The 116,308-nt window shown below is 38.7% G+C and overlaps 2 protein-coding genes across 3 annotated transcripts; both read left to right on the forward strand.

Moving 5' to 3' along the window:
* Positions 1 to 6,753: 6,753 nt before the first annotated feature.
* st8sia3 (ST8 alpha-N-acetyl-neuraminide alpha-2,8-sialyltransferase 3) lies at positions 6,754 to 31,188 on the forward strand. Of its 2 annotated transcripts, XM_085463100.1 has the most exons (5): positions 6,754 to 7,719; positions 18,596 to 18,625; positions 22,533 to 22,652; positions 23,944 to 24,501; positions 26,730 to 31,188. In XM_085463100.1, exons 1-5 carry the CDS (start codon positions 7,466 to 7,468, stop codon positions 27,010 to 27,012), a joined length of 1,245 nt encoding a protein of 414 aa, XP_085319226.1. In that variant the 5' UTR covers positions 6,754 to 7,465; the 3' UTR covers positions 27,013 to 31,188. The 2 variants fall into 2 exon arrangements, with proteins under 2 accessions (XP_085319226.1, XP_085319227.1); XM_085463101.1 differs by lacking the exon at positions 18,596 to 18,625 and having other exon boundaries at positions 6,755 to 7,719.
* A 23,951-nt stretch (positions 31,189 to 55,139) lies between these two features.
* On the forward strand, positions 55,140 to 90,874 carry onecut2 (one cut homeobox 2). The gene is made up of 2 exons (XM_085463102.1): positions 55,140 to 56,665; positions 90,564 to 90,874. Exons 1-2 carry the CDS (start codon positions 55,432 to 55,434, stop codon positions 90,851 to 90,853), a joined length of 1,524 nt encoding a protein of 507 aa, XP_085319228.1. The 5' UTR covers positions 55,140 to 55,431; the 3' UTR covers positions 90,854 to 90,874.
* Positions 90,875 to 116,308: the final 25,434 nt, after the last annotated feature.

Here is a 116,308-nt window from a genome sequence, read left to right on the forward strand (position 1 = left end):
TGAACTCTTTTGTCTTGGACTCCTGTGCTGTCGGCCCCCTGGCCGGCCCCCTGGACCTTTCTGTTTTGGACTCCTGTGCTGTCGGCCCCCTGAACTCTTTTGTCTTGGACTCCTGTGCTGTCGGCCCCCTGGCCGGCCCCCTGGACCTTTCTGTTTTGGACTCCTGTGCTGTCGGCCCCCTGGCTGGCCCCCTGGACCTTTCTGTTTTGGACTCCTGTGCTGTCGGCCCCCTGGCTGGCCCCCTGGACCTTTCTGTTTTGGACTCCATTTTCCTTGGGCTATGGTGTGTTTTGTTTTATTGGTCTTTTTTTGGTTTTGGTCTCTGTTTTCCTGTGCTTTGGTGTGCTTCTTTTCTTTTGGTCTTTGGCCTCGTGTTTTGTTTTTCTTTTTGTCTTTTGGCCTTCTGGTGCTCCTGTTTTGTTTTGCCTCGAGCCCTCCTTCCTGGGTCCCCCGCCGCCCGCCCTGGTCGGGTTGTTTTCTGCTTTGGGCGGTTTTCGTTTTTTTTTGTTTTGGTGTTCTTGTGTTGGGCTGTCTGGGGCCAGCCCTTGACGGGGGGGGGGGGGGGGGGGGGGGGGGTACTGTCATGATCCTGGGTCCTTTTGACCCAGCGTTTTGTGTTTTCTCTTCGTGATTGTGGTTCTGTTATTTCTCTGGTTAGTGTTTACTCTGTTCTGCCCGTGTGTTCCTGTATCTGGCGGGCGATCGTGGCTCAAGAGTTGGGAGTTCGCCTTGTAATCGGAAGGTTGCCGGTTCGAGCCCTGGCTTGGACAGTCTCGGTCGTTGTGTCCTTGGGCAAGACACTTCCCCCGTTGCCTACTGGTGGTGGTCAGAGGGCCCGGTAGCGCCAGTGTCCGGCAGCCTCGCCTCTGTCAGTGCGCCCCAGGGTGGCTGTGGCTACTATGTAGCCTGCCATCACCAGTGTGTGAATGTGTGCGTGAATGGGTGGATGACTGGGTATGTAAAGCGCTTTGGGGTCCTTAGGAACTAGTAAAGCACTATATAAATACAGGCCATTTACCATTTACCATATCTAGTCCGCGTTTCTTAGTTTGTGTCTTTTCTTGTGTAAGTTCCTGTTTTATTGTGAAGGTCTGTGTCTTATGTGAGTGTTTTCAGTTTGCCTCCCTAGTCTCGTCTTGTTAATCACTCCCAGCTGTGTTCCCACCTGTATGTAATCTCCCTGTGTTCTCTGAGTGTATTTAAGTTGTGTCTTCTGTCATAGTAATTGCTGGTTCGTCTGTGTTGTTTCCCCTCGGTCTCCCTGCGTCTCTCCGTATGTATTTCCCCGGACCTCCCTGCATCTTCGTTTCTGGTTTGTCTTATTAGTTTACCCAGTTTAGGTTTCTAGTTTCATGTTTTGCCACCCTTGCTGTTTGTATTGACCCACTATTATAAATAAACACTCACCTGCACCAGAACTGCTGCCCTTTTGGTCCTTACTACAAATCCACACGGCTTGCCCCGCAAACCGTGACACTTGGCATGGATACAAAGCTACCTAAAATATAGCGCATGGAAACATGGCACAACAGACAACCTGACACTGAACAAAGGAGGACAGAGGACTTAACTACACAGAGATAATGATGGGATGGGGAACAGGTGGGAACACAGCTGGGAAAAATCAGACCTAACGAGACAAAGGGAAGCAAAACTAGACACACTGTACATAGGACGGGGACTAAAACACAGAGGGAATCTAATAAACAAATGAACTTAGCTAACCTAAAGAACTTAAACATAAACATCAACACCCAAATAAACTAAAACTTAAAACACTAGGCCAGAAGACCCAGGAACGTGACATCCATGACATCTTTTACATTATGTCCTGCTGACGAAGTATAAAGTAGTAGCAGCTGGTGTCTGTTTGAGGCTTAAATGGACGGAGGAGGACCATGACAGAATCAGCGAATCAGTGAAGAGAAAAAAACCCCCCGATGGCCTGCTTTATCTGGAAGCTGATACACCAGTATCTTGATGCTGGATTGCTCTTCCTCTCCTCTCTTTCAGTGTCACTTTACTTCTTGTCTGTTACATTCGCGTCTCCCACCCTCAACACTTTTCTTCTGTCATCTTATTGTCTTAGCTGAACTCATAACCTCTTTTTTTAATTTGTCTTCATGGATGCTCAAATCATCCAGGTAAGTAAAATCAAAAAGGTTGATTCTGTTCATCTGGACGTAGCGTTTTCAGTGCGAGAAACATTTCGTCATAATCCAAGTGACTTCTTCAGTCTCAGCTGACTGCGGGTTTCCCCAACCTTAGAGTACATTTGCACATCAGTGGAAACTAGCCCACTGACTGAATAATGGGCTGTGAGGTCAGTTCCTTGATCATTAATATGCAAATTCTCATGACCATTGATCAACAACCACTGATCAAAGCCCATTGATCAAAGTATTTTTTAATTCCCCCCTTTAATTTCTATTAAAAAATATTGTTGGCTTTTTGTTTACTTTAGATTTTTATATTTAGAGGATTGGGGGGGGGGGGTTGCGGTAAGGTGCAGGGAAGTAAAAAGATATCAATGGAAAAGCATAATACAGTGCTGTGCAGTGAAATAAAGTGATGTTAAGGGCTCACTAATATAGCAAGCGGCAACCTCTGATGCTGAAAATTTGAGTGGCGAATACAGCAGTTCCTCTAACAGCCACTTGACGCTGGTTCCAAAAGGGAGTTGGTCTCCACAGACCCCCATGTTGAAATGTACAGCAGAAATAAACACATTGATTGGTTGCCAAAAAAAAAAATCTTCGTTTCTATGGATTGTTTATCCCTTCTTAAAATCTTTTTTTTTTTAAAGAAGTTTGATGCTGGTGAAGCTTAAAGTTCAGTTTGGGGCTGCTGATAGATTCAAAGTGCCTTACCCTACAGGTAATATCACTTCATTAGTCTGTATAAAATATGTCATTTCTTCTTTACTAATGTGATGTGTCTGTTGGCACGTTGTAATCATTATTTTTTTGTCAGCAAAAATAAAAAAACCAAAAAACTGGCAGTGGGTAGTTTAGGTGTGGAACATGAATACACCATTTATAGTATACTTCTAATATTTAGTTTTTCTGTATCTTTTTAATAGGAAATTAAATATTTAAAATTATTAATTAAATAATAATAATAATGGATTGGATTTATATAGCGCTTTTCAAGGCACCCAAAGCGCTTTACAATACCACTATTCATTCACTCTCACATTCACACACTGGTGGAGGCAGCTACAGTTGTAGCCACAGCTGCCCTGGGGCAGTCTGACAGAAGCGAGGCTGCCATATCGCGCCATCGGCCCCTCTGGCCAACACCAGTATTAAAGTATTTCAGTGGAATTGTACTTGGTCTTTTTTCCCCCAATCAGATGGATGACCTCCTTTTTAACACTGCCTGGATCTCTCTGTGTCTCCCTCTCTGCTTTATGTCCTATCAGGCTTCAATAGCAGTATAAAGGTCACTGCTGAAATGCCAGCAGCCATGTCAGCCAGTCTTTCTCTCTGTGTGATGGCTTTGTGGAGCCTCATCTAATCTTTCTTTGTTTCGGTGGAAAATAATTGACATGGAGGAATCCCTAATCTTTGTTTCTTTACTTCTGTCTAGAGGAGGTGATCTTAAACCAGTCTTTACACTATGTCTGTAATCCTATAAGGCTGCGCTGAAATGTGGATAAAGAGATAGCATGATCTGCTATTAACTGCATGATTCAGTTAAAAAAAAAATTCCTTATTTAGCTTAAACTGGGCCTTACATAAACACATTATCTGAACCTACCACGTTTAATGTGATCATGCACCACCTATCTATCGGAAAGAAAATATTAAATTAACAGGCCTGCTTTAACAACCTCAAAGTTATTCAGTGATTCGACTATTACGCACACATTACTGACTATATTTCAGCATTGGGTGTTTGATCATTTCCTGTTTTCTCTGACTTTGACAGTATCGCACGTGCCTCGCTTTGAGTTTTGCTTCCTTTCTAGACCTGTTTTTCTTTTTTGTCATTGTCAAGTTGCCTTTGTGCATATCTGTGTTTTTATTTATTCACCAGCTTGATTGTGACTTCCTTTTTCTTGGAACAGTGATTAAAACTTGCCTTTTGTTAGTCAACACATTGCTTCATCTTTTTTGTGACACAGTCACAGCTTTTTCTTTAGTGAACTGTAAATACCTTTTAAATCAGTTAAAAAAAACCTCACAATCTTGATTTACAGAGCTTATATGAATGTGTTCTTACTGAAAAACAACACCTCAGTAGAATATTTTTTATCACCGCAGTGTAATATAAAGATTTGTATCAGTTCTGTTGATTGTTTTCTTGAACCATCAGATGTTGCGTTGCTATGGGAGGGTTTCCTGTGTTTCTTTCATCAAAGAAGTTTATCTTCTGCAAAAAAGAAGCAACAAAGGAAGCTCTGGAGCACCTTTCTTTGCTAATTATTACACTCTGCCTGCATTAAAAACCCACGTTTGTTCAACACAGCGGTTTGGATGACTTCTGCATCATGGAGGAATGGAAACATTTGTGCTGACTTAATCTCAATTCCGTCAACAGCAATGACAAGACCCTCTGACAGTAATATAAACAGCTAGCACCGACCAGCTCCTACTCTGGCTACCATGCAGATTATTCTGACTCACTTCACTCAGCTCGAAACCTTAAAAAAAAATATTTCAGTTGCACCCCAGCTTTTTTGTTCTGAACATTCTTGAGACCATTTTCCTCTGAAAATGTGTTAAATTAAAATAACAATACCTACATTAAGATCAAATTTTGTGCAGATACATACCAGTACAAGTGACCAAGCTCATACAGTCATCCTCAATAAAAAGGTTTCACAATCACACTCATACTTATTAATCTTTGTCTCTCTTCCACAATAGGTCTTCTATCCTGTCTTCCTTCTCTCACATCAACTGGTAATATAGTTCTTGTATAGAACGTGTAATACAGTGGAGTATAGTACTTCTGTAGTCTTTGCACTATTTTTTTTTTATCTGTGCGCACATTCTTTGTTCTTTATGTGCATATTAAATGTTTGCATTTGCACTATTTTTTTTATGCCTTGCACATCCGGAGATGCCAAAGTAATTTAGTTGTTTTGGTTGATTTTTGATTGTCATACCTTCTTTTGGGTTCTGGAAAGCACTTTGTAGCTTAAGGATAACTATTATTATTATTATTATTATCAGTAGTAGTAGTAGTAGTAGTGTAACATCCTAACATATTACAGTTTGAATAGTACTCACTATAGTGCTCTGAAACAGAATTTCAAAATATGCAAAATGTAAAATGTTTTGTGTAAAGGCTTCCTCAATCTCAGCTGACTGCAGGTTTCTCCAACCTTATAAACAGTATATTTGCACAATGCCTGAAACTAGCCCACTGAATTATTACATTTATTACATTTAAAAGCTGATGTGTACCATAAACCTACACATACGGATCAGTATTTAAGGTTTGACTCTAATCATCCACTGGAGCATAAACTGAGTGTCATCAGGACGCTACAACACAGAGCGAACACCATCCCCACTGACAGAGAGACAGCGGCCAGGGAAGCAGAAGAACAGCACATCAAGAAGGCCCTGAGTAAATGTGGTTATCCCAGCTGGACTTTTGTCAAAGCTGGGAAGGTGCCTAAAGAAAGCTCCAACCAATCCAGGAGAGAAGGACAACCGCGGCCTAAGTGAAAACCTGTAATGATCCCATATGTGTCAGGAGTATCAGAACAGCTGAGACACACTTTTTCTAAAACTGCAGCTGTGTGTTTTTATGCGTCTCTGTAGCTTTTAAACCCCAAAACACGCTGCGCCAAAAATTGGTCCACCCCAAGGATCGGGTCCCCGACACAAACAGAGTAACATAGTGTACGCTGTGAAGTGCCAGGAGGATTGCCAGGAATTATATATCAAGGAAACCAAACAACCTCTGGCAAAGCGGATGACACAACACAGAAAAGCCACCTCGTCAGGCCAGGACTCTGCAGTCTATTCACACCTTCAGGCCAGTGGACACTCTTTCAATGATGAGGATGTACACATCCTGGACAGGGAGGAACGCTGGTTTAAGCGCGGAGTCAAGGAGGCCATTTACATGAAAAGGGAAAGACCATCTCTGAATCGAGGAGGGGGCCTAAGGGTACATCTGTCACCATCTTATAATGCTGTGATTGCAGCCATCCCCGAACTCTCTGTGAACGGTACTCATGGCCTTTGATCAGTGGTCTTTGATCAATGGTCATGACAACTTGCATATTTATGATCAAGGAACTGACCTCACAGCCCATTGTTCCTTCAGTGGGCTGGTTTTAGATATTGTGGAAATGTACTGTTTATAAGATTGGGGAAACCTGCAGTCAGCTGAGACTGAAGAAGTCACTTGGATTATCACGAAACGTTTCTCCCACTGAAAACGTCCAGATGAAGAGAATGAGCCTTTTGGGATTCATGTCATAAGGTTTCTAAAGTAGCCATGCATCATGCGGTCCTGCATATGACCATGTGTCAGAAAAGGAAATTAAAACTCCCAGTGATGCATTTAGAAACTTAGGACACATTGAGTGGACAGCGAGTTCAAGTGACCCTTTGCACTGCAGCAGAGGAGAGAAGCAACACCCTCGCAGAAACTCATGAGTCACATATTCTGTTATTTAACAAATACTGAAAGTCTACGCAGCAGCAGACTAACACTCAGTCTAAACTGACGGCTGCTTTGTCACGAGCTGAAAACAGTGAAATGTTGTCACGTGTCTGCAGATCTGCGTCTATAGACAGAGCGACACATGACGCCTCAGCTGCCTCCTCTCTCCTGCTCGCTCTCTCTCCGCATCTCTGCCTCCATCAGGACACGGAGCTCCGCCTCGGATGCTGCTGGAACTGTTTATCTGATTACCAGATACACGAGCTGCGCTTCCTTAAAGCGACACCCTGGCCTTAATTAATTACACTGCCAGAGAGAAAGAGAAAGAAGGAGAAGAGGAGAGAGAGACGCCGAGGATGCAGTGCCCACCTCCTCCCTGCAGGATGCCGCGAGCCGCCGCTTCATCTCCTGCCTCGAGGTTATGAACTGTAATCTGACCCTGCACGCCAGCAGGAAGACCCCCTCCTCTTCCTCCTCCTCCCCCCTCCTCTCCATCCTGGGATACATCCACGATCAGTGTGTCACGCGGGTTTTTCTTCCGCTTTCTCTCTGCATCACGCTCAGCTGATGAAACTGGCAGCAAACGCGCGTCCCTACAGCCTGCACGGCATCTATGGAAGGCGTTTTTAGGTCCGCGTGTGAGCGTCCTCTCTGCTGTGCTGGCGGCCTTCCTGTGTTTCTGCACTCCTGTTTCGCCGCTGGTACTTTTCCGCTCGCACGCAGCAGATGAAACCCCGACTCCCTGCCTCTGCGCTTCCTCCCCGCGTGGGCTCTGAGACCTGCGTCAAGCGCGCCTCGTCCTCTCCGCGCCCCCGCCGTCGCCGTGCCGCTGATGCGGTGCGCCTGGGTGCTCGCTTTCTCCTCGTCCTGGCCGGTTCCTGATCCTCTGGGCCGGAGGGCCAGCCTCCTCCATCGGGGCAGGATGGTACGGTTTGTGAGCGCGCTGGGGCTCGTCATATTCAGCGTGGCGCTGCTCATCCTGTCTCTCATCAGCTATGTCTCCATCAAGAAGGACTTCCTGTTCAGCACCCCGAGATATGGACACAACGGCGGACCCAGGATGTACATGTTCCACGCGGGGTTTCGGTGAGTCCAGGCCAGGCTGTGGACCTGCAGGTTGTTTGGATCGCAGCAGCTGAGTGTTTGCTTTTTATTTTTGCATCAGTAGGAAACCGTTTTTTGGCGTTGGTCACACTCAGGCGAAGGCCTCTCTGCTGGGTGAGGCCTGCCTGCTTTTTCATTTTTACTCAAGCTCATTTCCATAATTTACACTCAAGAATGTCCAGAAGTATGTGGACACCACATTCCCGTAAATAGCCTACATTGTAAATGTAAACAATGTCCACGAATTTAAAGTTGAATTAATACACTTAAACATCTTTGAACCTTAACCTTCTCACTCATTTTTGTGTCCACACACTTGAGCTTTAAATGTTTCATTTCATTTTTTTCTGAGTAATGAATAACTGCAGTTTTTATGACTTCCTCTTTGGGTTCAGTAATTTAGTAAATCTGTGCAGTGGGTCTTAGTCAGAGGGGAAGCATTTAAAACAGTGTAACCAAGGAGGAAGTGCTAAAATCTGCTGTTCCTCCTACTTAAGTAACTGCTGACTTTGGAGTCAGTCTGCTTAAGGAGAGACTCCAGTCTTTTCGGTTTTGCTAAAGTAATAACTCCAGTAAGGACATTGTTAAAGACACGAGAAACAAAACTCTTATAATGACTCAGCAGTCTCAGAGAGTGTCCATGTTGTTGTTCAAAACTGTAGCTGTGTGTATTAATGTAAGGAATTCAAATTAAAGAAGATACTCTAACTCACCCGGGTGACCTTTACTTAGTTTTTGAAACATGTTGTACTTCTTAAGTCTAGCTTGTCTTGCACTTTTTTCTGGTTTAGACTTGAGATCCTGATTTACAGTGACGGAAAACCACAGTGTTAAAGCATACAGTTATACAACCCCAATTCCTCAAAAGTTGTGAATCTGTGTAAAGTGTAAATAAAAAAATAATAACATGATTTACAAATCTCATAAACACAAATCTAATCTAATGTTTAAACTGATCCAAGACTGGATAAGAAACATATTAGCTCATTTTGAATTTGATGGAAGGAACATGTCTCATGGTCATGCTTAACTCTGTAGCATCCCCACTACTTTTAACATTGGTCTGTAACTGTCTGGGAACTGACATTCCATATGTCAGTTCCCAGACAGTTACACAGTTACAGACCAATGTTAAAACATCCATCCATCCATCCATCCATCCATCCATCCATCCATCCATCCATCAGGTGACAGTATTCCAGACATATTTTTCTCCAGCCACAGTTTCTCCTGTGGATCCTGGGGTGCTCCCCGGCCAGACGCAAAATATAATCTCTCCAGAAGGTTTTAGGACTACCCTGGGTTTTCACCCCAGTGCCCAGGAGGCATCCTATTGAGATGCCATACCCACCTTAGCCAGTACCTTCTGACATGGAGCAGCCGCTGTACTTAAGATTCTTCTGGAAGTCTGAACCTCTTACCTTTCCGTCACCTGACTATAATATCCCAAGATACTTGAACTTCCTTGCAACTCCCTTGCTTGAGGCAACTTCTCAGTTTTGGGTTTTATAAACTGCTCTCACCTTTTCTGTTTTGTCTCTTATGTGATAAGATTAATGCCACTTATGTCTGACAGTCAGCACAGGAAACAGCTGACATATCTCCCTAAAGTTGAAAAAAACAAACAAAAACAAAACCCACATGAGATCCATAACGAATATATTTATATAACTGAAAAGAGAACATCTATCTCTATGTGAAAGAACAGGAGCATGACTTCCTCTCTCTTCTGTTAAATTTCCAGGAAGTCAAGGCTACAGTTTCTAGCACCTGTTTAACAAAAATAGCAGCATGCTCTTCCTCCAAAATCTAAAATTATTTTCACTACAGATGTTGCTACAGATTAAATTTATAGCCTCCCGTTTCCCCGTCTTCATTCTAAGGTCAACTAAACTAAGAAAAGTCGAAACGGGGTCCACAGGCCCACACAGCGTGGTACATCCTGTTTACTGCTAATGCTACGCCTGTACTTGCAAGTGCAGGTGCGACTTCTGTATCACCCCCTGATTAGGTGAAAACAGATGATGGTGGCAATTTGATCAAAACACTGCAGAGTTGGTTCAGCTTAACATTTTCTATCAAAGTGTCCGTTTGTTATTGATCAATTTGCAGTTAATACACCGTAGAATGACACTGACTGCTTCCTAACTCATCACTGGTGGAAGGCGTTTTTTCCCCCACTGAATAAGGAGACAGCTTTGTCCTAATAAACCGATCTAAATGTGGTACACGTCAGTGTGTTTTCCAGTCAGTGTGAGTGTGTGTCAGCCTGAAGAAAAACAGGGCATCTGTCACTTAATCCCACAGCTGTGAACTAGATCAGCACTTCTCACTCTCATTTAATTTTATAAGTTTTATTCTAATGAAGGAAGACGTACGTTTTGCTCTTATAAAAAAAACCCATTTGCATTCATCAGCCGCTTTATTACACCCAACAAACTACATGTTAATGCAAATATCTAAATCAGCCAGCTACATGTCAGCAATCCAGTGCATTTAGGCATGTAGACATAATCAAGATGACCTGCTGAAATCCAAACCAAGCATCAGAATGGTGAAGAAAGGTCATAAAGTGAATTTGAATGTGGCATGGTTTTTGTGTTGTCAGACAGGCTGGTCTGAGTATTTTAGAAAGTTCTGATCTGCTGGGATTTAACTGCACAACCATCTCTAGGGTCTGCAGAGAATGGTTTGAAAAAGAGAAAATATCCAGAGAGTGGCAGTTCTCTGGGTGAAAATACCTTGTTAATGCCAGCAGCAGAAGACAGGGTGTCACTCCTCTCAAATAATAAGAAGAATCTGAGGCTACAATTTGCACAGAATGTTAGAAAAACATTGACTTGTCTGATTAGTCTGGATTCTGTTGTGGTGTCTGGATGAAACGGTCAGAATTTAGTGTAAACAACGTGAAAATATGGATCCGACCTGTCTCTGATCAATGGTTCAGACTGATGGTGGTGATAGTAGTGGTGGAATAGTGTTGTGGATATTTTCTTGCCACACTTAGAGCCCCTCAGTATGTACTGATCATTATGTAAACGCCACAGGCCACCTGAGTATTGTTGTTTATCATGACCATCCCTTTATAAGTACAATGTACCATCTTCTGATGGCTGCTTCCAGCAGGATAACGCAAAATGTCACAAAGCTCATTTGTGCCGCAAAGAATTAAAGCAGTTCGGAAGGTAAAGGGGTGTCCAAACTACAATATCAAGGTGTACCTAATAAGGAGTGTATATTCCCAGTGTTTACGCAGGACTTCTGGCTAATATATGAACCAAAGACATCAGCGGGTTCATCATAAGTGGTTTATTTAGTCATCAGTCATTTAGACACACTCAGATTACAAAGTTCTCTCAGATTTGACCTCATCTGTCTCCAAATTCCAGGTTTTATACTAATTCTACACCAGTAATGTGTTCATTGTATAAAAGTGGCAAAATTGATGTAAATCCTCATACAAGCCAGTATTACAGCTACTGTCAGGTCTGTCTTTAAAACATTATTCCTCATAAAGACTGATTATAAACATTAAGGATTAGCTTGAGTTACATTTACTGCAGGAACTTACAGTCTAAATACAATGTAAAGTGCATTTCCACAACATTAATTCCATCAGTACAACAACATGTCATCAGTCATGTCACACTCGCTGCTCTGTAGCTTCCAAATTATCTCTCCTCCTCAGTGTTAGGCTGATCTTCCTACAGATGTTTCACATTCAGTAAGGGGGGTGGGGAGTATTTTGTGAGCCGCTGGAAAGTTTTTAAAGTGAAACATCTGTGCAGAAAGTAAAACATCCTAATAAATAAGCTGTCTCCCTACGGTGGCCCCTAGAGACAAAGCATGTACAAACTCCAAAACACTTACAAATTCCAAATAGCACACACAAACTCCAAAACACATGCAAAATCCAAAACATGTGCAAACTTCAAATCCAGGACGCTAGGGGCAGTGTTGAACTCGATTTGCAAAATAAACGGCAAGTTTGTTGCAAACACATAGGCTCTAGTCTCCCTCGCGCTTCCCAGGTTGCCTAGCAACCATGATACTAACAGCTGGAAACGTGTCATACAACTTTGTTTGACAGAAATGAAGGAGAACATTTTTTTCATTTGTTTGTTTGTTTCTACAAGAGCTTTGTGTGATTTGATAAGTATCTGAGGCTGAGACCACAGGACAGTAAAACATGATTTTTGGGCTTCATTTCTGTACTGAACAGTCATTTAAGATTAGCTAGTAAATAACAATTAGCTAATGTTGTTCATGAGACTAAAGTCATATCACTTTTGTAATGTAAATATAATATGGCCAATATTATGGTTATTATATTAATCATTATTAGCTATTACAGCAGTGAACATGAACTCTGTGTCAAATACTGAGCCTCAGTACAGATTCAAGTTGCAGTTATTTATATGTCTTATCACCTTAAATCTTCACTGCCAAATTTATTTGCCACTGAAGCAGAAGGATGGCATCTGAATAAAACCTCTCTTGACATGCCTAGATGACATTAAAGCTTGGTTGGCTCTAAACTTTTTAAATTTGAATGAAAACAAAACAGATTTGTTGGTGTTTGGACCCAGTGGCCCCTGTGAGTCCTCTTCTATTGATTTAGAACCCCTGGAAGTTTATTTTAAACCTGTTGTTACTGCCCTTGGTTTTAAGTTGGACCAGTCCATTTTTATCATTTAAGGCGACTGGCAAGAGTGAAATCTTTTCTTCCTAGGCAGCACTTTGAAACCGTGATCCATGCTTTTATTTCTTCCCCTGTGGACTACTGTAATGCACTTTATGTGGGGGTCAGTCAGTTGTTACTCTGACATCTGCAGCTGGTTCAAAATGTATATTGACAGTGCATATATAGATGTATCATATATAAGAGACAAATGTTGTTCCTTCAGTATGTTGGCATTACTAAATTTGGCTCAATGCTTACATACATGTGTAAAAAGAAAATGTAAAAGCTGTGATAACTGTTTCTGATAGAATGAAGAGTAGACTGATATATGAAATATTCCTTTGAGAAAATCAGACCATGTCATAACTGCTTTAAGTCATACAGAATAGATATCAGAGCCTTAAACAGGCTGAATTCTGCTAAATGGGTCAAACTGGGCAGAAAGTATACAAACACATAACATCCTTATAGAATATGATGTAACACTATAGATCAACTTACCTCAGAATATATAAAGCATATAAACAATTACAGCAATATGATGCAACAAACACAGCAGTGCTACTAATCCAAAATACTCAAAGCTTCATAGAACTGAAACAAACATTTATTTTTAGCTCCATTCTGCTGCTGATACAGACTTTAGGTTTCTGAACATTAAACTTGTTGCTGCCTTTCATAGTGTGTAACTTGAAGGCCCTGAGTACTTTCTCCCACACTGAAAACACTGGGAGGATACAATTATTTGAACATTACCTAATAAGAATGATTCAGGACAGACAATTAGTTATGTTAAACTTTCCTAGCAGTCCTTCAAAAACAGGGAACAGTCTGTCTATTCTCTCCATCTGTCAGCTGCTGCTGGCTCTTCCTCCTCCTCTTCCTCACACACTGTTGAGTTTGTCCTGGTGGATCATCAGGGGTGCAAAGCCTCACAGATGATGTGCAGCAGTGGGTCCCTCAGTCTGTCCTCACTCTGGACACTTGCAGGTGTCACACATAGAAATCAAATGTGTGATAAGCTGCAGGATTCAAACACAAGTGTAACTTATAAACACATGTTCATATTTTTATTACACAATCAGAGAGAAAGAAACAGAGAGAGAGTGCAGGACAGACAGACAGGTTAAAGTCTCAGGTGTATACACTGCTACAAAACAGTACAAAAGAAGGAGGATTTAGTGTTTGTGTCATTACGAGTGCTAAACAAGAACAGTGCCCAGATGGTACAGTGGACACATGTGTGACTCCTGTGATTAAAGCATCTTTCTTTCAGCTTAACGAGTGAACCGTCAGCTGACTGACATGACTGACTTTAATTATGCATAAAATCATCAGATTCTCTGTAAGATTAAAGTCAGCTATTGAACGGCGTATATTTTGAAGTAAAGGCTTTAAAACCAAGTTAGTACAAACTAGAGATGGACCGATCCGATATTACGTATCGGTATCGGTCCGATACTGACCTAAATTACTGGATCGGATATCGGAGAAAAATAAAAAATGTAATCCGATCCATTAAATATCACGAAAGCACCTCACAAAACTTGCAACACGCCGTAACTCACCTCAGAACGACGTTAGCACGTTGGAGCAGTATGCATCACGTGATAGAGCAGCTGTGGCATGCGGGACCTGGTCTGGATAGCATGTGGAGCTTCGCTAGCAACCTGGCATTTCATCTCCGACAAAGTTATCCCCGAGAGAAGTAAAGCAAGTGTGTAAGTCCATCTCTGAATGTTTGTAAAGCATTCCCACGTTAAGCTTAACGAGCGACTGCCTCTCGCTCTCCGGCTGCTACTTCAATCGTGAAACTGCTAATGATCAGCTGATCGGCTTTTCTGTTGTGAGTCCGTCTCTCTTGTTTGTTTTTGGTCCACTTTGCGCCAGAAAGAGCAAACCAGCGGCTGAACAACAGCAGCACGTTTAAGCTTGATAAGCTGTTGTTAGAATTTATTTAATATTACTTTCTACACCAGGATCTTTTTCTACGTAGCTGACGGCTGGTAACTGTGCAGGGGCGGATCTAGCAAAGTTTAGCCAGGGGGGCCGATAGGGCATTAACTGGGAAAAGGGGGCACAAAGACATACTTTTCTTTCTTATTCTCATTTAAAATGTCTAGCTTTTAATAAATAATTATCTGACACCCAAAGTTTTAATTTGATGTAAAATGAATAGAAGTCAATTACTGTATATAGTGACTATTAAGTCTAATATATATACCCTAGTAAGCTATAGTACATTTTCCTTTGGGAAGGTACCATCTGTGCAGTCTGCAATTTTGTTGAAGAAAGATGTTGAATCTATTTAATATTTCTTGAAAAATAATTGATTTCTGTGCATTTTTTTTCACACTGCATCAAATTAAGGTTGATTACGTTGATTAAGCATCATGAGGTGGAGCGTGAGGGGTGGTTCCCTATTTTTTATTTATTTATTTTTGTTGTTGCTGGGAGTTGGAACCCTATTAGTTAGGTTGCTTAATATTTACGCTAAGTACTCTTTAAAATACCAGAATAGGGAGGATGGTGTAGGTCTAAGTTTATTAGATTGATCAGTATTGCTGAACTATGAAATATTTTTTTTGTATACAGGTATAACAGAATAGCTTTAGTGTAGTTGTTGTTTTAAACTTGAGTATGAACTTGCAGACTTGCAAAATGCAGCAAGATATTTTAAAAAACAGTTTTGTTGATTAAAAAACACTATATCGGATTCATATCGGTATCGGCAGATATCCAAATTTATGATATCGGTATCGGTATCGGACATAAAAAAGTGGTATCGTGCCATCTCTAGTACAAACATCGCTAATGTCACATAACTTTCCCGACATGTTGCCAACAGTACTGTTTTAATGTTCTTCATTATAAAAACATTTGCGCTTAAATAAGTGACATAATATTCAGTACTTACTTCTGAAAGTTTACTCTTTGTCCGCTCCGCTTCCGCCGTTTTTTTTCCGGCAAAATTATCCACACCACCGCCGCGCTATGAAGTCTGGGATATGTTGGGCCATGAAGGCTACACCGACCCATCCTTAAAATTCAGGGGAATTAAGGACACATTTGAGGGCCGCATTTCGAGCAGCCTTTGAATTGGGACAGCCTTCGTCGTGTTGCTGTGACGTAATCGGCCTTAAAATGCGACCTTTAAGGCTGCAGACCCCAAATCCGGTCATTGGTACTTCCTGGCTTGTGTAGTTACTAGGTAGCAAAAGCTCAACACTGCTCCTAGCGTCCTGGAGCACTTCCGTTGTGTTTTGGGGTTTGCATGTGTTTTGTATTTTGTACGTGTTTTGTATTTTGTACGTGTTTTGGATTTTGCATGTTTTTTGTATTTTGTAAGTGTTTTGGAGCTTGCATGTGTTTTGGAGTTTGTAAGTGTTTTGGAGTTTGTAAGTGTTTTGGAGTTTGTACATGCTTTGTCTCTAGGGGCCACCGTAGGGTCTCCTGTATACAGTGCTTAACACATTCATTAAACCACCAACAAATGTAAAGTTTATACCACAGCTGCCCTAAATTGTCAGTAGTGGTAATTACCAAAAATCATTTTTATATTTCTGATACCATCAATACACCTGTGTGCACAAGCTGTTAATCAAAATTATATTTTTAATTCTAAAATATTATTATTGCTATCCCTGAAATTTCAAATGTACACCTAAAAATAGTAAAGCACATTATTATTATTTTATCAAGATTACAGTTTTACTTGATTACTTACTTCCTGAAAAGAAAAAAATGTTTTAGTGGTTGAATGTTATTTGTGATTAATTTGGAATTTTTCAGAGAGATCGGCCATAAAAAAAAAAAATTCAAATAATTTTTTTTAGTTTTAAACAAGTTTTTGAAATATCACACACACACACACACACACACACACACACACACACACACACACACACACACACACACACGCTTTGTCCAAATATTTATAGTGTTCTGTTTGAAAACTGCATTTGAAAGCACAATTTCCTTTTAGCATTAGTTGTGATGCAAAAGTACAGAAACTTTGCTCATAAAAAAGTGAAGTGAAAAAACCTGAGATTAACTTGGGGGATGTCCCCTTCCAGGTCATCTCTTTGTGCAGCTTTGCACAGCTTCCTGCATAGCTCCTTTCCATTTTTCACCATTCACTCGTCTTAGATTTGATGATTAGAGCTAAAACTCTACCTCCGACCCCATGAACACAAAGTGGTCCACACAGCCCAGACCTTGGAGGTGGCCAGGTGTGCTCAGTTTTCTAAACTGGATTCCCAGCAACTTTAGCGACTTATGTTTCATGTTTTGATTGGTTCCTTAAACTTTCCTTTCAGCCTGTTGTGTGGCAGGTCTCATCTGTAGACACTGGAGATGTGGTGTGGTTTGCTTCCAGTCAGTCACACTGGCACCACCTGGGCCCAGTCTAACAGTGCTATAAGCCCTCAGTGTGGTTCTCCTCCCTCAGCCACCTTTTGGATGTTGTTTGGTCTTTTATTTGATTTTCTACACTACACCATACACCATTTCTTTACTCAAGCAATCATTTATACCACTGATTGCATTGATTACACACACCAGTTCAAGTTCTTTCCTTGTTTCCTAAATTTGAAATAGTTTAATTGGCATTTGTGTGCATCCCCTTGTGAGATTTCACACCAATGCTGGAGAACTAGAGCCCATACAAGTAGCAAACAAAAACCTGGATGATATCGAGGACTACCACAACAGTGGCCTGGCCAGCAGTTGGTGTGGACCGGGGATGGCTGGTCAGCAGCTACTGATTGACAGACCTGATGGATAAAAATATAACTAAGAAAGAATGATAAAAAAGTCACCAAATATACAAGTGTGTGTGAAACAATGAACCACAGTCTAATGCACTTAAAAAGGTGTTGACATTTTTCTGTCCAGTCACGCAGCAGACAGTCATTTATCTTAGAATATGAACAGAAAACATCAGGAGCTGCTTTTCACAAAGACTGATGGCAGAAATCACCTGTGCTAAAAAAAAAAAAAAAAGGAAGAAGAAGCAGGTTTTAGTAGGGACAGTGCAGCTGAGCTCCACAGAAATCTGTAAATCTTTGCTGTCCGACATGTTGGGTCATGTGCGATGTTCAAACAGCGCAGGTCTGATGAGGGCTCTGTAGGCCGGCCGGCCGTCCTTGGCTGATTTGATTTACAACACGAGTGCCGCATTCATTTTCCTCCCGCCTGTAATAATTTTCCCCCTCGCTTGCTACCATCGCAGGCCAAGGTTACGCTCAGAGTGAGTTAGATGTGGAGCAGAGCAGCATTTTTAAAAGAAAGCAGTTTGTTAGTGGACAAGTTTCTTGTCATGTTGTTGCAGCGTGAGCCCTAATTTATCATCAGGAACTTGGTGATTGCTCTGATCACTGTGCAGCCATATTGGATGGAGAAGGTTTTAGTCCATGTCATGGACTTTCTGCCTGCCAATCAATATTACAATTCAAATGATATTAGTTATCTTTGCTGTTATATCTTAATCAGGAAGAAAATGTCACTAGTTTCTCATTGCTTTCTTTCTGAAGAGGAATGAAAGCAATGCCACAGCTTCTGAAAGTAAATCATGCTGATGAGCTGTTTTGTTAAGATATAAATAATCTCAAGGTTTCAAGCTATCTCTCAAATCACCTGCTTTGTATACAGTAACAAACATAGCTAGATGCAGGGAGCTATAGTTATGGAGCTTTTCTTTTTTTGCATAGTCTCTACATGTGATGTAATCTCAACCAAGAGCTATCTCACTCAAAACCACATGTACCACCAGCCTCTTAATTGTACTCGCTGAAACATCAGAGGGTTAAAAACATCTTTCAGACTCTTGTAACCGATCCATTTTGCCAATGCGGAAGTTTCTTAGAAAAAAAAATGTACCGCTGTTCTTGATTGAAAATGCCTGTTTTCACTTTCCCATTACAGTGAAAGTATTTTGTTTAAATCTGTGCTTTGTTGTGTGTGATGATTGGAGGTCTTCTTATTTTTGATACTGCTGTCACAGTTATAAATGTGCTGTTGAGCCATTTAGATGATTTGCGGTGAGTATTTGAAACGCACTATAGCCTCTGCATGCCTGGTCTCCAGCTCCAAAGTGGTGGGTGTCATTTGAAATGTCAATGAAGAACGAGTGAGTTATTTATCTTTTCTTTTTGTTTCACGCCCCTCCTGCAGTGAGAGGCCACCTCGCAAACCCGACCTGAGGTGAATAAAGAGTGCTGATGCTAAAAACGGAAGGATGCAGTGCAAGCCTTTCTTTTTTTATATCCGGGTTTATGTCAATCACATATGTATCAAATGGGTATATGTATGTCAGTCGACTGCTGTTAAAGCTTGACCTGCCAGCCTACTTACCATCTTTCAAGTCAAATCAAAATTAAGATCACGAATGCTCACTTGAGCCCTGTTAATGTTGTGGTGCTGAATTTGACATGGCATGAAGAAATGTACCATATATATATATATATATATATATATATATATATATATATATATATATATATATATATATATAAATTAGATGTATATTTGTATATTGTAACCTTACTCAGTTTAAGCAGAGGTTGCAAAATGATTCAGCATTTCATTGTAATCTGTGAGCATTATAATTTGAGCATACACAGCTAAATACATTCAAAAATAAGAAGTCTTACATACAAGCTTAGATCCTTTCCAACCTCCAGTTTGTAGAGCTTTAATGGTAAAAATTGTATTTCATGCTGATTCAGATTCAACTCCTAAACTGCAAAAAATGTCTGCAAAAATGTCAGATGCTACAGCAACGCCTGAGTTGCACAGACATAATAGAGGCCGAGCCACCAGTTCATTAGGGGAAAATGTGCATTCTCTAATTGGTGGCAAGTGACTAGGTGGCGGCAAAGAACTTCGTTATGATTGCTTTAGTTGCTAGCAGATTGTTGCCTGTAGTTTGCATGAAAGATGCCAACTTTTATAACTTTTATAACCTTTGGGGTTATGTCAGAAAGGGTATCTGGTTTTAAAGTCTAACAAAACAAATATGCAGAGCTACCTTGTGCTAATCTTGTGTTGCACTGTCTAGCTTCACTGCTGCTCAGAGAGTAGTTGGCAAGTGTTTGCAGACAGGTTGGTGTCTTCCATTCAAACTACAGGCAACCATCTGCTAGTGAAGAAAGCAGTCATAAGCTGTGTCCCAAAACGTAGGCTGCATCCTTCGGAGGCCACATTTGAAGGCCAATTACGTGACAGCCAGGCGACGAAGGCTGTCCCAATTCGTCGACTGCTTCAAATACGGCTCACAAATGCGTCCTTCATTTCCCCAAATTTGAAGGATGGGTCGGGTGTGTCCTTCGTGGCCCACCATATCCCAGAATAAATAGCACGGCTCAGCCAATTTCAGTTTCCAACAATGGCGGCTGCTACTAAGTTTTAATATTACTCTTATTGCTCTTTCTGGGTCACAAAATAAACTTTTAACATATTTTCAGACGAGAAAGTAGCCATGTAAACTTCAAATATCTGCTTGGTTTATCAAGACATCGCATATTTGCAAAAGTGCTCCGACATTTTCGGAGACGTCTTTTACCCACCCGCTTGATAGCTAGCCGGGGGGTTCAATGGTCACTCGAGCCGGCAAGAGCAGCGGACTCCCAGCTTCATCGTTTTCAGACCCTGCTGTCTTTCACTACTCAGGTTAAACATGATATATAAGTCACTCGGATAACTTAAAAATGTAATTTTTTTTGAAGGCTAGACCGTCCCATTTCACAGCCTCGCACTTCCGGCCTTCTCGGTCTTCGAAGGACCCGGCCCAGGCTGGGTCCTCCGAAGGATGCGGCCTACGTTTTGTGACACAGCTATAGACTTTCAAAAATCTCAAGCAAACTCCATGCCAACTGGTCAGGGAGTGCATATTTTTCCCTAGCAACCAGTCATTACTGGCTTGCCTGGTAGGACAGTCCAAGTTACCTCTGTTGCTTTCTGGACTGTCCTAATGCAGTCACCTGCACGAACCTGGTTCTTCATGGAGGATAAACATCAAGGACTTCAAACAGTATTTGATCAACTATTATTTGCCTATGTCATACTAGAGACCTAAAATCTTGACATTTTGAAGTTTAGTCTGTGGCAGGAAACTAGTCTTAATGACTCAGTTTTCCCAGACAGGGATTAAGCCTTGGAATAAAACTTTCCAGTGGAGACCTTCATTGAATTTTTGTTTTAGTCTAGGCTTAATTCACTATATACAAAATGTCGAGTTTTCATTGCAAAAACCCGGTGTATAGAAATTCTTTTAAAATACTTACCTGATGAATCTCTTTGTTGAGTCTAGGTTTTATTACAAATGTTCAGGACGATTATCATTACCGAGAAATTAAAGTTGGGCCTTCTTGCACTGCAAATAAAAATGTTCATCTTAACACGTTTGTTTTGTCATTGATGTGAATCAGTGTTTTAAAAGCATCCCAAACACAGACACAGTGAATGAAACTGTATTAGGCTGAACAGTCAATATTTCCTCAATGTCACTATGAATAACTTGTTAAGATGGACAGAGTTGATGCAACTGTTTGGCCTTATTGCTCATTTTTCCACAGAATCCCGAAGAGTCTATTCTTTGACTAAACCAGATTCGCATGCAGGAAAGAGACTGAAAGTCTGCATTTACATTGAGCTGAGTGTAAATGAATGAGCTGTTTTTCACTGCAGCTGATTTCCAAATGAACAGAATGATAGATATTTGCAAAATGGCTCTTTAAAGTCTTGCACATTTCAGTAAGTTTCTTTTGGAAGCATTTTAGCTTTGTGGAGAAAAAGACAAAATCTGATTTATGAATGGAGAGTTCCCATCTACAGTTCCTGTCTTATTTATATTTTCATGTAATAGTTTTAGCCATATTGTTTTTGTTACTTTTATTAAAACATCACTGTAAAGAAGTTGTGAAAAAACACCAGCTGACAATCAGACAGGTTTTTAAACAATTCAGCATTTTTGGTTCCAGGTATTTGCCCAACTAAATATCATTGAGTATTTGTGGCTGTAGCAAGAAAGGCTGGCATGCATGCTGCATGCACGAGGTGCGATCAAAAGATGCTTGGCCATATCAGTGCAGTCCTACTCATTAACTGGACTACTGGCCAGATTTGCATCCCTGCAACTTCATCTTTCTTAAACTTTCTTAAAAATGCAAATAAAAGTGGAATGACTAAAGTTTTGACACAGTGGAAGAAATCAAGTGCTTATTGTAGAAGGAGTCATGCTGACCTTGATGGAAAGATTGTTCAAATTTGATTTTTATTGACTACCTTAGAACTTTCTGATCACACCTCACATACTTTGTGCAAGAAGACATAACGACATAACAGTGCAAGAAGCTGCTTCTCTGGATGGGCTCCAACTCCACCGCTTTGGACTGCTGCTAGTGACTGTAATCCATGTTCTGCTCTGCAGCTTTGGTGAGCTCAGTGTAGTGGCATCAGCTCCTTACCTTTTATGGATCACTGGGCAACACTCTGTAGTTGGTGGTATTGGACACTCTCTCTCCAGAACAGAACAACATTTACAGTCGCCAGCTGCAGTTCAAGGCACTTGTCGGTGTCTGAATGGTGCTGAGGACCCACCAGAGCATAAAGCTGACCAGCATGCAAGTGTTAAATGCTATATGAAAAAAAAAACAAAACTCAAAACACTTGGGCACTCATACCAGTATAATATGCATGTTTGAAAAAAAAAAAGATTTCTTTAATAATTAGCTTATTCTTAAAAAACACGCCTGTTGACTTCATGTAAAGATATGCACAGGATGAATATTTCTGACACACTAAAAGTGTATTTAGTATATTTATTCTCAGACTGTTGCTGTACTATTGTGCAGTTTCTAGTTTTATTCAGAAGCCACTAAGCCACAGTTTTTACTACCAAATAAAAATGTGTTTATATCCTGGCTTGGTCAAAACCTGCCTGATTGCCTGACTTTTTGTTATTATGTCCATTTGATGATATTCAAAGCTGCTTAATGGTTTACCAAAAAGCTAAAATGCTTCATAAAATATTTCTAAGTGCAACTGCATGATTTACTTTTATTAAAAAGAGGACCAAGTTAATTGACATGTCTCTGCCTCCTCTGTGCAGCTCCCAGTTGGCGATGAAGTATTTGGATCCAGCTTTTACTTCTCTGACCAACGCTCTCAGCGAGGACCTGCAGAACTCATCTAAATGGAGGCACAACAGCACTGCTTTTAACCAGCAGAGGTAGAACACACACACACACACGCACACACACACACACGCACGCACGCACGCACGCACGCACGCACGCACGCACACACACACACACACACACACACACACAAAAACTGTCTCCTGCATTGGTTTCTGATGGTCTTGAAAGCTTAACATGCTTTTAGCACTCCCAACAGCAAGTGTTAGTTGTGAAAAAGTTTGCCACATTTTTTGTGTTAGTGAAAGCTTTGGGTAGCTGTTCAGAAACACTTCACTGAATCTGAGCCCAGTATCACTTCTGTTTACTGATTGTGGACCATTTTGAAACTCTTCTGGATTAGTGCAAGATATTTTTTGCTAAATGAAAGCATGAACTTAAAATTCATCTAGTAGATTTTTCTTTGTGGATAGGGCTGCTACTGACCTATATTCTACAATACAAAAACATACAAGTCCAAGCTATGTGTAGTCATAGCGAGTCACATTAAAGTCCAGAAGTTTGATGCTAATCTAAAGAAGTTTCAAGTCTGAAGTTAGAGCATCACTTAAGTCAGTTAAGTGTTTAGTCACATTTTAAAATACATCCTCCTGCTCTAAAACTGAAGGCACTTTTCTCAACAGACTCCTAACTGTTTAGTAGAGTTCGCTATCAGCCAATGAAGATACCTTAAACCTCTTAAGATTCTTTTTAATGGCCACCAGGGGGCAATACCTGTGGTTGCAAGAAAGATTTTTGATAAGAAGTCTCCGGGAAATTGGCCTTCTGACCTGACCTCAGTAAATAGTTTCTTGATGAGTTTATGGGCTTAGTCAAATAATAGTCTCAGATTTAGGTTACTCAAGGCAATCCTACAATCATATCTGCCTCTTGCTTCTCACATTTGGCTTCAAAAGACAAAGATGGTCATTATGAAAACACTCAGATAGAGCCATCGAAGCAGGACTTTGGAACTGTGGTTGACATCATGTAGCTACATCCATTTTTTATACTATCTATGGTTACCACCAATTATCAGACCCAAATCTATTTGTGTCAAAATAGAGTTCAATGTGCCCACACAAATACAAGATACAGGGTAAGAACTCTGGTGCCAGCAAAGTGGAGGGAGGAGAGCCTTTCTTCCTGAAGATCGACTACATATCAGCTTCCAGTCCTACTGCCATCACCTTGTCTTGTTTATTTATTTTTGTCCACCTGGAACAACTCCCAGCACACTTTCGCTGCACATGCTTTTGTAGTGTTCTACCTGACTGACTTTCTCTGTGTTGTCTGTTGTAGCTAAAAAAAATCTCAACAAGGCAATATATTTCCATCTTGCAGGAAGGAGATCTCTCAGTACATCGACATACCCCACAACTTCACGCTGACTCGAGACTCAGTCCGAATCGGTCAGCTGATGCATTATGACTACTCCAGCCACAAATACGTCTTCTCCATCAGCGACAACTTTCGCTCTCTCCTCCCGGAGGTCTCACCAATCCTCAACAAGCACTATAACGTATGTGCTGTGATTGGCAACAGCGGCATCCTCACTGGCTCACGCTGTGGTCCCCAGATTGAGAAATACGACTTTGTCTTCCGCTGCAATTTTGCGCCGACTGAGATCTTTAAAAAAGATGTTGGGCGTCGCACCAACATGACGACCTTTAACCCCAGTATCCTGGAGAAATACTATAACAACTTACTAACTGTGCAGGACAGAAATAACTTCTTCCTTAGCCTGAAGAAGCTAGATGGCGCCATTCTGTGGATCCCGGCGTTTTTCTTCCACACGTCGGCCACAGTGACGAGAACGTTGGTGGACTTTTTTGTGGAGCATAAAGGTCAGCTCAAGGTCCAGCTCGCCTGGCCTGGAAACATCATGAAATATGTCAACAAGTAAGAAAAAGCAGACTATTAAAGTACATTCAGGTGTTAAATCATTAATATCTAGTACGTCATCAGTCCACATCTCCACATGTGATCACTATGTCATTAGTAGCAGTAAAACATTTTATAACTCTACTCATTAAAAATAAAGATGTATACTTAATATAAATTTGGCTGATCTCCTCTTCAGTGTCTTCTCCATGTGCACCTCTGGACCTCTTCCAGATGAGGAATTTGCACTTATATTTGTATGTCTGTGACGTACACTGTATTGTCTTCATTGTGTTATAAAAACAAAAACTCTACAACTTTAGTTTCACATTAATGAAGACTTCAAAAAGCCAAGCCGGAAGAGGAACAGAGCTGCATAAGGAGGCAACCCTGATGGCCAAGACTGGCCAAATTAGGACTGGCCATCATTTCTGTGTGGAGTATCCTGAAGGGAATAAATGGTTAAGAAGATAGGGGGATGGTTTTAAGTCAGGAGTCTGTGTGGACAGATTTGTTTTTGAATATAACCCCCCAGTGGCCGTTAGATGAACTGCAGTTTTGGCCTTTTATTTTCTGAGGTTGTAGCTGAGTTTTTACAAATTTTGTTCTAGGGTACATATTTGTGTTCACAGTAATGAGGAAACATGTTCTTCAGTCCAACAACGCAATTTATTGATGACTTTAATAGTTTTTGGACAACAGTAGGGTTGTTGGCTGATAGATTAATTTCTGGATTTTGGTCTTTAATTGATTTGTTTGACAAGGAAATCTCCATCATCAACGTGAACATTAGGTTTACTAGATAACTTTTTTCTAAATATGTCTTGTCATTGTCATTGGTAATTATTTACCTTTTACCTATGATGATACTCACATTTCATAAGATTGTCAAAGTGACCTGTTGAAGTTCAAACTGAGCACCAGAATGTGGAAGAAAGGTGATTTATCTGATGCTGAACGTGGCATGGCTGTTGGTACCAGACGGGCTCTGAGATTTTGGAAACTGCTGATTTGTGATTTTTTTTCCAAACAACCATCTCTAGGGTTTCACATTATCGATAATGTTAGTAGATCAATATAGACTAAAATCTAAAGGAATGGTTCCAGTATGTTTTTGAATCTATGCCATGAAGGATTAAGGCAGTTCTGAAGGTAAAATGGGGTCCAACCCACTACTTGAATTAATCTCTGAGTTTATTGCATAGCTCATTAAGATTAACAGCTGATTAAATTCGGTGCTTTCTGCTTGTTAAAAATGGACATGCTCACAACTGGATTTCATTTCCGCCCGGTTAGCTTGGTCGTCCCTGTCTCTTAGCATTTAAAGGCTGTAGCTATTTGTGCTTTCTCTCTGTCTGTGTTTTTAAATGTCCCTCATCCACCTCAATCCTGTTTAAAGAAACTAGTAGAAACTGGCTGACACGTGGCTGTTTTGTATTGAGCTGTATTCTATATGTCAAAAGAGGAGATTTAGGCTCCAAAGCCGGATTATAAGGAAACAGCTATTTAGTGAAAGGTATGGCACACAGCTGTAACAGTGTGTGTGGAGAGAGGGGGATTTAAGTTGGGTTCTTAGTGTTGTAGTGGCAGAATAGGGCTGCCCGTACAGTAGTCTAATCTTTACCAATCCCATTAAGTCTACCTGCTCTGGAAGAATTACCACTTTTAAGCAGCTCAGACGGCTTTCAGCGCTGTAAGGACTCTTGAAGCCGCTTTTGTTTAGGCCAGTTTGGAGAGTTTCCCCCTTTGTGATTCTTCAGAGCAAAACTGCCACATTAAAGCTTCAGCAGATTATGTCCTATCAATAGAGTCCTATTTTCAGAATTTTTGGGAATGATTTCTAGAAAAAAGCAGACAAAAGTGGACAGGATGATATTCCTTTATCTCCGTTTACCAAAATTCAGGTTTTTGCCTAAACTGTTCAAAACAAGGGGGAAATAACTAGGAACAAAAGCAGGAAGTCGATGCTAAAAAGGATCAAAACACAGCAAAAATATTGCAAAAAAAGTACAAGGAACATGTCACAGATAAACTCAGTGGTTTGTTGCAAATCCTTGATTCTAATATTCTTTAATTCTAATAATCGCTTTGCATTTATTTGCCACTTAGTTATTAGGTCATAGCATTTTTCAAGTGTTTAATAGTAAAAGTGATATAATTCACTTTAAGAGTGAATAAATAAAGTTGTGAGTGCCTGAATTATTAATTTAATCTGTGACCAGTCTCTTGTCATTCATACTCCACAGCTACTGGAAAACCAAGCAGCTGTCGCCGAAGCGCCTGAGCACAGGCATTCTGATGTACACGCTGGCTTCTTCCATGTGTGACCAGATCCACCTGTACGGTTTCTGGCCCTTTGGCTGGGACCCGAACACAGGCAAAGAGCTCCCCTACCACTACTACGACAAGAAGGGCACCAAATTCACCACCAAGTGGCAGGAGTCCCACCAGCTGCCAGCCGAGTTTAAACTCCTCTACAAGATGCACACAGAAGGACTGCTGAAGCTCTCCCTCTCCCACTGTGCTTAGGGATAAAACTGTGGCAGGTACTGTGCTCCTTCAGGCTCCGATCCAGCACTTCCACTGGCCGGAATTACAGAAAGGGTGAGACAAGCAAAGTTGGGACTCCTGCCGTTTAGTCAAAGGCAACAGCTTGACTGTAAGGCTGAGTTGGTGCAGTGGAGATCAGTCTGAGATACCAGAGCAAAGGCTCGTAATCGTGTGCTCAAGATGAACTGTGACAGCTCAATAAACAAGCAGTGTGTTAATTTTCTACTGCTCATAAATCTACAGCTGAACAGCACTGCGTTTAGTTTCATTTTACCACAAAAAGGTGGACTGTCATACAAAAGCTGGTCTTCAGACGAGTGTCACAGTGCTGAATCATTTAATAGCTTTTTAATTGCAGTCGTGGTCTTTCACAGAACTAATGCAGACACATGCAACATAAAACTGCTCCATCCAGAAATGACAGCATGTAGGCCAATCAGATTCAAGCACATAGATCCAGGCATGGCAAAAAACATGATTTTGTGGCTGTTTTCAAAAATTGCAAAGTGCTGTCTTACGTTCGTTATATATTATAATAAACAGCCGTGTGGCGCTGGGGTTTGGTAAACCCTCAAACTCAGAGCTCTGACATTTTGGTTTTTTTTTTTCTTTGGTTTCTTTGCTGTTTTTGGTCTGAAAACAACAATGCTGGGATCATCCGCATGTCAGGGACCACACTGACAAAGTCTGGAGGTTGGATGTATGCAGGGTCCTGACAATATCCTAGATTTTATTTTTGCACATTAGAGTCATATTAAGAAAAGAAGATGAAGCTTGATGAAGATGATGATGAGATCAGAATACACAGTATTTTGCCTTTGACCAAGATACATTATCAGTCTACATATCTTTCTGTTTTCAAAACTTCTACAGTGCCACATACAAAGGAGAACAAAAGGAGGGACCAGGTTTGGCTTTCTTTGCTCCACCTGACAGCTCCAACATCATTATCAGTCTTTCCTTTTGCCATGTCTGCTGTTGTGCTATATATATATATATAAGAACGCTCAGTCTCTATATTTAGCACAGTGAAAGGATATAGTAGATCCTACAGTAGTGCAATCGGTGCCTGGAGAAGTCTCTTTTTTGTTTATTTAAGCAGCAGGCATGATATAGTATAAACGCCCTGTGCTACAAGCACTAAAGTATGAAAAAACTTATTGCATTTGCACTTCACTCTCCAAAAATGAAGTAGTATTTTACATATATTCACTTAACTCTATCTGAGTTTGTGTCCATCTGATGAATACAAATCAATTTTTCTTTCTCCTTTTAGTCTCATTAGCTCATTCCTTATTCCCGTTTCTACCCTGCTGTTTTTATTTGTTTGTTGCGTATGAGTGGTTTGATAACCTTTGATTTCTAAAGTGAACCTACTGCTAATGTTAGAGCTATAAACAGAGTAAACCGTGGAGTTAACGTCACTTTAAAAGATCTACTTTTAAAACAAATAACTATACGTTTCATAGGGATAGTAGGGCTGAGTGATTCTTTTGAATATCATTTAGGAAAAACAAGATAATTGGATTAAGTGTTGGAGATGGAGCCAAGACGATGAAAAGAGCTACTTTGGTCAATACAATTTCTGTAGAAGTAAATTATGACAAGGTTTAGGAAAGGCTAGAAGCTCTGAAAGGCAGGTTGGTACAAAGCAGAGTTTGCTTTGCAGTCAAAAGCAATTCAATTCTCTACAACTATTTAAAATATTTAAAATTATTTATTTATTTATTAAATTAAATAAATGCATGATTCTTGAATCAATAATCACATTAAATAATCACAATTACAAACAATCCCAAATCCCAGCTGATCTGTAAAGTTCAATCACAGACTGTATTTAAATGATGGAAATTGTGACGTCACAGTTGATTAGTGCGGCAAGGAAGCTAATTTACCATATTAACTTATTTTTTAAAAAAAACAACATAAATTCAGTATAACCTGAAACTACCAACTGAGCCAAGTCATAAGAAAAGTGTTCACTTCACATGGCAAGAAAGCCGAACTGCTGAAGTTGCCCCCGACTGGCTTTTAGAAATAATGTAGATTTAAGGTACTTCTGTATGGACCCAGAAGCTACATCCAGCTTTTTTAAATGCAGTTTAAGAGTCCAGCCCAGCTAGAAAGAAATAAAAAGACATTAATTTAAGGTGACTAATAAAAAGTTAATTTAAGATGCATCAGCAAAGCTTCTTCTTCTGCTTTTACATGGAAAATAGTTCCTATTATATTTTATTCAAGTCCTCTTTGATAGAAGTTGTGGCATTGTAGTGTAGTGCCTCCTGGATGACCACACGGGGCCTCGCCTTCTCCCTTTGATGATGAAATTTACATCACTTAAACCTTTTAGCTGCTTGTCTTTAGCATCGTGTTTTGGGCCGCGTACAATTCACCACTTTATGCCAGCAACAACGAGACTTTTTACAGACAATCAGATTGAGCCACGAAGACATTCAAGAGGGAATTAGCATTGTCAGCGCCATCGACACAATGTTAAAATTCTTGTTTGCTGTTTTGTAAAATGGGCTGTGTGGTGTTTAGATTTACCTTGTTACTCAGTAAAACAGTGAACCTGCCACAAGTGAATGGAAAGAGTTTAAAAATATAGTATAAGAATAAGATGTGTTTATATTTGTGTTTATTTATTAGTTTTTTTAAATCATGTCTAAATTTTATTTTGTGTAAAGGGACAACACTGGTAAATGTACAGGTTGTTCATTTTAGCAGGAAGACATGTGTTCCCTCTTCCATACTGTTTTTTTTTTTTTTTTAAAGAATGACGATGATGCAAGTCCAGATATTTGACTGACCACTGGTGGGTCCATTGAGACGCTGTTATTTTGAACCTTTACTGTTAGAAAATACTAGTAAGACAATGGAGAGAGCCTGAAGTGGTTTTAACCTCAACTTATGATCAAGAATCGGTAGATTAAAGGTCGTCACTGGCACGAGACTCTGTTGCTTATCTGTTGATGTAATTGTGGAGAGTTGAGACTTTAACATTGAAATAAGATAAAGTTATTATAAAGGGGTTTTTTGTGCTTACACAACAAAGTCTTTGTTTGTCGGCTTGTTCATTGGTTTTATAAAGTATAACAAGCACAAAGATAAGACAATTAAAATATCAATTTTCTTACTGTCATTAATCCCTGTTTGTAGTTGTTACAGAAATGTGCACATTTTTCACAATATATCCCAGGAGGCACTTTTCATTTCATGGGAAAAATCCACCATCGATGTAAAAGTTTTGGCACTCTTGGCTTTCCATACATATTTGCATCCACATACTCAGGTTTTTGTGAACAGGTACAGTTGGACAAACTTCTTTTATCATTACTTCCTTGAGTGTTTTGTGGTATGTTAATCTTTTTCTCTTTTTTTGCTGTTGCTTCTGTGTATGTGTGTTTACAAATCCATCAAATACTTTTTCATTTGTAGTTAATTAGAGATGATTTAAGACACCACATGCTACATGAGAGAAATTCCATCATAAGCATGTTTTGTTTTTAGGCACATCAAATATGAATTATAATTTTTTTTTACATGCTTTTTATCTCCAAGGGAGAGTTGTGTCTTTGTGGATTTTTAATTTTTAACATTTTTTGAGTTTTGCAAAAATGAGGGAAACTGGGACTAATTTTGTCATCTGCAGCTCAATTTTTGCTGGATTTCACTTATTTTTCCTTTTAGTGTCCTAAAATTTTATTCCAGAAAGATTAAATATGATGTTTTAGGGAATTAAAGACATAGAGATTGTCGTTGTGAAGGTTATGCTATTTTCTGACTTGAGCTGAGTTTTACAAGATGTTCTCATGTTTTATTTTTGTCTTTTTTCTTCTTTCTTTTGTCATCTTTTATTTTTGTAGTGTAAAATAATAGTAAAATATCAGGTAACAGCTTTTACAGAATGTATTTTTTCGCATTGTGAATGAAACTGATGCCGGCTCCATTCACGTCCATGTCTTCAGAGACCAATGGAGGAAGATTCGTGCAGGAATAACATAAACTAGAACCACTTTTAGATATCATAAACAATATGCTGTAGATTTAATAATAAGTTTAAGTCATCCAGTACTTGAAAGAAACTATATCTACTCTGTATTTATTTCATTATTTAGTCATTAAATGAATTAAATGATCAGTTTGACAATGTGAGTGGTGTCTTCTTCTCCTTTGTTTGTTAAAAAGATGAAAACATCTTTTTCCTTCCTTAGTCAGCACAAACTGAAATAATTCTAAAGCTGGAAGCTGCTGACTGTGGTGGGAAAAATAATCTCGGTTCAGAAAATGCTCAACGTTATCAGCAGTAAACACTGATTTGTCCACGTCGCACAGAGTAAAACCCGCTCAGTGACCTTTAATCTACACGAGGGAGGACACGGAGGTCCGTGTGCCATCACACGTCGACACGTCTAACGCTGATGTGACTGCACATCATTGCCTTCCAGTGAAATTTTTATAACTGTTATGCAAAACAGGGCAACAAATGGCGATGCAGTGGATAGCTTTGTTGCCTCCCAGCAGGAATATCCTGGGCCTGGGACTTTGGAAGTTCTTCATTCTGTCTGCTTCCCTCCACAGTTCGGAGATATCCATGCTAGGTTAATGGGTGATTCTAAATCTCTCTTTTAGCCCTGCACCAGACCGGCGACGTGTCCAGGGTCCATCGTTTGCCTTATGACAGCTTTGATAGGCTTCAGTCTCACTACTACTTTGAATCAGATGAGTGGAAGAAAGTGAATGAGTGGATGGATACAAAACCCTGCACCAACTTACCTCTGCTTAAACAGCAAAACTGCAACTCATTCCAGCAGCCCGTGTCTCTGATCCAGAGTTTTTACAATTTTATCATTTTGTTTTTGAAATTGTTTTTTTTTGTTGTTGTCGCTGTGTATCTACACAGAGTTTATGTGTCACATGCTTTATGTTTAACATAGAAGCCAAATAGAAATATCTGATATAATGAATATTTGAATATTTGAATATTAATGATAAAAAAGCGTATTCAGTCACTCATTGAGACATTGAGAAAGTCCACTTCACTCGGCCACTGTGAGTGCACTACCTGTCAAAGTGCAATCAAATCACTGATTAAAGCTTACTTAGACAATACTCTTTGTTTCTGGACTGTTTTCAAAGTGCACTGCGATGGTGACTGAACTGTGCACAAATCCTCGCCTTGTTCATGGGTACCTGAATAGTTTTGAAGCCTGCCGGTATCTCATACATCAGCCCAGGTCTGGAATAACTAAAAAGCCTCCTTTGACAGTCTGTCCCACAAAATGCATAAACAGTACAAGAAAACAAAAGATGCAAAAGCCTCATATTTAAGTGAATGTATGTATATATTTGAGGCTGTATGTTTACTTGTGACCCTGTGTGGATTACAGAAAAACCCAAATAAATTCCAAATTGTGCATCCAAATCTTGTTTTTTAAAATCATTGAAGATGTATGCTGTGCAATCATTTCACTCAGGCAAAAGACATGAGATTCATACTCAAAATGAGGTTAGGTGTACTTAAAGGATGGATCAAATTATAACATAGGGATTACCATAAAACATGACAAACATAAACATAAACACAATTACAATTACTGCGGGTTATAATGGCATGTTTATAAAAAATAGTAAAAAAACCCAAAACAACAACAACCTTGTTAAAACTATGGAAAACTATGAAACTATTTAGGCCAAACCGTTTGGTACTAGGCTGTAAATACGCTTTTAGATGATGTAAATTTGGACATTTTAATCTGGAGGTGTGTGGAGATTCACTCACTTTTTGATCACTGGATTTTCGGCTCTGGGGTTTCCTCTCGAAGAAGCCTGAGAAAAGTAAGTGCAGGCCCCACAAAGAAACTCAACTTTCAGCACAACTGCTTAATCACTGAATTCAGTCTGGCATGGACCATAAGGATAATGTAAAAGTGACAATGATTCAACCTGTTCGGACCAAGTAAAGTCATGACATCAGTGATTTGCAGCACACTTCTGAGTCCAGAGTTTTCTAAACTGAAGCCTCGTTCTCTCTTCCTTCAGCATAAAATTTCCAACTGAATTCTTAAAAAATTGTTTCAGATCCAGATGTTTGGGACCCTACTCTCTTTCAACCATCATCACATAATTCCTTTATTTGTGTGTAACATGTGAGTTACAAAGCCCAACCTGAAGTCAGGCGCACAGTTTCTTGTGAAGGCTAAACAGGCCTCTTTCATCTACTAAACAGAAGGGAAGTAGTTTAATTCCTGCAATCCCCATTTTGAAGTGTCCTTGAGCAACATCCTAAACCCTAAATTGGCTTGATCATTGATTGGTGTGTTTAAAAGTGTTTAAAGACATTGAAAAATAAAGTGCTGTGTGAATGAATCAGTCTCCAAAAGCAAGAGTCCACAGTAGGAGCAGAGAACTGCAGTACAGCGTATCCCTCTGTCCCTAGAAAGTCCAAGTGAAATGTCTTCTTCCAACATATCCTGTACTTCACGAGTGTCCTCATTTATAAAGATATACATTTGATGAAAGTCACTTAAAATATCATCACATTTGCAGGATCTGATGTTTTCAAAGTGGTGTCATTTTATTTGTCTAAAATGCACACAGCAGTTCAAAGGCAAACACACAATGCAAACAGAAGTGATACGAGGCTGCGACGCCCTGCAGGCCGATACTCTGTGAACAGCAGAGGTCAAAGGTTGTCGAGGGTCTTCAGAACGACTGCAAAGCTGCTGAGAGGACGCTCAGAAAACAGCTGGATTTTAAAAGCTCTGCTTCAGGAAAGATTTCTGCACATTTACAGATATGCCACAAATACTTGTGAAGATGTTTAGGACACATTTTCATCTGAGATGAATCAGGATTCAGGAAACTAATAAAACTGTGATTAATTGCACTAGAGCTTTTTCGAATATCTGCCATAGACAAAGTTTAGGTATGATGAACAATAACAGGTCCAATAAGAAAATGTATTTCTGTATGAAACAAAAACAGTCCACTCACTCAAATAGACAAAAAAATAAATACATTTTGATTCCACAAAATAAGGCAGAAAATAGATGTTAAGTAATACTTAATTAACCACTACTTTAGCAGTTATTAATTGTTGTTATTATATTGTAACTAAATCATAATTAGGTGGAAGTGAATGTATTTAATGTTGTGGTTGATCAATGTTTGGTCTTTATTTATAACACCAACCCACTTATTGTTTTCTTTATTTTTGTAATGTTTTAAAAAACATTAAGTTATTTTATTCATTTTGTTATGTCGGTATTCATTCATTAACTCAGTTAGCTATTTGCATATCTATTGATTTTTGGTTTATCTAATTTTGTATTTGTTTGTTGAGTATCTATTTATATAAACTCTCTGCAGGAATCAATAAAGGTTTTTCCCCTAAGACCTTTTTCTTTTTAAGTTGTCTTTGACTGTTGACGCATCTTCAGAAGCAGGTCAGTAAAGTTGGATCATCTAAAATATCTGTGCTCCCAGATGACTTTTAAAGCTCGAGAGTAGATGTGAAAAAAAAAAGATAAGATTTCATACCAAATTAAACATTAATCACACAAACAGTTGGTTTTTTTAAATTTTATTTAAAGCACCATTTGATTATTTTATGACTAAATTAATAATCCCTTTTTCACACTGATTAACGATCTACACAATGGTGTGTTAAATCCAGCTGTTGACTTCTGCAGAATTTCTTTTGTTAAGCTTTGCTCACACGGGGCAGGGAGGACTGAAAGTGTCAGAGGTCAGAGGTCAGCCACCACCGGCGCACGCCATCTGACCCGTCTCATTTACATACAAACTGACCTACTTTCAGATGGCGCTAGTTTTTGTCTTTAAAACTCCTGAAAGATTTGAAGGAAATAAAATTATTTTAGAATCAAAACTTTTTTTTTAATAAACTGAAATTTATTGGAATTTGCTTTATTTGAATGTCTGCATTTTCATGCAGTTTGGAAAAAGAATAAAAGAAAATTTGAAGGCATATTTAATAAACACTAGTTGCTGACGTTTGATGGCTTCAGAGGCCCAAATTTAAATTTTCATAATAAAACGAAGAAGCAACTGAGAAACATGAACTCATATTTTTACATACTGTAAAATAAAAAGTTGATCTCAGTTTCAGTAATTAAAGCACTTTGTGTATATTATAAGTTGGATTTTCATGCTGGTGTATTTTAATGTTCTATTACCACAGAGTAGGGCTGTTTTAATGTCCTCCCTCTATTCTTTTAATCTCTCACTGAGTCCGATTCAGGACGTCTTCATCAGGATAAATTTGGCACCAATCACCTTCCTTCCTAAAGAAGTAAAAGTGGCTAAAATGATTAACCAGGTCTGTCTCATTGAAGTAAAGTGAGATATATAGATCTTTTTATTTGCCCAACCAAAATAAACCCATAAAATTCAAAGTGACAGATAAAAAATGACATCATGTGTAGAAGAACGAAAGTCAATATCGCGCAGATGAGAAAAATAAGAATAAAAAGCCAAAGATATATGTATGTATGTATATATATATATATATATATATATATATATATATATATATATATATATATATATATATATATATATATATATCTTGTAAATATTAGTCTTGAAATCCTCAGATGATTTTTTTTTCAGCTGTCGTCTCCAATTCAAACGTGTCGATTCGTGAAATATTAAACTCGGCTCTTCTTTCCCTTATTTCTCCTCTCTTTGATCAGTGTTGTGAATACTCAGAGATGCTCAACCGTCTTCTTGACGAGTGGAAATCAATAAATCAAATGCTATGATTAAAAGAGCAACATGCCAGAGGACATTAAATAATCATGCAGGAAGGAGAGGAGGAGGAGGAGGAAGAGCCCTCCCCCTATTTCAGTCCTGTAGTTAATGGGCGAGTCTCTAACTAAACCTGATACTCTGCAGAAATCAGCTTCAGATGCTCAGATTTTGGAAAATGAGCCATTTTATTGACAAAAAAGATAAGAAGGGGGAAAATCTTTGTGAATTATTTAAAATTATTTTTGGCATTTAAAATGTGTGTGTGTGCCCTCTGTCTTTATAATGGTGTTACAGCTGGTTTATAAGGCAGGTTATTGCTTGGAAGTCCAATTTTTTACTTACTTTTGTAATGTTGCACTTCTTAGTTAGCATGTATTTTGTGTAAAATTATGTGTTTATGTCTATTTATTTTGGTGTCCTGTGTGTCATGTAAATACACGTGACCCTCCCACAATGGCCAGTTCAGCATCGTCGATTCCTCCTGCATTTCCGGCTACCTTTTCACTGTAGTTTTTGCAGTAATCAGTGAGAGAATAACAATCATCACCTCAGTATAAAGTACGATGATTGTAGTGTAAATAGAAGGCCTAAAAAATGTCAGCAGATTTCTGGAGGGAGATTTCAGAAACTGGCGAAATGGATGAGAATGTATGAAAAACAACGACGTCAAAAAACTAACCATTATAAAGAGCAGGAGGAAAAAATCCCAGGATTTTATGAATGGATGGATTTTAATTTTAATCTCGGCTGGCATTGCATTAGAAACATGGGGACACTTACATAGGATACATCATCGGCACAAGTCTATATCAGACTTTAGTCTTAGGCTTAGTCTATATGCAAATTTGCTATAAGGTCAACAAGTACAAATAGATTTAGACAGACATCAGAATCAGAATCAGCTTTATTGACCAGGTATATGTCACATACAAGGAATTGGGCTATTTCTTTGCTCTCAGTTTAACAGAATAGACAACAGACAATACTGACACTAGCAACAATGGTGCTAGTGCATATAGCACAATGAAACTGTTATAAAATTGCAGTTTTCAGAAAAAAAATACTAAGGAATCAAGTTTTATCTAAGAATTTCTATTCATGATCGATGCTTATGAAGGAAACACAAAGACTTTAGACCCTCCTACTGTCCACACACAGAGGTCTGAAGGATTTTCCTGGAATGGTGATGCTGTTTTCCAGAGAACTGATTTGTCAGTAGGCAGTGACAGCGTCGGTCTCTGCTGAAGCAGGTTAGGTTTGCAGCATAATTTAACGTAGCGATGTACCAAGTGAATCCCTTACCCTTTACCAGGATAAGCCCAATTCCTGCCTCATAGTGCAGACCTCTGAAACCAAAACTCAATAATATGAAAGAAGAATCAAACACAACATAAACCCAGAATCCAGGAACAATTAAGCTTTTAGTCCTAGGATCTAATCTGGTGTCCAGTTCTGATTTATTGTTTTTGATGTAACTGTAATGACACAGACACAAATAACGATAAAATAAAATAAAATAAAATGAAATAAAATGCTGGATAAAGATAAAAGGAAAAAGACGTAAATGGAAGAAATTGAAAAATTAAGGTTCCAATTTTTTCAGAATATATTTCTTGGTTTTGACTTCTACAGTAAGTACAATATGGACAAAAAGAACATATCAGTCCAGAATCAAAAATGACAACATTTCTGTGAAACGAGCCCTGCTGCAGGAACATTCAGACGCTGCATCGCAATGGCACAAGGCTCCAAATACCAAACTTTAAAAACTTGGTCTGGCTTTGAAATTAATACACATGTGGGGGTATTCAAAAACAGGGTCTTCTAAAACACTGCACATAAAAAAAGGTCACATTTTCTGTTTTTAAACTAAAGATTTATTAAAGCTAGTAATCAAAACCTCACAGTCTTTATCACAGAAATTTGTTTAAAACCTTTTAAACAAAAGCAAATCTCAAACAGAAAATACTTACTGTGCCTGCCAAAATCTTTTTTAATTTTATTATTTCAAATAATTGAACTAATAAAACAAATAATTTTCCCCCCATTAGGCCAACACAGTAACGTGTTGTTTGTCAAACTGTGCACTGTCAGCAAAACCAGAGAAAGCACAGATGAAACGCACTGCAAAACATTTTGTTTAACTTTAGGTTAAAATCAAGTTCATCTTCTCTTCAGAGTGAAAAAAGAAACGTGTAAATTATAAAATGTAAACAACACTTTACTCAACAAAAACAACCTTGATTGCAAGACTGCTTATACATTGTGTACTGCATTATACTACACACACACACACACACACACACACACACACACACACACACACACACACACACACACACACACACACACACCAGGTCATGCAGTGTGAACCAAAGTGCAGAGTTGAGAAGTAAAGCTGCCCTCAGATCACCGAGAGGAAACTGAGCTCACATGGAAGTTCATCACCAATATTGATCTGAATTAGCATGAGCTGTCGCGGCCTGTGGCCATGTTCCCTCTGATGTTTGCCTAAACACACACAAATATGTGTGTGTGTGTGTGTGTGTGTGTGTGTGTGTGTGTGTGTGTGTGTGTGTGTGTGTGTGTGTGTGTGTATAAAACCTAGTTAATGAGTAGAAATGATAAGTGCATTAATAATTATGAAAAATACTATATTTCTTCCTTTTCCATGTGCAGGTTAAAAAATGTAAAAATATCTACTTGCTCAATATTTAACTAAAGACAAGACGAGTTAATAATGTTTCATTTTGTTTGATTTGTGTCCTCTTTGTTTCCTGTCTTATCTGAGCAGCAGCGCTATTAAAACTTTATGATTCGTACATTTTCAAATGTATGTTATGAGTTGCAGATGATAGAATAACAGCATGGAAGTTAATTATTGTAAAATGTGTGAAGACTGAGGTTATGTTATCTTTACTGTGAGTGCACATTTTTGAAAACTAATTTTAAAATTTAAATAGAAATAAGCAGAAAATATAATTTACCAACTTATCAACTTACTTCCTGATTCTACTTTACCTCGTCCCCTTGTTTAAAAATACTGAGCACTATAATACTCACACAAGTAACATACATCAAATTCACTTAATTTAATTCAAAAGAGTTAAAGAACTTTACAGATTCAAATATTTCACCTTTAAAATGTTTCTCTCGAGTCTTCACATTTACGGGAAAAACTAATAAACACCCTCACCCTTGTGTTTACCCCTTGAAACAACAAAATTCTGTTGTCACACTCAGTGGGGTTTTGTCTAAACTGTAAAGTTTAGATTTTTGGGTGTGTGGTGAATTTGATCCTTGGGTATATTGTTGAATCTTCTGTAAAGGAATTTTGGTCTTAGAGTGAAGTGTGGATTCTTTGGAGTTTTGCACTCTGTGTTCTCAGGGCTTTTTTTCTGTTCAGCTTTATCGTGATTCTAAGTTCTCACTTTGTTTCTGCTCATTGTTTGAAGATTTGATTTTTATGCGCGCTGGGATTTTGAGCTTTCACTTCATGTCGTAGTGCAGGTTTAATTATTGGGTTTGTTATGTGTGGAAACGCCTCGGTCTGCTCCTCGTTCTCCCTGTGAAGATTTGTATTTCTGTTTACCCCGTTTTGGACTTTGTAGTGGACTCATCACATGACCTGATAAAGATTCTTTGGCTTTGTGTTGGTTGAATTCCTGCATTTGTGTGCTTTACTTTCCAAGCTGTAATGTTTTCTAATATTCATTTAAGAGTGTATAGTGTAAGAGTGCTATGCATGGGTTTAATGTATATGTCTGTTAATCATTTTACCTTTAAAACATGTCATATAGTGATACAAGATGAAGCTCCTTACCTTTATGCATTTTTTTTTATATCCGCATGTTTAAATAAAGAGTGGTTAATGGCAGCTCTGATCTTTTTAGCGTGTTGCTGATGTTGCATGACAGCATGGTGCTGTAGCTGCAAAACAAAGGCAACCAGTCCATTAAAAAAAACAAAAACAAACATTGACGACATGGAGAGGCAATCTTTTTTGTATTTTTACACTTTCTGTCCGTTACTGCACTGCTGCTGATGCATTCACACCCTCTTTAATTGTCCCTTGGGGAATATCTTGTTTACTATTGTTATATTTTATATTTCTTATACTTCATACTTTTATCTGAGTCACTGTTTTCCTTTAATGTTACACATCACGTGAGGCTGGCATAATTGCAGTTTTATTGTTCTTGTCTTTGTTTTTCATGGACAGTGGATGTTTTCATTATATTGTTGCTCCTTCACGCCTCTGCACACAATTTGATGATATTTCGGTGTCTTGTGTTTTTCCCACTTTAATTTTTAAAGAACCTCCCGCCATTTGCCTGCAAGAGATAATTAGCTCGCTAACAGTGATACATTTATAGAAATACTTGTTTATATGCGTTGCCCTTCTCCATTAAAAAATAATGAATCCAGCATCTTTTATGTATGAAAGTTTGCTCATTTGCTTCTTTTTTTGTTTTCTAAAAACAAGGCTGACTTCATTATAACATGTTTTTTACCAGTTAAAACTGCGAGGCGCGTCGGTCCAACCCTGACCATCAGTGTCAAGTTTTTAAACGGCCGATTTGTTGCACTCGGCTGGAGTTTAGCAGCAGTTCAAGAATGCCCAACAGCTAATATAGAAATTCATAAAAGCATGAGATAAAAGGCTGTTAAGGGAGTGTTTATTTAGAGCTGGAAATGCAGCAACAATGGCGTGCGGTCACATTTGAATACAGCGGGCCGGCTCTGCACGCGGCCATTGTGTTCCCATCAAAGACTGATTTCATGGCCAACAGAGCCGCAACAAAAGAGGCAGCAGGTCCCGAAAGTTTGAAAAGGCTTGAGGAGAATAAAGGAGGAAGAGAAAAGGGATGAGGAGAAGAGAAGGGGGAAGATGGGAGAAAAAAAGAAGGAAGATATTTGAAGTTTGCTCGAATTTTTATTCCCAGAACACACACAGAAAGCTCTTTTTTTTTCTTTACAGCAGAAAGTTAAAGCCTCTAAAACATTTATCAATGCTGTTATACAGGCAGCCAGGGACGGAGTCTTCTCTCCATAAAGACGCGGACTTGTGCTGCAGATTTTGCATCTATAAATCACTTCATAATGTAGACATTTAACCATAATTAAGCCATCTCTTCTCTTGTCTTTATAAATGATCTTAGCAGATTACTGCAAATATCATGTTAAAAACATCAGTATTTTATAGATCTCATACAACCTTGCATGCCTACATTTCTATATATCTATAAAGAAATTAGGAAAAAAAGGATTTTTCAGAATGTATTGTGTGTCCATAGATATATTCATTATATTTATGTTAGCTTCATACATTCATATTTTCTCATTAAAATATTCTGTTTTATCATTACATGTTTGTCCATATATGATCTTTGTACATGTATAGATCTATATTATTATTATAATTATTATATATTATTGACATAACTCTAAATTAGCTGTTTGTTTCATTTTTTCAATACTAACTCAAAATTTCTGCAAAAGCTGCACATCCTTCATCATGATTCCTTCTGAGTCTATTTTTACCTTGTTTAGCTTTTATATTTCATACTTGTTTTTTTAATCTTTTTTTTTTAATTTGTTGTACAAGGTGCCTATAAATAAAATGTATTATTATTATTATTATTATTATTATTATTATTATTATTATTATTATTATTATTATTATTATTATTATTATTATTATATTTGCAGCCATGCAAAATTACAGTTTTTCTGAATTGCTGAAACACTAAATTCCATTGTAAAAACTAAACTGTTAACTATGAAAACTCTTTCATCAAATCAATCCCACAGTTGCCAAAATCTTACAGTTTTTTCTGATTGCTTAAGCACATTTTATGTAACTATTGGCTAATTTTGCAAAACTCTTCACACAAATAAGAAAACCTGTCACCCAATTATCCAAACATTGTAGTTCTCTTGCAAAAGCAAACACAGCTAGATTAACTCTTCACACCTTCGTAAAAATGGTGTTTCCGTATCAAACAGTACACACAAGCCATCATCTACTAAGCACACAATGCGCCAACTGCACACTGATGGTATGAATACAAAACACATCTGGCTTTTGCCTTCCCTGTGCACAAGGTAGGCTATGTTAGTTTGAACTCATACTTCTGTCATGCTTCCTCTGCCCCCTCCTCGTCTTCCTCTTGCTCCTCCTTGTCCTTGACGTCCTCTTCATCCTACTCCTTCACCTCCACGTCCTCTTCCTCGGCCTCCTCTACTTCTCACTCTTTCTGCTCCCACCATTGTACTCCGCACACACAGCTTACCTGTATTATAGTGCTTAGGCTGATTGCAAAGTGAACTAATTATCTAAAAAAGTTTTCACATGTGAAAGTGTGCCAGACAGTTGGCAAATTAGTGTTAATGATAGCCATACATGTGTATACTTTTGCTGTGTTGGAAATTTGGAAATTGAGTGTTGTGCAGTGAATTGTGCCTACAGTCTTGCAAAGTGTGTGTTACAAAATTGCAAACTGAGTGCAAAGCAGTTTTTGTGCTTTTAGTTTTGCAAACTCAGTGAGTGGTTTTGCTATACGTCTGACTAGTTTTAGAAATTGTGCTACAGGATTCACAGTTAGTGTTTAGGCATTCGGTAAAAACTGTAAACACTATTCATCTGGTTAGGACACCATTTGCAAATCTGAATCTCCCATTTACCAAAACTCTAAGCACATTCTCAAACACAACACACATTTAGCAGTGTGGTGCACTTGTACCCAGAACGATGCACACAGGCTACAGAAGTGAAACACAACTAACACACTGTTTTCATGATTACAGTTTTTTCTGATTGCTTAAGCACATTTTTTGTAACTATTGGCTAATTTTGCAAAACTCTTCACACAAATAAGAAAACCTGTCACCCAATCATCAAAACATTGTAGTTCTCTTGCAAAAGCAAACACAGCTAGATTAACTCTTCACACCTTCGTAAAAATGGTCTTTCCGTATCAAACAGTACACACAAGCCATCATCTACTAAGCACACAATGCGCCAACTGCACACTGATGGTATGAATACAAAACACATCTGGCTTTTGCCTTCCCTGTGCACAAGGTAGGCTATGTCAGTTTGAGCTCATACTTCTGTCATAGATCCATAAGCATAGAGGGATCCAAACTTCAAGTACTGGTGTTTATTCAAACACATCAAAACAAACACAAGTGTTTATTTCCAAGTATAGGATTATTTGCAATCGCCATAATGACTATATGGGTTACTTGGTCTGCAGTGAACATGCTTCCTCTGCCCCCAGCATCTGGTCATCTAGCAATTCTGTAAAGTAACAATTTCAGTATTTTTACATCAATGGTATTGGTGTGTTTCTCATTGGCATATGGCAGTGCTACAAATCTTTGTGCAAAGTGACTGTACTAACCGATTCTCATTTCAAGATGTCCTTATGGTACTTGCTACAGTGTAGCGGCTCGAGTTAGGCTGGACCCGTTGGCCAGCTACCCTCAGGGTCATTCCACGGTTGATTACATGGTCCACTATTGTAGCTCTGATGTCATCAGCAATTCTATTTCTTACTCTTCCTACCCTTCCTCTCCCCCCTCCTCATCTTCCTCTCCCTCCTCCTCGTCTTCCTCTTGCTCCTCCTTGTCCTTGTCGTCCTCTTCATCCTACTTCTTCACCTCCACGTCCTCTTCTTCGGCCTCCTCTTCTTCTCACTCTTTCTGCTCCCTCCATTGTACTCCGCACACACAGCTTACCTGTATTATAGTGCTTAGGCTGATTGCAAAGTGAACTAATTATCTAAAAAAGTTTTCACATGTGAAAGTGTGCCAGACAGTTGGCAAGTTAGTGTTAATGATAGCCATACATGTGTATACTTTTGCTAGGAGTGTGTTGGAAATTTGGTAATTGAGTGTTGTGCAGTGAATTGTGCCTACAGTTTTGCAAAGTGTGTGTTACAAAATTGCAAACTGAGTGCAAAGCAGTTTTTGTGCTTTTAGTTTTGCAAACTCAGTGAGTGGTTTTGCTATAAGTCTGAATAGTTTTAGAGATTGTGCTACAGGAATCACAGTTAGGGTTTAAGCATTTAGAAAAAACTGTAACACACAAATTGAAAACACATATTGTAACCTCTTCTTCTGCTTTTTGCTAGATTGAATACAGCTTCATCCATGAAGATGTGTTCATGAGGCCTAACCATTGAGTCAAGCTCAAAGATTCTCTTTACACAACAAACTAATTTTAGTTCTGTAAATGAAATAGTATAATCTATACATGTGCTATGTATACTTATAACAAAATGGTATTTTGTTTAGAATTGAAAGACGGCCACATGCATAATGCAATTTGTCTGCATGAAATGCAGCAGAAGACAACATACATTTTGAATCTAGCAAAAAGGAGAAGAAAAGGTTGCAATGTCATAGGTCAACGTGCCATTATTGAACTGCCTGGTCAGCGTGGTGGAAATGTAACTATCTGTGCTGCCATCAGCAGCTATGGGGTTCTCCACAGTCATGTTACTGTTGGGCCATATAACACCGAACTTCTAGTTAGATTCCTGGATGCTTTGCTTGAGTAGAGAGATCGCGAGTAGGCAGAGCATCCCATTTCATTTGGGACAATGCGAGCTTTCACCATGGTCCAAGAATACGCAATTTCACAATGAGCAGCATGTTATCAATGTGTTTCTTCCACCATACTCTCCCTTTTTGAACCCTATCGAGGAGTTTTTCTCAGCATGGTGATGGAAAGTGTACGACCGAAACCCTTACACAAAGGAAAATCTACTTCAAGCATTGAATGGAGCATGTGGTGAGATAGGACTGGAATCTTGCTAGGGCTGGATTCGATATGCTAAAGGATTCTTTCCTCGTTGCCTTGCAAGGGAGACCATAACATGTGATGTGGATGAAGTCCTGTGGCCTGACCCAGCACAGAGGCTTGATGCTGAGGCAGATTAAATAATCTGATTATGCTGTAAAAATATAGAATATGTATGCATATATATATCTTGTTTTTGCTGCTGTTCTTTTTTGTTAAAATGTGAGTACAAGTATAAATGAATGAATAAATACATATTATTTTCCACTATCTCACAGTGTTTTGTATTTATTTCTGTAGTGTGTAATCGTTGCTAAGTTGTGTTTGCACATTGGCTGGTTTTGTGTGGTTTTTGACAGTAGTGCTTGATTTTGAGTTAAGTTAAAATAGTTTTGGGTCAAATGTTTGGTTTTGCGAGACAAGTCAAAGGTTTTGCGTGTGTAGCTTGAATTTTGGAGTTTGTGTTTAGTGTTTTGAGACAAAGAGATGAGATTTTAGGAAATGTGTTTTAGCAATTCAGAAAAACTAAAAATACAATGCATGAAGCATAAAATAGGCTGTATCACTGCACTATAAATACAAATGCTGAGAGCAAGGATGCTGTGAAGTTCAACAATAGGGCTAAGCATAAAAATCTATGCATAGTCTTTTTACGTATTGATACATTTATGCAAATTGTATTGGTTTTAATGTCTATATTGTGGTTATTTTTCATTTTAAACTTGTTCATATTTCAACTTTTTGGATATAAATACTCATATAAACATCCAATTTATTGCAAAACAATTAAATAAATGTCATCAGTTACACAAATTATGGATGTATCTGTGGTGATACTATCCTAGTGTCTTTTTATGCACATTTAATTATGAATTGGACTTATGGCAGAAATTGTATTTTTATAATCATATAAATATGCAAATACTGTGTATGTTTGTCTATGCCTCTTCTATATTATGAATTTAAATGCAAATCACCTGACAAAATGTCATCAGCTACACAAATTGTTACATATTATATTGATTGTGTGTGCCTTTAATTTTAAATTGCATATGCTGTATATATTTCTACAAAATCTTACTTTTAAACATGTTACTACTGTTAAATGTTATACTGTGTACTGTGTAACACTTTTATCAACCAACAATTAATTCAAATCTCCTATAATCTGCTTTAATGTGTTTTATGCATATCAACCTTCACATTGTTTCAGTAAATCTCTAAACTTACATCAGAAATAGCTGAGTCTTTACATTTTGCTTCAAGCTCTACAGTTCTTCCTGTGTATCTTTTCTAGACGTATTCTCTCTGTATATTTCCATTAATCCATTTATATACATGACAATCTGTAAACAGCTGAATCTTTGTGTCTTAAAAGTGCCACTTTATTGGTTTGTATACATTTAGGTTTACATTTAATAGTTTCTTATTTATCTGTATGCATGTATGCACTTATGTAAATCTTTGTATGAAATCATTGCTTGTTTTAAGAGAGCATACATGAGCAAAAATCCTTTATATGCCTGTAAATAGAGAAATGTTAATTTGAAATATCCCTGTTTTTAAAATAAACACACATCTATTTATATGCAGCACATATGTACAACAGCATGTCTCTATTACCTCTGCTTCCGCTCGTCATCAGGTCTTACATGCAACACCAAAGATGGCTGCCATGAAACACCAAAACACAAGCCTACCGACTCAGGACTCACCAGCAACCAACCACTGCAGCAGGAGGAGGAGGAGGAGGAAGAGTTTACAGCCGGACAGATGGACCCCCGTTTAAAAACTGCTGGCTCATTTAGAGGGAGATAGGGAGAGAGGGAGAGGGAGGATGACACTAGTTATACTGAGAGAAGAGAGAGAGAGAGAGAGAGAGAGAGAGAGAGTCAGTGGGACAGATGCGAGGCAAAGCGGAGCAGTGTTTGTCACTAACACTATAGATTAGCATGTGGTCTCCAGCACAAAGCTGCAGATCAATACTACTGCTCTGTGCACAGCAGATGGCCCGGGACACAGAGAGAGAGGAAGCGAGAGAGAGGAGGAAGCAGGAGGAAGCATCCAGATCATCCTGCAGCTTTTTTTCCTTTTTTTTCAGCTTCATTCACATTTTACAACCAGCCGTAGCCACTAAAACTCACCAGGAAACACGGCAGAGGAACCTGCTGTGTTTTCCCAGCCTTTACACAAATTGCACCGTGAATTAGTCTTTTATCAAGAAGATGCCAACTGAGTCTGTCAAGCATTTGCAATGATGTGTTAAAGCCTCTATAAATCTGTAGTGTGTTTAATTTAATAACAGGATGAAGATCAGGTTTCTCTGATAAAACATCAGAGTGCTTTCTGATAAAAGTAATAAGAAAAAGAGTCTCTGGAACAGTGACGACCACCAGACCTAAAATTGACTGTTTTCCTTATAAAATAAATGTATGGATGTTCTGTTTTACATGCAAAGAGCATTCAGTAAGTTGCTGCTTTAGGTAGTAATTTCTCTGCCAGATAAGTTCATAACTAAATGCGTCATCACTGAGGGATTTGTGTGTGCTGATGTACAGGGACACCAAAGGCGCAACACTGACAGGTCAGTGATCTAAAGAGCTCCTCGAGTTTGCAGAAAGATGTCTTCTTAGTGTATAGAAGCAAAAATGTGCTCCAAATGTACAAAACATTTACATGCAGTAAAACATCACAGAAAATGTATTATTATCATTGTGAAGGTAAAGTAATGTAGTTGTAATTCTATATAATGTAACATGCAACTGAATACAATCACATAACTGTTATTAAATAATGTAAGATTTAACGTTGTGGTGATGTAAAAAAAATGTAATAAATGAAAAACAAGTCAGCAGCACTGCAGTTTGTATATGAAAAAAAAATTATAGTCAGTAAATTAATTGCTCAGTATTTTTTATGTTAAATAATTTCATTGGAAATTACTTAATGTGCTCTCAGTCCATCATTCACTGGAATACAAAACAAGTATTAAAGAAATGACTGAAAATAAAACCGTGACTTTCCTTCTCTTGTTTTTCTTTTTAAACTTTTTTTAAACTTTTGCAATGCTTGTTTTTCCTGAGCCTTTGAAATAATGAACTCTATATTTCTGATGATAAAATGTTGTTCTTTGGTGAGGACCAGATTCACACAGAAATGATATGCTTTTACTTTTTTCTTACTTTATTGATAATGCTTTTTAATTCAGTTCAATTCAATTCAAGTAAATTTTATTTCTACAGCCCTAAATCACAACAGCCTCAAGGCACTTAAATTGTAAGGTAGACCCTACAATAATACATACAAAGAAAAACCCAACAATTAAATGATCCCCTGTGAGCAGGCACTTCGGTGACAGTGGGAAGGAAAAACTCCCTTTTAACAGGAAGAAACCTCCAGCAGAACCAGGCTCAGGGAGGGGCGGGGCCATCTGCTGCAACTGGTTGGGTCACTGGTGTATCTATGATTGTCCCTATTATAGTATTTGGTACATGTTTCTTTCTGTTTTTGTTATTTGTGGACTCAAATTGTAAGGAATAAAAAAATGTGTATCATTCGCCTGCACAAAACAGTTCTTTATGGTGTCGCATCATCAAACGGTGAACAACTATTATTTAAGAGTACAGTGCGCAGTTCTTTAAGGACATTACTGAGACTAATAATTAAACTTCATATCTGGGAATTGTTAAAATATCAGTCTCCAGTGGGTTGGTGTTCTAGTACAACAGAGGTGTTAAACTGTTTCTCAGAAAACAACTGACAGATTGACTGACAGCCAGAATTACACCACATGGATCTTTTAATTACTGATTTTATTAATTACTAAATATTTGTATTTATTTATTTTAGCTAATGTTTGCCAACAGTGTACCCCTCTGAGATGATTCACGTACACGTCTCATGGGAGCTGGAGCTATTGGAGGAAAATACAGGTTTACTGGTTTTAAGACAAAATGTTGGTATTTGAGTGTCAGCCAGTCATTTATAAAAGTTCATGCATGTTTCGGAAATTTTGATATGAACTTTTTCAGAAGGGGCGGAGCTTAAAGTTTTGCTGGGAAGTGATTTGTTTTGTTTACGCCCCCACATTGACTCCAAATTCGGTCACTTCCCTCCCTCCCCCTCAACCCACCATCACCACCACCTCAGCCTACAGCTGCTCCTCTCTCCTCAATCTCCTTGACCGACCCCAAACTCCCTTATTACCTCACCTCTTTCTTCCTGCTCTTCATCTTCTTCTTCGCTTGCTCATCCTGCTCGGCATGCCACCTTTCTCTGTTGTTTTTCTTCCTCTCTGTGCAGTTAAAAATATCAAGTGGAGCATAAAACATAAACAGTTTGCTTCTCTTGCAGTGTTTCCTCAGCAAGGCAGCTGAAAGTTTCAAGAAGAGACAGACAGACAGACGGACAGGTTATCCCTCAGCAGACCTCCTGCAGAGTCTCTGACAACTGATCAAAAGGAGAAAATGGGTCAGGCTTCTGTTCTTCTGGCCTTAATTACACAACAGTCTTTAAACAAAGCAACATCTGCCCAACTATCCATCCTGCTCCTCCTCCTACTGCTCCTCTCGCCATTCTCTGTCTCATCCACCACCTTTTCTTCTGTGGTTCATCCTCCTTCTCATCAGTGAATTCTCAAAATCTGTATTTTACGGGCCCTCAGCTGAAAAAATATAAAACATACAGAATAATTGAGGGAGACTTTTACCCAGTCGGAGAGCTGAACCTGCAAGAAATAAACTTTGGTTTTAGGAAAGAAAATATTGTATATATATATTTGTGGGGAATAAAACTTCCAATAATACTAAATAAATGTAATTTATATAATTACCATAGTCCACTAAAGAGAACCAAAAAAAAAAAACCCAAAAAAGAAGAAAATAAGTAATCATGTTTTAAAAACTGTTTAGAGCAGCTTTAACTTTTACTTTGACTTTTTTGTAAGTGGAAGCAAATCCTGGTCATTTATCCAGATACACTGAGAATAGAAACAACTAGTAATATTGTTTTAGTGCTGAATGTTTACAAAGTCATATATATAGTCATCACAAACGCTCTGAGTATAATTGTTTACGTTGAGAATATTGTTGAGTGATTATAATTCCCTACTAGAAATATCAAAAGTGTCTATTAAAGACATTTCACAGTGTGTACACAAACACTTCCTTCTTACATTTACTATTATTTATTTACTTTAAGTACGACATCTTCCTGCCGTCTCGTATAGCTGCAGTCATGAGCAAAAGTCTTGGCAGTGACACAAATTTTGTTTCCTACACTTTACCACGTCTGTTTTTATTTGGATTATTCTGCAGGTTGTTTTAGATTATGTTTCTATTATACACAAAACTGTGCAAAAGTCTTTAGCTATCCCTTTTTTAAAATCCATTTTGCTATTTCATGAGTTTGAAAGTCAATATCTGAGATGACCACCTTTATACTTCAACAAAATCTGAACTTACTCATGGAAGCTTTCCTATAATTTTACTAAGTCGTCTTCAGGAATAATTCTCCGGACTTTCTGAAGGACATTCAGAAAGTCAGGTCTTTGCTGGATTTTTCTTATTTCTTAAAGATGTGATTTTCATCTGCTGGATATAGTTTTGTTTTTTTTAGTCCTCCCACTTCTTCTTTGGGCCTCCAGTTGTGGCTACTTTATCAACTGGACAAGTGGAGGAGGCAAAGAAGTGCCAGGCTTACAAAAAAGATAAAAGATCTCTACAACAGATGAGCAGTGTCTGAAAATCATGTCCTTAAAAATGTTCTCTTGAATGTAACTCAAGAAGCCTGAAGAACTATTCTTGAAGACTACTTTAAAAAATTAGAAGAATGCTCACCTGAGAGAGTTCAGACTGTGTTGAAGAACAAAGGTTGTCTTGCCAAATGCAGACTTTCAAGCTTACTTTAACTGAACAAACGCTACTGTTGCTTTTCTCATTTTCCTGGCAAAATGTACAGAAACTAAGGGGTGGCTCAAGACTTTTGCACAGTACTGTAATTCCTTAGCAGGCTGATTAGAACAATGCTAATGTCCTTTTTGCCCTGTGAGAAAAACGACCGGTGTTAGCATAGATTAAATGTCCGATCGTATATGTGAGAAATAAAAAGGTGGATATTTTTGTTTAGCAGCCGGTGTTAAAAATCATTCTACCTGTTCAGCTCCATCCATGACACAAGAATGAGAACAGGCTGGATATTTCTCTCTCAAAGCCAAAGTAAAGCTAAAATAGTGATTAGCAATGCTCCACCAAGCAGCTATTCTCCAACAATCAGCACTCTCACCATCCAAAACCTTACTTTAGAAAATGTTGCACTGATGAGATTCATGAAGATTCATGAAGCCACAGAAATAGCCATAAAAAGCAGATCTTTTACTGACTGGATCTAAAATAACTGCATGTTTTTTTTCTTGTTATCTAACAATAGCAGTGATCAGTTGGAGAGGGCACAGAGACAGAGAGGCAGACAGAGTTATTTAGCAGTCATTTGTCCTTGGGAGTGTAATGAATTGTAAAGTGAACTGGCTACGGGCTATAATGCTCTCTCAGTGCAGCTCCCACGCTCATCACTCCACCCGGAGTCTGTCGATAACGTCCCGACACACCACCACATCATTTACGCTGCAGCAGCCAGCGCTCAACACTGTGAGCTACACGGCTGCAAACATCTATCCAACCAGCATCAAACTACAGTCCAGCTGCACTAACACCCACAATATTCATCTACCAGTTAAATGAGGTACATAGGTTCATTATTACCCAACTGAATTTTGGTGGAGAGGTGGAGTTTGAGGAAAAAGTCATAAAGATCTGGTTTGGTTTGAGATAATTTTCTTTAAAGTTAGAAAATAAAGTATTGACTTTGGTAGGGATGCCTTGTCTAAGACACTTCTGGTCTCATTTAATATTAAAGCATGTAATGTTTTGTTGTAATACTTCCCCATTCTTTTTCTTTCTGTCAATTCTTTCTTCAAACCATTAGATTTCCTGTATTGAGGTAATTCAAGTGAGATTACTTGCAGATTGTTCCATATTTGTCAGCCATGCTGGACAACCACTGGTTTCTGGGGAAAGATGTGCATTGACTGACTGATTAGCAGCGGTTCCTGGAGGTTTCTGGTTCTCACTGGAAAGAACGTTGCCTGTGGTTTTTCATGGTTGTCAGCAAACAGTCCTTAATTATTAGCCACGTGGTAATAAAACTTGAAAAAGTACAACGAACACTGGAACTGGAGAAGGTTTGCCATCAAAGTAAAAGTTGTGATGACATTGTGACACATCCAAAGTGGCCAATAAGTAAATGTCATGTGGTTAGCGGTCACATGTCTGCAGAACCTCAGCGCTGAGTTGAGTTAGCTGGCTAAACTGCCCTGTTCTGCTATAACTGTGTAAAGTACATGTTTTTAGGGTGATGGGTCAAATGACTTTCACAAATGCGTTTTAGATAGTTTGAAGTTAATGAAAATCTTCTATTAGTCAGTCAGTATGTCTTTTATATCCTGCATGGTGACTAGCTCTAGAATTGCTGAAGGTGCTGATACTGCATTTAGGGACTGATAACTTATGCTGTGTACATGTTGACATGATCTCTGTGTTGTGTCCTGGGTCAGCCTTGAGAGCTCCTCCAGGTTGGACATGCCCAAAACCCCTCAAGCTCTGGCTCCTTTTGCAGGAGTACCGGCTCCTCTCAGAGTCCATGGTCCAATGAAATGCCACTTTAGGTTTGTGTACCTGAATGATCCCAGGAGCTGTGTTGTCCTTCAGCACCAGTTTTCTCCTTGTGTGGTCTCCAAAGGTAAAATGGTCCAGGATGAGGGGAAAGGACTATGTGAGATTCAGAAGACCACTTTGAAGAGAACAACAGTAGTCCATGTTACCTTGCCCAGCCAGGGCTCTGGGTTACCAGGGGAACCTCCCTGGAGTTAAGCCTGAGGGAGGAGCTAATTGGTGAGGGCCTTTTGGCCAGGCCTTCGTCTGTGTGACTCATTGGTCTCTGTGGGCCAGCCCTCCTATGGGCGTACCACCCTCAGGAGAGCCTGTAGGGATCTGCTGCAATTTGGATAAAGTAGCATTCAGAAATGGAGGCCTTCACAATCCGATTCTCGGTTGTAAAAAGTGGTAATTGGAACATGGAATATTTATATTCAGTGCATGAAATACCTAGATTTTGGACTCTTCAGAGGGGGTGCATCACCATGGCGACGGAGGAAAAGTTGGAAAAACTCATTTTAACCCAAACCATGACTTTCGTTCAAACTTAATCTATTATATTTATTGGCTAAAACTAACCTGGTAGTTTTTAATGATAATAAATATAATATACATGGTGAGTCTCAATTATAGGTATTTTTGTTTTACATTTTGTTGCAGTCCGTTCAGATATCAGCATCAAAAAGTTGCAAAAAGACTGCTGAGATTAAACAGTGTTACGATCATGTGGTATTTTGCAAAAACATCACTTGTTTAATATCAGACAAGCATAAAGGCTCACTTCCTCTGTGCTTCACGTTTTTGTCATGTGTTATTGCCTGTCCCCACACTGACGGTGAACAGTCAGAGACAGCAGGTGATGCGATGAGAGCTGAGATGAGATCAAATTTTAATGATCCCTGTGGGCAAATTGCATCTTTTGTTGCAGGAGCTGAGGAGAAAACACAGCATCCTTGGTTTGTTACAAAGGACGCACAGATTAAAGTCTTTGTTTTTTGGGTTTCACTCGCAGGAAGGCGCCAAGACGAATGTCCGCAGGATGAAGAAGTGATTTAGGGAATCTGCACACTTAATGCTGAACACCTTCAGCCAAACTGGCCTTAAAGGCTCAGTTCACATTCATATCAGTGGAAATGTTTCTTAGCTGTTATGCTCACACTCAGAAATCCATATAATGATTTTACACCACATTTATGTTAGCACTTGTAATTTTGGCAAACTATGGAGCAAGCTTTCTGTATTATTTTCAACACCTCTTTATTTATTTATTTATTTTAAAGAAACTCTTTCCTTTCCTTATTTCTAGTTTATTCAGTCATGTGTATTAAATTATTTATATGTCTAATGTAAAGCCCTATATGACATAAATAATTAAACAGATTTGTTTAGAAGGAACAATTAAATCTTGTAAAGCCTTATATTTCAAATTTTGGTTGGAATAGGTCTCACTATATTCTGGTTGTGTCGCCAGTAGATCAGGCTGTCAGTTAAGTTAACAATAAAAATTTAATTTGAATATGAAGGACTTTTTCATGGTGGTGTCTTTAAAACTGGACAAGATGTGCCACGGAAGGCCGTGTAACATGACAGAAAGTCCCAGAACAGACAGACTCCTTCCCAATGTCAATAATGACCTTTAAGCCTTGCACTGCACAAGTACAGCACAGTCTTTACAATTTCAGAATTAATTTATCACAGTTTGTGGGAGTAATATACAGACAGACAATACTGCAATACCATAAATTCAGGAGGAGACATGTCATACATGTTCTTGGTGACATCTTTAAAATATATTTAAAAAAATTAGATAAGAAAACAACATAAATATATTCTTTATGCCAGAAGCTGGGAAAAAGCAAATAACGGTACAGCAGCCAAAACACGAAAGAAAATCTATAATTTAAAAAAAAGCTTAAATGAAACAGGATATGACAAAACCAAAAATCTGAAGAAGGTAAATAAGTGACATGCAAAGCAAAAAAGTTTATTTATTATAATAAGAGCTCAATAAGTAGTTATGAGATTAAAGAAAATAAGACAGTTGGTAAAAAAAAACCTCTAATTTGGCTCCATAAAGTAAAATGGCTCAACAAATTTAATCAAATATCATATAAACAGCTCAATATAGTAAAGTAAGGATCTTAACGAGTAAAAATCAAAATAAAATATCTCAATAGGCCATGCAAAAAGATTAGTGTAATTCAATAACATTTAAAGTAAAATGCTATAAATTATCATTTAAAAAGAACTAAAGCTAAATAGAGTAAAACAGCTCATTAAATACAATTAAATATTATATAAAGAACTGAATATATAATATTAAGAAGCCCACTAGCGCGATCATTTTAAAACAATTGTATGATATACAGCAAAATGCTATGTAAAAGCTGAGTATCACAACGTAAGAAGATCAAAACGTGGAAATCAGACTAAAATACAGTAAAATGTGGTGTATAAAGTTCATTGAGTAAAATATCTCAATAACTTTAATAAAAGAAAATAAATAAATAGATAATTAAAATAAGCACAGAAAATGGCAGGGGACTGGTCTTTATTTTTTAATCAAAAATGTTAAACTGGTACATAAAAATATGTATGAAGTCTTCTTTAGACCGATATCATAACAGCGGTGATCCCGCCCACAGCTGCAATCATTAACGCTGATTGGCCTGTCTTTCAGTCAACCACGCCCCCACAGTCCTCTCCGTCCCTCTAATTGATCTCTTCCACCGTCAGTCACCCCGTATACGAGTTCGCCTCTCCCCCTCCGCCTCCTCACCCAGCAGGTTGGGTTGAGAGGTCGGCTAGGGGACCGTGGACAGCTCCCGTCCGAGGAGCAGAGCAACACAGGAGGAGGAGAGGGCTGGATATGGGGGAGCCACCGCACAGGCCCGTATGATCGAGATAAAACACTTTTTACAAAGAGAGCGAGCTGGAGAGGCCTTAAGGAGGACCGGGGGGGAAACACACCGAGGGAGTGGAGGAAACACGGGGACACGGCTACTGACCCATCCCGGCGCATCACGGGAGAAGCGGCGAGAGAAAGGAGGAGAAGAAGGAGAGATAATTCTGCTCGACCTGATGGACTGAGAGGACAGATGAATGAAGACTGCCTACACTAACGCCTATAGATGCCTGGCCAAGGACCTGGACGCTTACGCCATGAACACGGACATGACAATGGACGGCATCGGCAGCCTGCATGGCGGGGTGGCGGTGAGCTCCGTGGCCCCTGATGCGGAGCTGATGAGCGGCCACAGCCCGCACCACGGCCGCGGAGGCTCGTCGGGACCCGGAGCGGCGGCTGCGGCTGCGGCGGCGTCCACCCTGCGGATACACCAGGACCTGGCTGCCGCCGCCGCCGCGTCCTCCCGCTCGGCCATGGTGTCCGGCATGGCCACGATTCTTGACGGCAGCGGGGAGTACCGGCCGGAGCTGTCCCTGCCGCTGCACCACGCCATGAGCGTTCCCTGCGACACCTCCTCTCCCGGGATGGGGATGAGCGGCACCTACACCACGCTCACCCCGCTGCAGCCGCTGCCCCCCATCTCCACCGTGTCCGACAAGTTCCACCACCACCATCACCACCACCACCACCACCAGCGGCTCTCCGGGAACGTGAGCGGGAGCTTCACCCTGATGCGCGACGAGCGGGGACTGCCGGGGATGAACAACATTTACAGCCCCTACCACAAGGACCACATGTCCGGGATGGGTCAGAACCTCTCCCCGGTGCTGGGCAACGGCCTTGGCTCCATCCACAACACCCAACAGGGTCTCCACAATTACGGCACCACGACGCACGGGAGCCACGACAAGATGCTGAACTTCGACCACACAGCCTCTATGCTGGCCAGAGGGGACCACCACCACCAGCACCGAGGCCTCGGCGCTCCGGCTGGCGGGATGATGCCGCACCTGAACGGAATGCACCACCCGGGACACCCGGTCGTTTCCTCGGCGGGCCACCACCCCCACCCCCACCCCCACTCTCACCCCCACCTCCAGTCTCCATCCCACGGGCCCGTGTTGGCTTCCACCCGGGAAAGAACGCCCTCCTCCTCGGGGACGCAGGGGGGGAACAGCTCGGGACAGCTGGAAGAAATCAACACTAAGGAGGTTGCGCAGAGGATCACGGCGGAGCTCAAGAGGTACAGCATCCCCCAGGCCATCTTCGCCCAGAGGGTGCTGTGCCGCTCCCAGGGGACCCTGTCGGACCTGCTGAGGAACCCCAAACCCTGGAGTAAACTAAAGTCAGGCCGGGAGACCTTCAGGAGGATGTGGAAGTGGCTGCAGGAGCCCGAGTTTCAGAGAATGTCCGCGCTCAGACTGGCAGGTAAGAGAGGAAAACAACCTGAGCTGCTGCTGCTGCTGCTGCTGCTGCTTTGCTTTGATTTGTTTTTGTGCCACAGCGAGAAGAAAAAGGAGAAATCCTCCACATTAAAACAAAATATCCTCAAATGATTCCTCAGCATTTATCACTAGCTGACTTTTAATCTTCTTGCTGGCTTTATTTTGGTTGGTTTCTCTCTCTTTCTCACTCCTCGTGGCTCCTCACGCGCCACTCCAATTTAGGTGAATGGGATTTATTTAGACTCACCGGTGCTATGATTACCATTATTGATCAATAACACAAAAGGATCGATGGGAAATGACAAGGTCATGGGATTTCCCTCCAACAATCCTCCTCTTTCAGTTTCCAGTCCCTCCATGGCAGCGAGGAAAACGCTGCACTAACACAAAAAATCTACTAGTTATTCTGCTTTAAATAACACCCAGATTAATAATAAATATATTTAAAATTCCAAGAAAATAAAACAACAATAAAAACCTGCTAAACATCGCACAATATTTTTGGTATAATTTGTGGTTGTTAATGTGCATCCGCGGGTGTAAATATATATTCTCAGGGCTGAACATTCTTATAATGCTGGTGTTTTTACTGTCATTAGCTCCTTAAATGCTTATTGCATTGCGATTGCATTAGCATTTGGGTGGAGAAGTGTGATGGGGGCGTTCAGGAGGATCTGTTTTTGATTGTGTGGAGCTTCAAGCGATCAGAAAGCTGTGACATAAACACACGAAGGTCTGCAGAATCGGTGGGTCTGGTGCCCCCTCTAGTGAGGAACCTGTTCCCTGTCCCAGCCTCTATTGTCTGCAGGAGCAGCACTAAAACGGGCCAGTTCCCCCTTTTTAAAGGTCAGGTCATGGAAAGGCTTGCATTTAATTTCACACCAAGATGTGATAAACGTTTAATGTTTCTATTGGGATTTGGTCATCTATATATCACAACAGAGACATTTTCTTTGAATATGTAGTCATTTTAGAGTCTTAAATTATATCAAAGGTTCTTTATTTTCATGTTAAAATGTAAAGCGCAGCACAAGTGACAGCAGTATTTGTATTTACGTGGTTTAGAATACGACTTTAAACTACCCACTGCACGTCCACATCTTAATGCCTGCATACTTCATAGCTTGCTTGCTGGGAGTAAATTATAGCTCCACATCATTTCAGCTTTTTTATTAAACTTTTTTTTAGTGTCTCCCACGATACGAATATGCCTTTATATTGTTTTTACATGCAAAAACAGAAAAAACAAAGAGAGGCCAGTTTATTTAAATCACATTAAAAATGATTTTTTTCATGTTAATCTGAAAAAAAATGTGTTTTTCATTAGGGCTGCATTTTTTTTTTGCTATAAACTGCATGATTTATGCACCGTGAGTGATTCAAAATTACTTTTTTTTTGCACAGTCATTCACACCTATGACTTTTGCTGTTTTTATATAAGTTAAACAAGATCCCATATTGTTAAAATTGTCTTTACTTTCATTATGTCCCATTAAAAGCATAAATGATGAGTGTTTATATTTATCTGGTTTACCATAAGACTTTAAATCGTTAAAATTATTCTCTTTTTGTTTGTTTTAAAAATATATGCCAGGGTTTCTTGTGGCTTCAAAACTCATTTTGAAGTTTTAAATATGCAGATACTGTAAGTACAAATGCTTCGCATATACATAAAGGCAAAAAGTGTGTGTTACCTCACCGGATAGAAATCTTTGTATTTTCTTCTTATTTCTGACCATTGTTAAACAAACATGAATTCAAACTTCAGTAAATTATGCCCTGTTAAAAACACAGATTAAAAATGTTTTTCTTTAATCATAAAACTGCTGATTTTCCTTTGGAAGGAAAGCCAAAACTCTGTGCCGAGATATTTTAGGTACAGGAAAGGTGCCTTCACATTTTTTTTATATATGCAAAATTATAACTATTCAAAAGCTGAGAAAACACAAAGACAATCCAAAATATTACAAATTATTACATTTACACTAAGCATACTTTATCGTCATGGTGTCCTGGCTTAAGCGAAACGGTATTTATAGTTACCTGATGTGTGAAGTTTGTAATTATTGCATATTTAAGCTATAACCTGCATATTTTCAGTGGTGCATTCACCCTTGTTGTGTTAAATCTATAAGCTTAATTTATATATGTAGTGTCAGTGCCTCACTCTGTGTAAATATGCTTTTACATTGTTTTTATTTATGCAAAATTCCAAAGAAAACACAAATAAACATGAGATTAAAAAGTAAGAAAGAAGAGGAAATATGAATGAAATGGATGTAAAAACTGTGTGGCAGCCCCAACAAAGATATTATTATTATTAGTAGTAGTAGTAGTAGTAGTATTTTCACTGTACTGCTTAGGTAAACCATTAAACATCAACTTTTTATGTTTCAAGTTTAAATAATAAATAGTTTTCAAAATGCATCAATTTGTATTTTAATTCGTATTTTTAATTAAAAAAAAAACCCATATACCTTGTTTTTAAATTTGGGAGGCACGTGGCTTTCACTTTCAAATAAAAAGAGTGACATGTGGAGCAGCAAAGTGACAGATTTGTGAAACATTCAGTCGCAGGATTTCTGACGAATAGACTTTGTAGAGTTTGGGATACTTGGGAATATTATAATCTTTAAAAGCTTAAAAAAGATTCTCAGGAACAATGTCTGCCTGTATTTTGCTATCCGCTGAAATCCACTTCAGTTTTATTGGTTGACTCAAGTTAATTAATCCCAGCTGCCTTCATAGGAGAAATAATCAGCACCGAATTAGTCTAAATAAAGAAATCTGGTAAATGCTCTGTTTTAGGGGATCACTATCTTTTTCATTTTAATTATGCTCTTGATTTCAGTAGCTCTAAACAAACAAAAGTACATACAAGATACCAGAGAACAAATGCAGATTTACATGGAAGTAGTATTAAATTAAAATCTTTGTATTAAAATGATCATGATAAGGAATTCTTACCTTTTGTATTTTATTTTTTATTCATCATTTCCGTAAATAATCACTGTAAATTGAAAATGTTCATTATAAAAGTAATAAAAACTATAACGTTTTGATAAGTTGCACATTTACATGCTTCATTATGAGTTTGTAAAATCTCCCACACAGACTAATGAACCCTCTAAAACCTGCATGATTATAAGCGCATACAGTGACACTAAGATGATAGCATACAGCATTCAAATAATCATTTTATACATTTCTTTAAGTCACAGATAAATACATTAAATCGTTTTCACCGGCTTAATGTGTTTATAGATTAGTACATTTTTAAATGTTATATCTAGCTGCTTTTATAGAGTCGGTGTAATATCCAACAATAAGTCTTCAGCATGGCTGTTTTATGGGTTTTCTTTTGTTTATATACATTTCCAGGACTTTCCATGAATATAGGATATTGATATTGGATTTTGTGGGTGAAATTAAGTAAATTGAAATTGATCCCTTTCACTCCTGGATATGTGCATTTGTCATGTGTGTGCGTCTCTTCAGTTTTTCATTCATTTATTTTTTTTTCCTTTTTAATAAACTCTATTTATCCAAAAATATAATAGATATGGTCTAATCTAATAAATATGTTTGTTATCATACAGCGCATATGTCTTTCAATTTATATCATTACAGCTTTCTTATAATACTCATATTATCATAATATTTTAATTAGGTTTAATTATTGTTGCTGTAATGAGATAAGAGATAAAAAAAAAAACACTTTATGTCAAGAAAAAAATCTACCAAATAAGAACACAAATCAAAATAAATGAGGCAAAAATATACAACTGATGAATGATTGGGTCAAATTTGAAATTAAAAATGTATTTATTCATCTATACAATGCAGTCATATAACAAAATATTATTAAAAGATTTATCCAAATAACAAAAACAATTGCACTTGAGAAATTCAAATGAGTACGCAGTTAATTAAAACAAACAGCTTGTTTATTAGTAATATGTCAATGTAAAGGTGTTCCTACATTTTCCTAAAACTATATATCTTCTGTTGTTTTTCCTACTAATAATAACATCGTAACAGCATTTTATGAACTTATGTCCTCTCTTATTTTATCGCTGTGATAACCCTTTTTATACCTTGTGAATGTCAGTGTTTTTGCAGGGTTTTTATTAAGAGTTTAAGAAGATTTTATCTTATTCTTAAACCTTCAGATCTGCCGTGGTTTCATCTGACACATCCTATGATGTACTTTGTAATATGATGCAACCAGTTCAGTATCCTTCTGAGTTTTGCAGAGACAGAAAAGGTCTTGACTATAACAATGCGTGACATCAGCCCAACATGGAGCGCTGATTCTTTAACATTCGATTGGAAATCAGTATTTAAGCAGGCTGGATTTGTCTGTAGATTGCTGATGTGGATGAGATTATCTCTGCAGGATTTGACTGTAATTTCATTAGGGGTTCTTTGATTTTCGATGCTGGTATTTGACGATACAGGTTAATAGAAAATGACAGGAGAGAGTGGGTGAAGGTTGGAGCTGGAAGAGAGCAGGGGAGTGTTCATGTGATCTGTGCTCCCCTGTGTGCTGTAAAATGTCACAGGACAGCCTCACAGTTATACCTCTGTCTGAGTGAGCTGCACTCATCTGCTTTCCCTAGGATTAAACTGCATATCTCACACTCTCGGTCTTTTTTAACTTCAAATCTTTGCAAAGCCTGCAGTTTATTATACCAATGCTAAAGATTCTTCTGATTTAATTCTAAACATTGAGAAATATAATATAATCCTTTTTTTATTTAGGTAGTTAACTAAGTGTACAATGTCTGATTTATAGAGTAAAAGGTAATTAAGTTTTCTGTTTATTAGTGTCTTTGTTGTCTAAAGCAGTTGTCAAAAGCTACACTGGAATTCATGTAATTTAAATGGCTGTATAATGAGAAACCTATGATAACATACTGTCATTTATCTAAACAACTGTAGTATGTGTAAGATACTGCACAACCTTTTACGCAGTATATTACCATAAAGAGTGTGGGAAAATATACAGATACTGCTGTTATTCTTCTCTACTGTAAATCAGTTTAAAGTAGGAAACTGTAGTACATTAGAACTGATGACATAATAGTACTGTAAAAGTAAAAGTGGAAAAGTGTTTTTTTCTCTCTCTTTTGCTAAGCCAGTAGTTTCCTCCTCTGGCAATAGGCTTACTATAAATATTATGTAATAGCTATGAAGCTGGTTCACAGAATAAAATGTACGAGACAACAACAAAGGCTATAAAATTCTTTTGGCCTCGGCCCACACTGGACTTTCACTCAGGAAACTGGGGTTTGTGGCTCATCCAGCGCCATCATTTTTTAAATTGCTGTTATCTATTGACCTTGTTTTGTTTCCAGCTCCTGTTTTGTTTCTTACATTTCTTGTGCACACGAAAGCAATGGTAGTTTTACACAAAGTCTAAACATCATGGTTTGACTTGGCTGCGACGTCTGCTCTTTGGGCTAAGCTAGGCTATAGAAAAGCGCTCTCTGTATAATGTAAATCAGCTTTGGAGATGCTACATGTTGATGCCTTGATTTTAAATATTAATTCTGTTTGATTCTTGATGTGTAATTGGCATCCTGTGGTTTCTCAGAGAATGGGTCAATATTTTGTTTCTTTATTTGAGTGTTGGCCAGGTGTTGCTCTTTTGCTCTTTCCATTGTTCTCTCTCGCCTCTACGGTGATTTTAAAATTACCGCAGAAACAGGGAGGTGCAATCCTTAGATCAGCAACGCTACAAGCAACCAATAGAGGTGGGGTCAAAGGTCAGAGCTGCAACACTCAGACAATAGATGGAGCAAATATTCCCTTGACCCTGAGATGAGCAGAGAGGAGAGGGAGGAGCAGCATGCACGGGGAAAAGAAAAGAATTGAGAGCTTGGAGACAGGTTTATCTGGTAGCTAAATTCTCCATCATAATGGTCTTTACAGTCACAGCAATGAAGGACAATAATAATTATGTGGTTATTTTAAGCATATATTTCAATTTCTTTACTCTCCCTATCATCTCAGACTCTGTCTAGAAATGTCTTAGTAATGCCTTTGTCCGTAAATTCTGAATATGATCCATATTATATTTCTGGGGAAAAAATACGCAGATCGGAAGAAACTGTAGGAAAACTACAGAAGGAAGTTGATACACTTTCATCTCATTCAGTCCACTTATTTGCTTATTTTTTGTATTTATTTCTCGACAACCAACCATCAGCTAAAGTTTGGAAACTAAAGTTTTCAGTAATAAATGAGGGTTGAATGCTTTTCAGTCTATAAACATATTTTTGTTCAGGGTCTTTTGCAGGAAATTATTGTGAGACTGTGGGCATGGAAAAACAAAGCATTATCATTTTTTTCTAATTTTAAAAAGCATGTCCCAACCACTAGTCTTGGCAGCTGGGGCTCTGTCCGCCAGGGTCTCCGTGTCTGGCCGCCACCCGGCACTCAGTTGTAGGAGGAGTTCGGAGAGGCCAGTTGGAGAGACTTTTGGACTGCCTCGAGGAGATTCTGACAAACCATCAAGCAACTTCTCTACATCTTAAAATAGAGGAAGCAGAATCTGGGGATGAAGGGGATGAATCGTCCATCACCAGGGGTGAGGTCACTGAGGCAGTTAAACAACTCCTTGGTGGAAGGGCCATGGGAGTGGATGAGGTTCATCCTCAGTGTTGTGTGGAGATAAGGTGGGGTACCTCTGGATTGACCGCGGTGTTGGTTCCCCATCTTTAAGAAGGGGAACCAGACGGTGTGCTCCAGGAGGATCACACTCTTCAGTCTCCTGGGGAAAGTGTATGCCGCTGCAAGAGCCTGGTCCGCATAGCCAGCAATAAGTCAGGCTCATTCCCGGGGGGGTTGGACTCCACCAGGGCTGCCTTTTTTCACCGATTCTGTTCAGAATTTTTATGGACAGAATTTCTAGGCATAGCCAAGTAGTGGATGGCTTCCACTTGGGCGGTCTCGCTTTTCAGAGATGATGTGGTTCTCTTGTCTTCATCAGGTGGTGGCCTCCAGCTTGCACTGGAGTGGTTTGTGAAGTGAGGGGGAATGAAAATCAGCACCTCCAAGTCTGAGGGCGAGGTCCTCAGTCGGAAAAGAGCGGATTACCCAGTCTGGGTCACGGATGAGTTAGTGCTCCAAGTGGAGGTGTTTAAGTATCCCTGGCCCTGGATAAGTGGAAGCAAATGGATGGATAGATGGATGGATATAGAAAGCAGAATTTCAGTAATGCTTTATATATATTTGATGTTAGACAAGTATTACATGCTGCATAGAAGTAGGTAGAGAAATTCAAATGATGACGGTTAATGTTCAGCACATACACTTAGGTCAGTTTGGAAAAGTCGGTGACAAGGAAGTCAATGATACAGACTTCACAGATCCAGTGCCCACAAAGTTTTTCCTTGTGCTATGTCTATGGATACATTTGCACTGGAAAGCTCTAAGTACTTGTCCCTAATCGCTAATGTGATGAGGAAGAGAATAACCAGTAGCGTGAATCAGCCTACAATTCTGCAAATGTGAACCCAACTCAGTGATCATACGCTTGTCCTGCATTGCAAATTATTGGAGAAAGTTTTTTCAGAACCTAGTGTGAAGCAAATCTTTTGCCAAAATGTAAACATTTTAAGTCCAGCAAACATGAATAACTCTCTGTACGTATCACTCTTATTGTTCCGAGTTTGTCTATAATTTTTAGCTTTGCGTTTTGTGTGATCTGTCTTTGTATTATTTACCTTACAGTAATAAGTGCCTTGAACTGTTTGTGATTTGCCACTATGTAAATAAAATTCAAATGAATTGAAAATTGAATTGATTGCACTATTAAAGCTTTCTTCACACACAACGAAAGGAACTGAGATACTGAGCTGTAAATGGGCTTCAGATGGGTTTCTGTGTGCAGCAGGAGAGAGCTAAGGTCTGGTGTTGGCTGTGGTTCAGGATGTAGAGTGGCTCAATAACCAATAGAAATAGAAAAAAAAAGAGCCTAGTTTCTCTGGCCTGCATTTTGAAGTGTTCTTGTGTAAGATGCTGAAACCCCAAATTCCTCCCAGTGTCTGGTAGGATAAGTGCCAGAATAAGTGACTGTGGCTTTGTGTAAAGAATTTTGAGTGGTCAAAAACATTAGACAAAATAATAAAAGCAGTGAGTTTGCTGTTTTGGACTAAGATTAAGTATTCTTGAGACACTTAAGTAGCTTGTATGAATCATTGTACGTCACAATTTCTCCTTACTTTTTCAAAATAATATTAACTAAAATTCTAACCATTGTTACACTGACAGTGTAACTGGACGCCCCAGTTCCTGTACTTGTACATGTTCATATAAGAAAACAGTTCCTGCCTTTAAAGAGGCCTGTGTGGGTTGGATTAAGGCAAAGAGTCTGTGCATTTCCCTGTTCTCAGTCATGTAATAAACAAGTATTTATTTCACGCTGGTGTAAATTGAACCCAGAACCCACAAAAAAATATTTAAAAATCACAGGTTTGGATTTTTGGGTGGTGACAAAAATCATTATATTCACGAAAAACCCTTAGCAGGTTTTGTTTCAGTTGGTGGATGGAAAATCAACCACCAGGACCTTTTTTTGGTTGGAATAATAAATAAATCTTAATAACCAAGTCATGTGTTCCTATTAACCTCTGTCTCCACTTGAAAAGTAATTGTCAGGACAGATGAATCAGTCACTTTTGTCTGGCAGAACAAAAAAAAGGCAATTTCCAACATTTTAGAGCCTTTGGATTTGCTCTTCATCAGATGTGCTAGTATCTTTGTGTCCACATACTATAAAGGCAAGTACATTTTGCAACGGCAGTTTAAAGAGAAGTCACATACAAATCCTAATTCTGAAATTTAAAGAAACAATATAAACTTGCACACTGACAATATATTAAAAGAAAACAAATGTGCTTGTTTAAATATTTTACTTCGTTTCTTTCGATGCCTCCTCCTCATCCTCTCCCTCATTTTGAATCTGTTTCTTTCACCATTTTCTCGTCCCCTGGACCTCTTTCTCGCTCCATCCTCTTCTCTCTCTTTTGGGGGTGGAGGTATTATGTGATCGTCAGGGGAATTGAACACAAGAGCAGAGGCAGCAGCGGCCCGATGAATTATTGATGGGAATCTCAGCGTGACCCGCCTCGGTCTGCTCACTTCACTTCTTCTTCACCTCACAGCCGGGTTAACCAGGCAAAATGGAGGGAGGGAGGAAGAGGGAGAGAGGGAGAGAGGAAGAGAGGAGGAGGAGGAGTCCATTGTTTGGATGGAGGACAGAGTCCGCCCGTGACTGCGACTGAATTATGGATGACAGGAAAATGATGGGCAAATTGGTGTTGAATCAACGAACCGCTATTCACATGGTTTATTCAGAGTAATGTGCATGTAATGATACAACAATGATCCCTCTTTTCTCCTTTTACATACCACAAATTCAACATGTATTCATATTGCATCTCTTTTGCACTGTGAAGTTGTTTCCTATGGAGTTTTTCACATTAAAAGCATCTCAGAAAACAGGAAATTAGGTAGAAAGGGAAACTAATTTCTAGATAGCACAGTCTATTTATCAATAGGATACAGTCATTGTTGGCTTGGTTGTTTTAGCGGAAAATAAAATACAGAATATGATCACCAGGGATTACCTTAATGTTTCCAGAAGAGAATGAATCCACTCAGAGTCAAATTGTGCTGAAAATCTGAGTGACTGAACCTAAATATTTTCCATTTTATGCATCCTGCTGCGAGCAGACAGGGTGCATTATTAATGAGTCGGACTCTGCTTTATGACACAGATTACCAGCAGTTACTGTCTGTGTGTGTGTGTGTGTGTGTGTGTGTGTGTGTGTGTGTGTGTGTGTGTGTGTGTGTGTGTGTGTGTGTGTGTGTGTGTGTAGTCTTACAATTTCAGACTGTGGGAATACAGCTTGTGTCCGTTTTCGGGGTTTTTGTTCTGACCTCCTGCATATTCACAGACTGCCATCGATCTGTAATAATGGATTTCAGGCTGCTAAGAGGAGACTTGTGATGTTTGTTTGTGTGTCGGTGTGAGAAGCTTTGACAGATGCTGTTATCTCTGTCTCGTGCTGTCGATAGCAGTTTTCGGTGGCTGGAAAGTGAGACGTGACAAAGTCTGTCTTCAGGTTTTGGGAAGTGAATGCAGACTTCTGTGTCTCCAGCAGGTCTGATGGGTCTTTCCGTAATAGATGGCTGTACCTTCTGGGTCTGAAAAGTGAAGTTCATGCAGATGTGTCTTAAACCTACATTTGTTTTAATGGTCAACTCTTCTGGTTTTAAAGAAGATTGTGGAAAAACCCTCAGCTCCTCTATGAGCTGAGCAAACACTGTCCTGATGAGGGTATGGGTTCAGTCACTGGTTTATAGATGTACTGAGTACAACTTGTTACTTATTGATTACTGTGTAACTGACAAGCTGCTAGCCTTCGAGCAATCCCTTGATTTCTTAGTCTTATCGCTCATCACGTTTGGTTTCAAAACATCAAGTTGGTGATGGCAAAACCCACGAGATTGAGGTTTCACAACATCACAGTGGCTACATCAAACTCTTATATATGGTCGATGATGATTCTGAACACTACAAGACTGAAAATATATACATTTTCAGGTTGTGAAGGTAGAAAGAAGGAGCTCTTTATCTCTACGACACAAAAAGCTGGTGATGACATTATGCTGATAATGCACACTATTTTCATGGTGGGCAGTGTAGATGCTGTGTTTTGGATGAAGCAGTCTAAATCAATGCTTAATAAAGCCTGTTACTGTAGGCTCTTTATGTTACAATGTAAGGCACTTTGAGGTGACTGTTGTTGTGATTTAAGGCTATAAAACTAAAACTAAATTGAATTAAATTGATTCATATCAGTTGATTCTCTTTATGCACAGAGTTGACAAGTCTCATGTAAGGCATGATATCTAAGATGCTTTAAGCCACCTGGCTGCTGTTGCTCCACATCTGCAAGCCACTTTACAACCCACCTTCACTTGAGCTCCTCCTTTTTGTGTCTAAACCAACCTGGTCCCATGTCAGAGATATCCAAAAGGTGATCTTTGACTTTGGTGTCTTAATACACCAACTGCAGCGACATTCAATGCCGAGGCCAAACACTAACTGTGTTTGTAAGTATGACAAAGTCTGCATTTGTTGGTCACTCCTGATTTTCAATGTTTTTTTGGTTGTGCCTGTGCATTTTTGTAATAATTAGCTTGCTTTTGTGTCTAAAATTACGAAAACTCACAACTCGTTTGTATGTTTTGTAAGGTTCAGATAATCAAAAAATTATGACTCTAGAGGCTCTGGCTGCACTATATTCATTTAGCAGAGCACCGATCTCCTTTTACAGACTCTTTCCAACCTTCACCGTTCCCAATAAGAATATCAGAAGAGTGGTGTAGAGATTTTTCGTTAAGACTGTCCACACCAATTATGGTGCACTGGTGTTGCTGGGGCAGTAGAAGCATTGCTGGGGCTGCTTGAGTGGCTCGGGTTCAGGGGAGAAAATGGTGCTGTCGCCTCTTTATTAGGACGGTCAAATCAAATGTGACACCTGGACCATGAACTCACTGAGGCCGAGTGCTCAGAGAATGCACAGTGGACAGTCGGAGCTGCAGCAAGGACGAGAAAACAATCCTGAATCATGCTCAAAAGGCCAAATTAGCTTTCTTTTCATAAAGATTAGCCTAGCTATGAAAATTTGCTATTTATTGGTGATAATATCTTATATTTCAGTATAGTTAAAAACTACTCTACTCTGACATTAGGTTCAATGAAATGTATTATTGAGATACATTATGGAAAAAGTAGTATGCAATGTCTTTGGCCCTATAGTATTAATTTATAGCATGCCAGTCTTAATTTCTTACCATTCATTTGGAAATTTGCCTCTTTCAACCTTATGAATAAGACTTACTCCGTTAACAGGTCTGCTTTAAGCTCAAAAACCTCATAAAGAGCTCAGTAGTGTGTAATAGTATAGAGCTGCTGTAGTCTGGGAGAAAATAACTCGGGAACTAGCATGAGCGAACTCTGGCTTCTGCCAGTGGATTACAATTACAGGATTTTATTTGATCCCCTCTGCAGGTTCTAAGCACCAACAGTTAAGTTAGCTTATCTATGCACTGTTCCAGTTACTTGGGTTTCCATATAAAAAAGCTTCACAACACTGTAAAATGAACAAAAAACAGTCAGACATTGCAGTTTAAAGCCATTTTTCCAGTTTAAATGATACCTGTCTACATAGGAAACAAGTCACCCCCTGCATGTTTCCTACAGCTATATTCAAAAGAAGCCAATTAGTTATCTTCCAATTCATGTGGTAACCTAGAACCTATTTCAAGAGAATAATAATAATAATAGTAAATCTATTAAATCTATCATGAAGTATGTTTTCATGGCCAAAGGTCCTCATCATGGATATTTCTGGAATAATGGAAAGGCTACAGTTAAAAGGAGGTCAATATTTTAGTGACTGGTATGTAAAAGCCTGCAATTTGGTCGTGATGTGTAAAGACAATGCAGTAGATTCTATTAATCCTTGAAGTTACAATTAAACAAAATGTTTATACACGTATAATTGGGAATGAACTGCTTCCAGTAACAGACTAAAAATATGGGAAACATCTAATGATTGTGACACGTAGAACAGCATTTGTGATTAATTTCAACTATTTTTGTCCTTGTTGGCTGCTGTTGGATTTATTTTTTAACCACATTATATATCTCAAGGGGTTTTTCAGGAGATTGCAGAATGTGTTTGCTGACGTTATCCAATCAATAGTGAGGCCCCGCAGCAGTTTAGGTCAGAAGTAGACTGGAGGAGGTGCAGGATGTGAGGCCTTATTTGGTTTGTGCTATTTTAGTGGTTGTTAGGATTCATTTATTGATCCACACATGAAGCAGCACCTTTGAATAGACCGATCCCATTGATGACATTTTCTGTTACTTTACTGTAGTTATCTTTGTGGGGTTTGTATGTTTTCTTCCTAATTTTCTTTTTCTCTTTGTTTCCTCCATCCTGTTCACCCTTCCTCCCTCAGCTTCATTAGTATTGGTGTCACTGCCTGGCTGAAATAAGTCTGTCCAGAGGCGTAATGAGCAACGACAGGCAGGACAAACCTGTCAGGCTGCAGGCAGGGTTTACTGTGAAAACACAGTGTTTAAGGAAAAAAGGAACATAAGCGCACAACAAAAACCTTTAGATGTCTATTTTATTATCACCTAACTCAGTCATTCCCTTACTCCAGACTGCATTTGGAAATCTGAAAATTTATCTTTAATAACAACTGTGCTCATCACATGAGCCTGAGTTGAAGTGTTTTCATTGCTTCACATTGATCTTCTGGTGATTTGCTCGTTCTCAATTAACAGTTTTACTTTCATACTCTGGTAGCCACTGAGCCCTTTTCTTTATTATTATTATGCAGTTTTAAATTTTACATGCTTAATTTGCCAAGAAAAAACACAGCATCAAAATATGTATAGATAATTTATAGATTATTTGCTGAATAGAATTAATTATAATTATTATAATTTAACTTGAATTTCTTGGTAATGGTTTCTATGCTTAATGTTTATATCAAGATGAGAAGAAGTAGAAGAAGAATCCTGGTGCACAAGAACATCTGATGACAGGCTGATTAATTTAGCTTAGAGTAAAAACATTAATTTATTACAGGAAAAACTGTGTCAGTGTGTAAACATGGATTTTTTTAAACACCAAAAATAGGCATGAGACACAGGACTATTAAGCTTAAATTCAGATTTTTAATATCTTTCAGTTTTTAAATAGTCACAGTTTGAAACATTTTCAACTCATTTTACTTCCACCCACTTACTGCTCAAGCACAATTTATACATCAGAATGCACCAAACTCATTTTAAAGTTTTCATTTTTCTTGTCAGTCTGTGATATTTCAGTTTGCTGCTTCAGCTGACAGTTATGCAAATGTGCTGATGTGTATCTATAACCGATCAATGCTCTGATGGTCAGATACTGAGATCGGACACAAACAAGGAAGCTGAGGCACATTCTTGTTTGTTGTCCTTCCTGCTCCAGCCTCTGCTCATGCTGTTGTTTTCTCCTCTGCTGTTTTCCTCTGAAATGTGTGTGTGTGTGTGTTGTTGTGTGTAAAGCAGCTGCAGTTCGGGCTTGGCCGTGTGCGTGGATGGATGACGTGGATCGATGGCTGTAATCCCGAGCAGATTAAAAGAGCATTAATACTGGCAACGATAACGTAAACGGTGTGGACCGAGATCTCCATTGATCTGCAGGAACCTGATCCAGACCGGTTCCTGGAAGAGATGGGGGAGGGGGTTGTAGGCCGAGAGAGCTGACAGCATACAATAGAGAGAGAGAGAGAGAGAGAGAGAGAGAGAGAGAGAGAGAGAGAGACTGTATCTGAATGTCTCCTGCTGCAAAACAATAACAACAACCTGGACACTTTAATGTGCAATAGTAGACGCAGCAAACTACTTATGTGAAAGGCATACATGCAACTCAGCAAAGAGCCTTCTGGAGCCAATGGCTCACTACATAACGATTACAATAAGAATCTGAATCACAGTACAGGAATTACTTTATTTGTGTGCTGGTTCGTGCTGGAGAATGTGGCTAAAATGGTTTTGCACTTGGTTTTGCTGAAACCAGTTTCTTTTTCTGGTGTTTGGAGACATTTACATTGACTGTTTTCTTTAGTCTTCTGTGAATATTTGATATGAGAACAGCATGTTTCACTTTCATTGCTTTAGTGACATTCACTGACTTTGGACCAAATATTGATATGAGTATATATTGTTTCGATTTCCCTTGCAATATGTTATTGATACGCTGAAGCCAAATATATCAATATCTCTGTACGTAAGGATGTAGCTGCTCTAAACCGATTCCCTCACCAGTTAGACTCACCAGTGACATTAGTTTTTGGTTTCAAGGTTGTGTTTTAGTAAATGCTTTCCCTGTTTAATGCTCCACATGGACTGTTTACCTTCATGCATCCAGAGCCTGTTTGAATGTCAGTACTCTTCTGCATGTTCATGTGCAGGAAATTTGCTATTGAAATTCCACATGGTGGCACTCATAACATGAATGAAGGGAAAGCAAATGAAATATGTGACAGGAAGAAACTCACAGGGGGAAAATGTGACAATTAAAATAGTGAGCTAGTCAGTTTTACTGACATATTCTTGGTTTTTGCCTCTTTTTGGCCAGATTAGTCAATGAATATTCTAGAGATGGGCCCAGGGGTCCACCCCACTTGGAGGACTGTTTTAGGTCAAATTTTAGATCTTAATATTTTTATTACATAACAGTATGATTTATTAGGGAGAATGGAGTAGTTCCCCTTGTGGAAGGAGGAAAAGGAAGAGAGGACCAGACTTGCATTAAACAACGTTATAATCAGCATCATAACATATGAAAAGCATTTTCCAGTCAATATCAGATACTTTAAGGCTGAAAATGCATTTTGATGTTTACTTGTATCATAGAATCGCTGTGACATGATACAGGTGTTATTGTAGGCAACATATCATGTTGTAAAACACAATATGAAAGCTGTTGTCCATATTCCCACCTATGGGAGCATGCTAGGGATGTTTAACAAAAAAATGCTCCTACAGCTGGTATTGACTGGCATAATAAACAAGTGTAGAGTTGTCACTCTGATAAAACACCAGTTGTGAGGCACTGAGGGAATAGGGAATAACTGAGGTGTACACATGCAAAAGACAGAGAAACCAGGGAGTTTGATGGCCTATACCTGTGACCAAGCACATGGGAATTCCAAGTTCAGGGCAAGCAAAGAGGCAGTGCTTGCCCAGTGAAATCTAAAAATAGGCATCAGTTAAAACCAGCGAAGTGCAAGCGATTGTTCTGCTTATATTATATTATATTGGCTGTTTGCATTTTTTCTATAAATTACCAATGTCTTGTGGCCACAGTTCACTATTGTCTCTGGGCTTGATTCAAAACCATTGGACTCTATGTCATTTTCGAAACACGACTTTTATTTTTAAATATTTAAACCCCCTTTTAGATATTGAGAGTTAACCATGTCATACAGTGCTCAAGTCTTATATATTTCAGCTGTGATTTTTATTGTTATATTAATATTTTAATACTCTTTAAAAGAGAGAGAGAGATGCGATCCTCACTGGCAACCACTCTGGTTTTATTTTATGTTATATGCTTGTCTTTATGCAAAGGTCACTGCACATCAATAGCATAAAATCAAATCACAAATCAAATCAAATCAAATCACTTTTTATTGTCACATCACATGTGCAGGCACACTGGCACAGCACATGCGAGTGAAATTCTTGTGTGCGAGCCCCACAAGCAACAGAGATGTGCAAACACAACAACACAAACGAGCAAAATACAAGAATGGCCAACCTGAAACTAATAAATATATGTACAATATATAATAGTGTATGCATTTCTGGATGTGTATACTAAATATTTTCCTACGTGTGTGTGTGTGTGTGTGTGTGTGTGTGTGTGTATACACATTTTTACAAATTAAATAGTAAAAAAATAAAATAAAATAATAATAATAATAATAATAATAATAATAAAATATATATATATATATATATATATATATATAAATAAAATATATAAAATATACAGAGAGTAAAATTATCTAGTCTTTTGGAAATAATGGATTTAAATGGAATCAGGTTTTACATTTAAAGTTCAAACATTTAACTCTTTTTTCCCCTTTAAAGAAAAAACTCCTTATATTTTAAGTTGTTTTTCGTGGAAAACTGTTAGCAACAATAGTTTTATTTTTGTATTTAAAGCCACGTGGACTACCATTCTACCAGTTTAATACACCAGTGAAAAATGTTGTGTTGTTTAGGGGATGATTTTTGCAGTATTGATTCTCATCTCATAACCATTTGCAAACCACTATGCATGTCTTGATAGCACAGCTTTTACATTAGAAATTGTACAGCATGTGGTACAGTAATCACTTTGCAGGTCAAAAACAAGGACATAAACACAGAAAAAATATATAGATAACATGTATATAATTGTACATACACACACGCGCAGGCAAGACAGTTTTCATGATCACAGAAAATAAGCACAAGCAGTTGAACAGGGCAGTAACAGCAAAACACAAGAGAACCTGTTTACAAAGCGTTATTGGGAAATGAGACACAGGTGGGAACAATTACTCACCTTAACTGTTCAGGAAATAAAGAAATAAAGATGAGGGTTTAAAAACCACAATTCAACACAGGAGAAAACCTGTGAAAAGGGAAAACTACAGACATTTAAAAATAAACATGGGCCATGACTGCCTAATTTCTCTTTGTTCTAATGTATGCATGAAGCCAAATTTCCTCTTTTGTTGAATCTTGTTGTTTTCTACTTCATGGTTTCTTCTTGCAGTAATGGCCTTTTCTTTATCTCACCTACAGAGCTTGTACTTTTTGTTTTGCTGACCTTTTATTCTTATCATTTGTGGTGACAAAGTCCAAATCAAAGCCAAATTTACAGAGAAAAGAAAGCCAGTGTTGAAGGTCAGATTGTTCTTATTTTTCTTCTGTGCTCACCTCCGCTCAGTTTGGTGGTAAAAGCATTAAAAGCACCCAGATTGATGTGTATCAGACAGATGGGTTTGAAGGGAATCCTCCTCTATTTGATTGGGCCACATAACTGGATTCATTTAGCTGAATCTGTCTGTTATTGGATTATGTTTCATATTGGATGGATGGGATCCAATTGTAGATATTACAACCTTTAATGGAGACAGGTTTAGCAGGAGAGAGCGGGCAGGAGCTTGTCAGAGAAAAAAGCCAAAGATAAACACGGGAAATAAAGGTACAAATAAGTAAGGAAGCAGATTACTGATTGATTTGATTTGGTTAATAAATATTAAACTTTTTGATCAAGATTAAGCCATATTAGATCAGATATTTAAATCTAAATACAATTTTAAAAATACATTTTCAGACTAAACGTAAGTGAGCTGCATCTGCATCTCTCAAAGCAGGAAACCTGATCAACTCAAATCGCTCGCCACTGATCGTTTGGAGACAAACATAGCGGTGAGCGGTTTGCCAGGATGTACGTTTATAGTTGACCAACCTTCTTTTGATCAATCAGCGATTACAATACAATCTATTGATCAGAGACTATTATCTTTCTGCTCGTGTTTGCTCTCTGTTGGACCGTTGTGCTGTGAGACAGAGCGGCGATGACTTCAGGCCTCCAAAAAACATTGCTGATAAGAAAGAGGTACTGAGAGATCAGTTAACTCATCACCTATTACTGTGTGTGTGTGTGTAATGTCCAAACAGAGCTTCCCTCTGACTTATCCTCAGTGTCAATATTCAGCAGGTTAAAGGTTAGTGGGTGTTTTCTCTCAACATTTTCATTCTTTCTCTTGGAAGGATGTTTTAATGTAATTTTTTTCTTGCTCTTATTAACTTTTATTTACTTTGTTATATTTAAACCCTTTGAATGCATGGGTTTTTAATCATTTATACAGGGATATAATTTATTATGTGTGTATTGTAAATCTTGGTGGAAAAAAGCGAATGTCCTTGGTTTATGTTGTTTTTAACTTTGGATGAATGTGACTTTTTTGCCACTACAATTCTCATAATATTTGATGTAAACGGGAAGGATGCTAACATGGAGTCATTGGTTTAAAATTGCCTGGTTTCTTAGCATTACAAGTAACCTATTAATAAAGATGCTATGCTATGTTAGGTCCGTGAATATGAGGATCTAACATAGTAACAGGATTATTGGTTTTATTTTTATGGCTGGTCTGAGTGAATCCACAATGTATAAAATATTGTTCAGGATATAAGAGAACAATTTGTCAAACAGATCAGAACCTGAAGACTTAACAGCAGTGATATCAGGTTGTACATTTTAGGCAGTTTGAGCCGAATCGTGTACAGACTGGAGGTCTAGCAATAGTTCATCTGTGCATCTCTTAGGTGTCGGTATTCACCAATATTTTCTCCCTTGGTCTGTGTTAAGTTCTCTGTGGATAATGCCCAGTGTCTGAGTCAGCAGATAAAGATGTCGTTCACGTGCGCCTTATTATCCCTCCTTGGTTCTGGATATTTATATTGCGTTCAGCCTTTGTCAGGTTGTCCTCTGTAGTCCCTTCAGTCTCCCTTTTTCTGGTAGACTTTCTATATTTTTTCTTTTTTCATACTATATTTTTCCTCTTTATAGTATTTTTTGCATCCTCCTGCCTCATAGAGCTGCGAGGCTCTGCAGTTGGGTTCACCCTGTTCATTGCAAACATACCAAGTGATTGGAAACATATCTATAAAAACACAGATTTGTAATGTACTCAGATGATTGTCATCATGTTTATTTAAGCATGAATTTGAACAAAGTTTCCTTAGCTCCTGCACGGACGGAACTAGAGAGGACGGGAAGCAAGTGAATGAGAGAAAATGAAAAATTAGAGAAGGCGGCACAAAGCAAGACAGAGGGTGAGTGATGAAGGTGGATGACATCAAACTCCTCTGAGGCCATTTCCTCATCAGCTCAATGACATCACTGAGTCACCAGTTTCTGTGATTGGGCAGCCCGTTTGTCCTGGTAAACAAGTAGAGATACATTAATGTGTGTGTGTGCGTTTATGTGTGTGCGGGCGGGCGGGCAGAGAGACCTTTGTCCGGTGATGTCACCACAGACTGTGTGGACATACAGATTACACACTGATAAACCATCTTTGCACACACACTGATTCAGTGATTACGTACTCTGAATACTCTTTCTCTCTCTCTCTCAGACTCTCTTTGTTCCTCGGTACATCACTCATGAAACAGATCAGTCTGTACATGTGGAAACCCTTCTGACACACCAAGACTGAACACGGATGGAATAATTAACTTTAAAGAACTTGATCATATCACAGGCCAAAGTAAAGCCTCAGTAAAGTAAAGCCTGAACCCAATGCATTACATCCTGTGGCATAATTTCATGCTGTTTTGTCTGATGATGCTTGCGTCTCCAGGTGGTTTGCAGGCTTGTTAGAACACTGTAGTATTTGAAGATTAACAGTTTCATAAACACAGCCGAGTCTTAGGATTCACTTCAGGCATTTCAGTATAACGAGACTGGTTCAACTGCATCAGCAGGAAGAGTACGGGCAGCTGACAATAATTATAGGAGGTCCTCCTATTCTGATTTATAGCTTCTTTGGGATTAATGTTTCTCTGAGTTTTGGGCTTTGGGTCACAACATAAGCAATGTGGGAACCCATCGCCTGTCATATGATGAATTAGCCTCTGTGGGTGATAGCCAGTGTTTCAGCTAAAAGGCACAGAGGCAGCAGATATACAGATAACACATCTCCCAGCCAAGAATTCCTGTTGTGTTTCCCAGTTATTTCTTACAGTCCATATATGAAGGCAAATGCTTTTTGTAAAAAGCTAAGGAGTTGTCAGGTGATTGCAGTTTGGCTATGGCATTTCTTTTTTTATTTGCCAAAAGCGATTGGTCAGGGAAACCTGTTCCTTGTCAACATGTTCTGTGTATTTTAGACAGACACATCTACATGCCTTTATAGACACAATACAAAAAAAGATATAGTGTAAGATCAAAGGAGATGAAGGTAACAAGGATTTGTCTGGTTTAGAGTCTAACAGAGTGAGTGCTCTTTATTTCTCAGCTGACTTACTGACATACACTGTATTTTTAAAGGAGACATCAGAGGATAAACTGTTACAGTCTCACTCATGCTCTCGAGTGTGTGTCTGTGTGAGAAAGAAGCACAAAGAGGCTTTAGTCTGTGTCTCCATTTCCGGTTATTTTCTTAAAACGGAAGCAGGAAAGCACCATGGTGCATTAAGCATGACCACACACACACACACACACACACACACACACACACACACACACACACACACACACAGTGTTATACAGTAGTAGAGTACTCATTGCTAAGTGCTACAGTCCTGTTTCTGAGTGCTGAGATATGATGCATCAAGTATGATTGCCAGGCTGACATGCTGTGCTCTAGCTTCTGTCTTACACATTACACACACATATGGCTGCCGGAGACCTGGTTCTACATTATTATATCAGTCTGTGTGTGTGTGTGTGTGTGTGTGTGTGTGTGTGTGTGTGTGTGGTTCTTTTTAGGTTTTTCCGAGGTCTTTTCATTCAGCAGCCCACCACTGTAAATAAGGACGTGTTTGTAATGATTGAATGTAACTACCAATATCAGCCATCGATTTGTGAAGTTCTGTTTTGAGGTCTTGAGATGAACATTTAAGCTGTGTTTACAGAACTCAGAGCTGAGGGCTGGTTTGCTGTAGATGTCTGTAGGAGCAGAGGTCATTTTGTGTCTGTATTTGTATTAAAAAGACAAATGACATACAACAAGTACCTTTTAAAGGTTCAGTTAGAAGTGTTTGTTTTTGTTAGTTTTTTAAAATGAAGTAAGATTTAGTCAACTGGATTTTGTCACTGCACGTTTTAGCAGAAAAGTAATAAAATAAAGACATAAACCTTGAGCACATAGCAGCAGATTACAGTTATAGTACTGAGATAAGCAGACAGCACTAAATGACAGTTAGCAGTCACGGTTATTGCAGTGTAGGGGCGTGTGACACCGCGCCAGGTTCGCCCACATTAACAGCATCACAGCTGATTAACGACTGAACCCAAACAACGCTCGGCCTGGTCGGCCCATGACGGAGTGTCGAAGCGTCCAAAACATGGCGCCACACACAAGCCTGGAAGTGTGTGTTGAAGGGCGACTTTACTACTTACCCTGCACTTATATGCCCTTTGTGTAATGGATATCAGAGCTTAAGTGGTAATGGTGCAATAAAAAAAAAAAGAATAAAGAATCACAGAGTGAGGGAGAGCGAGAAGGAAGACGTGGAGAAGGAGGAGAGAGAAACAGTAAGGTAGGAGGAGGAGAAGGTGCGGGGAAATGACAGAGAGGCAGCGGTGAGGAGACAGGAAGGAAGAGGAGAGATGGAGAAGAAGAAGGGAGGACAAGGGAGAAGATAGTTAAAAAGATAATGGAGACAAAAGAGGGGGGGAAATGATGGATCGGACAGAAAGAGGACAAAAGATGAAATAACGATGAACAGAAAACAGAAGATGGCACAAAATCTACACACACAGATGCAAAGAAAGGCAGGGAAAGAAAGAGAGAGAGAGGAACTTCCTTTTGTGCAAGAAATCCTTTTTTGTTTCTTGCTGAATGAAGCCTGTCTGTCTGCAAAGGCCCGACAGACATCTGTGGCTTTATATTCAGCTGTATTGATCCTCAAACTCTCTCCGTCTGCGTCTCGGTTTCTTTTTTTCTCAGTCTTCCTCTTTTTTCCTTCCATCTGCCTCCGTCTCAGACAGAGGAGAAGTAAAATGGCAGCTGCAGTTTAGTCAGAATCATTGATTTTAATACAGAGGTGGTTTCACACAGGAAACAATGGCCTGTGATCAATATGCTTTGGTGATCAGTGTGACCTGTTTACTGTGAAACTATGTAAGTAATACGTACTGAACCCTGACACAGAGTGATTTGAGGGCCTCTCACTCATATCAATTGTCTGACATGTGTTAACTGTGAAGTTTATAAGCATACAAACATTTTTGCACATTCCAGTAAATATCTGGTGGTGACATGACCCTCGCTTCATTTCTGTGTTAAAGCCATTGTTTGAGCTTCTGTGCTTTGTTGATCTCTGGTGTGTTTTTTTATTCATGGCGTCCAGCTTATTAACTAATCGGCCCTCTACCCAGGCGTAGCGTCATTGCCATCGTGCTGTTGGTTTGTTAGGAGGACTGAATTCAAGTTTATCTCTGTAGCCTGTGTGTGGGGTCAATTCCCACAATTCATCTCTCTGCACCATGCAAGCAGACACCACTGTGGTACCTGGAAAAACTTCTGCATTAAGTTAGCAAAAAGCCTCCAATCATGTTGCAGTGTGCTTTGATCTTAGGGCTGCTAACTACCTTTTATCACTGGAATTCACCGTGAAATGTTTGCTAGCCAGGTGTGGCAAGTGAAAGTGAGAGATTGAGTCTTTAAATTTGCCAGTTCCAAATGTTAAATATACATAAGCTACCCTGACTTCTTACATTACTCTTACTCCCAAAAGTTTAAGAGCATTGCAGGTTTAATGACAGCTGCTTGACTGAATGCTGAAGGATTGATTTGAGTTATCTGTGTCAACATTTTGACCATTTTGGCCCATGTTGTTTTATTTTTTTCTTCTTGGAGGCAGCAGTGACCATCTTTGGACGAGAGGGCACAGTTCTACATTGACAGTTTGACTGGATGATAGCTGTAGGCTGTATAAAAAGATGGATTTAGCTTCCAGGTTTTGTGCCAGAAAGTAATTTTCAGTGTTTCTTTATGTTTTTATGTGTGATATTTTTGGTTATATTGGTAAACAGACTTTAATCAACATTATTTATGAAGGGGTTATGTATTAAATAACTAACTTGTTTTACAAGTATCTTTATGACTCTGCATTTTTGTACCCACATTATAATAAATCCAGTCCTTTTTGGTCACTTAAGATTTCGTTACATAACTGTAATGTTATATTTGCTGCAATTTCTGCTTTCCTCGAGACCATATCTCTAAAAGTCACTGTGCCAAAAGCTGATTGCAACTTCTATCTTTTGATAGGAATTTTCTTTCTGGCTGAAAATGAATCGATATAATTCATGACTGACACGTTTGGCAGATTATAGGCCAACAAATCATGTAAAACAGTTTAAATAACCCAAATCAACTTTTGGCATTCTGTCTTCTGTCTTCCTTTAGACTATAGAAGTTTCTGGGAAGAACAGCCATTAGGTCTGATCCCAGTAAACACCTTCCTTCTGAGTTTATGTCCTCAGTTAAATCTGAGTCTGTGTTTGTGACGTCCCGTTTCAAAACACCAAGATGCAAGTGATGAAGATGTTCATCTTGAGGCTATGTCCATCTTTTATGGTGTTTACAGCACAGGAACAGATACTTGCTCATTAGTTCAAAGTAAGTAGTAGCACATTAGTAAAATATAACAATTTCACAAAAACTGAAGCCTTAATGTCAGTTCCAAAAGAGTTCAACCTTCAGATGGTTATTATGACAGGGTAAACTGTCCATGAAGACCAAATCGGATGTTTGTAGCAGTCTCTAAACATGTTTATTTATGATGTAAATTTGAACATTTTAACACTGGAGTCTGTGAGGACTGATTGTAGCCAGTATAAAAGATCACTTTGGTTTCTAAAGTCCTGCTTTATGTTTCCATCGTCACCGTCTTGGTTGCAAAAAACAAGATGGTGATGATGAAGTTTCTGTTCGGGGTCTGACTGTGAAGCCCACGCAGTCAGTAGTTGTTGACTTGTGATTGAAGGGTTTTTAGCCAATAAGCATGTGGTTTCATGTCACAGGTAATCTGTATCCTTTATTTATGTTGAACACATGTATTAGTGCTTTTTATTATTCTGGCTTATAGTTTTCCTATTTTTTGTTTTTACGAGTAGAAGAAAGGGATTGTGCATTCATCTCTAAGCACTTCTAATACTAGTGATCTAAAACTCAGCCCTGTCCCTGAACTGTGCCCCGTTTTATCCACTGTCATTCAGACCACTATATTTCTGAGCCATCACACCGTCCGACAGGAATTTGTCACTATTTTGTGAGCGACTCGTCCATTCCCTTTATGTATTGCAAAGTGGGAATTGGCGTCCATCAGCAGCTGGACTCCTGCATGGCACTGTGGAGACCGAGGCTGTCACGGAGGAGCTGCCAGGCTGTGATCTATCTCTGTGGTGGAGATGAAAACAGTCTGTAATGACTCTGCTGAGCTCCCCTCTCCCCGTCTGTAAGATGAAACCAATGCTCGCTGGCTCGCTCACTTCCACCCTTCAAACTTTTACTCTTTATAATAAGCTTCATTCCTATAGCATCGTACAACGCAGGAGGGAAAATGAAGGGAAAGTTAAACTTGGTTTTAGGGCTAGACCGTGTTTTTTAATTCTTAAAGATGTGAAAGAAAAATCTGGGCTTTAGAAGGTTTAATGTATTTCCACTTCAACCTGTAAGTTCTCACCACATGTGAAGCAACTGTCTTGAAACTGCACACATTTTCAGATGTTCATTTTTAAAAAACATTTCCATAACGTATTTGAACTCAGAAAAAGGGTGAATGTGCATGCATGATTTAACTTTTCCTGCACAACATAGTAATAATATATTCACACTAACAATTTTGGTTTGGTCCCTGGTTTGTGGATGTTCACGCATTGGAAACAATCCTTTCCCCCTTAGTTCATTTACTTTTGAGTTTATGTTATTGTATTATTATTATGTAGTAGCAGTAGTAATAATAATATTATTAATAATAATAATGAAGATCATGAAAAAAAGTTACAAAAACTAAACAATATGCATCTATAACAAATGCAAAACTAAAGTCCTTAAAATTACAATTTAAAAACTTGCAAAGAGCAATACACAGAACACAAAATTGTCATGAAGTGCAGGTTTAGGACCCAAATGCAGGACTCAATGTTAGGATGCCTGGGTTGTTGACCCAGGGTTTTGAGTTTATATATTACTTATCATTTCTATGCTTTGGTTTCTTTGTTAGAGTTATGTCTTATGGGTTGTCTCTGTGTAATCCTTAGTTGCTGTCTCCCCTGTCCGCTATATCCCCGTGTCCAGTCAGTGTCTGTGTCTGCCCTGGTCCCACGTCTCTGTTCCCTCTGTTGTAGTGCCTGCATGTGAGTCTGTGTCTTTGGTTCAGTCTGTGTTATGTGTTTCCTGTTTTACTTTGAAAGTCCATGTCTGATGTTAATGTATCTGGTTTCACTTCCCCTTGTCTCGTTAGGCCTGATTTGCCCCAGCTGTGTTTCCCTCCTGTTACTCATTCCCTGATTGCTCCCTCTGTGTATTTAAGCCCTGTGTTTCTCTGTGTCTGAGTCGCGATCTACCGTTTACCTAGTTGTGTGTTCTGTCAGTTCGCTGGTTTAAGTTTATTTTGATTTTTTTTCCAGTTATGTTATATTTTGAGTTTTACATTAAAGCTGTTTTGAGTTCACGACTGTCTCCGGAGTCTGCACCTTGGGTCCTATTCCTGTCTCCACACAGCCACTCCTAACACTCAAAGGTTGATATATGAACACAACTGGGGAAAAATGAGCGACAGGTGAACAGAATATAGGGAAGGAATGTAAAGCTAAATGCAAGACATGGGAGACAGGAGGCTCACAAAAACAGCAAGTAGAGACCCAGTACACAGACTAACCTAGACTAACAGATGTTGTTTGAAAATGAAGCCCTCCTGTTTTTGGTTATTATGTCACGTTCTCCTCATCTTTGATAATCCATTCCTCCTTTCTGTGTTTCCTAACTTTTTCTTGCACCCCTCTTTTTCCACTCAATTTCCACTTATAATCACGGGTGTATCTGAGCTCCATATCTGTGTTTTCACTTCGAATCGCTGCTTCAATAAAACATCAACTTGACGTTTCTATTGACATTTATTGGCCCTTGACTCTTAAAGCGTCTGTATGATACACTGATGAGTTTGCTGTGAGTGTTACCAGCTCTTGAGGCTCTGTACTTGACTCAACCCCCCCAATTCAAAAATGAAAAGAGAAAGGGCTTTAAGGTGGAGTAGTGCCTCTCAGCTGCCATATTGGAAGACTTGACCTCATGAGCTGAGGTGGGAGAGAGAAGCTGATTGTGTTTTTAAACAGTTCAGCACAGATGTGCACAACATCTGTGTTTGACCTGCGATTCAGATACATAAGATCAGTTTTTATATCAGCCTTCTTCAGAATTGGTTAATAATTAACTTCAGTGAAGTGCTCTTAAATGTGTGTTAAAGTGAGGGACTGTCAGCTGGATTGTGGCCCTTTCTTCTGCAACAGCGGTGCTCCATCCTTTGTTTTGTGCAGATTCTCATCATGTATTATTAGTGAATGTAGTGCGGTTTCGATCTGGCATTGCACGGTCAAAGTCTTCACTTATCCAAGCAATTAATGAGCATCTCAGAGCCCATGCTAGGTAAAGCTGGTGGTTTTTAGCTCTTCACTGACTCAGGTTGTGCACCTTGATATGTTATTCCCACCAGCTCACTGGTTCTGTTGGTTTTTGTTACTAATATTTCAGCTGATTCAAAGAAAGAAGCAAAGTAACTGTAGCCATGTCTACTACCTGACCTTCCATGTCTCTTCGTACAAAGAGCTCTTTGTAGTTCCCACTAGAAAGGTGGTAACATATGCATTTTAATGTATATGTACAATAATTCAGCAATTTTTTATAGTCTATTATAATAATGTGTGTTTAATATTACTAATTATACTGTTCTTTAATGTTAGTCACACTCGGAAAAACAATGAGAGCAGACTGCAGCCTGAGACCACTCGCAGTCAGGTGTCGCCTGCAAAGTGACTTTGGTGCATCAAGATGGCTACAAGATGACAATAAGCCTGTGTCGGCCTGCCATCAGTGGTGGGTGAATTGGGCCAAGTGAGCAATTACATGCGATCTGTTTGCAATAAAACTGTGTGAAATTAGAAAATTACAAATCTGTTGCCTTCTACATGCAAAGAAATTCTGTTTAACTACATCCAGCCAGAGAGTCCAGCCAGAACCTGATAGATCTGAAACAGAAGTTCATCCACAAATACTGACATAATTGCAGCAGTATAGCGATTTAACAACAAAATGGCATAGGTGGTAGAGTCAAGTCTCCTATTGCAGAGACTTGTCGGAAGTCGTGCTCATTACTGCAGACTGATTCAGACTGATTTGTTGGCGTGTTGGCAATTTGTCTCCATTTAGCAATTAGATGGCAACTATTTGTAAAACCTTCATTAGTCTGTCTGAGAATGACAGTGGTCACTCTGAATGTAACCACAATTGTTGGAGACAGATTGCCTTTCAGAGGTGAAGGTGTGGCACGCGACTAGTTGATCCTTTTACCCACTTGGTCTAAAAATTTAGACCAATCGACCACCAACATGAAGTACTTGTGCAAACTCCAAATAGCAATAAAGTCTGTTTATCGAGATAAAAGCCATTTCTGTAGCAGTCTGTAAAGATGTTTATCACTGCTGTAAAGACTTTGTGGAAACTGACACACTTTTGGAGTGAGCCTCAACTGCTCACTAGAGAAACTGCACCCAGAGTTTGCAGCTTAGCAAAAAAAATATTCTCTGTTCCTTTACTCTGAAACATGTTTTTGATTTCACATAAAATGGATCATAGTAACTGGCCAACCCTTAATGACCTATGTCTGCTTTAATAGAACTGAGTTAGCTGTGAAACACAGTCTTGGTTCAGTTCGCCAAATTACTTTTAATAGCCATACTGAAGTATTGAAGATGTATCACCCATCTCAGAAACTAGAAAAAGTTCATCCCCAGGTAGACTGAAGTTTTCCATTAGAATCAGGATTATAACGTCTCTGGTGTGCTCTCTAGCAACAATTCAACAACAAAAGTAAACTGTTATTGGATGACTTAATCATTTTTTATAAATGTTGCAATTTAGTATAAAAGTGGAAAATTTGCAGTGCAGATCAAAGACTTTAGATAATGGTTAGACAATAAAAGCCTTAGCTCTATTTAAGGCTAACTTGTGACTACATAGATGACTATGAGAGTAAATATTGTGCTGGAAATGCTTTAATTGAGATTTCAGTGATGATTACTCAGATGATGTAAAAATAACATGACAGCTGATTCAGAGAGAAAAAAACAGGAGTGATTCTCAGTACTTTCTGCTGATCTCGTGTGCAGTTAGAGACACATTTAGCAACACTCGGATGTCTAGAGTGGCTGAGAAAGCTAATGAAAGGCAGAGGGGCCCTGCCTTATTGATCCCATTGATTCAGCCCTTACCTTTAAAGAACACCCACCCCCTCACCCCACCTTTACTCTCACCCCTCCTCAAACCGGTAAACCCCTTTTGAATAATATAATTGTGTGTTTGATCCTTACTGTAACCTCGAACAGAAGAGGGCGCGGGCAGAAAAAAAAAGGCTGAATGAACCACCCAAGCGTGCTTCCATTGAATGTCGTGTGTTCGTGTGTGTGTGGGTGTGTGTGGGGAACGGGAGGGAAGAGGGGTGGTTGTGTTTGATTGCTCCCTTTTTTTATACGTAGATGTGTCTGCACTTTTTTTAAGTTAAAAAAAAACTTGTGTGGGGTGAACTGCTGCTGATCTGCTTTTAATTGAGCTACAGTAAGCAGGAAGCGAGAAAGTCAGAGAGAGCACATTTAAAATCTATTTACAGCATGGCAAACTACTTTAAATGGAGCATCTTTAACAAAGCCTGGCAGATAAAAAATATTAGACCACACCTCTATAGGTGTATAAAAGCGAGTACCTAGCCATGCATACTGCCTTTACAAACATACAGTTTCATTGAGTTCAAGTGGATGCCACAGTTGCAACAAGTCATTCCAGCCTAGATATTCCACGATCAGCTGTGAGCGGGATTATTGTAAAGTGTTTAGGAACCCCAAGAAGTGGCAGAGCACAAAGTTACAGAGCAGGATCACCGACTGCTGAACGACATAGATGAGAAACGCTCTAAGATTAACATCTGCATAAAAAACGTGCACCATGTTGGGGTTTTTCCATGGCCAAACAGCTCAGTGAATTATCAGAACACAGATCTAACCATCCAGGGTACCAATGGGTATTACTGTTCCTCTACATCACAGATGTGAAACATAAGGCTTATGGGACAAAATCGACCCAGCAAAGACTCCGACCTGGCCCACTGGACAGGTTTGGAAAATGTGGAGGGGACTTTTAAGTGGATTTTCCAAAGGTTTTGTATCTTTTCCTATTAATAAAAACCTGCCCTGTGACTGAAAAGTAATTGAGCAATATATAAACAATTGAATGACAAGTAAGTTCCTATTTTTTAATATTTTAAATTTCTCTGTTTTACATTGAGTTCTGTGAATTAACAAAACTTGGTTTTATAATTACATAAGTTTAGGCAATGACATAATAGAGCTTTCCTATAATTTTATACATTTATTTCTTACAATTTAAGCCTAAATAGTCATTCTGACAGATTTGTTTCATTTACTACAGCAGCATTTATTCATCACGCAGAAAAACTGAGACTTATTGTTGAATTTGTGATTCTTTTGCATACATTAAGGAATATCAGGATTTAAATTGTAGATAAACTGACAGAAAGGGTAGTTTCAGTGTTGAGTGAACTTAATATAAAATGAGTCCCATAATATAAAAAGAATTTGTTCTGTGTCACAGATGTTAACACTGAAATGCAAAAAAATTCCTTTTAGAAACTGGAGTTTATACAAAGAAAAAAAAAGAAATTAAATTTTAACATTTTAAAATACATTTTTATAATTTGTATGATTTTTGCTACATCCATAGATTATTTAACACTGATGATATAGAGGTCTCAAAGCTCACAAAAACACTTGCATCAAACATGCCACACTTTGCTTCACTGGGCTGAACTGGTGCAGCTTTCCCAATGATGATGCTACGATATCTTTAGGCTGCGGCACTTGAAGTGGTGTAAAATTGATTTGGTTGCAGCTCTGAAAATTTCACGCGGATCATCTAAATTTTTTTCAAGAGTATGTGTACAGCCTACTAAAAGGCTTTCCATCTGGGAGTGTATGATGCTGAAACTTCAGTCTGTGGTGGCTTTGACCGCTGCAGGACTCTGAATGCCTCGGACTTGAATTTAAATGTTTTAGTAAATATTTCTTTTGTGACATTTTATTCTGAAATCAACTTTAGAAACACATAAAAACAACAGTTATAGGGATTATGTGCTGAGCAGGGGTCACATATTCCTGATAAAAAGCTGATTCTAACCATTTCATATCGCTTAAGATTTCATTTTTCCGTCTTCTCAGCCTTTCAGTAGAACTGAAGCTGTGCATGCTTTCAAATTCACACACAAAATATGAAATATTATTTCTCAAAGTCGAGAACATTGTTTCACGCCTATTAAAGCGAGTGTAAAGCCGGGGGTAAACTACAGCAGCAGTATTAGAAACAGGTAGCAATGAAAGCTGTTAATAAGAAGTATGAAGAGTGGTGTACCTCCCTCAGTCTGTTAGCTCACAGTTAAATATTTTATCACAAAGATCATCCAGTAAATAGTCGTGTCCAAAGTCCAACATTTGCCTCTAGTTTAAACTTTGAATTAACAAACCTGTGGCAGATTTTAAGCCCTCTAATTACCTTCATATTAATAACCAACAATCTTTAAAATCTAATTTGAAAATATAAAAGGAGTCCTAAGAAAACATAGGAAATAAATGCACTGTTAAAAAAAATAGTTAAATAATTAGGAATATATAGGAAACAGGTTAAAAGGCTCAACATGCAGAGCAGGTACAGAATAAAGTCATTAGTTGTGATTTAAAATATAATTATTGATATTTGTTGTACATATCTCTTCTCTACAGTCATGATGATTCTGAGATGACTCTCTGACTCTCCCCTTTCTATCTCTGAGGATGAATATATTTTCTCAATGCTGGTTTTTTGGTTTTTTTGGTAACAGCTGCCTTCATTTTCAGAGATCAACAGTGCCACCTGTCAGTGATACACTTTAACTACAACCACAAGACTCCTGACAGCGAGAACAAAGGAAGAGGAATCTCTCCCCACATGATTAACAGCACAGACACAAAGACATTCACACTTATCTCCAGACGCCTTTTTGAAAGGCACCTCCTGAAATTCAACTCAAAGGGGGAACATATTTCAAAGTTAAGGCAGTTTTTCCTAGAAAAGTCCAAAAAAGTGTTTCCAAAAATACCAGAACCTGTATAAATGCTCCGCAACGAGGTTTTAGCCAGCAAAAATCACCAATTCCTTTCTCAGTCAGATTCTTTAATTGGTGTTTGTTTTACTCATGTACAATATTTCAGGGTCATGAATGGTCAGAACCAACAGAAAAATGTCTCTCAGACCAAGTAAAAAAAACAAAGTTGTCGTTATGGTACAAGGACTGATTGTGTTTATAGGACTAGTCACTCCTTAAAGGCCAGTTCTGAGCTTAAAAGGTAATATCTGGGGGAACGGTGCATTTTTAAATCCATCTGTTCCTGTAATGAGACAGGGAAACAAATAAAGGTGCTGTCCTTAATTAATTTAATCTTGTCAGGTCGCTAAATGCTGAGATACAAAGCTGGGAGAGGGATGTCACTCTGTGTGTGTGTTTACAGAGAGGATAGTTTCCCCTTACATAATAGTTTTGTGACTGAATTGAGTCCTTAACCTGATTCGTATTGATCAGCTCTGACTCGTGCATACTTAATTCAGGGAGGTAATCAAATCAAACACACAGACCTCCTCATCCTCCTCCTCTGCCCTCTCTGGCTGCTATACAGCAGCAGACACATTTCAGGTGTTAATCAGTGACAGGAAAACTACAGTTACTTCATGATGGAAAATGGTGATCCCTCGGCACTCTGATCTAGTCAGAGAGGGTCAATGCAAGTATCGGGCTAAAATGCAGCTCTACACCAAGATAAAGGAGACAGCTCCAGCCCACAATAATCCAAATCTTTGATTCAGGCTGAGGTTGTACACGTAGGCAGTCAGCGAAAACAAACACTTACAGGAAAGGAGCAGGCATCAGGTTAAAAACAAACAGCTTTAAAGGTCATACACGAATAAAAAAAACAACAAAACCAGAAAATCACAAAGAGCTGCTGAACTGCAACAAGAACAAAAAGTGGCAAGAAAGTCGAGCGAGCAGGAGGAGAAAGACTGGAGGGCTGTGTATGTATTAGAAGGGCTGATTGGCTAATTGGGGACAGGTGTGGTAGACTTAGCACAGGTCAGCCTACCTTCAACTTGCTGGAAAAACATCATATAGAAGCTTGTTTCTTCCACTGAAAATAACATTTTTTGGCAACCAGAAGTCACCATTTGGGGTTATTATCTCAAAAGTTCAACTTAATAACTCAAAATTTCAAGTTATTTTCTTGATTTTGAGTTAATTTTTGAGTTATTACATTAGAGTTACTCAAATGTAATAACTCAACTGTTTGTTTTTTCAGTGGCAGAAACAAGTTTACGCAATGACAATCAGATAGTGCTTCCTTTTGAATTATGGAAAATAAATGTCTGCTTTCCTCTCATTAAGGATGCTCCAGTGTATCTTCTGCTAAAAGTTTAAAGCAGACATGAGAATAAGAATGAGTGACTTCAAATATTAAAGGTCACTTTTTGAGCATTACATGATGTGCTTTAGGCAGGCAGATGCAAAACTAAAGTTTTTTTTTCTTTTTGGAAAAAGGTGCACAGAAAAAACAAGTACACCATCTTAACATAATCAGAGGTTGGAAGAAACACTCACAGCAAGGTGGCAAGTAAAGCAAACACAGTACACAGTCCTGATGGTATTAAACAAAATCACACATAAGAGTATATCTGTCATAATTCAACAGATGAGAATTCAAAGTTCAGTGCAGTCTTACTCTGGTTGTTCACTTTACACAAATAAAGCTTGATTGCCAGATTTTACCACAGTCTATACAACCAAATCCATCAGGAAATGAACCAAGTAGGCTAGAGGTTAAAGCACACTTAGATACCAAACGATCATGCAACTCCTGTGTTTTCTAATCAGTGAAACATCACAGCATGAGCCAAGTAAGTAAAGTTCAGCCCGGTGGCACAATGGAAAACATGGCGAGACAGAAGGTACACAGATCAGATCAACACAGGAACATGAGCATCTGTAAACAAGACCTTCTGTTTGTGTTTCGTGTGAGGGACACTGCAAGATCCCCCTCCAATATTTAACTGTTGTTCAAATGCAAACAATAACACTTTTCTATTTTTCCCCTCTTATTTTTTCTTTCCCCCACCCTCTCACACTTGCTTTGCAGCGTGCAAGAGAAAGGAACAGGACACGTCGAAGGACCGCAACAATACGCCAAAGAAGTCGCGGCTGGTCTTTACCGACTTGCAGCGGCGCACCCTGCTGGCCATCTTCAAGGAGAACAAGCGGCCGTCCAAAGAGATGCAGCTCACTATCTCGCAGCAGCTGGGCCTCGAACTCACCACCGTTAGCAACTTCTTCATGAACGCCCGCCGCCGGAGCCTGGACAAATGGACAGACGACGGAGCCAGCCCTGGCGGCCAATCTTCAGCGTCAAGCACTTGTACCAAAGCGTGATAATAGAGAGCGAGGAGGGGAATGGGGAGTCAGGGAGGGGGTGGGAGTTTTGGGGCGGGATGGAGGGGGCGGGTTGAGGTTTCGTCCAGTTGAAGCGTGGAGGAAAACCAAACTTTTTACTCTTTTTGTTTGTCTGGTTTTGTTTTGGTTTTTTTTTTGCTTTTGTCAAGAGTGACAAACTGAGAGAGGGGCTGCTCACTGCCACGACTTGTTTTAGCCAAACCGCCTTTTGCAAATTCATCATACATCCATTAAGAAGCTGAAGGGTAAATTAATCTTTAGTGCATTCAAACCTCACTGACGTTCACTGCTGATGTCTCCTTTTGGACAATAAGCTGACACGCTAGCCCAAATACCAAAGACGAGAAGACGATGCGTGTTTTCTATTATGCAATATAAGCTAGAAACCAACCAAACAGGAATGCAAGGAAAGCTTTAAGACCACAGAATGTGATAGAAGCTCGGAGATAAGCAGGAGTTGTGTGGAAATTTTGTGGTATTTCTAATCTCAAATGTCCAAAGCCGACACATCAGTTCACGAAAGAATCCTAATTTAGAAGCTGGGTTTCAGAAACTGCACAATCAAAGTTTGTTATTTATCTTGAAAACAGAAGGTAGTTCTTTTTCTTCACAGGATATCTGGACAGTTTTATTCAAAATAACATTAATAGTTACTCCAGCTCAGTATTCTGCTGATAAAAATGTATCAGTTTATCTGATATACAACAGCATTTTCAGGAGAAAAAAAAAGTCTAAAAATTTTACAATAAAAATCTCACAATTTTAGCTGTAGGTTATGACTTCAATCTTTAAAAAAGTTTAGAGTTTTTCCTCATTCATTTCAGGATTTCTTATTTGTTATACAATTCTTGATGTTCTTTTCTTCCTTAAAGATTTTGAGGGGTTGTTTTTTTTGTGGTATATTTCCTGTAAATTTCACACTAAAAATCTAGTTAATTTAGCCTTTTTTCTTGTAAATTTCCAAATCGTACCCCTCAAAATTCAGATTCAGCCTTTAATAGCTCAAAGAGTCTTTTATATATTATTCAGGAAGATTTTTTGGCTGTGCAGTCTCTGTTTTTATCACAACTGAGGAGTTGATTTCTAACATGTTCTATACAAATTTTAATGTGAAAATAGGAAGCCGATCCCTTAAATGCATGTGATCAATAACCAACTCTTGTTTATAAAATGACAAAATTTCCATAGCTTTTTGGATAAAACATGTAAAGATTTGGCTCTTTAAAGGGGAACGTGAGGATTTTTTTTTCTTTTTAAGTTAGGAAATGGCAAAATATGCAAGCACAAACACACACACACACACACACACACAAATACTCACCAAGGCACATGCAACTTCTTCATAATTTGAGCCAACTACAAGCTTTCTCAGCATATTTAGCGTTTGATGGAGTATTACTGTATAATATATGAATATATATGATGTACGTGAGCACAATCTTGAAGCACATTTTCTTTGCAATAGAACCGGGGCTCTCTGCCAAGCCGAGTGGTCATCACATCTTAGGAAACTCAGGATGCCATTTTTTTTAAACAGTGGCTGAAATCCATTCAGCGTCTGTTGTCACATAATGTACTGTACGAATGTACAAACAAACATGCAGACACACAAACTGATTTCAGACACACACACAAATTTAAAGAGTCATTTCCCAATCACTTCCCTGAATTCACAGCCAAACCAAAGCTAAGCTCCAGTTTACCCTTGCTTCACCTACCCATCACTTCTGTTACCATAAACGCATCCATTAGGGCAGCACACTCCACAAAGCATCTTAGCATTAATACCACCTTGGTTTGCAAAGAAAAACGAGGTTTTCAAACCAATGAAAGTCAGACTAGAGCTGAAATTTATAACCATGTGACCAAAATCTGTGATCCTCAAGGTGGTGAACTAAAAGTAGGATGGGGATAATAGTTCAATATTATTAACATTAAATCTAAGACAATAAAAAATGTCAAGAAGTTCTGGGCTTTAAATTAGTCATCCGCAAGAACCCTGCAAACATCTTGGCATTAAATAAGCATCGGCCGGCCAGCCGCCTTTTCTCACCATCTAGTTGCATCTATTCTGTTGCACTAGAGTTAATTTCTTATTGAACAAACACTAAGCAGGTGACATTTAGGTTTATAATCTTGACATTATCCCCAGTTTAAATCGGAAAGATGCCACAAAAATGCTCCTACATTGGTTTCTTTGGACCCTTAAGTCAAAATTTGTGAAAAAAAAAGCACAATTATTGGGAAAACAAGGCTACGTTATGTTGAGAGTGATTTCTACCGCTCTTTTTTAGTCAACCACAAAAAATATTGAAACCAAAACTTTAACTTTTTTTAAGAATAAAGAATGTTCTGGATTGAAAATCTTTTGGTATAAATCCAGTTTTAAGCCAAGATGCTTTTTGGAAAGCTTTGATCTGCCCTCACTGCTACCACAGGTAAGCAAACCAAAACCTCCCACTGCATCAACACATCCGCAGAACCAGTTAACCATCTGAGCCCAAGAAGGACAAACTGTCCAGGCGAATCAGGGCCTTTGTAATAGTTAAAGAGGACAATCTAAAGACGATGCCTGGTTAGTCTGTCTCTTCCAGAGGGTCAGTGGGTTGGAAAAGAGCATTTGCTGCAAACAAATGATCTTTGATAAATGTGTACATCAAACTGTGCTGATTTATTAAGATAAAGCAAATGTCAACTTGAAAAGATCAGCTCTAATGCAATGCAAGTTTGAGGACAACACTCAAAAATGTAGTTTGTTTGCAGTGTAGGAAAGTTGGATGCTTGGTAAAAGGGATGGACAGTCAACAGACAGATGGGCTGTGACACAAAAACTAGACTCTTCTGCCCATATTTGTGACTGTCCTTGTGTCCAAGCATCCATAGCTACCAAATCCTCCAATACCCATTGATTTGAAGGTTTTACTGTCACACTTTACAGCCTTTACGCATGATGTAAATACTAACAAACCCACAAAACCTCAAGCACCATCACCTCCAGCTCAGTTTTGGCAGCCTTTACCATTTGCAGTCACTTCATCAATCATCTTTCACTCAAGCTATCAAACCAAAAAAAGAAAGGAAACCAAACCAAAGGAAACGCGCCAGTCAGCAGCCCCTGCTCCTTAGAAACCCCAGGCTGAGTCTTGGCCTGGTTAGAGGCAAGCCAAAGGCTTTAAGAACGATTTAACATTAAAAAAAAAAAAAAAAAGGACACTTAAGACTTTTTCTATTTATTGACAAATCGAAACCAAAGAAAACTTTTTTTCTGCACCTAACTGTTCCAACAAATGGGAAAAACTGATGATGGAAGAGAATTATTACCAAAAAAAAGAAAAAAACAAAAAGAAAAAAAGAGTGGCACCGACAACGTCGAGGATGGAGGACAACGATGACAAGGGAGGACATGAGGAAGGATGACACCACGAGAATGGAGAAGTAGCTTTGTTCTGCCTGATATTAAGTCAGGCAATCTTTAAGGGGAAGCAAGTTGGGGACTGAAAAAGGGTAAAACCACATGAGAAGGAGGGAAGGAACGAACGGAGGACACCGTTGACCATTTTCTTCCCTTCGATCCACCCAAAAAAAGGCAGAACATTAATGTGTTTCTCACGGTTGAAGAGTGTCTTTAACGTGTGCCTATGCAGTTTTTCAAAGTAAAAAAAAGGTTAAAAGAACAACAGAAACCTCATCAGCTAACAAACCAAAGATTCACCGTTAACTCCAGTAGCAGTTCTCCCCCCCCAAATAAAATACCCATTTTTGTTAACCAGCATGAACATACCTGCAGCATATGTACTGTTGATAGTGGTGTGTTGTTGTTTTTTATTATTATTGTTGATCACCTGTTATACATTAAACATTAAAGGTTAGCTTAAAGGCTAATTCAACTTGTTCATTGGTTGACTTTAAAGCAAGTAGTATTACCTTCAGTCTAATTTTATTAAAACCAACAAATTCAGTCAACGTGTTTCATTCAAAGAACTCACTTTGATTACGAGTTAGCTAGCTGGCTTATACACTATTCTGGATTCTTATATTAGCTGATCTAGCTTGTATTTTAAAACAATTTGGATTTTCAGCAATCATTTAGCTTTATTAAAACGAACAACCTTAGCCAACATTTTTCTTTTGAAAACTTTACTTGGATTGCAAGCTATCTAGCTAGCTTATCAGATAGTTTTAAGCTGTTCTGGAAGTTAGCATAAAGGCCATCCCAAAGCCTTGTTTATCATTTGATTTTAAAACTAGTAGCATTTCCTTTATGCAGTTAGCTAACAAACTTACCCAACATGTCTCTTTCAATTAACCTAGTTTGATTGTAAGCTAGCTAGCTAGCTACTTCTAAGCTTTTAAGGTCATGAGCTTGCAAAAAGCTAATTTTATTTTTCTGTGGATCATTTACCCCAAACTTACAGCTTTTACTTTTATTGGTTGTTCCTTCAGCATGGCATCAATGTAGCCATCATTACCTGCAAACTTTACCACCAGACCACACCACACATAAAAACAATCTTCTGCTGCACACCGAGGGAGAACTACTTGAGTATTTGGAAAATTCAAAAGTTTCTCCCTTTTAGCTTTTCACACAGGTCAATGTCTACCTCCAACTCCAATAGGACAACATATTTGAGCTTGGTGAATTAGCATTAAGAAACAACATCAGCTAGTTGTGATGCTTGCACCCAGTTTAAATATTCTAGCTAGTTGCTGTTGTCTAGCACACTTCCTGCTATGGAAAGAATGACAGCGGTAGTGCTATTTGAACTGTACAGTGCATACCAAAGATTTTTTGCTGTACTAACAGTAGCACACTGTCACTTTTCAATCAGTTTATTTTATGCCAAGTCTGACTTTGTGCTTTTCAACCCAAACCCAGCTAAAAATCTGTTAAAGAAGAAAAAGCTGCATGCTGTTTAAGATCAGATTTGGACCACTTACAAACCTGTACAATAATCTATTCTATCATACAGTATATAACAATAATTACTGTAACCCTGAAGTGAATTTCAGCTGACGGACTAAAGCACGGCTGGCTAGGGTTAAAAAGTTTTTAAAGTTGGATAGAAGGTTTCTGTAAAAATTGTAGCCCAACTTGCCATGCTGTAGGAGAAACCTAAAAATCCCCTTTCTGTAGCAAAGAAAGCTCATGTTAGCTTGTTCCTTGGGGGGAAGAACTATGCTGCTGCTCCGTGAATACAACAACAATAAATAAAACCAAACCAAAAAAGACCAAGTCGACATCTGCTGAGAGAAACTGCTAAAATATCGGTCAAATAGCTTTATCCTTAGTTTTCTCTCTGTCTTTCTGTATGTAAAGCTTCTAGTCCAAAGAAATCCTCCACCCACCTGGCTGTCCCGTCCTGCTAACAGCGCCCAAGGAGGGGGCGTGACTTACAGTTCAGGGGGTGGTGGCCATTTTCCATTCCTAGTTGCAGTTCGTCTGGATTTAATACAGGCTAAACCTGCCAAACTAACAAAAGATAAATGAAAATGAAATAGGAAGGGTATGAAACCAAAAACAGTCCCAAAGAGGTTTTCATTGCTTGTTTTTAAGTACTTAAAAATTATTTGCCAAATTTACTACTACTGTATTCCTTCTTAGGGTTTTTTTTTTGTGTGTTTTTGCAATATGCGATTTTTTTATTTAATGTAATTTATATTTTTAATTGTGAATTAATTTAAGCGAACACATTTTTGTTGCCAAATCTCCCTCTTAACCCTTTTACCCTTGATGATTAGCTTTGCCAAAGTTTACACTGTATTTTTCTTTTCCTTTCTGTTCGATGCTGTATTTATTTATGAGGTGTTTTAGAACACGCTAGTTTTGTACTTATTAATAATTTTATGTTATTTAATTAGATGTAATTGTTTTTTGATGAATATTTATGAGTATTTAAGAATGTTAGGTGCATCAAAGATGCAGTGCATTTGCCAGGCCTGTTAATTTATTCTTAGCTAGCTTTACTTTAAAGCAAATGAGATGTTGTGTTATGAATGTTTAGACTTAATGACAGAACAATGTAGAAATGTCAGATTAGACTTGCGTACTTCTGAATGTGAACACTTGCTCTCACTCTTTAGCTAATTTATTTTTTGTTTGTTTGTTTGTTTTGTTTTTGTCCTGGTAATTATTTTTTAATTTTTTGTAATGAAAACAATCTCTTTATGACAAATATTAGCCTACCGAATGATGAGCACTGCATCTGTTTCCCTTTTCTTCCCTGTGATTTTTGTGCTTAATTTTGTTAATTTGTTTGCATCCTGCTGACCATTGTTGAACAAGCAATGAATTTGAGACTGGTGTTCTAGTGACACTTGATCAGGTGAAGTGAAGGGCCACATGTTGATATGAACTGACTCGCCAAAGATAACTGGAGTCCTTGAGAGGCCAATAAACTGTGTGTGTTTACATCCACGCAGCTCACACCCTGGTAAAGCTCGTATTCATATAACCACATGTACACTTCTTCAAAAGCATATTTGAGGTAGTGACTTTTTTAAGGTATATTTGTCACATTTTTAATTCAGCAAAACAAAAATAATTTATAAGAAATGGACTAAATAAAGAAAAATTTTAATTTACTTTTACAGCTGTAGGACATAATGTCAGATGTTTACGAGATATTTGTTTTATAGGGCACCTGTATATTGTATATAAAACATGGGTGTAACCACATTTTAAAGCCTCACTTTTTGGTTGTTACCATCTTGTTTTTATGAAGCAAAACATCACATGTGAAAAGTAGGTCAGTCTCTTGTCTCTTTTGCTTTAAATGCGACCATAATTTATAAAAAGTAACATTGTTATATCTTTAAGTAGACTTAAACTAAGACCATAAACTTATCAGAAAGGTTTGGGGCTTTTTTTTTTTTTACCATGGTTGCAAATACTGTGAGAAATGGGGTCCTTTTCTTATGGACGTAAATGTAACTTGACTTCTTTTTGCAACCAGAGCAGCAACCTCTGCTGACTATTATAAAGAAAGTATGTTTAAGACAGTTATACACTGGCTTCACTTTCCAGGCTAAGATCAAAGGTTACATCCATCTTTTATACACAGTATATAAGTATTTTGCTGCCAAAAATTGATTTTTTTTTCTCAAGAAATCAAACCATATTCTCAAGCATGTCCTCTACAAACTTAAACCGTGTCCTTGCCCAGGCACTATAAACAGGATGTGAAATAACTGCTGGTATCAGGATTTCAATGTGTATGACTGCGTGAATGCCAACACACCAACTTGTTTCACTTATTACAAAGGAAAAATGAGGAGTCCCTTAAAGCTAGCTGCTTCCAAGACTGACTTTGTCTGTTGTGTGTAAAAAGAAAAAAAAACTTTCTATTTCAATAGTGAGAACCAGAGAGGCTACCTCACTGACTTTCCATTTGTCCTTTTAATCGTGTTGATGAAACCAAAGAAACCAAAGATTTGTTTCCTCTTCGGTACGGTCTGCGCTCAGCTCCATGCTTTTGTACTTTCTGTTCTGTTTAATAATCCCACAGATTCTACATTTTCTTGTCTCTCTTATTCTTACTTTCTCTTTCTCACATTTACATGTTTCTCTTTTAGCTCCACTTGGCCTCTTATCTTCAAAAAGTGCAAAGAAGGTGAAAAGGCAGACTTTGTGTAGGCTCGGGCTATATGCAGAATATCAGGGCTTTATCAGTTGTAGGGGTATTAATGTTCAAATGACTTCAACTAAGTCATTTGAACATTTCATGCGATGAGCTTCGGAGTTTGGATTCCAAATTCAGAAATACACTCAACTGAAGATCAAAAACAGCCCCATGATTTAATGTAAAAAAAAATTAGCATCTGTTATAAATATTTTACAGCTGAATGTAGTTGGTAAATTAACTGCTGGTAAATAAAAGGGCCTCAATGTCACTTAAACTATGAGTAACGTCTTAAAAAATGTAAAAATTCAATGTGATGTGATAATATAAAAAAAGTCTGATTTTGTACAGTTCCTCTACTCATATTCTGGTTAATTGGCCTAAAAATAAGGAAAAAATAATAAACGAAGCTAAAACTTAACTGATAGTGTTTGTCTTTTCTAATTAATCTACTGCAACATTAATATTAAGAGTCACTGAGCTAAAATTGGACTTTGCTAAGGCCCGTTTCAACTAAACTTGACTGTATGACATATGAAGTAAGGCCTTTACTTTGAGACACAAAAGTAAAAATTACCAAAAATTATACAAGAGTGAAAAAAATAGCCCTTTAAACAAGTCCCAACACCTTGTGTATGAGATGTTTTCTGTTCAGACACCCACGTCATGTTTATTCATCATCAGTACTGTGTTTGAGCAGGAAGAAGCCAAATGAACTACTTCCAGGATGTGTCAAAATGACTCAATCATGTCCATTACGATGGTGATAAAAGCCAGTTAGACAAATTTTACTTAAACAAAAAAATACTTGGTAATTAGCATTGAAAACTAGGCTGAGTTGGAACTTGTGATGGCTCTACATTTATAGTCTTAATGGGACCTTTTATATTTATCGCAGCAAAAATTTCTGGCACAACTTCACCTACTTCCAAGGTGCATGGAGAGGATGAAAGAATTCACAATGCAGGAACTCCAGCAACACTTGAGGGAAGATGAACAACTTTAATAATTGACCGATGCGTTTCGGCTTTTGGCCTTCATCAGGGTCATAGTAAAACATTGTAGAAAATTGCTTAAATACTATTTAAATACTAAATAAAATACACTTTGCTTTTCCAAACCAGGATGCTTTGAAAACAAAGAGAGCGCTTTTGTTGCAAAGTATGAGATAACTTTGGATGAGTGCCTTTTTTGAACCAAAGCAAAGTCTAGATCTGTTGATGTGCTTTAAATGTCCTGTTCCCATGAAATAAGAAAAACCTCAGTGTGGATGCCACCACTGAGTGTCTTCACTGCTCTGTGGTGCTTTGCAGTGTAATGAAAGCGAAGAAATACATTAAATACCAAAGGTTTCCTCTTCTACGTACTATTCCTTCCCTGTTCTTTGTCTTTTCCCAGCTGGGCTTTCACAGGATGATCTGGTTGATGTTGTGCCTGTTTTAACTGACTGAAAGATGTCAATGTCATATTTGCTAGAATTAACAGAGACATTAATGAAAAGTTTGACCTCTTGTCCTTTTGTAAATGTGGAAAGCCAAAGAGACATAAAAACTTTTTTTCTGCCATTTTTCCTTGTTTTTGTTAAAAGAAAAAACAAAATACTTAATGCTATAATCATCTACTGTAAGTTTAATGCATACTGGAACAGGATGGCCAATCAGATTGTATTTTGTTTATTACAAGCAATACTCTAAAAGGCAAGAAACCTGTCTTCACAATTAATGCATGTTGGTCCAACCAGGAACCAACACAAAGATAAGTAGATTTTGACCCTCCATAGATATGGAAAGCCACAAAAATAAAACTCTTATGTTTTACAAACAATATAAGTTTGCTTTATGAGTTCCAGACTTTGCAAATCAGTACAAATATTTGTGTAGATCACAAGAAGGCAAATCCCAGTTTTGCGAGGATTTTGCTTGTACAGTAAAAGAATGAACAGTTTTTCCATAATGTGGTAGAACAAAAAGCCTATGTATTCTGTTACAATGTTAAAAATGTAATTTTTTAAAACAGATAAAATCTTATTAGATATTTCTATGATTATGCTACAAAGCAGTTTCTTAGATACCACAAAATTCATCATTTTCATTGTGGCTTTATTCAGTGTCTAATGTACAAAAATTAATGTCATGATTAATCATTGCTTGCTTCAAGTTTACTTACCATTTTACCATGACTGATGATTCCAATTGTCAAACTTTGACAGTGATGAATGAAATGTTTGGCATCTTGGCCAAAGACACAAACAATTTGCATTTTTGGTCTTTGCTTTTCTTTCTCAGTTTAATGTAATATGCTAACAAACTAATTTTCTCAATTTCTCCAGTTACTTCATGACATCCTTGAAATAAATTAATTTTTTTTAATTCTTGGCTTTCTATGTGTACAGAAAGTCAAAAATAAATGTTTTATAATACACATAATTTCAAGTGACCTGGAATTTTCACAGGGAAATATGGAATATCTTTGTGCACTGAAGCCAACGAGACATAAAATTTTAAGTAAATAAAGTGATGAGAAAAGAAAGATTTTCAGTACAACAAAAAATATTTCACAATTGTTGCATTAGTTTTATTATTTGTGAAAGTAACTCCAGTGTGCAAATCTGATGGAATTTTAAAGTCATTTCACACAGCAAAAGCTGTGCAGATTCTCTAATGTTGACTCCATTTTTGGTTTCAATTGTAGATCTTGTTCTTGAAATGAAAATTTTGCAATCTTGAGCAAGACAGAAACCACAATACTCAACCAGATCTGGTGGAAAATTAGCTCTTTGTTTTCCTCTTTTCTGTTTCTTCTTCTCTTTTTAAATGGTCGCAAAGCTTTAAAAATAAAACTAAACATGGAGACAAACTTATGAGCGTTGTGCGCAGACCGTGCTCTCTTTACCAAACTGTTGCAGATATACCTCATAGACACTAGTGTTAGGATGATGTTATTATAGCGTATGTCATAAATTATTCACTTGCTCTTCTTTCTTTTTTTGGTAACTGTGACTTTAAAATAAAACAAATGTGGGGAAAAAGCTTTATACATTTTTAATTTGTGATTTCTTTTTTGTGATAGCTAAAAAGGTGCGCTAAAACCAAAAATTAAAAATGCTTGTCTTCTTCTATGCTCTTTCTTGTTGATGTATTGCTGTTCTCCGTCTATCCCATCTGCCAAGGATTGAAGGACACATCATTTTAAATCTTATTTTTTGGCTCTTTTAAAGGGGGTTTTTGTCCCCTCGTATGGATATTTTTGGGATTGGGAACATTGTTGGAATGATGTCACAATCTACATGTTTCAGCCCAGAATAATAACGGCTGCTTTCATGTACTTCTTTTACATTTTTAGTTTTGGTTTCTTTCCTTACCAGTGCCGTAATGCTAGCATCACATTACATAACCCATACAGCAGTTCTATAGCCCAGATTTTATGCATGAGTATAATTAGCTAGCCATGTAATGCATTGTGAGTCTTATTATTAACCATCTTCTTGTTGTCATCTTCTTGATTCATTTTCATGACTATATGCTGTACACACAGACCCTTGTGTTGCATCTCGCATTGGCACACCTTTGACCTCCTGATGTTTAACCTGATAACTTGTTTCCATTTGGAGTATTGAAGCATCAGCACCCACAGTGAGAAGGGATTATCAGGGTACTGATAGTTTAAAGGAAAATTTATCATACAATTTAGAAGCTGGCCCTTCCTGTGATCGTTAAAGTAAATGTGATGCCTTTGACGTAGAAACGGTTTTGACTGAAATCAAACAATAATCAAAGTAGTATTCTGTTTTTGTTTTGTTTTTTGCTTGGTTTGAATATTGCTGGACGTGAACTTGAAACCACTAAGCAGCAAAGCTTTAAGAAATTGTTCATGTATCTCATGCTCTGACCATTTATAAGAGGGATGTTTAGGAGAAACTCAAGATTTAATTCATTTTTAAAGGCTATTTATGAACAAAAAGAGCCAAAGAACAAATGGACAGTTGATCAAATTTGAGTTATTTCAGTATCCAAAGGAAAAGAACATTTTAAGTGATGAGAATCTTGATACAAATGGCCCCTCATAACTCAATAACTAAAATGAAAATTAAACAAAAGTTACTTCAGTGTTTCAGTGAGGAAAAAAAAATCTTTAAGCTCACTTAAGGCTAGTGTTTTGTGAACGTGGTCAAAGTGTTACTCTAACTTAGAGAAACTAGTCAGAAAATGGCATCTATCACCTGAAAATTAACAGTCTGACTTTGGAAAACCCTTTTTTCTTTTTTTTGGTCCTTGTTGAGTATATGTTTTCTTTGTTTCATTTGTCTGTTGATTAAGTGTGTGATGTAAATTAATATGCTAAATCCTGAATGTTATTTTTGTGCTATAAACCCCAGAGTTAAGTTGAAAATTCTTAAGAATCAGAACTTTACAAGTCCGCTAAGTTATTAATTTTCTAATAACGTATGTGTACGAAACATTAACCTGCACAAGTGAAATAATGAAACCAATGACATAAAATTTGTATATGTGCATTTAGCTGCATTTCTTTTGTGCATATAGAAATCCAGTCAGAACCTATGGTTTTAACATCAGCAGCATCAACAAAATGGGGTCAAAGGTTAAAGAGGCAGACTCATGAAGTCAGTACGTGGATAAAATCACAACCTGTCCATGTTTTTAGTTACCACGGACACTGCAGGGGAGAATAATTAATGTAGCTTCCTTTCAAAAATACATTTTTCCATGCTTACGCGCCAAAACATCCCCCTGAACAATATTTTAATCCTTTTTTTTTTTGCTTCTTAACCTTTTTTTTTTACTTATTTAATTTAATTTTAAATTTTAATTTAATTTTCTTTATTTTTAATTTTTAATTTGTCATATTTGTCATACTGTAATTAAAAATCAAATGAGGCATTTTTATTTTTGACATTTGGTCGGAACAGAAAAAGTGAAGTGACTGCAAACTTGTGGTGTGGAATAAAAATGATGATCAAACATGAAGAAGATATTTGGAGAATAATTGTTGTTCCACTCTATGTATAAAAGAAGAAAAAAAATCAATAAAGAAATCACAATGGTCTTATCCATGTACAACTGATTCTTCTGTTATTTTGTTTATAATAAAAAGTACAATGATGGGAAACTGCAGATTCATATACTCAGTTTACTTTTCAAGGTTTAAACGTTTATAGAAAGTTCGACAATATATAATGAGGTGGTGTGTTTTAAATATAAACTGGTTAACAAATGTGGTCACTAATGTCACCCTCTGGTTTTGGTCTTTAAGGTTTAAAGTTACCATTTTGGTTTTTGTTGTTTGTTTTTGTTTTAGGCGTAAAATGACCATAAATAATCAGTTAATATTAACTATCGCAGTTAGTAAGAATTTGCTAATGTAAGTACCCAAGTATTTACACCCATGAACTATATATCACCCAAAGAAACATACTTGCTAATTACTGCTAGCCAGTGTTGGGAAGGTTAAATGTATTCCACTACAGATTACAGAATACATGCCCCAAAACATATTTTGTAATGTGTTACGTTACTCAGTGAGAGTAACGTATTCTGAATACTTTGGATTACTTAATATATCATGCTTTTTAGCTTTTTACAACTACATGAATGTACTACTGCTGTGTGATTTATTACTATTACTAAAAGTTACTTGTCATACCAATACAAACTAGATTTTTGAGTAACAGTAGGGTGGAAATTAGGTAAGGCTGCACTTTTTGCAGCGATCTCGTATAGAAAACTATTCCGTGTGTACACGGTGTACAGTCGAGTCTTAATAGCTTACTTACAACTGGGCTCGTCAGGCACTCTTCTTGGCTGCAGTGGTTATTATTATATTTACATGCTTCCAGCTCCCGTTTCTGCTCGATGACAGCTCGTACTTTTCCACTCTCCTTTTTCTCCCTCCTCGCGCTCACAGAAACATAACGGGTATGGCAGTCCATTCTCCCTGCAGCACGGACTACACTGCCCATGAGGCTACATTCTTTAGGGCGATGCCTGTAGCATTCTGCCTGTTGCCTTCATATTAAATAATTTTTTGAATAATCATTTTAAAACATATTTCTTCATGTCATTATGCGGGCCACAAGATTGAGACACAGGCATTAGAGCCTCTTAATGCGTGTTTTGTTTGGGTTTCCACCGGCGTGGAATGACCAAAAATAGAGAGGACATAGCCGAACATATGAAACAGGAAAATACCGCCGTGTAATTTATTTCATCAAAGTAACTGTATTCTGAATACCACCTTTTTAAACAGTAACTGTAATAGAATACAGTTACTCATATTTTGTATTTTAAATATGTAATACCGGTACATGTATTCCGTTACTCCCCAACACTGCTGCTAGCAGACTAATGAAATATTAGAATTTCACTTACTAACACTGAATCAAATTTCTTGTATGGTCAGTATAACACAGCGGGCCACGTTATTTGGCAGCTGCATTAAAAGTGCTCCAACAGCCCAAACTGAAGAGAGGAGGGAAACTACCTACAGAGACCAAAGGTGTTTTATTTTTTTTATACAGCAGGCTCCAAAGGGTTTTATTTAAAGAGGGGCATTTTAAAATGGGAGTCTGGAGGCTAACTGAGACATTAGAGATAGTTTTGGTTGCCACTTGATTTGGAGAAGTCATATTGTTTAGGGGTTCAAATCACCCAACTTGTGTGGGACCAGAAGACACCTTAATCTTCTGCATTCAGCAGAGGTGTAGTGGTCTGGGTAAGCAGCAGAAGGTTTTCAGATACCAAAGTGTGCTGAAAGAAACTTGAATTTGGGAATGCTTTAACTAGAAGATAAAGTGGGGTTTGTTTGAGGGTGCAGCTACCATGGGATTGTCAAGTCAAAACCAAACAAGTGTGCAGTGACTTTAGTTTCTCAATCAAAATTAAAATCAAAAATCAAAATGTGATTGAAGTGTAGGCTTTCAGCTTTGATTAATGGGTTTCAACAAAGTAGTAATTGGAGTCCTTTTTAGAGGTTTGAAAGTGACCAGTGGTCAGGTGAGTCCTGTTCCCTGACAGATTAAGCAAATAAATAATCTGGAGTTTAAGTGTCGAACTTTATTTGGTAACTGCTCACTGAAACTCTCAAAATGAGGTCCAAAGAGCTGCTTGTGAAAGTGAAGAAGGCCATCATTAGCTTTACTTTGGTTCAAAGAAAAAAAGCTTTTGGTGTGGCCAAACCAACAATCTAGTTATTTCCTATGAAGAAGGAACGCACTGACCAGCTCAGCGACACCATACAAGCTGTAAGACCAAAAAAAGACAACTAAGTGTGCGATGACTGAATTATTTCCATGGGAAAATAACATCACAACATCTAACAAAGTCAAGAGCGCTCTCAAGGGCTCAAGATCTTTACAAATGTAAATACAGAAGGTTTACAGAAAACTGCAAACCACAGCCTACCTCCTAAGTAGAGAGAGCTGCACAGTTCTGGGAAAACAATTCTTTGGACAGATGAAATCAAGATTAACTTTTCCCAAAAAGTTAATCCTGATGGGAAGAGACAGAAAAGAGGTTAGAGTACAACATCTGTCAGACATGGTGGAGGCAGCATTACGTGGGCATAAAGGTCTGCCAGCGGATCTGGATCTAGTGTTTACTGATGATGTGATTGCTGATGGAAGTAGCAGGACATGAACTGTGAAGAGTTCAGGGCATTGGTCTTTTCTCAGGATTCAGGGAAAGCTTCAAAACTGATTGGACAGAGCGTCACAGTTCAAAAGCAACCCAAGAGGTTCTCAAGGCAAAGAAATGGGATGTTGTTCAATGTCCAAAACAGTCAGTCACCTGATGGAACAGCTTTTCATTTATTAAATATAAAAACTGAATCCATGAAGACCCACAAACAAGCATAGACCGAAGGTAGCTGCAGTAAAGTCCTGGCAAAGCATCTTTAATTTGATCTTTTTCCTCAGTTTCCTTACAGACGTGTTTAAAGTTTCATCTTGTCCCGCATTTTCTTTTGTTAGATTGGTCCCCTCTACCTCTCACCTTGCCTCTTTTCTTTTTAACCACTCCACAACCCCATCTATTTCTTTCTTTCTGTGTCTGTAATGACTCTACCGCCTCTTCCGTCTGATTCTACATCTCTTCTCTCTTCATTCTTTTCTTCTCAGTGTCACTCTGCTCTGTTTTCTCTCACTGTAATCATTCCAGCATCCATCTCCTCTCATCAATCCACCTCGTCACTTCTCCCCTTTAACCCCTCCTCCCGCTCTCTTAATCACTCCGTCCCAAACCTCCTGCTCGCCTTCCTACCTCTGTTGCCAGGGAAACAGTGGCCCATTGTGTAGCTGTTAATCTGGTGACATTGTCTTTCTATTACCTGTGGGTCAGATGCCTGATAAGGAGAACAAAGCGTGGGAAACCGAAGAGCAACTCACTGAAAACTGCTGTACAATGAACAGCTTGATTTTAAGATTTTTGTGTCACTGCTTTGTGCTAAATTCACATTAACAGTCCAGCAGATTCCTGCGTGGTGCTGGTTTCCACTCAGGCTGAAGTACGAGGACTTTGTGCTGCAGGCTGCGTGGTAGAAGGGTGTTTGCTGGACTAGGCTGACATTGCTAATGCCAGTGGACAGGAGCCAATACACCTCCACAATGAGTGTAAACAGGCAGCATGCAGGAGAAAGGGAATCAAATAGCCTGTAAACTATGCTGAGCTCGGTGCAGCCCGGCTGATATCGACCACCACGCCGTTCCCAAACAACGTCACCTGACTTGGCTTTGCCATTTTGGTTCTGCTTTAAAATGAGAGCACAGAAAATAATTCATCAGCAGACTCACGCACATCTTTATATACAGAAGCTGATCTGAATAGTCGGACCTGCACAGAAGAGCAGGAATTAAGACTGTAGTGTTTAACTATTAATAACAACCTCAAGTGACCACAAGAAGAACTGCAATTTTTAGGTGTTTGCCCCTTGATTATCACTTGATTCTGTCATTCAGTGGAGAAATTTATACAAGGCGAGCTCTTTATTCCTCTGAGAGACTGTGCAGAATTTACTAAATTTTCTTTCTATTTTCTTTGTTTTTTATTCTCTGCTTCCCCAGTTCTCTCTCTGGTTTCCTCTTATGCTCGCTTTCTCTTCAACCTTCCATCTTTCTCCTCCTCTCCTTTCGCCCTTCGTTCTTTTACCTCTATCCTCTCCCAATTTTATTTCTCTAATTTCATTTTACCTCATACCTCGCTCCGTCCTTCTCTCTCTTGCTCTGCAGAAATCAATGGTCGTTCTCCTCAATAGGAGGTCACGGGGTTCCGGGCGCTGGCGTCCTCGCTTTTCAATTACTAGCAGCCTGCAGTCACCACAGCGCGTGCACACACAAAAATACCTACACCTTTAGTACTGAGCCGCTCCTCCAACCCACCGTTGCAAAATTAAGTGCAAAGATTTTGAGATGAAAGGACAATTTGGATGTTGAAATGACAGAAACCATCAGAGACAGATAGAGATGGAATAAATCAAAGTCAGATTGTTGAAGGAAATAAAGAAGAAAAATCTGAAGAATGGAGTGTCAGTGATCCATGATGAATGTTTGCATTGCGTGTCCTCTCGTGGATGTCAGTCACTTGTGATATGAAATCAACACCTTCCAGTGCTGAATGATGCAGAAATACTGAATTATTGTTAATTCTATTCTGGACAACAGCATTGGATGAAAGCAAGGAGAGGACTAGTGATACCAATCAGCAGTACATCTACTCAAGTACCGTTTTAATGTACTTGTCTCATAGTATCAGAAGCAGCACTCAGAGACCGATCACCATTTTCAGGAGCTGGAGCCAGTATTTTGAGCCAGTAAGTGAAACCAGGTAAGTCTGTTTTCAGAAGCAGGACGAGGAATTTATGAATGCCAGAGAGGAGCAGACAGGTTAGTGTGAAGTGGTGGGGATGTTTAATGCCATTAATGCTTCAGTGTGCAGTTTAGAGTCTTTACTTGGTTTTCCTTTTACAGTTTGCTGAGAGGAGTCAGGCCGAGGAGTGGTGGAGAGACAGTTTTGTCCAGAGAAGGAGATGTTTGCAGGTGAGCGGAGGGGGGTTGTTTTCAAGATTTTCAAGGAGGCAAATTTAAAAAGCAACATCAAAAACTGACAGAATCAAACCTCCCTAAACCTGCTTAACACCACAAGGGCAACAATGATTTAAGCTCTGAGCTTTAAGCTAGTGCTCAAATACAGCGGGGTGATTGGTGGAATGAATGCAGGTAGAACTGAGCAGGGCTCCACCTAACGACCACCTAAAGTATGAAAAGCCTGTCCTGAGAAAAGACAAAGCTGTAACATTTCTGTAAAACTTCTGATCAAATATTCTGATTTCATGTGGCCTGCCTGCACCGCCTCATTTAAAACAAATCCTGAAAATGCTCCCTCTAATGTGGGTGCCAATGAGGGGGCGGAAAACTTCTGTTTCGTTATGTTCAAATCTCCAACCTGTAGAAATGCGAGCTGGTTTTCAAAAGACATGAAGGCAGCGAGTGTTTCAAGTAAGTAGCCTTCCTAAACTATTGGCCATATTTAGTGGGAGGAGATTTTAACGATGCTCTGAGTAGTTTTTGACATTTTTACAGTGTAAGTAATGAGAAGTACACATCTGAGGAAAAATACAGAAATAGATTAAATGGGTTCAGTTTCCAGTCTTGGTAGCCGGGGATCAGTCCGCCAGGCCCTCCGCTCCTGGCCGCCGTCCGGCACGCAATGCACCCGCCTCCTGCGGGTGGTGGGCCCATGTCCCCTTTTCGGGCTGTGTCTGCCAGGGCTGCCCTTTGTCACCGACCGATACCGGTCGATCTACGTCCCTACCCTCACCTATGACCACGAGCTGTGGGTAGTGACCGAAAGAACAAGATCGTGGATACAAGCGCCGGAAATGAGCTTCCTCCGAAGGGTGGCTGGCCTCTCCCTTAGAGATAGGGTGAGAAGTTCAGCCAGAGGGGCCCAGAATAGAGCCGCTGCTGCTCCACATCGAAAGGAGCTAGCTGAGGTGGTTCGGGCATCTGACAAGGATGCCTCCTGGGTGAGGTGTTCCGGGCATGTCCCACCGGGAGGAGGCCCTGGGACAGACCCAGGACACGCTGGAGAGATTATATCTCTCGGCTGGCTGGGAACGCCTTGGTGTTCCCCCAGATAAGCTAGAGGAGGTGGCTGGGGAGAGGGAGGTCTGGGCTTCTCTGCTTAGGCTGCTGCCCCCGCGACCCGCCCCGGAAAAAGCGGAAAAAGATGGATGGATTTGAGAACTTGTTTTAGTTTGAGGGATTTAAAAAAAAAATTATTATTCTATGGTAGCTGCTTTTTTTTTGTCAGGATAAAGATTCAATTTAATTTAATTAAGTTCAGAATGGATACGACAATCCAAACAGGATCAGAGTCTCAGTAAACATCTGCACCAAACCTCCTGACACTTGTTTAGCTGACAAGTTTGACAAAACTGAGACAATTAAGAAAAGAGAAAAGGAAAAAAGAAAAAATCAAAGAAAATGCTAGCGAGGGGTGGAGCACAAGGAGAGAAGGTAACTGAAATAAATAAAAACAGATGCTGGAAAGGAGAGGAATGAAGAAGAGGAATGAAGGAGACAGAACAGGACAGGACAGATTTTTTGGACAGTGGTCAAGAGAGGAAGACAGGAAGAAAAAATAGGAGCTAAATGAGGAGTAAATTAAAAGAAGAAGTGGAGATAAAATAGAACAAGGAGAAAAAGAAAACATGGGATGAAGTACGATGAGGAAAAAGGGGAGAGCGAAGAAAATGAAATGAAAGATAGTTGCTGGCTCAGATGCAGGGGGGGGGGGGGGGTTGGTCGCTCAGCCGGCCGTCCTCAGGGGTTATTGGGTCGTGGACAGCCAATCTCTCTCAGCTTAATCAACAGCAGCAGAGGTGATTGCAACACCGCAGGGGACTGCTGGGAAAAACGAAGGAAGGAGGCGGAGGGAGACGAGATAGGAATGAACGGTGCAGGAGAGGAAGGGGGAAGGAACAGTGAAGATGAGGAAAAGATTGGAAAAGCACGGAAAACTGGGGGAAGAGGGGGGTGTGCAAGAGGAAAGGAGGGAGGACAAACGATTGGAAAAGATGGGACAGAGAAAACGGGGGAGGGGTAAAGAGCAGTAAGGGGGACAGAGGAGAGGAAGAGGGGAGAAAATTATGGGATGACAGGAGGAGAAAACAGGTGAGGGGGTAAAAGCAGAAAAAGATGAAGCACAAATGAAGAGAAATGAGCGAGAGGGCGAGACGGGAAAGAGGAGGAAAGGAATGAAGTGGAAGATAAGAGAAAGACAGATGGGAGAGGAAGTGAGGAAGATGTGGGAGAAAGGGGAAAAAGAGGAACTGAAAGCAGGCATGTGAAAGGAATGTTTTCCGAGGCAGAGATGAACGTGGAGGAGAAAGCAAAATGAATGGAAACTCCGATGAAAAAGGTGACGACTATGAAGACATAAATAGAGAGGGAAGGAAAGAAAGAAGAATAAAGGGAAGATAAAGAGAAATAGGCTGAGGATTAAAAGGACAATTAAGGAGAAAAGACGAGATGAGTGAAAGAAGAAAGGAAAACAGATGAAGAATAAAGGAAATCAAATCCTGGTGGTGTGTTAGACCGTGCTATATTAGCCTTAAACAGCAACAAAAAAAACCTCAAGCAACAAAACTTCAAAAGTGTCTCGAATCACCTACATTTGTCCAAAACTAACCAAATAACAAGAAGCCAATTTTAACGCTACTTTTATTCCCCCCCCCCCTTTTTTTTTTTCTTTTGAGGTTATTGGATTGATATTTTTAATGTGCCCTGATAGAGCTTTATCCAAATACAAATACACAACAGCCACAGCATAGATGCCTTGGGTTGGTGTGCCTTCTGAAACTTTCTAAAGTCGGAATTCGAACTGTAAATCCTGACTGGAAACTCAGGATTTTCAACTTTTAACTTCAAATGGAAAGCAGCATAAAGCCCCAGCGACCTTCATGTTTTGGAGTCTTTTTTATATCTCACCTGTTTGGATACTGTTACACCTGGCTTAGCTGTGCAAGGAGCCCATTATACTTGCCATTCTCACTCTCATGAATGCTGTTGCTGCTTTGGTGGAGTTTCAGCCAGTCATGCACCTCTCAGATTTGGTGTCTGCGCACAGGTGAGGACACAACAGTATGATCAAGTTGTTTTTTCTCAGCGTAGAAGCTGAGAGGTTCACAGATTATACAGAGGGAGATGTTTCAAGATGTAAAGATAACTGGCTGCTCCAATGTGAAGGGTAAATGAGGCAAGTTGTATCGAGTGCTTTGAGTGTTCAGGCACTGTACAAGAACCAGTCCATTCACCATTAATCATATAATCATATGCAACGATACTCGTATCGATATTGAACCGTTCGATACACATATGGATGAACAATACAAAGTTTTTAATATATTTTATCAACTTTCCTTCTGACGATGCTGTCTGTGTTGAGCGCTCAGTGGATCTGCGATCGACAGTGCAGCCTAGGCGGAGTAGTCGAATGCAGATTCACTGAGCGCAGGGCAAGCTAGCAGACAGAAGTTAAGCTCTCCTTGCAACATGGCAAATTGAACCTCTCCCACCTTCATTCAGATCTGGCGTTTAGAACTATTTTGGTCTTCATGTGACGTATGACCCTGAAGGTAAGCGCGTCACGGACTAAAGTAAAACAGTATGTGGGATGCGCCATGCAATGCTCAATTACATTGGTGGGAACTAGTGTGTTAGCGCAGTTAGCTTGTTAAGGTGTTGGCGGTCCAGCCCCACACACAGGGCGATCTGCGGTAGCTCGTTAACGGAGATTTGTCGTGTTGTGGCTTTAACGGCATTTCAACGAGAATTAACGCTGATAGCACTAGTGGAAACACAACGAATATGACTGCACATTTACTCCGACTTTGTTGTTTCAGCAACATTAAATTTAAAAACTGTACTTTTGAGTTAAAATATATATTTATAATTTTAATAAATGACAAATTAAAAAGGCATGAACTTTTTTTGTATCGAAAAAATATCGAACCGTGACACCCAAGTACCGAACCGTGAGTTTTGTGTATCGTTGCACCCCTAATAAATAAATAAATATATATATATATATATATATATATATATACACACACACACACACACACACACACACACACACACACAGGGAGTGCAGAATTATTAGGCAAATGAGTATTTTGTCCACATCATCCTCTTCATGCATGTTGTCTTACTCCAAGCTGTATAGGCTCGAAAGCCTACTACCAGTTAAGCATATTAGGTGATGTGCATCTCTGTAATGAGAAGGGGTGTGGTCTAATGACATCAACACCCTATATCAGGTGTGCATAATTATTAGGCAACGTCCTTTCCTTTGGCAAAACGGGTCAAAAGAAGGACTTGACAGGCTCAGAAAAGTCAAAAATAGTGAGATATCTTGCAGAGGGATGCAGCAGTCTCAAAAGTCTCAAAAGCTTCTGAAGCGTGATCATCGAACAATCAAGCGTTTCATTCAAAATAGTCAACAGGGTCGCAAGAAGCGTGTGGAAAAACCAAGGCGCAAAATAACTGCCCATGAACTGAGAAAAGTCAAGCGTGCAGCTGCCAAGATGCCACTTGCCACCAGTTTGGCCATATTTCAGAGCTGCAACATCACTGGAGTGCCCAAAAGCACAAGGTGTGCAATACTCAGAGACATGGCCAAGGTAAGAAAGGCTGAAAGACGACCACCACTGAACAAGACACACAAGCTGAAACGTCAAGACTGGGCCAAGAAATATCTCAAGACTGGTTTTTCTAAGGTTTTATGGACTGATGAAATGAGAGTGAGTCTTGATTTTCATGCAGGACAATGCTCCATCACACGTGTCCAAGTACTCCACTGCGTGGCTGGCAAGAAAGGGTATGAAAGAAGAAAAACTAATGACATGGCCACCTTGTTCACCTGATCTGAACCCCATTGAGAACCTGTGGTCCTTCATCACATGTGAGATTTACAAGGAGGGAAAACAGTACACCTCTCTGAACAGTGTCTGGGAGGCTGTGGTTGCTGCTGCACGCAATGTTGATGGTGAACAGATCAAAACACTGACAGAATCCATGGATGGCAGGCTTTTGAGTGTCCTTGCAAAGAAAGGTGGCTATATTGGTCGCTGATTTGTTTTTGTTTTGTGTTTGAATGTCAGAAATGTATATTTGTGAATGTGGAGATGTTATATTGGTTTCACTGGTAAAAATAAATAATTGAAATGGGTATATATTTGTTTTTTGTTAAGTTGCCTAATAATTATGCACAGTAATAGTCACCTGCACACAGATATTAATGAGTTTTTTTGGGTTCATTGAGAACATGGTTGTTGTTCAATAATAAAATTATTCCTCAAAAATACAACTTGCCTAATAATTCTGCACTCCCTGTATATATAGATGGATAGATATGGAATATAGAGGTTGGGACTTGCAGTGTTTATGCAAAGTTTTATCATGATTGGTTTACTCGTCTAGAGTGATAGAGAACACACACATGCTCTACGATCATAGTATGAACAGCACTGAGCTGCTGGCATTTGGATGATTAACTGCTCATTAACAAATATCTAAACAGGTGTGCCTAATAAAATGGTTGGTGCATGCAAATCTCACCCTTTATTTAGTGACAAATGATAATCGTGACAACAGATTTGAAATAATAAGAAATGACTACTTTTTTTTTCTCACATTACTGTATTTTATTTTGAAGGAAGACTTGCTGTCGTCTGTAACTGCACTGTTAATACCATGTCCTCTCATGTACATGTCCAAAAAACATGATACAACAGTAGAGACAGGTGGTTTATGTGCTCTGGAACAAAGAAAATAAATCAATTAAAAAAAATCCAAACTACAACAAGCACACAGGAGGTGCAAGAAATCTAGAGTGCGTTTGCTTGTACAAATCAAACTGCAAAATTTCAGCTGAACGCACGCACAGTCACACCAGCTGTCCAAGCGGACACACTGAGGATCATTGAAAATAAGTTAGGATACACACACCCTGAGAATGTCTTTCTGCTGTGACCTTTTCCCATTGTTAGCAGGGTTTTAATGAAGGTCAACTTTGTCTTTTAGTTGCACATAAGCAGTGAGACACTCCTTTAATCCTTTGCAAAGCAGTTTTGAAAGCCCACATCATGGGTCACAATAATAATGACAAACCACTTTAGACAGCTTATGGATGCTGACATTAAAAAGGAGTCACTGAGACTGAGTAATACTTCACGCATTTCACTCTCACACACACAAAAAAGAATGTGGAAGCACACTAACACGTCTGGTATCGGATGAGTACACGTTGTATAGTGCATTTCTGTCTGTGTTGTACAGTCGAAGCAGAAAAATGTAGGAGCAAAAATATCTTAGAAACTTTTTGCAAGCATTGGCAAAAATATGAGAATGACCTGCACCATGAAAAGGCTGATTTCGAGCTCCATTAGCTTCTACAAACAGGTTCAAGCCTTCAGTTTTTCATATCATTTCTAAACTATGTAAATATCCTGTACTTGCTACTTTTTAAATGTTACATATCTGTAGCTCTTCCCTGTTTTTGACACAATGATACAGTGTTGCAAAATTTACACATGGTCATAGTTCCAAATAGCACACACACAAAAAAGCAAGCTTCCAGAAAGTGGCCAAACAGAAGAAAGTGGAGTTTTAGGGAGAGGAGACCCTTAAAGAGACTGGTCATTACTGAAACATGTGCAGTAAAGCCCCAGCAGTTTAACTACTTTCTGGATATTATGGTTAGATTTTATTTTTAATGTATTTTTAAATAAATGGCACTGACCACAGCAGAAACACGCAAATTCAGATTTCAGGATGGAGTTCTCCTGTCAGCATTTTGGTTAAGCACGCGTATAATTTACATACACAGCACAAGTCCAGTATTTTTAGTCAGCCAGTGTAAAAAAGGCACATTATCACTGCATAACAGAACAAAACCAGTAAAGGAGGAACAGGGTCAGAGGTCAAACATTAGTGATGGGATTTCCAGCTCTTTTTAGAGAACCGGCTCTTTCAGCTCGGCTCACTAAAAAGAGCCGGCTCTTTCGGCTCCCAACCGGCTCTTCAGGTTGTTTTGTTGCTTGGTGGTTTTATTTATATGTGTTTATATATAAATATATGTGCTGGCCCCAAGAGACAAAACACGTACAAACTCCAAAACACATTCCTAGCGTTAACTGAACTTCAAAACAGAGCTACCTCGATCACTTAAATTACACAATTGAAAGCATATGTGTATTGTTTGTGTATTTATACACAAGCACTCATATATATTCAAATAATTTAAAAAAAAAAAAAGTTCATTTACCTGTTACTACCACACACCAAATCAAGTCGTTGGTACTTGCTGGCTTGTGTAGCCACCAGGTAACAAAAGCTCAACACTGTGCCTAGCATCCTGGAGCACTTCTGTTGTGTTTTGTACGTGCTTCTTTTAACTATATGAATGTTCAGCTTTTTCCTTTTAAACCAATTTAAAGTGAAACAAAACAAAACACTGGAAAGCACAACACAATTAAATATAAATAAAAATAAGATGCATATCCTCTATCTTATGGGCCTGCATGAATAAACTTTCTGAATCCTTTATCATCCACAACTGAATACAGTTGACGTTGTTGTCCCTGGCTCTCTTTCTCTCTCCCTCCCGCTCTGTTCCTGTGCTACTGCGAGTATAACTACCGCCCCTCCCCTCTCTGCCCAGCACAAAGCACAAGGCTCGCGTGCGAGTGAAGCGGAAAAAATGTGCGAGAGAGAGGGTGAGAGAAAGAAAGAAAAGAAAAA

This window comes from Copadichromis virginalis, linkage group LG7 (assembly GCF_057382275.1).
Source record: "Copadichromis virginalis isolate Kocher_CV1m ecotype Utaka linkage group LG7, C_Virginalis_male_GT1.1, whole genome shotgun sequence".
NCBI lineage: Eukaryota > Metazoa > Chordata > Actinopteri > Cichliformes > Cichlidae > Copadichromis > Copadichromis virginalis.

Coding starts and splice junctions, on each gene's coding strand:
- st8sia3 (XM_085463100.1), top strand. CDS start 7,466: ATGCGGTGCGCCTGGGTGCTCGCTTTCTCCTCGTCCTGGCCGGTTCCT. Junction 7,720..18,595: donor ATGTTCCACGCGGGGTTTCG/GTGAGTCCAGGC, acceptor CCCCTCCTGCAG/TGAGAGGCCACCTCGCAAAC. Junction 24,502..26,729: donor ATCATGAAATATGTCAACAA/GTAAGAAAAAGC, acceptor CATACTCCACAG/CTACTGGAAAACCAAGCAGC.
- onecut2 (XM_085463102.1), top strand. CDS start 55,432: ATGAAGACTGCCTACACTAACGCCTATAGATGCCTGGCCAAGGACCTG. Junction 56,666..90,563: donor GTCCGCGCTCAGACTGGCAG/GTAAGAGAGGAA, acceptor CTTGCTTTGCAG/CGTGCAAGAGAAAGGAACAG.